At 41.5% G+C, this 144,179-nt stretch overlaps 3 protein-coding genes and 3 long non-coding RNA genes across 14 annotated transcripts in view; 2 read left to right on the top strand and 4 right to left on the bottom strand.

Annotated features, from left to right (window-relative positions):
• Positions 1 to 18,736, bottom strand: part of gria2b (glutamate receptor, ionotropic, AMPA 2b) — a 53,012-nt gene extending 34,276 nt beyond the window's left edge. For all 4 annotated transcript variants that reach the window (XM_056439388.1, XM_056439391.1, XM_056439389.1 and 1 more), the window contains exons 1-2: positions 18,447 to 18,736; positions 18,154 to 18,294 (exon numbers count right to left, since the gene is read on the bottom strand). In XM_056439388.1, coding sequence (XP_056295363.1) covers positions 18,154 to 18,294; positions 18,447 to 18,531 — 226 coding nt within the window. In that variant the 5' untranslated portion in view covers positions 18,532 to 18,736. The remainder of the gene's footprint in view (positions 1 to 18,153; positions 18,295 to 18,446) is intronic.
• An 8,491-nt stretch (positions 18,737 to 27,227) lies between these two features.
• Positions 27,228 to 67,556, bottom strand: glrbb (glycine receptor, beta b). 4 transcript variants are annotated; one of them, XM_056439618.1, is made up of 10 exons: positions 67,257 to 67,556; positions 61,977 to 62,115; positions 59,119 to 59,225; positions 57,777 to 57,844; positions 46,406 to 46,632; positions 44,871 to 44,953; positions 44,157 to 44,297; positions 40,444 to 40,596; positions 36,081 to 36,373; positions 27,228 to 28,698 (listed from the first exon to the last, which is right to left on the bottom strand). In XM_056439618.1, the coding sequence occupies exons 2-10, from the start codon at positions 62,096 to 62,098 to the stop codon at positions 28,399 to 28,401; spliced, it is 1,494 nt and encodes a 497-aa protein (XP_056295593.1). In that variant the 5' UTR covers positions 62,099 to 62,115; positions 67,257 to 67,556; the 3' UTR covers positions 27,228 to 28,398. The 4 variants fall into 4 exon arrangements, 3 of the variants coding, with proteins under 3 accessions (XP_056295593.1, XP_056295595.1, XP_056295596.1); XM_056439620.1 differs by lacking the exon at positions 67,257 to 67,556 and adding an exon at positions 66,164 to 66,218; XM_056439621.1 differs by lacking the exon at positions 67,257 to 67,556 and having other exon boundaries at positions 59,163 to 59,225; positions 61,977 to 62,004.
• LOC130209782 (uncharacterized) lies at positions 48,024 to 49,315 on the top strand. The gene is made up of 3 exons (XR_008834707.1): positions 48,024 to 48,261; positions 49,064 to 49,187; positions 49,281 to 49,315. It is a non-coding gene; the product is annotated as an uncharacterized LOC130209782 (long non-coding RNA).
• Positions 50,952 to 52,122, bottom strand: LOC130209783 (uncharacterized). Its single transcript, XR_008834708.1, has 3 exons — positions 51,263 to 52,122; positions 51,099 to 51,137; positions 50,952 to 51,002 (listed from the first exon to the last, which is right to left on the bottom strand). It is a non-coding gene; the product is annotated as an uncharacterized LOC130209783 (long non-coding RNA).
• A 9,684-nt stretch (positions 67,557 to 77,240) lies between the features above and the next one.
• On the top strand, positions 77,241 to 125,286 carry pdgfc (platelet derived growth factor c). Of its 3 annotated transcripts, none has more exons than XM_056439593.1 (6): positions 77,241 to 78,038; positions 108,894 to 109,086; positions 113,535 to 113,715; positions 122,736 to 122,943; positions 123,114 to 123,331; positions 124,157 to 125,286. In XM_056439593.1, exons 1-6 carry the CDS (start codon positions 77,726 to 77,728, stop codon positions 124,268 to 124,270), a joined length of 1,227 nt encoding a protein of 408 aa, XP_056295568.1. In that variant the 5' UTR covers positions 77,241 to 77,725; the 3' UTR covers positions 124,271 to 125,286. The 3 variants fall into 3 exon arrangements, with proteins under 3 accessions (XP_056295568.1, XP_056295567.1, XP_056295569.1); XM_056439592.1 differs by having other exon boundaries at positions 123,111 to 123,331; XM_056439594.1 differs by lacking the exon at positions 77,241 to 78,038 and adding an exon at positions 87,897 to 87,974 and having other exon boundaries at positions 123,111 to 123,331.
• LOC130209767 (uncharacterized) lies at positions 109,934 to 111,470 on the bottom strand. Its single transcript, XR_008834697.1, has 2 exons — positions 111,154 to 111,470; positions 109,934 to 110,390 (listed from the first exon to the last, which is right to left on the bottom strand). It is a non-coding gene; the product is annotated as an uncharacterized LOC130209767 (long non-coding RNA).
• Positions 125,287 to 144,179: the final 18,893 nt, after the last annotated feature.

Raw genomic sequence — 144,179 nt, 5'->3', positions numbered from 1 at the left:
CTAGCTTTGTTCACTGACCTGTTTCCTGGAGGCTTTCGCAAGAACGGAGTCTGATGAATGTTTTCCATACTCTAGGCCCGATGTGCCGTCGTCGAACAGCTTCCCCAATGTCCCAATTGTCCTTTCGGCTCTCGGCCTTTCGATTGCTCCACCGGGAGCTGATGGGGTAAGTGGCCTTGGAAGCTCCCTGAACCGCTCACATATGCCAGTTATTGGCACAAGTTGAGAAGCGGCTTCACTTAGCACCGACTAACAACGTAGACTTCTTGCCAACATTTCTCCCGTGAATTCGAAAATCCATATCATGAAGGAGGCCAAGAGGAGGTACCGAGACAGAGTGGAATCACAGATGGAGCAGCGCGACACCAGGCGCCTATGGCAGGGGCTACGGACTATCACAGACTACCAGAGCAGACCCCGCGCAATGGTGAGTGCCGACGCATCCCTAGCGGACGACCTGAACTCATTTTATGCACGGTTTGAGGCTAGCAACAACAGCGCTAGCTCGCCGGCTAACAACAACACCGTTAGCGTAGCCGAGGTGAGTTCTACCGCTGGGGATGAACACACACTCTCTGTGACCGAGCACAGTGTGAGGAGGGCTCTGTTGAGGGTGAACACCAGGAAAGCTGCAGGTCCAGATGGCATATCTGGGCGAGTACTGAAGACCTGTGCTAACCAGCTAGCTCCAGTGTTCACCACAATATTCAACCTCTCCCTGGCTGAGTCCGTGGTCCAGACCTGCTTCAAGAGATCCACTATTGTCCCTGTGCCCAAGAATGCTTCTCCAGCATGTATGAATGACTACCGACCGGTGGCCCTCACCTCGGTGGTCATGAAATGCTTTGAGAGGCTGATAAAGGACTACATCTGCGCCTTCCTCCCTTCCTCCATGGACCCGCTGCAGTTTGCTTATCGCCCAAACAGATCCACGGATGATGCTGTCTCCCAGGTACTGCACACCACACTCTCTCATCTGGACAGCCAGAGGGGGCTATGTGAGACTGCTGTTCATTGATTATAGTTCAGCTTTCAACACCATAGTCCCTCCAGACTGGCGGCAAGCTGATTGAGCTGGGACTGAACACCCCTGTGTGCTTGGATCCTGGACTTCCTGACCGCCAGGCCACAGGTGGTCAGGGTGGGCAGACACACCTCCAAACCCTCACCCTGAACACAGGATCCCCCAGGGTTGCGTCCTCAGCCCCTACTGTACTCCCTGTACACACATGACTGTGTGGCCAGGTTCAGCTCCAACACCATCATCAAGTTTGCGGATGACACAGTGGTGGTGGGCCTGATCTCCGACAACGACGAGAAGGCCTACCTGGAGGAAGTTGCTGATCTGTCACTCTGGTGCCAGGACAACAGCCTCATCATGAATGTCACCAAAACTAAGGAGCTGATTGTGGACTTTAGGAGGGTACAACAACAGAGGACGTACTCACCACTGGGGATTAACGGGACTACTGTGGAGAGGGTGAGCGGGTATAAATACCTGGGAGTCCACATCACCGAGGATCTGACATGGTCAACGAACACAGACACTCTGGTGAGAAAGGCAAGGCAGCGCCTCTACCACCTCAGGCAGCTGAGGAAATTTAAAGTTTCCCAGAGGATCCTTCAGTCCTTCTACTCTGGAGCTGTAGAGAGCGTCCTGACAGGAAGCATCACAGCCTGGTTTGGCAACTGCTCCGCTCAGGACAGGAAGGCTCTGCAGAGAGTAGTGCGTTCGGCTGAACGCACTATTGGAACTACACTGCCCACCCTGCAGGACTTGTACACCAGGAGGTGCAGAACCAGAGCCGGCAGGATCATGAAGGATCCTCACCACCCCAACAACAGACTGTTTCAGCTGCTGCGGTCAGGCAGGCGCCTCCGTAGTCACGCTGCAAGAACAGAGAGACTGAGACGGAGTTTCTTTCCTCAGGCCATCAGGATTGTGAACTCCGACCTCACCAGGACCCCCACATAGACCCACACAACTGCCCCTCTTAGGCACACACACACACACACACACACTTACTGTAAATATTGTGTTGTTTTTTATTGTAAATAGTGTGTACTTGTTGCCCTTGCACATTCCTGCTGAGCATTGCCACTTTCATTTCACTGCACACCCTGTGTGTGTATGTGACAAATAAAACATCTTGAATCTTGAATCTTGAACAACATCAAAACGGCACCGCTAGTGTTATACGTAAAAAAAGTCAGTGGTGGCTCTGGAGGAGCTTTTTTTTCCACATTTTAAAAAAAATCATCCAAGTGATGCTCAGCCAGGGTTATATCTCTGCAATAAACTCAAACATAAAAAAGATGCCATCGAGTTGCATTGGTGTTATCTTCGTGTGTCCTCCCCGAAGGTAGGGAAGCGCAATACGACCTTTAACGTCACAGCAGTGTGTTGTTTTTCATTTTGAGTGTAAATAATCACAGCTAGCTTTCCTAAAAAACTTCTAATTAAGCCCATCGTTAAACAAAGTGAGATCCAGCGACGAAAAGGTGTGTGAGTGTGTGTGTGTGTGTAATCTACTCGCCGAAACAATTGTGTGCAGCAATTCCCTGTTCAGCCATGCGAGACCGGTTTTAAACACCGATCTGTATTGGAGCTTTTAAACACTGCATATTTCAAAAAGACACAGAGATTCACAAACTTCTAATTAAATAACACCTGGACTTACAAAAAGGATTAAACTAAATCCCAACGAGCCCTTAAAGGCTAATTTGTATCTTGCACACTATAATTATTTAGTGCTTTGACTATATCTTTTTTTTGTGTTACCTATCGGAAGCATAGACACATCTTAGATTTTAAGAAAGAGAAGAAATGTGCACACACACACACACACACACCTACACACACACACACACACACTCCGATCCATCCCTCGAAGCACAATACCGAATTCTGCAGTCTTATTGATTGGGTGAAGCCGGCCCATACATCACACGCAGCTACTGCGCTCGCATTCCATCTGCCTCTTGTAATAAAACATATTGTACGTCCACTGACCTTTCGGGGAAATACCAAGGCGGACTCGAGATCCGCGGTTCTATGTTTATAATGATCTTGGAACCTGTCCGAGTAGAAATTAGTTACATCCATAAAGACGTGGCTTCATCTGGCATCTGAGGGAGCAGCTGCCATAGAAACCCCGACACTGAGTGCCTGCTGAAGACGAATGAGGACAGAACCGGGAAGAAGGAGAACACTGAAAAGGCAAGACAGTAGATACTGTATTTTATGGCTCAGAGTTACATCACAAATAAGCTGAATCTTAATATTTTCAGGAACCTCTCATTCTCCTTCTGTGGGATTATCACCTCCCTGGGTAGCTCAAAAATGACCCCCAGGCTTCTCATCAGCTCATCATCTCCATTTGACCTCTGACTCTTCCCCCCTTTTCCATGGCTTTTAGCTCCGCCCCCTGTCCCTGACCTTCACACGACTATCAAGCATCCATTTATTTCCACACGTAAACGAATACATTCAGTGAGACGTGGTTGAGTCCGTCGTAGAATACACGTGGGCTAAAGCAATGAGGCGGTGTGGCCTGCTACCATTCTCAAATATAATTATTTGTTTATTATATTAATACTAGCCCGGGAAGTTGAAAGCGCAAACTTATCTAATTGAGGCAACATTTAGTATTACTTGAACTCTTGATCACTTATCAGCTCACACGACGAATAAAGCAACTTTTACACTATGAGGATAAACAAATTGATGCAAATCACTCCTTTGTTGTTTTATAGCTCGGTTTAGTTACATTTACAGTTAACATTTCTGTCGGGTTTATTGTCATGATTGAGTACAGACCTCTTGTATTTTTTTATTTTTAAATTGAAACCGAACAGGAAATAGAGCGACTTCCTTTTAGCAGTGAAAAATGGCAAAATGTTGACTGTAAATTGTTTGTCAATTAAAAAATATTTCTATCATAGAGTAAAATCTCTGCAGCAGCTTGTTGATTAAGCCTAACTTAATGTAAAGATTAGGAATTAGTACTGTGGAAACGGGTAAATATGTTCAATGTTTTCAGTTTCTATACAGCAAAGCGTCATCTTCAAACTAAAACCGAAACAAATCAGGAAACGCTTCTTACTAAAATATTATGATATATACACATTAAACATTATAAATAAAGGCCTGTATCTAAACACAGCACTATCAGGTAAATAAAACACAATGTACTGTAAATTCCTGACTAATATTTGAAAATGGTTGCTATTCTATAATGTATGCTAACCGAGGTTACGATGCAATGAAACCTTTCTAAATGTATAAAAGGAGATGATGAAATGGAAAGGGACAGTTATTTATTTGCTTCTCCTGGGAAGAAGATGGCAACTTCATTTTCCAGAGACGGATTCGCTAGCCACTCGCTAGCCACGTGAGTTGTTAGTCGGTCAACGAAATTATAACCACAAACTTTGTGATTTGTAATAGAATGGTTTTGTTGCCGTAACCAAACTTCCTGTGATGAGGGGCGTTCATTATTAAGATGACACTCCGCCTGTAACTAGTGGAAACTGACATGACGTCCCGGGAGGCTACACATCTTGACAGAAAAGAGGAAACTAGAGCTTCACAGTTTGATCCGGTCTCTTTGTATTTGACGAGTTGTGACTGAGACGTTGTGGCCCTAATGCTGCTTAAAACACTTTTGATATTGCGTCTTTGTCAACGCTTTGAGTAGGTGGCGGTGAAAAGTTGATATACTACTTCAAAAGGAAGCAAACAGAGTTGTGACCTTCCGGAGGCGAAGGGGTTTTCAACCATAAAGTGAGCATTACAAAGTAAGCTTGGCGTTGCAGCTGTTGCCCTTTCGTGGGATTTGATGTCTTCCACTCACTCTGAAGGACTTTCATACAAATCTAACTGTTTTTGACAAACAGCTCTGTTTTACAGAAAGGACTCGTTGTGTTAAGAGAACATACATAAATAAACTGGGCAAAGTATCTGTCATGAAGTATGGGTAACGAATGAATAACACATTGGCATTGTGAGGATTTTTCGCAGAGTCATCTTGTTCCGTTGGCTAGATCTTTAGAATAAATATCTTACAATAGTGTAAAATCTACTTAAAAACTACTTGGTTATCAACCTGGGTACATCACTCTTTCAGATGTCTATAGTGTAACTACATGGATTATCACTATACATGTCCATGTACCCCAGAGGATGAAGCCCACGAACTTTTGAAAATACTGCAATATCTATACCAAACTGATTGAATATAAGAGGTAGATATTCATATTTCCCAGATGATAAATCTTAACACTTTATCGGGTGAGGAACCAAATATGGTAACTTCGTTGACTTTACCACAAACAGGCAAGGAACCAAATAGGGTAACTTCGTTGATATTGATTTTCTACCTAAAAATATATATATATAAATATATATTTATCTCACAACAGTAAAACAGTATTTGTATTTGTATTTAGTATGTCCTCCAATAGCACTGTAGTGTTGACATTTTGAATTTCAAAGTATTTCAATGAGTGCCCCATAGAGGGTTAATGACACCTGACTTTTTTCTCGAGGTCGACATCTGTGTTTTTTTATTGTCTCGACAACTTTCAACAAGACTTTTTCGACATCGGCTTCAGACTCGAGATTGGCCATCGTCGATATTTCATTCCACAATTATGGTCAAAATGTTCATGGTAAACAGTATTATATGTCATTGAATGTTCCCAAAATACAACTTTTAGTGTACAAATACAGTGCTGTTACTTTGTCCTTCTGGCTGCTAACAGTTCAAAGGCATAAAGTTAAAGAGTCAGACGTAATTAACCTTATTTTGACACGTTTTCAAGGACTTAGTTGTCCTGCTTTTTCTGACAATGACCAAAAACGGTCTCTGTAATGGCGACATGAATTCAACCGCGATACCGGTCGAAGCAAGATGATAGAAATCTGAAAATCCCTGCTTCACCTGAAAGCCCCACAGGCAGAACAAAGAGACAGAGAAAAGGTCATCATCTGACTACATTTGATTGGATGTAAAGCTATTACTTTGTTTTCTCTCCGGCCCTATTATGGGGAAATCATCAAAAATGTCATGTAATTTATGCAGCTGCCCTCTTTTCCCACCTGCTGTTTCCATCGCGGCAGGTGGGATGTGGAGCTGCTAAGTGCGGGGTTTTTAAAAAAAATCTCTCAAATGTTTGTTTGGATTTCACTGCTCCATCATCCTGAAGGTCCAAACCCGTCAAGTTCCAAACCCGGAGCCATGGGCGACCTTACTCTCACTTTAGTTTCACCGTGTTGAAATAGGAGACGACAGTCGGGAGTCAGTCCGGAGTCCCCTCTCGCCTGTGTGTGTGTGTGAGTGTGTGTGTGCGGCTGAATATACCTGCTCTGAGAGTGTGTCCGTATACCTGTCTGTGTGTTTGCCCTCTCTTTTAAGGCACCTGCTGCACACAATGATCTCACCTGCCAGCTTGACACCAGCGCTGGCCTCGCTCTTTGTGATCTGGCCGCCGGCCGTGTTCCTATCTGTCGCCGTCATATTTCACTTGCATTTGTTTTTCTTATCTCTTAACTCTCCATGTCATTGTCCATTTAAAGATTGTGTCCCAGTACCTATTACATTAGTGTCCGTCCTTGGGGTTTACATCTCTCTGAATCGATTTCACCGTTGGGGAATTTAATGTCATCCGAGTGTTTGAGGGGGACAGTGGTGATTATGGTTTTATAACACATAGTTTTTTCTTAATATTTAGCTTTTTTAATATTGTTTGTGATTGATTTAGTTGTTTTTACGGACATCCTATTTATTTTGTATAATTTCTGTCATTTCTACTGACTACGACTAAATACCTTATTACAGGGCCAGTTCACACAGATAAAACTAAACTTCTGCAAACAAATCAACACAAACTTTCGTAGATTATAAAGTAATTAAAACAACTGCAAACATTCGCTTTGCTAGAACAGAGATAAATGAGAAAAAAACATGCATTGTTTATATTTTTCACTAAAGCCATTGTGTTTTTGATTGACGTTGATCACCATTAGAATAGTATTGTATTTTTGTCGTGCAAATTATTGAATTTAATTGGCATGAAGCCATCTGTCTATCAAACGGGATGAATATTATAATATATTTTAATTATTGTTATTCTAATCCACATGAAGGATTTGCCAAGATCAAACCGACGAGATGAAATAAACATCCTGTCCAAACAAAACCAAAATAGATTTGGATCAGACCACAGTGGTGTGATATTTTAAGAACCTGCAGTTCTTTTTCTTTTTTGACTTCTTTCTGCCACCTGGCATCATATTTGCTTTGTCTGATTTTGAAATCATTGCATCCTGCGAGTTGTGGACAGAGTGTTCTCTTACCCCTTCATCTCTGAGAGCAGCAGGGTAACAAACCACAACTACACACCAAGCAAAATAACTACACACTAGAACATAAAAAGACCCCCGCACAATCCACCCCGACATAAAGACACAATGTAACAAGTCCTGCAGGGCCAGCCTAATAACACAGAAACCCCTGAACACACCACTGGCCGCTGATCAAAGCCTTTCAGGCATCACTAGGGCAGCATCCATGGGCCCTTCAATGACATCCAGTCAGAGAAGAGGAGCGAGGCAGAGGGATACGTGGCTGAAGAGTCAACACAAACAAAACGTTGTGATGATAACAAACATAAACAAAACGTTGTGATAACAAACACAAACAAAACGTTGTGGTAACAAACACAAACAAAACGTTGTGGTGATAACAAACACAAACAAAACGTTGTGGTGATAACAAACACAAACAAAACGTTGTGGTGATAACAAAATGTTGTGGTGATAACAAACACAAACAAAATGTTGTGATAACAAACACAAATAAAACTTTGTGATGATAACAAACACAAACAAAATGTTGTGGTGATAACAAACACAAACAAAATGTTGTGATAACAAACACAAATAAAACATTGTGATGATAACAAACACAAACAAAATGTTGCGATGATAACAAACACAAACAAAACGTTGTGGTGATAACAAAATGTTGCGGTGATAACAAACACAAACAAAATGTTGTGGTGATAACAAAATGTTGTGGTGATAACAAACACAAACAAAATGTTGTGATGATAAAAAACACAAACAAAACGTTGTGGTGATAACAAACACAAACAAAACTTTGTGATGATAACAAACACAAACAAAATGTTGTGATGATAAAAAACACCAACAAAACGTTGTGATGATAACAAACGCAAACAAAACTAGAACTAGAATTCCAAGCAGCAGCATATTTAAGCAATAAGGTACTGGAGGCAGTACTGTATCGTCAATAATGTCCTGTTCAAGGGAAAAAGAGGAGAACAGGACATTATGGCTCAATAAAGTACACCCCGTGACTCGCTCTCAAACAATCAGGATGCTGGATTTCATCTACTCGTATTCTAATTAGCTATATGTTTTTTTGCTGTAATTGTCATCACTTGTTCCTCGCAGATACATTTCAAACATGTCAGGTCTGTCTTCTGAAGAATGCCGACGGTAATTAAGACCAATAAAGACCAATGCACAGATTACAAAATGTTATAAAAAAATAACCACAAAGTGTCAATTTTAAGAAATCGTCTGAAGCCAGATATATATTATTTTCCTTTAATGTGTTTTCTGTGAGCGAAGGGATGGAGACGGTACATCAGTTTCACAGCTTGCTCCTTTCTGATGGCTGAGAAAGATTCTTTGTGATTGAATGAAATGCAACTGACAGGCCGACAGCTGCTGATATAAATAAATAAAATAAATAAATATATATATCCAGACGAGTTCTTACAAGAGCACAAAAGCGCCGTCTGTGAAACAGACGAGGCGGAGAGACGTTTCAAGTGAATCAAAAGCTCTAAATCAAGTGGACAAAGTTAAGAGGCGGGGGCGGAGGAGAGGAGCACACCTTTCAAGGAAAATGTGCTCCTCAGCCCCGCAGGTTGATTCATGGGGTTGTTTGGAGGCGTGACACTGGAGACACACTCTTTAGAGGAAGGTTAAGCGGGTGAGGAAGAACAGCCAGCTGCGGGGAGGCCACACCGCACAGATAGAGGATGCATTAAGCTCAGAATTAGAACATTAGGGATCATTATTTATAATGCGGAACAAAGAAAAGTGGGCATACTTTTACTTTTTGACAATTGAGTAAAGTTCTATTTTTGTATTTCTTTTTCTTTTTATATGTTTTGTATTTATTTTATTATTCATTTATTTACTAATCTTTTTTATTTTTTTATATTAAATTTTTTTTGGGTGGTTTATTTGATAAGGGACAGTGCACATGAATAGAAAAACCTCAGTTAATAAAAAATAAAAAAAGTTATTAGCCAGGAGGCTATTTTTAATCTGTAGCACCGAGAGACCTAAAAACACAAAATTACATATGCAAGGTCTATACAATATTTACGCTTTTCAATGGGTGCACCAATAATTATTAGTGAGCAGAGTGAGTATCCTCATTCAAGAGACTCTTCGACATTTGATTAATATCCTTACTATCGGGTTACACGGGAGGTAAACACCTAATCTGCTGACACGGGGAGTTTTTTCATGATCGTATCCAACACAGTCATCCTCTCCTTTTTAAGACATTAATATTTTGCTCAGCGAGAGATGCCATTAGAAGCCCACGGAGCACAGGGACACGTCTGCCTGCTCACGGGCCTCCTGCTCCGCTGATCACACTCTAAAGCCATTCTGGACTGTCGTTTTAATTTAGTATTTCCAATTTCTTTCTCTTTCTCCTCTCTCTCTACCCCCCCCCCCCCCCCAACACACACACACACATTTTAATCTTAATAAGTTTTAAAAAAAGAACACCAACGTAAATCTTAATCACCTCCATGATAGGAGTGACAGATCATTTTCTCTGCATGCGTGCCAACAAAAAAAAGGTCATTCGGTGGATTAAAAAGTAAAACGTTGAAACGCGAAACTTCGGATGTAGCTCTATAGAAACGCTTTGTGAAACGTGTTAACCGATTAAATGTTCCTTTTTTTTTTTGCGTTTCATTCGAACGTTCTGAGACAAACGATTATGCAACTCCTTCCAACGGCGTCGACGATGACCACGAGACGCGGCAACAAGCTCCTGGAAAATGTCCAGCCGACGATCCACGAGAGGTTAACGACGAAAAACACAACTCCCGTTTGATTGTGTTCTGTTTTTGTTCAGGTTTTTAAGGAAATAGGTCTGAACGTGTATTTCTATCTGTCGTCTATCCGTGATTTGCTATTAAAAATGTAATTTTTTCTAAAAACTGACGAGCCGCTCATGTCGTGATGCGTCTCTAAGCTGCTGCTGCGTCTCCACTCGACCGCAGACTTATTTACGGATGCGGCGTTCCAAACGACGCCCTCCTTCACATCGGTGACGAGCTGCAGGAGACGGCTGATCTATAATCATTGCAGCCGCCCGGCCTCTCGCACACCGCCTGACGCTCATGATGGATGAAGCTTCTGGAAAACCCCTCACTTCTCCACGCGGCGATACGGGGGGAGAATAAATGGCCGTCGGCGTCGCCGCCGTACGGGCCCGTTAGGGGTTGATAAAAAGGCTGCGGAAAAAGAACGAACCGATACGGGACGGGGACATCAAGATAGAGGGGAGGGATAAAGCCTCGGTTACACCTTTTTAGGATATGCATCTCTGTTCTGGAGAGGGGGATGAAATGAGAGGAGAGGAATGTGTTTCCTCTCACATTATGAATGAATGAAACTGGTTCTCTGCCGCATGCGTAGTCAGCTAAAGTATGAGACCCTCCATCTGGAAGCCTATTAGGTGGCTGTGTATTGGATTAAGTGTGCCTCATAAACTGGAGCTGGTGTTTATTGATCAAGCGGTTCATTGTGACTACGAACCGGAAACTCGCGAGCGTGCATTTAAATGCCAAACAGCGACAAAAAAATAACGACGACAGGATGGAGAAAGATGGATGAAAATGAGCGTTAAGAATTCTTCTTAAAATGATCTGAACTCAAGTTCCACTTACTGGAGCTTCGATGTACATTTCGTGGTCTTCGTCGGTTATTGACGTTGACTCGGTTGTCATCATTTAAATTACAGACTTAAGTTGTGTGATGACAGCTGAGTCCAACCGATGACAACTGATTGAACTCTTTGTGTTGGTGCTGTGAAAGCTCTGGAGAACAGCCAGTAAAACAGCCTGTAGATGAATTAGTGTGTCGAATATGTTCGTATTTCATATTTATAATCCAAATCCAAGAGTTTTCTTTCCGATCGCGTTATTGATATGTACGTCGTGAAACCTTTATTTTATATTTTATATATTTATTTATGTATGTATTTATTCATTTATTTATTATTTATTTAATATACATATATATATATTTAATAATTATTTTTTTGAATATTTTTTTATGTATGCATTTATGTCTTTATTATTTACTAATTATTTAATATACATATAGATTTTTTTATAATTATTTTTTTAATATGTATTTATTTATTCATGTATTTATTTATTCATGTATTTATTATTTATTTAGTATACATATATACTGTATATATAGAGAGCTTTTTTTAATAATTATTTTTTCAATATTTATTTATTTATTTATTTTAAGTGAATCTCTGGTGACCCTCTATGCCTTCGGGTCAATTTGACCCGATTCAATGTTTCACCCTCCTGTCGCCTTCGGGTCAATATGACCCGATTCAATGTGTAACCCTCCTGTTACCTTTATATTTACTAACATAGTTTACCCTTGAGGTCAATATGACCCCAGCAATTAAAATCTCCAGAAAATTATTAGAATTAAAATTGTTTTCCAAGTTTAAGTGTGAGGTACTTTATGTTTGTTTGTTGACTCCCGAAAGAATACCGACATTAAACATTGAATCGGGTCAAATTGACCCGAAGGCGACAGGAGGGTTAAATATTGAATCGGGTCAAAATGACCCGAAGGCAACACAAGGGTTAAGCCGGAGGAGAACACGTCGTCTCCGTGTCTCGTAAATTGTTCCTCCAGTCACTGTCGCTTGGCCCAAAAGCTGCAGTTGAGCCACCTTCCTCAAAAAGGAAAGGAGCCAAGTATAAGGAGAGGAGACAGGAGGGGACCTCCAGCTGGGGGCTTTTGAATCTGTCTGTAAGTGATGAAGAGGAGAGAGTGATGAGTGCTGGGTATTCAGGGCAAGCGAAGATACACATGGGGTTCTATAGCCTCATTTTCTGACCAGCCGGCTCCCACGCCTCTTTAATATTTCACAGCTTCCTCTCAAATGGAGCGAGTGTGCACTTAATTAAGTGTGAACAATACATTGGCTATACAACCAATGCTCCGCTGCACGCGTACGGCCGAGGTTCCTGAACGCCTCCCTCCCCGAGATGCTATACGTGCAATGAAATTACAGCGTGACGAGATTCAACCGCGACAAACTGGAACTTTGAAGTGTTCAAATTTGCCGGCCGGCCGCCGGTGACCCCCGAACTGCTCGGAGTCTAAGTGAGAAATAAAATCACGCGAGCGTGTTAGAGCAGAATAAAACATTTCATTTGGCCGGCGAACACACATTGTGTGCACACATAGCCGCGAGGAATTCAAAATGCTCTGCATTACAAGGAGCAGGTCATCCCTGAACTCAACGCCGCTGATTATTATTAATCGCTGATGTTAATTTTGGTGTTGAGAGTTGACCCCGATTCGCGATGATACCCAGAATGCCTTTCAGTGACGCCGTGCTACAGTTGTGTAGGTGAAGAAAAAGAAGCTTGGGCACATTGCGGAACCTCCGTCACACGATTTTTTTCAGAAACGGTGTCGTATGATACCGCGAGATAAAAATGTAAATATGTGTTTATTTAAATTTGTTATAATTTAGGCTTCAGGGAAGTTCCAAACCATTAACGCTGACGACCCCTTTTTTCACAAAGCGACGTCTACGATGTCGAACCTCTAACCGGAGGGTCCAATCGAAGCGTGAATTTCCTTTTTTTTCTCCCCTATTTAAATAATATGAATAATATTGCGAGGACCACGATTCACTGGAACAACGAAAAAGATTAGAGATAAGACCCACAGCTTGTGGGGCAGAATGTTTTGATTTATTTTCAAAGCTTATAAATTCATGGCCACACCCCTTCGTCTTGGGCCCCCCCCCCCGAGGAGCCGAAGCCCCCCCCCCCCCCTGAATGGAACATACTGTGTTGTTGTTGATGGTTTAACACATCTGACATATTTAATCTCATTAGAGCTGTTCTTCTATTTAGTATTGCTCCGCTATATACAGGACTGTCTCAGAAAATTAGAATATTGTGATGAAGTTCTTTATTTTCTGTAATGCAATTAAAAAAACAAAAATGTCATGCATTCTGGATTCATTACAAATCAACTGAAATATTGCAAGCCTTTTATTCTGATTTATTGCTGATTACAGCTTAAGAAAACTCAAATATCCTATCTCTAAATATTAGAATATCATGAAAAAGTATACTAGTAGGGTATTAAACAAATCACTTGAATTGTCTAATTAACTCGAAACACCTGCAAGGGTTTCCTGAGCCTTGACAAACACTCAGCTGTTATAAATCTTTTTTTTAACTTGGTCTGAGGAAATATTAAAATTTTATGAGATAGGATTTTAGAGTTTTCTTAAGCTGTAAGCCATAATCAGCAATATTAAAAGAATAAAAGGCTTGCAATATTTCAGTTGATTTGTAATGAATCCAAGAAAATAAAGAACTTTATCACAATATTCTAATTTTCTGAGACAGTCCTGTATAGCTGCAGGGACTTTTAGAAATAAAGTGTATCCTGACTGAGGGTGTGAGTCAAGCTCTCATTCCTACATTTCCCATAATGCACTCGTATAGAGACCTTTATTGCAAATATCCGCCACCTTTCAAACAAAAATGTCTCCGGGTATAAAAATGACAGTTATGTGTTGAAAACACCGAGAGCTGCGGGTGACCCCGGTGACATCACTGAGGGTTATGTTTTCCTCATCCTTCCCTCCCGAGACACGGGAGACACAACGCCACTTATCACAGGCTGAATTGGATTCTCCACAGCGACTCCGTTAACACCCCCCCATCCCCACCCCCCACCCCACATGTGTCAATTGGTGCAGCTCCACCTTTTGGTCTCCCTGTGCTCGTGTGCAGGGAATATTCCAGTGTGACCCATAATGTCTACTTTGACAGTTTTTCCACGGGAAGAAGAAGAAGAAGGGAAAAGAAAGTACCACTTTCGACCATGCAGTTCCAGGGCAGTGTGTATCTAATGCATTTATTAATGCTAGGAAAAATGATGTATTATGGATCATAACCTCATGGCAACCAACACGTCCTTTATGAAAGATTATTGCCGACCAATAAGGCATTCATGAACCTCTGGTTGATAAACAGAAAAACAAACAGTACCATTGACCCAGAATGTCAACAGCCATCATACATATATATATATATATATATATATATATATATATATATATATATATATATATATACAGGACTGTCTCAGAAAATTAGAATATTGTGATGAAGTTCTTTATTTTCTGTAATGCAATTAAAAAAACAAAAATGTCATGCATTCTGGATTCATTACAAATCAACTGAAATATTGCAAGCCTTTTATTCTTTTAATATTGCTGATTATGGCTTACAGCTTAAGAAAACTCTAAAATCCTATCTCATAAAATTTGAATATTTCCTCAGACCAAGTTAAAAAAGATTTATAACAGCAAAACAAAATCAAACATTTGAAAATGTGTTTCCAGGTGTTTCGAGTTAATTAGACGATTCAAGTGATTTGTTTAATACCCTACTAGTATACTTTTTCATGATATTCTAATATTTAGAGATAGGATATTTGAGTTTTCTTAAGCTGTAAGCCATAATCAGCAATATTAAAAGAATAAAAGGCTTGCAATATTTCAGTTGATTTGTAATGAATCCAGAATGCATGACATTTTTGTTTTTTTAATTGCATTACAGAAAATAAAGAACTTAATCACAATATTCTAATTTTCTGAGACAGTCCTGTATGTATATAGTTATGTATATATGTATGTATATATATATATATGTATATATATACATATATATATGTGTATTCATATATATATATATGTGTATATATATATATACATACAGTGGGTACGGAAAAAGTATTCAGACCCCTTTAAAATGTTCACTTTGCAAATTTATTAAAAAAGAAAAACTGAATTATCACCTGGTTTTCTTTTTTAATAAACTTGCAAAAAAGGGGTCTGAATAATGTCCGTACCCACTGAAAATTGTCCTATTTTATACCTGGTCGTATTTTAGAGTGTACTCGTCATTTAACCGCACACAGTCACAGAGGTGAACTATTCCAGGAAGTGCGAAGAAGAATATTTTCAATTTATCGCTCTGGGTGGACAGCACACCGCTGCACACTCGTGCTTTACATGCACTCACTCAGTCCCAATGGGTCCCTGGTTGGGCTGCAGATGCACGCCTGTCCAGATGAACTGTTATTGATGGAGGGATGCATCATCCTGCCCCCTATACCGCTCTGACACACCGCACTGACGAAGGCCAAGTACAACCAGAGTGTGATACGCCCGTGGGGTACACATCCATTCGGTCAGAAATCGTATTTAACGATCTCATATAATGTCTTTATTGTATTATATGTATTATTCATGAGAGCGATAACGCATATATTCATTAAATGATGAGACAATTTGGGAAATATCTGATTAAAAAGGTCTCGGCCACCGATTTGCTCCTCCAGATAAAGACAGATTGAGTTCTCGTCGTCCGCTTTGATGACCTTTGATGACCTTTCCCCTCTTCACGAAAGACAAAAGTGCTTTTGTTTGGATCCAGAATGAAAAGCTCCCACCTGCCGCCACCCCGCCACAGTGTGCAGCCGCTCTGTGCGGAGCGTGTGTGAGGAGCCCGATAAACAAGCTTTTCAAGAACCGACCGTTTAAAAAAATAAATACATCTTTTCGCTTTCAATCTGCCACGTCAGACGCAATTTCCCCAAAAAAATGTTTTATTCGCCGCTGCGTGCGGTCTCGTAAAGTACGTCGTAACCAACGTAAATGCACTGTAATTAGAGGTGGATTGTGAGGCAGACTGCCATCTACCGGCCTAACCCCCCCCCCCCCTCCCCAACTCCCACTCAAGACAATTAGAGGAGGTGGATAGTGCTCGTGGAACATTTGGAGAGAAACCAAGTGCATGTGTCAGACATTCAGCCTGGCTGCTGCTGCGTCTTCCTAATAAATGAATGTGACATCCATTCCCTCGGCTCGACAACTCTAATCAATTCTAAATCCGGCCGTTCATTTGTTCTTCTTCTTAATCGAGAGCCTGTAAAGGCTCACTGGGGGTCGCCTGCGATTTGACTTCTGGAGAGACATGTGGAGGCCATGCCGTCTTCCCGTGCGCCATAATAAAGATAATAAAAATGACCCTGCATGGTGTTGATTCTTTTTTTTTCTCTTCCAGAACTACTTCATGGATAATCTGTTTTTACTCTGATGATGCATCAGGTGTCCACCCTGACATCTCTACAGCCCGCTGTGTCATACACACATGTGAAGAAATCGGAGGTCGTTCATATTATTATTATATATTATGCCGCCATGAATTGATTTTGATCCCAATTGATCAGGACAACACAGTTACAGCAGTTTAGAAGCTAGTTATTGCTAATGTAGCTAAACAGATGCAACACCACACACACATGTGGAAACACATCCAGGTTCATTTGCACTCTTAGAAATGAGAGATGAATTTAAAATAAATCTGTCAGATAATGATAAACCAGTTATAATGAGCACTGAGTCATAAGTATCACATAGACACACGCGCACACACACCTATACACACACACACACACACACACACACACACACACACACACACACACACACACACACACACACACACACACACACACACACACACACACACACACACACACACACACACACACACACACACACACACACACACATCCTGAAGGCTGGGCAAACATTGTTCTCGAACAGGAGTCACTGTGATCTCCAGGCAGGAAGCTTTTATATGGTAATGAAATCGATTGGTCGGATGCGCGCACCAATCAGAAGCGTGCGATTTATGTTTAGGGGGCGCTGTTGAGAGGAGTATAGTCGCTTGGCAACCGCCTAATGAAATGTACGAGGTCTGCCTGTAAAAAAAAAAAGAACAAATTGCGACCGTAGAACCCTTTTTTTATGTGCTTGTTGTTGCCGCTATTTGAAAGAAAAGAAAGAAAAAACTCCTTTTTTATTTTAATAAAGCAAGAGAGAATTAAGCGATTCTAATAGATTTAGATTTTTTTTGAAATTACAAATAAAACTGCGCTGTTATGGACAAAGTGATGGAGTCGGATGTGAGACTGTCTCTGGAGTTATCCCTGGAAGTGACGCACATATGAACTCATATTCATCTTCAATATTATGATAAAGAGACGTTCAATGTGCATCTGTGTATTTTGCTTTGTTATCGGAGCCGCTGATGGCTGAGCAGAAGACGTGACATCGCTCCACGCTGCAAGAAATGTCTCATGTCGACCTGTCACAGCTCGCTTTTAGGCTCAAGAGACATGAGAGAAAGAGAGAAAAAACATCCATATTATGATATAGATTTGATCTATTTGGTTTTCCTTTTTTCACGGACTAAGAAAGAAGAAGAAAAAGTCAGATCTCGACGTTCCAATAGGAGTGAAATGTGCGTCCAGAAACCCGGTTGGATGTCCACCAGAGTCCCGCGGACCTCGGTCCTCCCACCTCTCACTTTGAGTCCGAAATCATTCGGGTTTCAAAAGCCACGCGTGGAGGTGAGAGGAGCGGCGGGATGGATCATGCGCTGCAGCTGGGTTTGATCCCCAGAATCTGAAGGAATGTGAATGATGTGGATGTGACCGGCTGTTACTGTGGAAACCAACTCTCCCCGTGCACACCCTCCACCCCCCTGCTGCTTCCCATCTGTCCACCTCACAATGTCTCGACGAGCCCACATGCATTCAAATCCCCCCCCCCCCCAAAAAACGCACAATAAAAAGCATCCGTACAATGTGCACACTTGTTAGAATAATGAAGAAAAGGAGGGGGCTGTGGAGGGATGGGGGGGGGGGGGGGTGTCACTTACAGCAGTTGGTTACAGCGAAACTGTTGGCCACTTCCAGGTTGTCAATGTGGGGCGTCAGTCTGAATTCCGAGGTGCCAAACTGAACCATCCCTATTCGAAATGCGCTGTACTCTTGATCCGCGCCCCTCGGAAAGAGTCCTCCTGAAATCCAGAAGAAAAAAAATGCAACACATGAGCCACACTCGCATCATCTTTCTCTGAGCATTTAAAAAATAAAAATAAATTACGCACGAAAAATGAAAAAAATCCTCGCTTTTAATCCAAAGTGTTCTACAAAACTAATGGATACGTACCGATTTGAACACTGGGCGAGCCTCCGAGCGCGCATCCCCACAAAACCAGCAGCACGGACAGGGATAAATTCACTATCGTTTCCATGGTTCCACAGTGTAGGTGTCCACATCCACCGGCGGGGGAGTTTGATATTCCTCGATGCCTCCGGAGCTGTTAGATCCGACACATACTGGACACCTGCAGCCTTCAGGGAGGAAACTATTCAAATCTGTTTCAATGCTTCTCTTCTTCTGCTGTGGAAAGGACGCCAGCAGTGAAGGAATGGTCGCCAGCGCAATGTAGGTGTTGCTGTCTCTTCCTCTTCCTCCGCCGTCGCTGCCCTCCTGCCGGCAGCTGATACCTCCTCGAAGCGCACGGGGACACTGCGCGTCTGCGCTCGGCGCGCCGGAAACCCGTTCAGCATCACACCCACAAAGTGAGGGGACGCTAATGAGGAGGAGGAGGAGGAAGAGGAGGCGGACAGAGATGGAAAAGAGCCGAGCGGCAACCACTTTGAGACAAGAGAGGACCACTACACCTTTAGGTACAATGGGAAATGAGAACTCCGGGTTGTTTTGTATTTATTATGACGAGATTCTAGTCAGAAGCATTAGGCATGAACACACGCCACATTGGTCATTGCGTAACACCGCAACAGGGTCACTGTGTGTGCAGTTAGACTCATGTCAACAGGTTGTTGTGCTTGTATATGTCAAAGGTCAACAGTCAAAAGGCTTTTTCATCCTCTTCCTCCTCCCAGTGCTGTTAACTGAACCGCCCTTCTTCACTAAATAAACCAATAAACAGACTTAAATGTGTTTTTCTAGTGCCAGTGTTAGATGTCTAATAAAGATCACTTCACTCCTACAGGGATCAGACTAATGGACTTAGAAGTATCGCTATAACATGACTCAATGTGCAGCACCTTTCCAATGTTCCACATCTAATCCTTTCTCCGCTAGACTATTGAGGAATGCAGAGTGGAATAAAGTTTAAGATATTCTCAACCTGAAGACCTGTTTTGTGTAATTGAAAAAAGAAAAATCAGAAAAGCAGTTAAACATATAAACTGAATAGAATTAATGATTTGAGGGCCACAAATGTGTTCCAGTCACCTGAAACACAAGTGTCCTGCTCTATTGCGCACGCTAAAGGTTAAAGGTCAACATCTCATACTCATCACTCACGCCATACCCAACCCTGTGTCACAAAAATGACGTTCCCCAGAACTAAAACGTACAGGGATCCGTTACGACGCTTTTTTCTGTCATAACACGCAGGCGAAACAACATAGAAAATAATAATAAATGAGACTAGAGTATACGCTTTTCCAATTCACAACAGCGTTGTAGAAAAGAGAGACGACAAACGGCAAAGATACGTTGATGAGAGACGTGTTTGTGTTTGTAATACGTCAAATACAAACGTAATCTGGAGAGAAATACCTTTCGTTCAAACGTATAACTGCAAATTACTTTTCAGTCTTGGGGGGGGATGTAATTTTATTTTTGTGATACAGGGTTGCCATACCAGGAATGAACCTCCTCTTTCACTTCCTCCCACCATCTGCATACACACCAATGCAATGCACATCTGTGGCTGCGTGTAGCTGCCGTGTGGAGGAGAGCCGCTTCTCAGCCGACTGGGAATAAATAAATAAATAAATGGCATTCCCGTCCTCTTGTTTTTATGATACGCACATCTCATCCCGTGCAGACGGACGCATATTAATCACGGGCCGGTGGTGTGAGACCAGAGGGACGAGGAGCTGAGGGTGGAGGCAGTTCGAGAGGCAACAGTGGGTGTCATATTTCAGCACCACGGACAGCGCCCCACAGAACACCCTCTTCATTTAGCTGCGAGGAAATGAAGAGGAGGGGGTGTTGAAGGGCACGTTGGGTTAGTGAGAACTTGAGTCCTATTTTCTTGGGTCTTCGATTTGTTTTGTTTTGTTGATATGACGTAATAAAAACACCCAATCGGAGGTGAATATAAGTTGTAAACAAGTCGAACTGTGTAAAATGAAAGCGAGAGCGTCTGAAATCGCAGTGATATTTAATTGTTGAACAGGAAAATAGTGTGTGTGCACAACTAGGATCCAGTGTGTGTGTTAGGTTTACATCCTAGTCTCCAAATAATTGATTATTATAGAGATATTTAAAATGCAAGCCCCCTGAAAGCTTTTTAATTTCCTTTATGACATCACTTTGTTTCTCTGGCCACCTCAAACAAAAAGCACAATCATAGCATAGTTATTTTTGGAAGAGAATATTATTATTATTATTTTTTGAGTCATTTGCTTATAACAAGAAGCTAAGATTGATATTAATGTGTCATATATTTATTATTGTGGTGAACGTCCTGGAAATTAGAGGAAAAATATGTTTTTTAATAATAAAAAAGGGCTGTTCTTTAGGGAAGGGATGCTTTGTGATTACCGGTTCAGTTAAATGGAACATTTTGGTAAAAATAATTCTTTATTTATTTAGCGTTCAGTTGTACTCAGCTCTCAACCCTCTCGTGTTTCACCTCATAGCAGAAAATCAAGATGGCGGACAAAATGCTTCAAAATCTTCCTTCACAGCCGAGTGCACTTCTTTTTTATTTTATTTTATCTTTTAATTAAAAAAAATTTATAAGACAAAAGACAATACATAGACATTATAAGACAAAAGACAATACATAGACATACCACCTAGAGGACAACGAAACAGTGCGGACGACAAAAACAGTGGACATAACATCATAAAGTCAGAGAATTGTGAAAAAAGAAGAAAAGAAAAAAAGAACAAAATAATAAAGAAAGAAAAATGCATGTGTACATGTGTATATGTGCGTGTGTGTGTGCGTGTGCGAGTTAAAAAAATAAATATATATATATATATTTTATTAAATTTTGTATTTAAAGAAACAACATGCATTGATGAAAGCAGATGTATATGTATGAGCGTATGCATGTACGTGGAATTAAATTGGTTTCCAGGCAAGGAAAAAAAGAAAGACAAAAAATGAATTATGATGAATGAACTAATCAATGAGAGGGGTGGTGTCATGTTTATAACCGAGTCCACTTCTTATATGCGACCTATGGATTCCAGCGAATAACTAACGTGTGTATTTGCAATAGTGACGATGGACCTGCACACATGGGCTCTCAGGTGCCGTTCCTCTTTGTTTATCCGACTCTGAATGCGACGCGACGCTCGGCTGCTCGTGTTTCACGCAGATGCTCGCCGGCCCGGCCTCGTCCGGAGGCGCTGTCGGGCGTGGATTCACTCTGCGGCTGATGTTTCAAATACGCAATATATTCCAGTTTGATTATCTCACGGCCTCGTTCCCCCGAATGTGCAGCCGGGGCGAGATATCGTTCCAACTGTTGCACAGCTGTGCAGCGTTTATAATGAGCTGGGAGGAATGGATTATGAGAGGAGCTCATAATCAGATCATGAGCCCGCCCGCCGGCTGGGTGAGAATGTTTACCGTACCCCCCCCCACCCCCCCACACACACACACACTCCTCCTCTCTACCTCCATCTGCCTGATGGATCACGGAGGTCTGGATCGTGGTCCATGCCGACTACCAACTATACATACACTCTGTCATACTCATTGAATGTGTTATAACTCTGTAATGATTCCTTCTGGTCACATGACATCTATTCATCCGTCCATCCTGGAGAGGGATCCTCCTCCGTTGCTCTCCTGAAGGTTTCTTACCTTTTTTTCCCCTGTGAAAAGGTTTTTCTTGGTAGTTTTTCCTGATCCGATGTGAGGTCAAAGGTCAGGGATGTCGTACGTGTACGGATTGTAAATCCCTCCGAGGCAAATCTGTAATTTGTGATAATGGGCTGTACAAAATAAACTGAATGGAATTGTTTTAAAGCGTCCTCGAAACAAGTCGGTGACCTTTGCGAGGAATGTTTAACCGCCGCCGTCCGTACGTCAGCGACGTCTCTCCCAGGAAGCGTTTCCACTTCCTGCGGCATTTAGTCGTCGCTCTACATTTTAGCGTCTCACTCGAGGGGCCGCGAGACACTCAGAGCGTCGATGGACAAACGCCGGCTGCCACATGACCTTTCCGGGAGGAACAGAGTTTAATGAATACTTTGCCGCCATCGGCTGCCAGCGCACGGAAACAATGGGCATGAGCTTCAGGGGAATATTCTCTGGAGGTCCATTCGGAGGCTTCGAGATGACTTCTGTTTTCTTGATCACTTTCTTCTCTCCCGTGTTGTTGGTTTTTCCTCATTTAAAAAAAAAATTATGTTTAGACTTACCCCAAAGTTGAGGAAAGAGAATCTCAAATGATGTTTTACATTTTTCTTTATACAATTAAGAATATTGTGTCTTTTTATTTAAAGCATTGTGTAATGCACAAAAATCTTTTCATGTAAAAATACAATTATAAATACAAATTTCATTCTTCCTTTTATTGCTTCAAGCTTAAGAAAAAAAACTAATAATATCTCATAAAATTTTAATATTTCCTTATCAAAAAACAAAAAAAATTAAAAAAAACATAAGTATTGTTGTCAAGGAAGAGGAAATGTTGCTGTTGAAACCAGTGTTGCAGAAACACAATTTTTGTGTTTTGTTTAATAAGTTTATTCTTGATTTTATAATGATTTTCATGATATTCTATTATTTTTGAGTTTTTTTAATGGAGATGCCATATTCAGCAATAAATAAAAATAAACAAAATCAGCAATATCAGTTGAATTAAGGAATTTTGAATGATTTTACATTTTTGTTTTTTTAATTGCATTACAGAAAATAAAGAACTTTATCACAATATTCTAATTTTCTGAGACAGTCCTGTAATTCAAATGAGTTGAATACTTTGATATACTTTGATGCGAGAAAAGAGAAGTCAAAGTCATCTTTATTGTCACTTTTTCCATTTGAGCATGCAGAAAATACGTTTCTCTCTAGTCCAACATGAAGTGATTATAGTTATAATAATAGAAATAAAGTAAGAAAGTGCAAATACATTTTTACCTTCGCATTGAAAATGCGGAAGGTTATGTTTTGATAGCCGTGTATTTATTTATTTATTTATTTGTATGCGTGTTACTCGCATAACTAAAAAAGTATTAAATCGAATCGCATGAAATTTGGTGGGATGATTAGTTATTATCCGGGGACCATTTGGTTAGATTTTGGGATCGATCGGCTCAAAGGTCAAGGTCAAGTTCATAAAAAAGTCTAAATCTTCTTGAATCGCATGAAATTTGGTGGGATGATTGGTTATTATCCGGGGACCATTTGATTAGATTTTGGGATTGATCGGGTCAAATGTCAAGGTCATGAAAAGGTAAACATCTTCTTTTTACCACAGCACGGTCAATTTTTATCCAATTGGCATGCAACTAATGCCAAAATGTTCATAATTCAATGCCCAATCGTGTGATATGCGAAGGTATGCGCTCTACCGAGTGCCCATTCTAGTTTGTATACTGTGTTTAGTCTTTATTACAATTAATGTTTATACAACACAAACATCAGCTGGTCATCAACAACAAAGAACATTCAGACGACATATAAATTATAAAATAAAGAACTATAATGTCTGAGGACTACATTTTTGCAGTTGTGATCTTAAAATACTTTTGATATTTGTGATAAAGTTATCGTTGTGGTGCTTAAACAAATTGTTGTACAACTTTAACCACGTGGCATTGCAAGAAAAATATTTTCGGGGGTTCAGAAACTTGGACCAAGCAATTTATCGCATGGGTTACAAAAATGTACAGAAGCAACATTTGTTCTACAGATTATTATTATTAAACAGCTCAGAATATGAATAATACGGGTAGAGGAGCATGTTATGTCTTATGACAATAAGTGTGTGAATAAAGTAGTTAGTTATATAAAAAAAGGGATTAAAAGAAGATGTATTTCTATTGTAGGAGTCCAATTATGGAACAACATTAAAATGGATAGAAGAATAGTTTTTTTTAGGGTTATGAGTTTGATTAAAACGTATGTATATGGAAGATGTATGTGGATATATATATATACAGTATATACAAATACATATATAAAAATGAATAAGAAATAAATCTATATATATATATATTTATTTATTATTTATTTTTTCTTAATTATTTGTATTCATTTTATATTAATTTTGATTATAATAATTTAGGATAGGACTATATGCACTTTTTTTGCTTCTACCTATACCATTTCAGTCTTTTTGTTTTGTTTATTATATAGAATACACAACAATATTCACTGGTAGTTATGAGAGTTACAACAACACAAACATTCAAACCAGTCGTTCTCCGTACGTGGTTCTGGTGATGCTCTTGTAAATGAAAGAGGGACTTGAACCCAGCGCAGCGAGTCCAGCCGCCGTGACGGCGGCGTGGAGAAAAGAGGGAATGTGTGAATACACAACCGGGCCCTGGGACACTCAGAAGTTGCAGAGCGAAGCATTTACTGCCATCAGAACCGTTGTGGGGGGGTTAAACCTGCAGGGATCGGACCGAGTGCTGAGGCTGGACACTGTGACTCAGCGTCAGTAACATTCAATGTGTAGCAATGTGGCTCTAAAAACGAAAAAAATATCAAACCTCTTCCTGCTGGACGGTTGTCATGTTTCCGGCCGAGCGGTCGTTGTTTAATGACCCTCGTGAAAACTCATTTGACATATGTTTCAAAACAGTAAAATATGCATAAAACATTGTTTTTATAATATTTGACCATGTCATTCAAATTAAACACTACCGTGTAATGTCCTCCCCTCTCAGGCCTGTCAGACTCCCCCCTGTCCTCGCTCTGCTTCGGGCAGAACCAACTGGAATGACAGGACCCACGTCAGTCACGGGGCTGTTCTACCGATAGGTCGAATCTGGCTGGAACCGAGCTCCTCGCCGTTGACCCCCCGACAGCAAAATGGCTTTCTAGACCCTCCACGTTTCGCGCTCGGCCCGAAAAAAAAAAGACAGCGGAATGGGAAATTGCGGCTGACCTGAAATCCACGGTGGCATTTGGAAAACAGCCTATTACGTCTCAGGGTTGGGGATCGAACCGTGGCCGCTCGCTCACACCGCCACGGAGTCGACCGGGGAACACACCGGCACAAGGGACGGGGGAGGTCAGTTCATCACAGGATTACCATCATAAAATATACTCTTGATTCTACGATATGTCGTTACATCAGACGCTCGTATACGCTTTGTATACGCTTTGTATACAAATCCAAAGCTTCCTCTTGTTTGTGTGTATTTTTTGTGGGTCGCAAAAGCACAACACTGACGTGTGAGAGCCCTGTTCACAGTAAACGAGCTTCCAATAAGCCCCGTGCCCACCCCCCCCCCATCCCCCGCTGCTGCTCCTCCACTCATCAAGGCCTTGACTGTCACGGTGGGTTTCCTAGGTGGCCCGGCGAGAGGTCATGTTGGATTAGAAAGCACCCCGTGTGATATATAGGCTAGTGCACTGGACTGCTGGCGGGGTGCTGTGGGCTGCGGTTCGGGGTAGGGGTGGGGATGGGGGGGGGGGGGGGTGCACAGACACATGACAGTTTCGGTACATCCACCGTGTCCCGGTGTCGAGGATCTGGTCTGTAAACCCCCTCAACAAATCGCCCTCTGATCTATAAGCATATTATCATAAAAGTTGTGTTTGTTGTGTTTGTTGTGTTTGTGTGTTTGTTGTGTTTGTTGTGTTTGTGTGTTTGTTGTGTTTGTGTGTTTGTTGCAGGTGACCAGGATGTTGGACAAGTTTTAAGAAACATGCAAAATGTCACTTAATTTTTATTTTTATTTTTTTACATTAATAGTTTAGTGTAGTTTTACCAGTGAAAATCATATTTATGATATTATATCTCCTATGTTATGGTTTATGTACCAAAAAAAAAAAAAGTCGCCTATGTCTTAGCATGAAGTGGAAATCAACCTTCTTTTTTTTAGTTGTTTTTTTTCTGCCAGGAGAGCGTTTCATCTCCTTTAAAAACAAATATATATGTGGCCATTAGAGGGCGCTGCAATGCAGAATCTTTCTCATTTGAGCTTCTCCCAGAGCTGAAATGAATTCTCAGATGAGTCGAAACTAAGTACAACTAAAATATTTCATTAGTCCGTGGAAACAGATGCGTCTCGTGGTGATTACAGATGAATTTGTGTAATTCAAAAGGCTTTTCCCCCCCTCGCTCGAGTGTGCATGTAGTCACAGTCTGACTCCCATTATGTGCCTCAGTCAGGATCCTTTTTTATATAGTGACAGATAAAAAAAATCCTTTCGTCTGTAACCATGGCAGCCATAAAAAGATAGAGAGAGTGCGAAAGAGAGCGAGAGAGAGAGAGAAAGGAATGGTGTTTTCTCATAAAAAAGAGAAAGAAGCAACGTCCCTCATCTATATGAGCAATTCTGGTGCAATTTGCCTCAAACTTCATTACCGTGACCCTGTTGTCGTGACACGGGGTCGCCGTCCATCTCGATTCATTAAGCCGGAAACTGATTCCATACGGGAAGTCTCGCCAAATGATCGTCAGGGGTCATTTGAACATGCAGGTTCTCATGAATAATAGATGGTTGATGAGGATAGAGGTCAAACCTCAGTGAAAGGAACAGCTGTGTTGTTGTGTGATGTGCACAGATACATGTCGGGGGGGGGGGGGGGGGGGAGGCGCAGACTTTTTTCCCGACAAAACCAGAGCGGACAGTGTTTTGAGAATTTAAACCTGCGAGTTGATTTTAGTCACATCAAACAGTGAGAAGTGGTTTTTTTTGGTCGTATACATCGGTCTTTGTTCACAGACACGTGGTCACAGTTTACGTACGCTACAGGTTAGTGATGTCATACATTTACATTTATTAGAAAGGTGGCAGTGTCACAAAAGACATCTTAACAGGAACAACGGCGTTTCACATATTCGATTATCTCCTCCAGAGCAAATGATAATAAAAGGTAATAAATACTTCATAAAACAGATATTTAGACTGAATCTTCATATGCATGCAATTTCTTTTTTTTTCTTCTCTTTAGCATGCGATGTAATAACAATGTAATAACAATGTAATAACCTCAAATATATGTGTAAACGTATTAAACGTGTGGGCAGACTCCCATGACTCAAAACTGAACTGGATTTAGGACTTACAAATGCTCTTTTATAGATCTTTGCATCCTCTGATCGGTTCTTACGCAATCAAATCCTTGTGGACTTCCCAACGGTCAATCCTGTATCGACCTCTCCTGGACCATTATCAATAAATTAAGTTTTTTTCCAATACAAGATGTTGCGTATACATTTGTAGGACAGATTACATTATGATATCATTTGTGATGATTTTATGATATTCCTTTGTAGGTAAAATACACATGAAGTTATGAGCATTGTTTAACACACAAATCACGATATTTGTCTATTTTCATGTAAATATAAATGTAACAATACATTGTTTAAACTTTCTTTTTTTCAACAATTATGTTTGTATGATTAAGATTCATTAATGGGTATGCACTTATGCACATCCTGGGTACCATGTGGTTTTGTTTGTGGAATATCCCTGTTATCCGTATAAGTCATGTAAACATTATATCCTGGTTTTATAAAACCTGGATTTGCTGGCTGCGGTACTCCGATAGGAAACAGGACGCCTCGGCCATATCCAAGTTTCTGTCTGTTATTCGTGAGTACAGAACATAGAGAGGCTGAGACGGTGAGATTACCTTATAGGCAGACGATCACAAACCTGGATATTACACTGATCGTGTGGAGAGGATATGAATCACCATGTTTTTCATGTTCCATGTAAACGCGATATATCCTGAATACGATCAAAAAGCAGGATCAGACTGGAAACCAGGATTTTAGCATGTAAACGTATTCACTTTTGGAATTTTTTTGAAGCTAATTAGATTGACAAAGAACTTGTGTGTGTGTGTGTGTGTGTGTATATATGTGTGTGTGTGTGTGTGTGGGCGTGTGTTACAACACAAGATACTTTCAAAATATGAAATCACAGGTAAACGGACCAATACACCACGTTGAAGAAGAGGAAGGAGAAGGGGAAGAGCGCCCGGGCGTACAGGTCGACCCTCTTGGCGGCGGAGGGGATGATGGGTTTCGGGGGGGGGGGCCTCTTGTACTTGGCCTGGGATTTGCCGCGGCCGCCGCGCCCGCCGTTGTTGATGGGCTTCCCGTAGCAGTCAAAGTTCGACAGCTGGAAGTCGCGCGGCAGCGAGCCCACAATGCTGAAGTCGTTGGTCCGCAGGTCCGACTTGGAGGTGCACACCTTCTTACAGCGAGTCCCGGCCACCTGGGGGGGGGGGGGGGGGCGCAGACACTTACAAATACTATTATTATTATTAAATATTTGTTGGAGCTATTTATTTTGACATTTGTATTTAATTTTATTGTAAAGTAATATTGATTAATCATTGCTTATTTAGGTTATATTTTTTGATATGTTATACAAATATTGTACATGAGAAAATTCCTCTCATATAATAACATAAATCCGTTTAATTTGAAACCTTCAAAATAAAAGCACGGGATATTCTTCTTCAATTTCTTTAAGAAAAGGGGTATCGTGTGTCTCTCAAGCCGTAAGGGGCCACATACAATGATGGGACGGGCCGGATTTGGCCCGCGGGCCTCGTGTTTGACACCTGTGTGTCAAGTGAACACATTTAAATAAGAGAACATTGTTTCCCCACCTCCTCCCACTGTGATTAGCGGTGTTTCTTGTCTGTTGTGCTCTGTTGGACTGTGTCTATTTTTGTCTGTATGACTTGTTGGTGGCAAACGAGTTTCCCCACTGAGGATTAACAAAGTTTTCTAATCTATTATAATAACATAACATAATTGTCAGTCTCACTGTGTGGGAACCGATGTATTTGGAGTTCCCTGCCTTCCTGTTCTTCGGACACCTGAAGCCTGAACGTTTTGTTTATTAAATATTTCACCCGATCCATGTCTGACTTCTGCTGTTGAGTCTAATGTGCCATTGTAATGACACATACACCTTATAAAACATGTCAATCAACAAGGTGTTACCACATACCTCGTCTTCATTTTTCTTTTAAACATTTCCCGGCAACAGAAAAAAAGATTGAAACATTCTGCATTTGGGACTAGAACAGAAACGTCGGCATTGATTTCGGTAATTCACACCACATCACATTCCCTTGGTCCCCTCCGTGTTGACGTAACACCAATACTGCAATCTGTTCATTTCATCGCTTCATTTTTAAACAAACGGCGTCGCCGTATCTTACACGTTGAACCTCAAATACCTTCTTTTTTTTTGCAATAGTTCTGTCACATCTGTTTGAGAGCTGCGAAAAAAGAAAATAATAAACCCGCCCTCGCAAACAAGACACATTGTTTCTCCAACAAAGAAAGACAATGTTCTGACTCTGCGACTTTACTTTGGAGAGTTATACGATCGACTTTAAAATCCTCTCTCTCCATCATACGTGGCTCAACTACTTCGCCCATAATCTCACCAATAGTGTTGCGAAATTCCATGAGGGGCGGGGCTTATCTCCGTGGCTTTACTCCGTGAAAACCGTTATTTTCCGCCATCCACCACGGAAGAACTAACCACTAGCTAGGTCTGCTTTATGCTCGTTGTGGACATCCCACAAACGTCGGAACATCTCACGCCCTCGTGTTCGGGTTCATATAATATCATATAGATATTTCTACATAACTTCACAGTTTTATTCTCTGCGATTCCAAGACTCAGAGGTATTAAAGAGCTCCGGGTGCCCGCAAACCGCAACGATAAGTCTGTCCTCCATCTTGTTCTGATTCAACATCGGCGGGACAGCGATGACACGCGGAGCAACTCACGAGCTGATTGGCCCGAGTTGCGAGTTTTCACCAAATGTTGAAATATTTCAACGAGAGGCAAAATTTGCGTCGCCCAAAAACGCGCCGTCCGGGAAAATTGTGTGTTTATCGCAACCGCACGCGTCTGTACGTTGACTTTGCACGGGATCCCGCCTTAAAACTCTAGGTGACCTGAGTTTTTGAGTCAATAGCTAATATCATTTAAACTGCATCTCAACACATCCCTGTTTACACTGGCATTTGGTTAAATGACATATTCTATGGCCCGCTTTTTATCTTCTGTTTATTTATTTGATTGCTCCATCTTTTACAGTGTATTGTACTTTTAAATGTGAGAAATGTTTTGGTCCCTGTTATTGCCAATTTGTTTTATTGACTACTGCACTTGTGACACTTTGTGGAATATAGATTACTTTACTGAAATGTACTTACAAATCACACATTGGAAAACGACTACTGCATGCTCCACCTTCTCTGACCACTCTTTGACACAAAAAGACCCCTCTTCCCCCCCCTCCCCTCAAAAAAACGCAGACATTTTTTAAAAATACGGTGTTGTAATCGTATACAGTGGCAACGACGTCTCTGAGAAGTCACGTCGACTTTCATCTAAACTGTGAGGAACATTTAAATGAGGCTGATGAGCTCGATTGGAAACAGACGACTGCTCCGAGAACCCCGTAAAGGATCCGTTTGATCCCGAGTCTTGCACCGAACGCACGCCGATGAATCCAAACTCCTGTTATTTTAGGAGGAAAAAAAGAGAGTTCTGGAGCCAAGATGAGATTAGATGACCATGTGCTCTGTAATGCGAATGCGGCCGTATATGAAAGAAGAAAGAATAGAATAGAAATATACTTTATTAATCCCCAAGGGGAAATTTGTCGAGCCAGTAGCAGCAACACAAGAATAAAAAATAAAAATAAAAATAAAATAAAAAACACAAAATATAAGAAGGGTTAGGGTGATCTGGCAAGAGGTGAACTGTTGTAGAGCCTCATAGCCGTCGGCAGGAATGTTCTCCTGTATCTCTCCTTGTGGCAGCGGAGCGTGAGGAGACGTCTGGAGAAAGTACTCCTCTGTCCCTGTAGGAGGTGGTGGAGAGGGTGGTCCGGGTTGTCCAATATGGACACAAGTTTCTTCAACGTCCTCCTCTCCACCACCTGTTCCAGGTGCTCCAGCTGGCAGCCGATGATGGAGCCAGCCTTCCTAACCAGTTTGTTAAGACGGCTGGTGTCACCGGCCCCGATGCTGCTCCCCCAGCAGACAATGGCAAAGTGCAGCACACTGGCGACAACCGACTGGTAGAATAACTCCAGCATCTTGCTGCACACGTTGAAGGATCAGCTTTCTCAGGAAAAAGAGTCGACTCATCCCTTCTTGTACACAGCGTTGATGTTGGCCTTCCAGTTCAGTCGGCTGCGGAAGGAGACGCCCAGGTACTTGTACTCCTCCACCATGTCCACGTCAACCCACAGGACACTCAGAGGTGTAGGAGCTGTCGCCTTCCTCCTGAAGTCCACCACCATCTCTCTGGTCTTGGCCACGTTCAGCCGCAGGTGGTTCGCATCGGCCCACTTTACAAAGTCACTCACCACTGCCCTGTACTCCTCCTCCCGTCCATCCTAATACACCCGACCACTGCAGAATCATCAGAGTACTTCTGCAGATGGCATGACTCCGTGTTGTACTGGAAGTCACTGGTGTACAGGGTGAAGAGGAAGGAGACAGAACAGTTCCTGTGGGCTCAACATCACTGACCACCGTTCCAGACAGCACACGCCCATTCTGACAAACTGTGGTCTGCCTGTGAGGTAGTCAGTGATCCAGGAGATGGTGGACGCGTCCACACCCGCCACCCGCAGCTTCTCACTCAGCAGCAGTGGCTGGATGGTGTTAAATGCACTGGAGAAGTCAAAGAAAGTGACTCTCACAGAGACACCGGTTCCATCCAGGTGCGACTGAGCTCGTTGCAGCAGGTAGATGATGGCGCCGTCCACTCCCACATGAGGCTGGTAAGCAAATTGCAGAGGGTCCAACGATGATTTCACCTGCGGCCGGAGGTGGGCCAAGACCAGCCTCTCCAGCACCTTCAAGTGAACACATTTAAATAAGAGAACATTGTTTCCCCACCTCCTGTGATTAGCGGTGTTTCTTGTCTGTTGTGCTCTGTTGGACTGTGTCTATTGTTGTCTGTATGACTTGTTGGTGGCAAACGAGTTTCCCCACTGAGGATTAACAAAGTTTTCTAATCTATTATAATAACATAACATAATTGTCAGTCTCACTGTGTGGGAACCGATGTATTTGGAGTTCCCTGCCTTCCTGTTCTTCGGACACCTGAAGCCTGAACGTTTTGTTTATTAAATATTTCACCCGATCCATGTCTGACTTCTGCTGTTGAGTCTAATGTGCCATTGTAATGACACATACACCTTATAAAACATGTCAATCAACAAGGTGTTACCACATACCTCGTCTTCATTTTCTTTTAAACATTTCCGGCAACAGAAAAAAGATTGAAACATTCTGCATTTGGGACTAGAACAGAAACGTCGGCATTGATTTCGGTAATTCACACCACATCACATTCCTTGGTCCCTCCGTGTTGACGTAACACCAATACTGCAATCTCTTCATTTCATCGCTTCATTTTTAAACAAACGGCGTCGCCGTATCTTACACGTTGAACCTCAAATATCTTTCTTTTTGTTCTTTTTTTTTGCAATAGTTCTGTCACATCTGTTTGAGAGCTGCGAAAAAGAAAATAATAAACCCGCTACTTAAACAAGACACATTGTTTCTCCAACAAAGAAAGACAATGTTCTGACTCTGCGACTTTACTTTGGAGAGTTATAGGATCGACTTTAAAATCCTCTCTCTCCATCATACGTGGCTCAACTACTTCGCCCATAATCTCACCAATAGTGTTGCGAAATTCCACGAGGGGCGGGGCTTATCTCCGTGGCTTTACTCCGTGAAAACCGTTATTTTCCGCCATCCACCACGGAATAACTGACCACTAGCTAGTTCTGCTTTATGCTCGTTGTGGACATCCCACAAACATCGGAACATCTCACGCCCTCGTGTTCGGGTTCATATAATATCATATAGATATTTCTACATAACTTCACAGTTTTATTCTCTGCGATTCCAAGACTCAGAGGTATTAAAGAGCTCCGGGTGCCCGCAAACCGCAACGATAAGTCTGTCCTCCATCTTGTTCTGATTCAACATCGGCGGGACAGCGATGACACGCGGAGCAACTCACGAGCTGATTGGCCCGAGTTGCGAGTTTTCACCAAATGTTGAAATATTTCAACGAGAGGCAAAATTTGCGTCGCCCAAAAACGCGCCGTCCGGGAAAATTGTGTGTTTATCGCAACCGCACGCGTCTGTACGTTGACTTTGCACGGGATCCCGCCTTAAAACTCTAGGTGACCTGAGTTTTTGAGTCAATAGCTAATATCATTTAAACTGCATCTCAACACATCCCTGTTTACACTGGCATTTGGTTAAATGACATATTCTATGGCCCGCTTTTCATCTTCTGTTTATTTATTTGATTGCACCATCTTTTACAGTGTATTGTACTTTTAAATGTGAGAAATGTTTTGGTCCCTGTTATTGCCAATTTGTTTTATTGACTACTGCACTTGTGACACTTTCTGAAATATAAATTACTTTACTGAAATGTACTTACAAATCACACATTGGAAAACGACTACTGCATGCTCCACCTTCTCTGACCACTCTGACACAAAAAGACCCCTCTTCCCCCCCCCCCGAAAAAAAAACGACGACATTTTTTAAAAATACGGTGTTGTAATCGTATACAGTGGCAACGACGTCTCTGAGAAGTCACGTCGACTTTCATCTAAACTGTGAGGAACATTTAAATGAGGCTGATGAGCTCGATTGGAAACAGACGACTGCTCCGAGAACCCCGTAAAGGATCCGTTTGATCCCGAGTCTTGCACCGAACGCACGCCGATGAATCCAAACTCCTGTTATTTTAGGAGGAAAAAAAGAGACTTCTGGAGCCAAAATGAGATTAGATGACCATGTGCTCTGTAATGCGGCCGTATATGGTTGCCGAGGCTTGTAACTCCCTTACGCCCTTCATGCGCTATCGCGGCGGACAACCGGCATGGGAACCACCACGACGAGACGTATAAAAAGGACGTAGAAGTTCACTATTATGTCATCCGCAAAGGAGAAAAAAAAAGATCCTTTCATCCCTTCCCCTGAAGGCATGCGGGGGGGACTGGATCTAATCAGACTACCGACGCTTACTCGCGGAAGTCATTAAGCTCATTAGATTTGGTTTTTGACAAGTAAGCCCACCAGACCTCGATGGAATTGCGTAATCCTCTCGAACCCCAATGTGGTCCCGACTATCGTGGCTTCAGAGGTAAATCGATTTAAATGCGGCGTCGAGGTGGAGAGACGTGAGTGTCAGACTTCAGTCCTGACTGAGCTGGATAAGCGAGTGTGTTCGAGATAATGACCGTCTTCAATGATTGCATTTCACATTTAGATTAGAACTCAACGGTACAGACCTGCCTGAGGATGTTTGATGTGGAATATGCATTTGGTTATCGTACCGTGTGTGAGCTGGGAGGTTTGGGGAAAAAAAACTATCTCTGATCCTAAATCAGTTGCTGCTCGGTTTTAGGTTGACATACGCTGTCGTTATGCCTTCGACACATAAAGTATGATGTTGCCATGGAGTTTTCCATGTTATATTGTCTGCTTGTTGCATCAAGTCAGCAGTTTGCAATGTAACCGCGCCGCAGAGGTGCAAACAGCCAAGAGGACTTCTGATTAACCCTAAAAAATTAATTATTATTGTTATTTTTTTAAGCAGTTCACTTTTTCCCTTACTTTGTGGCAGTGTGGACACAGACAGGACACAAAGAAGACTATAAAGGGCTATTATGCAACAATGGCCCGTGGTCAGAGTCTAACCAGGGATGTTACAACTACACTGTATGCATCTTGATCAATGGGTGACAGGGAATTAATAATAATAATAATCCATATCGCGCTTTTTAAGGTACTCAAAGTAAAAGCTTCAGGAAGCAATTCAGGGTTCAGTGTCTTGTTCAGGGACACATCGACTAGGGCGGGGATTGAACCGCCAACCCCCTGATTGAAAGACATCATTCTCTGTGGCCCCTGACGGCTTAACCCTTGTGTTGCCTTCGGGTCAATTTGACCCGATTCAATATTTAACCCTCCTGTCGCCTTCGGGTCAATTTGACCCGATTCAAAGTTTAATGTCGGTGTTCTTTCGGGAGTCAACAAACAAACATAAAGTACCTCACACTTAAACTTGGAAAACAATATTAATTCTAATAATTTTCTGGAGGTTTTAATTGCTGGGGTCAAATTGACCCCGAGGGTAAAATATGTTAGTAAATATAAAGGTAACTGGAGGGTTAAACATTGAATCGGGTCATATTGACCCGAAGGCGACAGGAGGGTGAAACATTGAATCGGGTCAAATTGACCCGAAGGCAACACAAGGGTTAAAAGACACACGATCACCTTTTCTTAAAGAAATTTAAAAAAAATATCCTGCGCTTTTATTTTTAAGGTTTCAAATTAAATGGATTTATGTGATTATATTAGAGACATTTACTCATGGACAATATTTGTGCACTCAAATAAAAAATAATTAAGACTCGATTGTCCTTTTACTCTCAAAGGATTCACCACCGCCAGAGTAGATTTACTTGATTTCAGCAGTATAAGTTTACTGTCTGCATATTCTGGAGTACCGTAACTCTTGAAATCCTTGAATGGGGGCAAACACACACACACACACACACTGACTTGCAAGGTGCTGACATGAAGCGGCGTCCCCCCCGTCCCGTTGACCACGTTGTTCTTGGCCCCGGGGCTTTTCCCGGCGGCCTTCTCCTTGGCCGCCATCTTGGCCTTCTCGGCCTCGATGTGCTTCGGGCTGTTGAGCATCACCTGGACCACGGCGTACTCCACCAGCGAGGCGAAACCAAACAGCAGGCAGCCGATGAGCCAGACGTCGATGGCCTTGACGTAGGACACCTTGGGCAGCTCCGCCGCCAGCGAGGTGCACTCGGAGGAGAGAGAGAGCACCGAGAGGATGCCTGGGCGACAGAGGGAGGACCGCGAACCTCGTCAGCCGGCGAAGAGGGAAGGAGTCGGTGGGAAGAAATATAAAGTTGTCACTTTTTTTTCAACGTCTACGACGAATACGTCCTGCCTCTACGCTTCCTGGAATCTAATTATGTGATGAATGAATAAGAAAAATAATAGGAAGCCCCTGAGGAGGCAGTCAGTGGCTGTATTCTGCCATTTGTCATGTGTTTGAATTGGGAACGTTTTTTTAATGAAGTAATTATTTTTTATCATATTAATCAGATATTTTCATGCTGTCTGACGATGTAAACAAGCAGTCACACGTTATGGGAATATTCAATAAGTTAAGCGGAAAAAGCTGATCAGTAATCTAAAGTTAAACCGTCAGAATGTAATTGGTGTTTCCCTAATAGATTTAGTGCATGAACTTATTATTATTATAAGATTTAAAAATCACCTCAAGTGAGGATTACAACTTTTTTTGCGCAATTGAAAAAAAAGGATTTTCTCAATTTCCATAAAGTGATGCACACATATATTTGAATGGAAACACAGCTAAGGTCAACTAGTGTAGACTTGAAAATATATTTTTTTTCTATTTTGGACAACAAATTATTGAAGATTAATCTTCAGTTCCGGCTAATCATAAGACCGTCCTGCTTGTAAATACTCGTTTCCACTGAGGAAAAGCATTTGATGAACCGGAGAGGAAGTAAACTCAATAATCTACTCTTCAAATCACACAAATACTGAACAAACGAATCTCCCAAATAAAACGCTCACATCCACACATGGTTTCTTGGAACACGTCTGCAATTAGAAGTTCAACCGTCCCTTTACCTCCTTCATTAGGACGTCTCCACCAGCTCAGACAGCCTCTAATAGCAGTTATTTAACATCGTTAAAAAAATAAAAATAAAAATCTCAAACAGCTAACAAGATTACAGGTTAGAGATTCCCAGGCATAAATAATTACAACCACTCATTTCACATGGTATTAAAGCCACCAATGAAATGGCTTCACTCCCCACCCCCCCCCCTTCCTGTGATGATTCTTGACCAATGGCACGCCAGTCCAAAATAAACCTGGACTTTGTATCAGGACATAAAAATAATATAAAAAATAAATGGTAAACCCATTTTATTGTACTTCACACCCCCCTATGGGGAAAGACTACACCTCGTGTGTGCTGATGAATATACACAAACAGCGCTCCGTTAAATAAAACCCTTAAACACAAACACGTGGACACACACACACACACACACACACACACTTCAAAACCTAACACACACACAGAAGAGTAATAAATGAACGTAGTCCCACACCTAAATGTTGACTGACCTGGACTGATCCCATTTAGAGAGAAGTCAGAGGAGGCTTCCAGGAGGAGTTGGAGGGATGATGGGATGAAAGTGGTGATAAACAACTTGAGGGAGGATGGAGAAAAGGAGACAGTGGACGACTGGAGGGGGATAACAATAGACTATCTCATCTATGCTGCCCTGCACGCACCATCTAGTATGTTTTTTAGTCCTTTTTAAAATTTCAGTCATGTTAAACCTTTTTTTGTTTTCTTTTGTTTGTTAACTACGTGTCTGAAATGGTTAAACCAGCGATTGTTCTTCTGGAAGAAAATATGCATCCCTAGAATCATAACTGATAGTTTAGTTGTATGAGAATGTTATTTTGTGCGTTAGAAAGTGGCTCCCAGGTGTGTGACAGAGCGTCAGTAGAAGATGAGATTATGAGGATATGTTGTGTTAGTCTGCATGTGTGGTAAATACATTAATATGTAGCACAGACCTATACAATAAGACACAATATAATAATAATAATAACAACAACAACAACAACAACAACAACAACAATAAATAAAATAAAAATGGTGAAGCATGAAGATGGGATGAGCTGAGTGATGAGTGATGAATAATAAGTAGGGCTGTCAATCGATTAAAAAAAATTAACTAATTAATCGCACATTTTGAAATTCATTAATCGCGATTAATCGCGATTAATCGCAATTAAAAGTTAAGAGTTAAAAGTTCATTCTTTTTAAAGACCAAACTTCACACAGAGCTGTGTTTTCAAAGAGGCTCCTACCTATAAAGTGCCAGCGAGGTATTTAATATTGTGGATGATAAATTGTTTCTTCAGTGAAACATCAGATTAGTAAAAAAAGAAGTATATTGAGACCCCATTGGTCCTGTCATCTTTAACATTGAACAGCAGAACCAGTGGCCTTGGCAACTGACTGACATTCAAATGTGTCATGTTAACCCTCTGGAGGCTGGGGACATTTTATACATTTTACAAAAAAATGTAATTTCACCTTTTAAAGGCGTTTGCATATGACACATACCCCCACATGTTATACATCAAACATTCCAGAACAATCTCAGCTCTATTCAATGAGGCTCATTGTCCTGGTGCCGTGTTCTCTGCTCTCTGACTGACAGGCTGCTAAATGAGCCTCACCTGTGAGGTGGGAGGTACTTTGTGATTTACTGAGTGTTCATTGGTTGTTTTTTCCCCAAAATGTTGACAGACACGTTGAAGGTTTCGTGTGACGAGTTCTTTACGCGCCGCGTCACCCGACACGTCGCCCCTCTGTTCCTCTGTGTATCAGAGGGGGAGACGGGAGGAAGGAGGAGCAGGAGGAAACCCGACTGATTCATCCACGAGTTAAACTGATTTATGCTCCTTATTTTCGCGGAGAAATAATTGTTTTAAAAACGGAAACAGTGTAAAAAATCAACGAACACCGGAAGTAAACAAAGTTGCGTTAATTGCGTTAAAATATTTTAGTGCGTTAACGCGGCCAAATTAATCGCATAGATTAACGCGTTAACGCTGACAGCCCTAGTAATAAGTAATACGGTGAGGTCATCACATTGATGTCGTTTTTCCATCTGGACCAAACAAAGTGTGTGACGGCTTTGAGAGTTGCTGCCTCTTTTCCCATCATGCAGCTGAAACTAGGACACCATAGATGGCTAATCTGTGATTTATTCAAAACCAGTACTTTAAATTGAGCACTGGTGGTGCTCAACCATCCATTCTCTAATCCCCTCTTGGCTGAGGCCAAGCGTCTAATAATCTACCTGGACCCTCTTCGCGTGAGAAAGATCGTGGCGCTCCTCCCGTTTGAATAAAACAAAAAAGGAGCGACAGCGCTGCTACCCGTGCAGCCCCCGCTCAGCCCTTCACTAATTAGGGTTCATTGGGATCAGGTGGTGCTCGTTGGCCAGCTGAGCCTCCGGGTTCTCTTTCCGCCTCCCGTTGCCCACACTGATTAACAGAAATCAGTTACATTTTACATATCTGCCTAGTCAAAAGCCAAAATTTAGTAACTGTTGTTAAATGTTCGTGGTTTAACAGGAATCACATCAATGGAGAGATTAGCTGGCTAAAAACCAAGTGGGGTTATTTTTTTATATATTTTATATAAGTAATTTTATGTGAGTGAGTGCGTTGGCAGATCAATGACTGATGTGGGCGTCAGACCTTTAGCCTGAGGTTTTTTCCAATGTCTAAAACATAACTTCTACAGTAGGAAGTGCAGTAAATCCACTTAAACAGAGGCTCACAATCCCCATTAATTAAGACGTAGATTCAATAAGTGCTACTTGAAAGCCCTAAAGTACCTAAAGCACCAGCGTGGTGGTTACTTCAGTCACTTACAGTTATATTAAGTGAAGTATCGCAAAGAGAACAGTGCTGCACACGGCACCACGGTTGATAGAAGTCCTTCGTGAAGTCAAAGTGATTGATGTTGTCGTCATGGAGACGATTGGGGCCGAGATGTCGGTGATCCCTAAAAACGTATGAATCCAACTGCAATCTTTTCCCCTCATGGATTTTTCCACACCTATTTTACCTCGACGCCGACCGCCCTCTCACTCAGCCCTCTTTCAGGAGCTAACACCCAACCACGCACTCGACCCTGGTTGAACAGCACGGGGGAATATGTACACATCACGTGGAATATTTACACATCACGTGGAATATTTACACATCACGTGCCTCGGTAAATGTCAGCGGAAGGTGGTTTGGACTGATCAAATAACACGTTACCCAAAGGCACCCTGGCGGCACTGGCGTCAGGGTTGATCCAGAAGGAGAGCCAGGAGAGGACCACGATGAGCAGCGTGGGGGCGTACACACCCATCAAGTAGAAGCCAGACTGTCGCTTTAGGGTGAAGATAACCTCCACACAAGTGTAGTACCCTGCACGGGGGGGGGAGACGATGGTCAAATATGACTTGAAGAGTGAAATTGAAACAAGAGAGGCAGAAAGAGTAGGCCTACATAGGACACTATCATCCACAAGGTATAAGGGTTCCAACGAGATAAAAACAGTGTATAGCTCCTTTGTAAAATAACAAATAATGCATTGTATTAGGGTTGATATTGTGATATTGAGGTTATTTTTTGTTATAGTTGACTATATTGTCACTATTAGAAATTCCCAATATCTCTTTGGAATCACAAGGTGGTGAATATAGTTTCCAATTTGGCTGCTCTTAATTACGGGTTGAACAATATGAAATGAACACGGCATCAGACCATTGTTGGCTTATCGTGCCTTATTACGGTCTAGAAAGGTGAACTTCTTTACTCTGAATTGAAACGAAGCGCAGGTGAGAGAAATGGCCATATCAGCGTTACACCGAATATCGCTGATATTCGCAATGCTTTACTCGCGTGAGTTTACTCGCCCGACAAGTTGTGGTTTATTCGCGTCATTCGCTTCATTCGCTTCATTCGCGCCTTAGAGGGGGCGGGGCTTATTTCAGTGGTTTTACTCCGTGGAAACAGTTATCATTTCCGCCATCCAACCACGGAATAAATAACCACTATTTCTGCTTTATACTTGTTTAGGACATGCCGCAAACGTCGGAACATCTAACGCCCTCGTGTTTGGATTCATGACATCACCCGTAGACTCACACAGCTCGGTGATTTTTCACCGACTACTTCTCAGCGTTGGGCGAATTTTTCCGCGAAAGTTGAAATATTTAAACTTTAAACGCGTCGTTACTTTGACTTTTCATGGCATCTACTCAAACGAAGAATTCGCAACGCTTTTGGTGTGAACGCAGCATTAGGCGTTTCGAGGAAAGACAGCAGCCGGGATAAGTCTCGGATCTTTTAGCTTTTAGCTCCAACATAAAGCTGCACCATTAGTAACACAGAAAACACAAGAGGAGGGATATAAAAAAAAGGTCAACGGGCAGAAGGAATTTCACATCAAGCCATCTAACTGTGTTTCTGCTTGGAACCGTTTGAGCGCTCAGGGCGGCGTTCCAAAAAGCTTCCAATACATAACATTCCTATTATGAAGGAGAACTCTATTCTCTCTGCCGTTCCTTTATCTTAGTGGATGGGAACCAGTTCCTCTCTTCAGAAGGGTATCTTTCTTAACAGTGCAGCATTCATTTCCATCCATAAATGATCAATTCAAACAGATCAAAGTCTCCTCTGGAAATGTGGTATTTATTATTCGTGGCTGAAAGCACAATGCACTTCAGACCTCCTGCATCCCCCCCCCCCACCACCACCACCTCCCTAGCAGCGTTGTGTTCCTGCTCCTTTGAGGCCGGTTGGTGGGTTCAATGGGACGGTAGAGTGGATGGGCTGAAGTAATATTTAACTAGCCCGGGGATCTCTGGGTGAGCTTTATACGGCGTAATAAGGGCTCCCTGTGTCAGAGAGCAGGCTCCGACACAGAGGTGATCTTTGTGTCTGGCCACGTTGTCATGGCAACCTGTTAAAAAGGCTGACTTGTTGCCAGCAGTGTGCGAGAGCACTGAGGTCATACCGAACCCTGTTGGCCGATAGAGCTTTTCCATTTGGTCGTGAATGTCGCTGTGTACTCACATTAGTCCTCGTACATGTCGCGCACACTACCAGGAGCTTTGTTAGTAGTTTGAATACTACGATTGTATTTTGCCCAGGCAGTATCCCGAGATAAAGGCCATGTTGTACATTTATTTGAGTATGTTAGACTTCATTATAGCTACCTCGAGGAAATATCTATGCATGTAGTGACGCAACATTTGGTCAAATTGCACAATGCACCTTTAATGTCCAATGGAAAGTGTGACTTGTGCCTCTAAAGGAGTAACCACAGGCTTGCGATGGACAGGTGAATGCATTTGACTTCAAATATTCTTGTGATTGATATTGGTTAAGAAAATGTAGTAACGTGCCAATAGAGGAAGGGAAGACATAGTCGACAAGCAAATAAACGAAGATGCAAGATTTAAAAAATACTGAAAACAGTTCTTTGAGATGAGAAATGCATTCATGTCTTTGTTAAACCTCAAGAAGACCCACAATGCATTTTCATGACTAAAATTGAATGTAAAACGATTTACACGCTCAACTCATACTTTACATTTGAAACTTCTGTTAAGGATTTTTGCATGAAGTTTTGAAGTCAATCACCAAAAAAACTAAAACAAGTCAATATAAAATACTCCTCAAATTGAATAGAGTATTTTTTTATTTTTATCTACTTTTTTAATGAATATAGCTCGTTGTTGAATCCTTCCTTTGTCTGTGGCAAGCAGGGGAGCACGTGATTGCAGTGGAAAAGGAGTTTTTTAATAGGCTAAATAAGCAGCTGCTAAGCTAAATATAGTGTCACTTAAACCCATGTAATAGTTTAAATAGTTACAGCCATAATCTTTCAATAAATTTGGACTTTAAAATGGTTTTGAGTTATTATAAGTTTTTGGATCACACGATTAAACTAATTATCTTTGTGTAGCCTAATCCCTAAACGCAACTGTGCCAACATACTGCATTTAAACAACTTGATTAGACATGCGCCGCATTAAAATGTTTATTTGAGACTTTTAATGTCAACTGGGATGCTTCTAATTCACAGTGTGAGTAGTTCCTCCGTAGAACATTCAAAAGGCACCTTTATCTTGTGTCTATGCGCCACATTTTAATGTGTAATGTGTTGCTTTGTATTCTTACGTTCTATTTATGAGTTAAATCCTACCTCAGCTTTACCAAGGCATGTTATTCCAAACTTAACCCTCAAGATAACCCACATTCTAAATAAACTCAGGTGAGTCCACTTGAACTAGTCAGAGGGGTACGCAATGACCTCATTAATTACTTCTTTTTATTCAGGTGTGCAACAGAGTCAGAGTTGTGAATGCCGGCTCACTGATACGCCTGAATGAAATGGAGACAAGAGTCAAAATGTCTGCCATGACAAGGGTCTATACCTGTGCTTTTATTTTGGTGTTTCACTCTGTAATCCTATATCAAATAATAAAAGACTTAGAAAAAGAAGGAGTTTCAATTCCATTTTGAAACGGAGATGTTTTGAGGTGTCATATTCCTTTGGCCTTTACCAGAAAAAAAAGAAAAATAAATAAGTCTCCTTCAGAAGAGCATTCAATTGAAGCTGGCTCGTTGCGGCTGAGGATCAAATCAGCTAAAATGTAATATTTCAAATCAACAGCAAGCGACTGATCTTACCTTGACAAAAAGACCCATTAAGCTCACCAGATTCATGAGACGAGGAACCTCTATCAAACTAGGATGGTAACAACATAATTTATTCATCGAGAAAAGATTAGGAAGTGATGAAAGGAAGGGCACTGAAGTCAAAACCCTGTTTTCTTAGACATTGTGGTTGATGGACATGCGGGAAAAAGTTGTTGAAAATGTTTCACTTTGCCATAAATGTTCAGTTTATTCCAAAAGGGATATCTTAAATGATGAAATATCTCCAATTAAAAAATTTGTAAGAAGGACGGTACCTGTTCCCGAATAGAATTTGGTGCAGTTCCCATAATCAATATCTTCTTGTCTGATATCAAACTGAGGCAGAGCGATGTTGTCCATTTGCACCGGGTCTCCTGTCTGCCACATGAACTGCAGGTCGTTTGTGGTGTAGCCGACTGGATGATAGGGGTCCAAGATGTGAATACACACATACACACACACACTGTTGAAACCACACATGCATATGTACAGGTACAGTTTGTAAATATACAGTATGTCCCCGCAATATCTGCCTGTGTTAAACAAACCCAGAAACATAAAATCAGAGTACAACAATATCATATAAATGCAAAGACTTTCAGAAAACTATACGTCTCAGCAGTCGGGTAAGCCATTAAAAGGAAAATTGCTTGAAGTTGTTTTTGCTTATTCAAGTCTATACTGCTTTGTAAACAAGATGCAATAACCACTGTCAAGCTCAATTTGCCGTGAGACTTTCACAACAACCCTAAAATATGATGATTTATTCCCCACTTCCCTAAGTGTTTGCCAGTAAAAGTGTCTGCTAAACAACAAGCAAAGAGCTTTTTAGTTCCCCCAAAATAAGGGTTTAATAAAAACAACAATAATATGGATGCCTCGAAAATATCGTATCCCCTTAAATACAAACGAGCAAACCGACTGAAATCACATTTTTAAAAAAGCAAATATGCGATGTCTGACTTATTATTATTGCAGGAAAAACTCACAGCTTTCAAGTTGCATCTTACACCTCTGTGTGTCCATGGGGAACAGCGTGAGGTCCAGGGGACAGGAAAGGGTGATGGACAACCTGGAGGGAGATGAAGACAAATTCAGTTTTCTTTTTTTATCAATACGAAATGCTTTTGTAACCCTCTTCTATCCACCATTGGCAGAAACAGCCTTGTTTACACGACACTCCTATCACCTTGAAATCTCAAAGGATGTTAAGGGTTTAACTCGTATGGTGCATTTGCGTGCAATAAACAAAGTCGGTTCTTCTCAGAATTACAGACACATTCACAAGGATTGTCTCGTCTCTGGAGACGACTAAAAAAGCAAAATACAGCTCAGCGTAGCTGTCGTCCCGACTAGTTTACATTGATCCCTTGAAAGCTAGTTTAATTTTTTTACCGAATGCTTTTCATATCAACAGTCTCATTATCTTTTCCAAATTTTTTTGCGCTCGCAGCCTCAGAGAGAAAACTAAATGAAGAAAACCACAGGGAATCCCAGCAAATACAGGGAAACAAGCCCTATAACGGATTGACACGCAAACAGGAATACAATAATCATTGCAAATTTGCGGGGCACTAAGAACACAAATTACCAATTATTGTACAATCCCATTAGGGGCTCCAGGTAAAAGTCCAACGAGGGCTAAAATCACATTGTGGCTTATTTGTTGTCTTGTGTACACACACATTTAAAGCTACATGAGGTGAGCTTTGCACAGAGTGTGATGATGCCATTGATTTGCTTCATTAATTTCATCCGACTCGTGCAACTTTTTTCTTTTCCCGCGGACACGGAATAAAAAAAACCCGATGTGGATTCAAGCCTCGGTTAAACTCCCACACGGAAGCACACATGGACTCCGAGGCTGCTTCGTGGTTCTGTTTATACTCTCTCCGCATTCCACACACGTGCAGTAGATTACTACACTCCCACTTGTGGTAGAGGGGTCGCAGGGACAAGTCTGGGCAAGTCCGGACAAGTCTGGATACAACAAATCGGCCTTTCTTACATGCCTTTTTAAGACATTGGTAACTTTGTGTAGGATAGAGCAGTTCCAACTTATTGACGCGTTACATTTTCTACTTCTTTTAAGTCCCCTGACCAGCACTATTTTCTCACAGAAAACATCTCAACAATAGCTTCAAACAGAGACAGCTGATGCAACAATGAATGTGTTTTTTCAAGATGATTTGTGTGGCCTATCTATAACTAAATGGCAAAATCTGAATCATTGAAAAATGAGGGGCGGGTCGTGTGCTTTCCTGCTTCACTAGAGGCAGATTCCCTTCACTCGCTACGGCGGGTGGAGGAAAAAAACAATCAATGAATCAATACATGTTACTTTTGATTTATTTGTTCATGGAAGACTGAGTCAGTTTGTATGTCCTCACTTCCTGTGGGGGATTTCCAGTAAGATCGGATTTAGTGGTGCAAGCGGGGGAAACTTGCTGTGGAAACTGTCCATAAAAATGATTTACTTATATTAAGAGACAATCTGCAAAAAAAAAAGATCCAAGATCATTACCTCATACTGATGAGGACGTCTCCGTTCTGGAAAATGAAGAGGAGAATGTTCTCCTGGGTGATGTCGTGAAAGTTGGCGCTCTTCTCGTTGGCGAAGAACAGGTCCGGTTTCCAGAGACACTTGAACATCCCCGGGTCCACGGTGAGCGACTCGGACTTGAAGTCCTGCGGCAGCTTCAGCCGGGGGTCGTTCCATCGCTGCCGCAGGAAGATGTTCACTCTGTAATCCTGCGCGGCGGAGAAAGCAAACGTGGTCAACCGTCTGCGTCACGTTAGCCGGTTAGCACTATCGGACGGAAGCTTTTTTGAGGAGATCCTTCTCTCTAGTAATTTGATATGCAGTTAAAAGAGACAACAATTGACATTTATCTGTTAGCGCCTTTTTAAGACATTGTTAACTTTGTGTAGGATAGAAAAGTTCCAACTTATTGACGCGTTACATTTTCCACTTCTTTTACAATCCCCAGTTTTTTCTCACAGCAAACATCTCAACAATGACTTCAAACAGTCGCGAATGTGCCGAGTGATATCTCACAGCTGCGGCGAAAACTCTCATGACGTCTACTTTTTAAAGCGGTAAACATATAAAGAAAAGATCGTCCGAGGGGTCAAAGGTTACCAATACAGCAGCATGTGATGCAGCGAATGCCTCATTAGAGAAGCTTACTAGTTGAGATGTCCACATTCTTGTTGGTGGGAAAGTATCACTCAGCGAAGGCTTTTCGGACGTTTGTTTTTGCCCATGCTTTGTTGGCGTGCCTCAAGCTGCTCTGGGACCAGGTGTTGGGAACTATTAATGCCGAGTGTGAAGACGGATGACATGTCAAATAAAGACGCCAAAATACCAGCTGTGTGTGTGTGTGTGTGTGTGTGTGTGTGAGAGAAGCTAGCTTCCACGTTCATTGTTCCCAGTTATATGATATAATATTGGATGCCCAATTTTTCATTTGTCATTACTTTATGCTCGGCACGCAGGTGTTTACAAATGTAATGGTGCAATTGTTTTCATGGAAAAGCAGTTTTCAGCGGGTGTTCATAAAATCAGCAACAGGACCCATAACGGACCATTTAAGTATCTCCAGGGGAACACAACATTTCTCCTCCAGGATGAAATTATCCAAATGTTATATTTCTGCAATAGAATATGTTTGTTTTCTTTGGGCAAATCATTCTTGAGACAAATTTAAGTCTGTACAAAACATTGGATAAGTTGTTCTCACATGGTTGTGGATTACATGCAATACAACCGTGTCCCTCAAGCAAATAGTTTCCCATACAACTAAACTGCATTTTCAGATATGTTTAGACGTAAATGTTTCTCCAACCGGACTGTGGTCCCGTTTTATACATTTAACTAAAGTTACGTATGTGAAACCCCCCCGTGAAAGTCACGTTTGACCCATACATCCACTCCGACATCTTCCACAGACTTTGTTCAGAAACCTATTTCTGATAAGTCAAAAACAAATGTCATCTGGGAGGTGGTCCCAGGTGAATGACACACAAACAATATATTAATTTAGCTGTTGGTGGTCCTCCAAAAATAATTTACTTAATGGTTGAAAGTATTTGTCGTTTGTCAAGAGTTTTAGAAAATCTGCTGCTGTTTCTTTGCTCGATGGTGTTTTGAGCCCTCACCGGCGCCTTCCAGGCAGCGGCTGCCTGGAAGGCGCCGGAAGGTGGTCCCGCCCCCCAAAACTCTGATCCAATCAATGCGCTACCCCCACTTGGAGCGGAGCGCATATTCAAATCCACTTTTTGGAGCGCATTGCATATTCAAACCCGCGCATTTGGAGCCAAACCCACTTGGAGCGCATTTGGAGCGCATTTAACCCACTTGGTTCAACAATTTCAAAGGTACGTAGCTATTTTTGGGCCGGCTAATGTTGTGGTAATGTTATTTCAACCTGCTAGCTAGCAGATAGATGATGCTAATCTTAGCTGTGGTAATGTCATTTCTACCTGCTAGCGAGCTAAATCTGGTTAAAACATTAGGTAACAAAGTAAGATTAATTACTGTAGATTAATCACTGTATTTTAGTGATTGTTAATGGTTAGTGGTTATCTTTCAAATGATGCCTGTGAGGCACTTGACGTTGAGACTGGTTGACTTCCAGGCTGCTTTGGAATAAGGATACCTCTGAGGCAGCCACCAGTTTTTGGATAACTCTGAGGCATCATAGGTCGTGTCGACTGCCAGGCTGCCTAGTCGTTGGTATACAGGTTAACTCACAGGCATCCAGTTGGTTTTAGATACCTGTAAGGCATCTAGATGGACATTAAGAGGGGCTGACTCCCAGGCTGCTTCCTAACACTGGTTAGCTCTCAGGCAGCCAATTAGCTTTGGATGCCTGTGAGGCACTTGATGTTGAGACTGGTTGACTTCCAGGCTGCTTTGGAATAAGGATACCTCTGAGGCAGCCACCAGTTTTTGGATAACTCTGAGGCATCATAGGTAGTGTTGACTACTTTATATCAATAAATAACTACTTTAAAGACTTTAAAGACTACTTTATATCAATAAAGAACTTCAGAAAGCCAGCTCCAAACTATTACACACCAGTGTCAATAAGTGTTTCATTGTCACATTGGTATGTGCATCAAATCTGAATTTAATACTGTGTTCGTGTCATGATATGTCTTTCCCATCTTTGTTAAGGCGAAGCCAAGGACCTGTGCTCCTCCGTCGGTGCTCTGGCTGCCAGGAGCATCGAATTTAAAGAAGTGGCCATGCTGCCGGCATCAGACCCCACTGTGGCCACAGGGAGAGCCACGGAGTTCAAGTAATTTGCAATATTCCACATCCTATATCTGGGCTCTGACAGGTTTAATAGACATTATTTATCCTGAATTTATGTTTTTATCTTTTCCTCCAGACAACAGCTCCAGCACCTCGCCAACCAGGTGAGGTAAAATGAGCAATTTGACCTCCTCACGCACACCTTGGGGCCAGGAATGGTAGAGGTGGTGGTGGATATTTTTTAAAAGTGTGTTGACACACACATTGAAAATATTAACAATTAGCAATTTGTTGTTTGTTGTGTTCATTAATTAAATATCTTCATGTTCTACATCACTGTGTATGTGTCGTGAATTGGAAGTGTATTGAACTTGGCATCTTGATTTAACTAGTCTGATAATTTAGCTAGCTGGGCCTGAAATCGCATGGTGTAAATTACAGATCCGACATGTTAGGCATGTGGATTAAGGCAAATAGTCATGGTAACACAATATGTCAACACTAATTTCTACAGCTTCACATAAGGGTTTATTCCAGTAGAGTGTTACAAGTTAATGAAACCCCAACTTACATTAATTATTTTTTTTAAATGTATCGTCAGAGGACACACACATGATGGAGGAGAGACATGACTGATGGGTGTGACATATTCTTTATTGAAAATAAAGGCCAAATACAACCCTCATACACACAGTAAAATGGTAAAAACAAAATTTCACACGCAAACAGCTTAGTTTACTAAGCACTAAGGATGGCAGAATTTAATACACTATAAATATTATCTAAATATTTTATTGGGGCAGTGTGGGACAGGTCGGAAAACTGGGGAAAGACTAGTTACGGGTTCGCTGTCTTCGCCTGCGCTTAAATGACCCGTCGTGATGGACAGTTTGTATCTGCCGCTTGTTGTGGTCTGTCTTTGAATAGTTTGCAATCAGGTGGAGCAGTCCTCCTCCTGATCTCCTCCACCGTTATCTGGTATCTTTGTAAAAATAATTTCTGAGTCACACTCAAAGAAGGTTTCAATGTTTCAACAATATTATTCGTAACAATATTAGGATTTCATCTTCTTTACATACAGTACAGTATTGTACACATGTAATGTCTGTACATAGCCCTTCTGTCTTTACTGCCATCCCAACAGATGTTCCTATAACCCAAAACTGTGATGGGCTCTGGAAACCAGTCACATGGTGAAAAGGGACATTTTGAGATTAGAGTGAAAATACTAGTAGGTCGAAACTCAGTATTTTGGTGAAATTGGGTTTTGATTCAATTATTATTCTATAACATGTCTATCATCCCTAAACATATCTACTTGTTCTTCATTAATTGAATGTGTTAAAATGTGCTTTATTCAACCAGCCAGTCTATTTAGAACCCCTCTCTTTAAAGTTGTTGTTGTCAAAATTCTATTCCATGAAATCTAACTGATCAGCTGACTTTGGGCAATCATAACATTTGAAACAGACAAATAATGAAAACATATTTGAAACAAGCTTGAAGTCAGCTTCCAAAAGGTCAAATTTCACCATGTAACTGGTTTTCCCAGATCCCATCACAAATGGTCTCAGCACTGTTACTACCACACTACCACTAAAAATATAAACCTGTCTTGAAGAAACCTATGCCTAGCTGTGCACTTCACCTTTTGCTCCGATGCCCTGAGCATGTCCTCAAAAGGCTGTGGACATTCTGAAATGCCGGCTGGGATGGGGCAGTAGGGCTTGGTGGAGCAGCAGGGCCGGATGGGGCAGGAAGGGTGGATGGAGCAGCAGGGCTAGATGGGGTTGGGGCTGGGCGGAGGCTCCACCAACCAGTGGTGACTGGTGGAAAATCGCGATCTTTGCAGATGGTCCTATAAAGTAACAAGAAGTAACCAAATTTGCTATATGAGGAGATGAACTAGTGTTGTAGTACTCGAGTCCAGATGGCAAGATAAAGAATAACTTACCACCTTTTGACACCTGCAGGGCCTTCCGCTTCCGTCCTACTGTATAAAGACATTGCAAGGAACTAATAAGTATTTTTTGGGGAATTATTGAAGTCATTGTTAAATGTCAGTGTGTGAAAGAGACTTTTTTTTAGTTATTAAAGTAGGTCTAGGTTGAACCTTACCCTTCCTGGGCGCCATTTCTTCATGAACTGAAAGAGAAAGGCAATATGAGTGTGATTAGTATTATCACATAATGTTAGGCATATGCAATGTTAAAAATAATCTGGCAGATTTATTCAATAGGCCTATCTGTATGAGGAGGCATGAGGACAATTTAACTAAGTGATATCAGTCTACAGTCAACCAGTCTCAACATCAAGTGCCTCACAGGCATCCAAAGCTAATTGGCTGCCTGAGAGCTAACCAGTGTTAGTAAGCAGCCTGGGAGTCAGCCCCTCTTAATGTCCGTCTAGATGCCTTACAGGTATCTAAAACCAACTGGATGCCTGTGAGTTAACCTGTATACCAACGACTAGGCAGCCTGGCAGTCAACACTACCTATGATGCCTCAGAGTTATCCAAAGACTGGTGGCTGCCTCAGAGGTATCCTTATTCCAAAGCAGCCTGGAAGTCAACCAGTCTCAACGTCAAGTGCCTCACAGGCATCATTTGAAAGATAACCACTAACCATTAACAATCACTCAAATACAGTGATTAATCTGCAGTAATTAATCTTACTTTGTTACCTAATGTTTTAACCAGATTTAGCTCGCTAGCAGGTAGAAATGACATTACCACAGCTAAGATTAGCATCATCTATCTGCTAGCTAGCAGGTTGAAATAACATTACCACAACATTAGCCGGCCCAAAAATAGCTACGTACCTTTGAAATTGTTGAACCAAGTGGGTTAAATGCGCTCCAAATGCTCTCCAAGTGGGTTTGGCTCCAAATGCGCGGGTTTGAATATGCAATGCGCTCCAAAAAGTGGATTTGAATATGCGCTCCGCTCCAAGTGGGGGTAGCGCATTGATTGGATCAGAGTTTTGGGGGCGGGGCGCCTTCCAGGCAGCGGCTGCCTGGAAGGCGCCGGTGAGGGCTCAAAACACCATCGAGCTGTTTCTTTCCTCTGCCGCGGATGTTTTTTCGGCCACATGTCCTGCAATTCCAACGTTGGCCACTATGACACACATCAGCAAACCCCCTCTCTCTGAGCCTGCTTTTAACTCCAGTGATCCTCTTACTTGCTTACGTCATCTCTTTCGGCCCATGTGGGACCCAAGGCCTCACCAAAGTCCCTCCATTGGGTCTTATCCCTATCAACATGTTGAGCCTCTCCCCGAGTTAAGTTTTTCTGGGCTTTAGTTCTGCTAAACATCATTTTTGGTCTTTTAGGTGATTTTCCATGTTTTTCTTTTGTTTGGAGGAGTCTCAGCTAACACCACCTGCCTCCATCCACAACACATGGCTCACAGTTGCTATAGTGATTCTCATGTTTATATTTCTGCTGAAATTTTTTGCAATGCTGAAATGCAAATGGGGGTATTTTCTCTTGCTTATTGTAAATGGACATGCTTGTTCACTGTTTCCTGGCTGTATCTTTATATAACAATTGTAGTTACAGCCTCTCGTTGATGTTAAGAGAGGGAGAGAGAGAGAGAGAGAGAGAGCTGACATGAATGTGGTTTTATCTTGCATCTGTTCTTCATGAAATTCATGCATTAGCATTGTGCTTTATCCTGCTGCACACTGAACTAAACTGTCTGTGTATTTACCAACATGACCTCATGGGAAGGCATATGAATAGCACGCCACTTTTATGGACGCGGAACGCACTTCATGATGCATTCCAAGCATTTTAAGTATCCCCACGTCGTTAACTTAAAACATTTGTGGTTATGTTTTGGCAACCAAACAACGGTAATGATTGCAAAACAAAAACACTTAGTTGAAGGAAAAACATCACGAACGGGCTTTGAGGAAAGTAAACCACGTCCATAAATGACGTCACATAAGTACACATCACACCGAACAGACGTCGCAAACGTAAACTTCAAAGAGTCAACAACACTGTGGTCAACAGACTAACAAGGCATACTCCCAACATATTGTTTGTGGTATCTAAATACAAAAACGGTTGAGTATATAATTGTCATATAAAACTAAATGTCAAACAAAGGACTATCATCCAGGAGACCACTGTGTGTGTCGTGTGTTACAAGAAGTAAGTGTTAACTTGTTCTTCCGTTATGACGTAACTTTAGTCACGTAACAAACGCTTAACATTTAAAGCCAAACCATCTTTTTACTTTTGAAAACTAAGCAAGTCGTAACACTAAGTGGTGTTTTTTGTTGTTTTATTACGATCAACAACGATAACCACATAATCCGGGAGGAAATACATTCCAGAAAACCAGTAAAGAGATTCCAGTTTAGACGTATTGAATTTAAATTAGAGTTCAGAGTCGTGGGTTGATCAAGGAAACACGCTGAATCCACGGATCACCACAAAACTGTTTGTGTCCCTTCCATCTGGCAGGAGGCTGCGGTCCATCAGGACCAAGACCTCACACCACACAAACAGTTTCAGGCTCATGAACTGACCCTCATGAACAGAGCCCGGATCCCCCTACTGACCATCACGGACAGAGCTTGGGTCCCAATACTGACGATCATTTACAGAGCCCGGGTCCCCCTACTGACCCTCATGAACAGAGCCCGGATCCCCCTACTGACCCTCATGAATAGAGCCCCGGGTCCCTACTGACCCTCATGAACAGAGCCCCGGGTCCCTACTGACCCTCATGAAAAGAGCCCGGGTCCCCCTACTGACCCTTATGAACAGAGCTTGGGTCACCCTACTGACCCTCATGAACAGAGCCCGGGTCCCCCTACTGACCCTTATGAACAGAGCTTGGGTCACCCTACTGACAATCATTTACAGAGCCCAAGTCCCCTTACTGACCCTCATCACAGAGCCAGGTCCCCCGACTGACCCTCATTAACAGAGTCTGGGTCTCTCTACTGACCATAATTAATCGAGTCCGGGCCTCCCTACCGGCCCTCATGAACAGAGCCCTGGTCCCCCTACTGAACCTCATGAACAGAGCCCGGGTTCTGGTTCTGATTTTCCTTGCAAAAATATATTAAAAAGATACAACGTTTGATTGATCCATGTCAAAAATGACGTGGAGCGTCGCAGGCTGACGCCCAGCGAACGGTTTCCGTCCCCTCTGTTGTATTCACATAAACAAATAGATGTCAGCTAACACCAGTTTATACACAGAGGTCTTGGGAAGGTTTATGAATAAAGCCGTAAAGCAGAATTTTCCTGCCGGTAAAGACTTTTTAGAAGAAGGAAGAGAAGCAGTGGTGAGATTGCTTGTACCTCATTTTGGAAAGCCGGCTGTCATTTTCCACACAACATAATTCTCGATTCCAACTCGTCCTCGAGCGACAGCGTGAATAGCTTCCGCCGGCTCTCCTCTGTCCCACAGAGATTCATGCCAATTCCCACACCTTCGCTTTCCCCGGAAAAAACCCAGACGAGGAAATATATCTTCCCCTGTGGCTTCACCGTAAAGCTGCTTGTACCGCATTCGATTTCCGGAGAGATTTAACGCCACCGCTCGCTGTAATCAGGGAGGAAAAACTCCAGCTGAGAGAGGCAGTAAAAAATACACACAGCAAACACAATTTATTCCACCTCGCAACATCAAATTAGTCATTGTCTCCTGATGAAGACGAGCACAAAGCCAACAGAGGTATTTTAACTACAGTGGACGCGAGGATGGTGTTTGGCCTCGGGAGGTGTGAATGACGAGAGAGCGTTTCTTCCTGAGATCAGATACCCCACCGAGTGATACATCGAGAGGGAGATGTGACCGTCTGTCTTCTCTTTCTCCTGCCGGATTCATTTTGACCCTTCCTCACTTTCATTTACTCTCACCGTCTGTCGTCTGCGAGTCCCTCGTCTCCTTTTCGATTCCATCTATTTCCTTCATCGCGGCTTCTCTTTCGTTGGTTTCTGATGTTGCTTTCTCTCCGCTTGCTACCCTTTTCACTCTATATCATTTCTCCCAACCTCAATTTCAACTTTCATATAATTTCCTTTTTTTGTCATCTTTGGTTTCTTACATTGTCTTCTTTCTTTGTTCCCCTTTCCTTTTGTCATTCTTTCACTTTCGGCTTACTGCCCTCATATTATTTTTCTTCTCCACCTTAAGTCTTCACGTTACCTCCTTCCTGATCTTCTCTTTTCTGATAATTATGCTTGACTTCTCATTTTCTTTTCCCCTTCTTTTCTTTTCTTCTTTTTCGTCCAGTTCTTAATACGTTTGAGTTGGAAGGATTTTGCATTTACAGCATCGGCCTGTAATTATTTCTGCTGTGAAACTGTCCACTGGAACTGTCACTTTCTGATTACTGCCCTCATATTATTTTTCTTTTCCACCTTAAGACTTCATGTCTAGTCCTTCCTGATCTTTCTTTTTTCTTCTTCTGAAAATCCGCTTTGATTTCTTGTTTTCTTTTCCCCTTTTTTTTCTTCTCTTTCGTCCAGTTGTTAATACGTCTGTGTTGGAAGGATTTTGCATTTACAGCATCGGCCTGTAATTGGTCCTGGTGTGGAACTGTCCACTGGAACTGTCACTTTCTGCTTACTGCCCCATATTATTTTTCTTTTCCACCTTAAGTATTCCTGTCACCTCATTCCTGAGCTTTCTTTTTTTCTTCTTTTTCGTCGAGTTCTTAATACTTTTGAGTTTGAAGGATTTTCGGATTTTCAAGCATCGGCCTGTAATTGGTCCTGGTGTGGAACTCTCCACTGGAAGCTTTAACAAGCTACTGATCAGCAGCCAGAAGACATATCTCAAGAGAGCATTTTCACGCGGATCCAATTCCAGCACATATAAGATCTCAGGCTTTTGTTCATTTTGTCATGAAATGAGGTCGGAAAAGAACACTGATCGCTCATCTGTGGACTGAGACACTGTCCAGACCTATACTGCACGACTCTGGGAGCATAGGTCTGAAGTATAGCACTCTATCTTCTCCAGTGAAGACAGATTGGCCGTATATTCCATAAATCAAATTGGATCGCTCATCCAAAAACAACAGCAAGTTTCAACATTATAACTCAGCTGCCACACAGTCCGCAGTTCTGTCCGCTACACGTGTCAACAAGCTAATGTTGCATGTCTCGCCAGTTTTTAAGATTGCATGCTTTTTCTATGATTTCATCCTTTAGCTCTTTTGTTTGAGAAGGCTGCTCTCCAACACGACGCATCGTCATCTCTACCGAGCATGGACGCCGTTGACCAAAACATTCGGTCGATTCACGGCGTGACAGAAATGGGAGAAGGGTTTTGCATTTGACAGCGTTTGCAAACAAATCAAATTATTTTATTATTTCAGTTAAAAAACAAACATACGTCACGTTTATTGTCAAAGCCCCGACGCTGCCCATAAACACACAACGAGATAAACAGAGGAATAAAGTTACCCCTTTTGTGTACAACATCACGGTGCTCGGCATGCACAGCGTGGCGAGGCTTTAATTGTGTTTCACGGTTTGGAATATACATTTTCTCTCAATAGAGTTACGTATTGAGTTTGCTGAGGAGCTATTTCTTTGATCTTTTCTTTCCTAAATGTCGTTCTGTGGCCTAAACCTTACATTAAATTGTTTCCGTGGTGACATGTAATGTGTAAAGGTGCCGCCACCACCACATGTTGTGTTCATTTCAGATTCACGCGCCGCTGTCTCCGCTCCCAAACGGGAAAAAAACAAAAGCTCGGATTCCAACACAATATACATCTTCACGCAATAGAGTTCTCATAGGAACTTTAGTTATGTATTCAGCTGGCTAAGGAGCTATTTCTTTGATCTTTTCTTTCCTAAATGTTGTTTTGTGGCCTAAACCGTACATTAAATTGTTTCCGTGGTCACGAAAAAACGGAGGAGCTCATTTTCCAACACAACCACAGGAAGTGTAACTTCATTTTCTGCTCAGGACACCATTACGCCACTATGGCCAGACAGAGCAAATAGTCTTCTATACTAATGCTCTATATCTCATTTCAATAGTGTTAGTTGTCTACTGATGATTTGTCAGATTTGACTTGATTTGACCCAAAAAGTGCCCGAATGAGACCACATGTTAAAGGGAAGAAGTATTATTTTTCCATCAATTATCCGTGAAGATGTGGGTCTTCTAACTGTAAAGCTGCATTGCATGGAGGACACAGTCAGGTGAAACAGCATCAAGCTACCGTGTGAATAATGTCACACTGACATACAATAACTTCAATTAACTTGACACATGATTGAGCATATTTACTGAGTGTTTATTGGCTCCGCCCAGCAGCTTGAGTGAGCCAGGCTCATTAGAAACCCTCAACAATCTTCCCACTTAATGTTTGCTTAGCGATTAAAGAGTCGACCCGGCGCTGTTCTTGAGGTTTAATCTGTTCACTTGAATTCATACCGCGCTTCTTTTATCAGCAATTAAGCCATCAGATAAATGAAGCATGGAAACTTCAGGCCTCCGTACTGATTTACTGCTAAATGGTCTGATGCTCATGGCATCCCTCTCAAAATTTGCTTTTCAGCCTTGATCCACTGCATCTGATTGGCAGACGTATTGATTAATCAATACTGTCGGGCTGAAGCGGTGGAATTGAAGGAAATTCTTACCATCGTCGTTTCTTGAATGGAGCCAAAGCTGTTGATGAAAATGTTCACTTTGTCTTCCACGGGAATTCCTGGATGATTTTGAGAGAGGAAGGAAAAGTCGTGTGTTTTACAGCTGCTTTGCAACGAGATTGAGGCAACCTAATCTGGAATTATGAAAGACTGTGTCAACATTGCAAAGATATATAAAAATCTCCGTCTCATCCCCTCTGCTAAGCTAACGCGGTAAACATATGTACCGGCGTCTCTCTCTCCACTCAGCCTTTAGCAGAAACCAATAAAACCCCTTGATGAATGCGGACTGTTCACACTCCTTTGAATAGGTGATGTCCTTTTGAGGTGTTTACTGGCGCCTCAGGAGTTTCACAGCCTGAATTTGATCACGCAATTCACAAAAAGAATGTGAATAACGTGGCGGCGGCACATAGCTCACAACTTCCATGCATTAATGCAACCAAGGGAACTAACAAAAACACTCAATAAGGCCTCTAAAAGCAGCTCTCCGTTTTTATAGGGAATGCACAAGGCGCAGTTTAGGATGTAGTTTGGAAGATTATGACATGGATGCTAATGGGCGGGGGGGGGGGGGGGGGAGCTTTCAGCCCAACCTGAAATCAAGAGCAGATGTTTGGCTGCCGGAGCGGTCGCAGGCAGTCGGGAGCAGATTTAGCTCACTATACATCAAACAGCGAGTCCCATATACAGCTTCTGCTGCCAAGTGCCAGAAAATGGAAACTACCTAAATGCTGGCAAAGACCATCGGTCAAGCGCGGAGGTCGTCAATCACATCTCACGTTATTTTTTTACCGCCGTCTCCGTGAGACGGAAGGCCGCCACGGTGTGGCATTTACACCGTAATCACTGTAAAGACGGACACGTGGGGTTCAGAGTGAAGGAACACGACGACACGGCGGCAGAATCTAGAGGCTGAGATATCCGGTCGTTAAACCAAATAAACTAAATTCACAATGTATGTGTTTATTTTTTTTGATTTGAGACACATTCAAATCACAGTTGTCCTTCCCTAACAGCTGTGTTGTGTCAATCAACACCACGTTTAACTTTTTTTGAGGAATGGCAGGCGACCCGAGAACACCGGCGTATAGTTACGCCGTTGTAGCACATGTTAAATATGCAAGTGAATGCATTAAAAGTTACAATTTCCATGAATGCCTCGCGCAGCATTTTTGCAGATAGCATGTCGTAGATAGCACCGGGTTCTACGGCAGAAAACCTGGAGGTACGTATTTACCGTACGCTTGTTTCTTTAATTAAGTTGACAGCACCGCGGCACACATGTAAATTCAGAATAGACAGAGACAGATGAAGGGGAAATGAGACTTGCTTTTGAAGTTGGGCCTTATTCTGGGATCATAGGTGAGCAGTAACCTGTTCAAGATGTTACTGGTTGAATTCTCCGGGACTTGGGCCAGATCCTCGGATGACAGCTGTCTGCAAACAAATGAGACAGAGAGGGGAACTGCAGGCACGATTACATTAGCAGGTCAAATTCCTGGCAGACGCGCACACACACACACACACACACTTCTACCCTGTACACTGAACTTTAACCTTCGTGAGCTACCAGTTGATGGGATTAATTGAGAATGCACAAAGCGATTTAGCATCATATTTCTGGCAAAGCTATGCGTCTACCGCCAGATGCTAAATGCTAACGTTAGCATGCTAACATTTCCCGTGCTTGTGTTAAGTAGGTATGTTTACGATGCTAACTGTTGCTAATCAGAACCAAGCACAGAACCCTTGAGGTCAGGTTGTGTACGGGAATAGTTTGGGGGTTTTGTCTGAGGGTCAAATGATTAATATGTCACAACAAAATGATTGAGAAACGATAAGAGTGGTGGCCGAATGCTATATCCCCCGATCGCTGTCTCCCCATTCCCAGTTCCCTCTGCACTGTCATCTCTTCAATAAAGGTGGCACAATGTTAATTTTCTTGTGACAACGTCATTTTTCTCAACTTTAGTTGCCTTGTGAAAATCCTTTTAATAATTTAGTCAATGAATCATCAATGTGGGTGGCAGAGAGTACACACGCCTTTACAAAGATAAACAGTGTTTTTCAAATTGAAGGTTTCCCGCAGAACCAATCTGCAAAATATCAACAAAGGAAAACAACTGCTGTAAAATTATTGGCACGATATGCAGCGGTGACTTTCAGACATTCAACCAAAAATAGTTTGTTGTCTGAGGTTGACTGACGAAAAAAACAATGGCACAGAGGGAACACGAGGGGAGAAGTGGATCTGGCAGGAGAGAAAGGAGAAGAGAAAAAAAGCCTTCCTTGTGGGTGGCAATGATTCTCCTGCCAAAGAATTCCCCCTTCTCAAAGCACTTTACATATCATTATGTAAACCTTATCATGCACTGAGGATGAGTTAAAGTGCTCCACAGGAATGCTGCGCGGCGTGTGTATGTTCTGCGGTTCCTCTGATCAAAGTGAAACACATAATTCCCATCCACTAAACCTCTTTTTACCCCCCCTCTCTTTTAACAGACCTCTCTGACAACCTCCAGCACAACAGCTAAACTGGAACCAAGTGGTTCCCTTGATCCGCAAAGGCATCCGCAGCACTAAACTGGAAATATGTCATACAGCTTACACTTGCCAATACTGAGACTACATCAAACGGTCTCTCCCTCATTTCAAGATCTTTTCATTGTTGAGCCATTTGTTACCATTTAAGGAAGAAGCGAGTGCAGCTCGCCACAGTCCAAAAGGCATGTTAGGACACGTTGACGTTCATTCTGCTATCGGACCGAGAGGTTATCTGACGTCGTGCATATATATTTGATGTCGGCGTAAATTACAAGGTAGTTACACACGGTGAGCAAATACTAAAATGAGAAAATGCTATAAAGCGGTGGCCGAATCAGGTGTAGGTTCATATCATCCTCGAATAGCTCTGCGGTGAAGCAGCTGATGAGATCGAGTGGATAAATGATGGAAAGTATATCGGATACTTCAGGTGTAAAATACACAGGGTTATGCTTTCACCATTCGAGACACTCATATATAGCCTTTTTTAGACAGAGGGGAGGGATCTTTAGGGATGACAGGAGGTCAACTGTATGATCCACACGCCATCTGAAAGCCGAGAATTTAAGGATTACTTTGAGATACAGGTCTGTGTGTCGAGTCATGAATCTGTGTTTCGGTCAAGCACGAATTACAATTTTGACAGTTTAGAGTGTCTAAGGGCTGAGAATATTAAGAGTAAGGTATATATTTGGCATTCCCATGCTCAATTATGCCTGACAAATTTAAAAAAAAATTGGGTTGATACGATTTGTGACACATATTTGGTTCAAATTGTAAAAATAAATTGACGATGAACAAAATGGTAGAAACAAACTGGAATCTTCAGTAACAGCCTTATTATCAGTATACATAAGAAATGCCATTAAGTGCTCTGAGTCTCAAATTTGGGATTGTAATGGTCCACGAGGCGGGTATTATCCTCAAGGTCACCACAGGTCACATATCGAATAATGGTCTCACGATGTGAAATGGCTACTAATGGAGACTTACATGAAAACAATTGAGGTAATTGGAATTACAAGTGTCTCAACTTTCGATTCAAACCCGATCCAAGTCTGTTTGTTGACATTAGGGATACTTTGATATAATAAGTGAATAGAACATTTGTACTGCATGCCAAAAGAATGCTTGCCCCATACTACATTGTATTATGATAAAAATGCACACCTGTAAAGGGGACACTTGTTGGTACCCACAGAACCATTTTTCATTGACATATCTTGAGGTGAGTGGTCAAGGGACCCCTTTAAAAACGTTCAAGCCAAATGTTCCCTTCCCAAACGTTGCATCGTTTCCAACTTTATTAATTCCCATATAAGCTTGCATGACATGGTGGATACCACTAGATTCCCTAAGGTTAGCAAGGTTCATACGATATATAATCATCTGAAGACGTTGAGAATAGGTTTGCCAGGGTTGCAGACGATCCACCGGGTTCGCCTAATCACAACCACTATGGCCACCTCAAAAGGTCATAAAAGGGGAAATCCACCAATTTTACACATGAAGATCAGATTATTAGTTGCCGTGGGTAAAATGATAAAGGTCATATGTCTATCATGACCACATAAACCATATCACGTTGTCACTTCCACTGAGTGGTATGACAGCCACCACGTGTGTTGTTTATCACATACTTACGATGGACAGAAAATCGGTTTCCCTTTTTTCTTTCCCTTCTTTGATCTATTTTCTTTGGCCCATCCTCCCTCCAGACAAAGATAGAGGACGAGGAGAAAGACGGCAAGCTTCTTAACGCCCATGCTGGTGTGAGATGAGGCTGTGGAGGAAAAAACAAAACAAAGATTATTTGGAAGTTGTGTGACTTCAAATATTAGGCCACACCCCATAGACTTTCATTGGTCCAAAACCTATGAACGCAATAAGATATCAACAATCCTTCAAACAAATGTGTTGACATTGTTCAAATAATGGATCTCAGAAAATGTCGTACAACTCGGACCAAGCGTTTTGGAGAAAAGTGGAAACATTTTCTTTTTACTAAATCCTAAATGGCGAAAAATCGAAGAAGGCGCATTTGATGGCCACTGTGAACTTATTTGTAGAGCAGGTCCAAGCGAACATGTAAACCAAATTTCACGTAAATCGGTCATTGTTGAAAAAAAGTATAAGCTTTTCCAATTTAAGGGGGCACTAGAGCAAATTTGTACCACTTTTTCCCCTTTCGAACGTTGTCGTTTTAGCCCGAGACACTCGTTTCTCCCTGCTAAGGCGGCAAATAATAATAATAAACATTAGAATAACAATAGGTCCTCATCGGACCGACTTTGTCGTCCGTCTTGGGCCCTAATAAGAGGGCAAGGAATTCTCGTCACGTTCGTCAAATCTCAGCCTTCATTTGCACACGTGACAGAAGAAGGCGTGTCCTAAAACTTCGGCCTTGGCGAGAGTGTAATGCTCCCATGTGCTTCATCTATTCTCTGAACAGTGACTTTGATTTGGATTCTCCTGACATAATGCATTCCCATTTACTCTGAGTGCATGTCACATTACAGTACACGTAAACGTCTGGAATGTAAATCAATTAATCGGACGTGGTTTATTCAAGTCGTGCCAGTTCGAGCTGTACGTCCAATCAGCGGGAGTAATGCATCCGAATAACTGGTGATTTGGGACTCGTCAGGTGAATGTGACCCTGAGATATCCTCTCCTTCTAAAGAATCAAACAGGCACCGCAGTCGTTTATCACGACCTTTATGAACTATAAAATTAGGTTTGATGTACGATAGCTGTGGTGTTATAGTAGGTATTAATGTAGGGGGATAATACGCGGCTGTGTGTTTGCCATAAATCTCTTTGTGAGAGGGAAAAAAAGTCTAAACACAACAATATACGGACGCTTCTTTGCACAGGTATGATTCGGGCCCATTAATCAGCGAGCAGCCGTATAGGACTCGTCCTTCGGAAACCGTAGCCCTTTCATTGCGGACACTGAGCACCATGAGCTATAAGCCAACGGCCTCACCCCCCCCCCCCCCCCCCCCCCTGTCCCATCAGCAGCTCTGTGTATCGGCCGAAGCAGTTTATAGTCTAGACAGAGAAGCTCTCCTTCACTGTTCTTAGTGACTCCCTGACTGCTGCTCCTCATCTGCACCATTGATCATCTTCTCGAGGGGGGGATCGTTTCCACCGCTTAGTTCAGCGCCCTTTTGTATCCACTGTGACAGGAAATTTTGTCCCCACCCAAGGTTGAGTTTTTTAAACTGAAATGACAGATATCGAAATCATTTATTCTTGCAAGAAGAGTCACCGTTACACGGAGTCCCTCAGGAGTCCGCCAAGGGTGAACTGAAGAGTCACCGTTACACGGAGTCCCTCAGGAGTCCGTCAAGGGTGAACTGAAGAGTCACCGTTACACGGAGTCCCTCAGGAGTCCGTCAAGGGTGAACCGAAGAGTCACCGTTACACGGAGTCCCTCAGGAGTCTGCCAAGGGTGAACTGAAGAGTCACCGTTACACGGAGTCCCTCAGGAGTCCGCCAAGGGTGAACTGAAGAGTCACCGTTACACGGAGTCCCTCAGGAGTCCGCCAAGGGTGAACTGAAGAGTCATCGTTACACGGAGTCCCTCAGGAGTCTGCCAAGGGTGAACTGAAGAGTCACCGTTACACAGAGTCCCTCAGGAGTCTGCCAAGGGTGAACTGAAGAGTCAATGAAACAACATGTATTTAAGGGAAGCAAGGAGAAGGAGGATCCAGAAAGGAGACTTTTGTCTTCAGGTCATTTGATGAGTAATCAGATGGCCAGTTCGTCCGATGAGTAACCAAATGATCCGATCACCCGATGAGCAATCGGTCCCTTTTATGAGGGTACTCAAAGGAAAGATCCTGTGGATTATAACACCTATCAATCAGTCTTCATCCTGTCTTCTGTTATAATTTGTCTCCACAAGTGATTGTTTCTTTCACAAAGTGTCAAAGAGAATACAATGAAGAATATATACAATTCCCATTACACCACGCAAAACGCCTCGCCCGTAAGTTAACTCTGCATAGTTTGGGGTTGTTTTTTTCTTCCTCATCTTTTTGAAAGAGTGGTGCCGAAAGTGGGGGTTTGTCCCACTGTGGAGGAGAAAGTGCAAACCCACACGTATCAGATGGCAGCAGCTGGAGCGACGGGAATGTTTAGCTTGGCAACCCGAGCACATTTCATTGTAAACCACTTCTTGTGTGACCCACAAGTCCTGAGCTCCATATTTCTTCGAGCAATTCTTCGCATGATAAGCCCCCATCAACATGTTACGACCACCGGCATGAACAAACCGCACATTGTTGCTCCGTTCCCCCCCCCCCCCCCACCCACACGACTTTGTTTGCATTGTACCTCGTCAATCGCAAAGCGACGTCCCGTTCCGATCCCTGGCCGCGGGTTTACATGTGTCTTTAATATGTGGGCAGATTTACCAAAAACTGAAGCATTCCTTTCTTTGTTTTCCATCTTATTCATGTATGGTCCCATAGCAAGGCAACTCTCGTCTGTAATTCCTAAGAAATATTTTAAAAGGGAGAAAAAAGTCCATTGAACTATATCACTACCACATATTACAGTTGTAGAGTTAAAAAAATATGTATCAGAGAGGTTTCTAAAAAATATATATTAGAATTATTTAATGCAGTGATCGACAGAATATTTATTCATATTTCTTCAGCACTGCGTTTGCTCTGGCCACTGGGCTGTTTTTGGTTTGACTGTTTTTTTAAATGACGGCCTGGTCATACACTTTCTCTTCAGTGAGCATTATTTCGTTGATTTTTATATAAACAATCCACATTTTTAAATTGATGTCTTATGACATGGAAAAAGTGTACATGTTAAACATCTATTCACCATAAGTGTTTTTAAACGCCTTTTTAAAATACTCATTGTTAAAGTATTACTAATTTACATACGTAGCCGTACTAACCCATCAACAGTTTCCACTTAAAGGACAAAGAAAACCAAATGTATCACGGGCTCAAATGGATCTGTATTTATTGAGCGACAACTTAAATAATTACAATTTCATGAAATAAAAAAAATACATGTTGCCAGTTAAAACATTTTTGTTGCCATTTTCTTATTTAAATGTTTGTCAAAACTACCCATTGGCCTTCTTGAGAGGATCTGCCATACAGTGGACACCTGTAAATAGCTGATGCCCCGCCCACTCCTCCTCTCTGCCTCCATTTGCCTGATGGATCATGGAGGTCTGGATCGTGGTCCATGCCGACTACCAACTATTCATACACTCTGTCAAACTCATTGAATGTGTTGTTACTCTGTAATGATTTCTTCTGGTCACATGACATCTATTCATCCGTCCATCCTGGAGAGGGATCCTCCTCTGTTGCTCTCCTGAAGGTTTCTTCCCTTTTTTCCACTGTTCAAGATTTTTTTCTATTTCTTTGGAGTTTCTCCTGATCCGATGTGAGGTCAAAGGTCAGGGATGTCGATGTGTACGGATTGTAAAGCCCTCTGAGGCAAATGTGTAATTTGTGATATTGGGCTGTAAAAAAATAAACTGAATTGAATTGAATCTATTTTTTACACAGTAAACAACGTGTTGACCCTCTTATCGTTTGTAGGCCACCTTGTTGTATTCCCTCTCCCCTCAGCTACATGCAGCCACACTAGCTTTGTGCGAGGGGAAACATTATGTTTTATAGCATACAGGACAGCCCATAAAGCCAGTCGCAATAGCAAGCCAACATTACACACACACACACATGCAGTGTAAATATCCTGACGAGCACACATGCATTGTGAGCAGCATGAATTAAAACTAATGGTGATAATTGCATGTTGACCTAATTGAAATACAGTATACTTACAAGGTGTGTAGGCAGCGTGAAGCCTCACATTTCTGCCTCGTCAGCTCGTTCCGACGGAAAGAAACTCTCGCGGTGTTTTCAAAGTAGTCGAAGAGGTCTGGGCCGAAGCACATGCGCCTTCCAGCCGCAATCACGCTTTCTTATTTGACACACACGTACGGCTTTGGAGCAGATGCGAGCGACTCGTTTTTTTACATCGTTGATCTCGTGAACTTTGAGAAGCAGGCCGCCGTGCTCAAAAAAAGAAGAAGATATCTGTCAAATTTGGGTTCAACCGAGACAGAATGTATGAATTGACCTTGGAACTGCCCGGGGTCAACTGTGCCACCATGTATAAAAAAAAACATGACCCGTAATATGTTTTATTACATGTGAAAGCTGCTGATGCTTCGCCATAAAGCGGCCGACAGTGGCTGGAGCGGGGCGTAAATGGTCCGTCCCGTAATAGATGGTCCGTCCCGTGGGTCCAAGGTCAATAGGCAATTCCACTCAGCCCTTATTATTTACACAGGCAGGTTGTAAAGATGTGGGTCATATCGTTCTATAGAAATTAATCCATGCAAGACGGTGATAATATCTAGGTCAAGGAGTGATTCTTATTTATAAGCTATATTAACGGCGATATAATACAGCTATAGTGATTTGGTGTGTGTCATATTCATGATTCAACATTTCAATGGGCTATCTGTCTAAAATCTGCGAGGAGAGAGAGGCCTGTGTTATGCTTCTTCTTTTTTTTCTTCCCAAAATGCATACGCACAACAATGTACGCGCGCGGACTGCCGGGGGCACGCGCGCAACCTGTGGCATGCGCGTCGCCCCTGCTCCTCTGTTACAAGATGAGAAAAGTAAATAAGTGGCACAGAGATAAAAACAAAAAGGTTCACAGTCGGGCATCAGAAAAGCAGGAGGGAGAACACGACGACCACCATGACGTGGGGGGAGGGGGATGGGTGATGGAGGGGATGGAGGAGGCAGCGGGAGGAAGATGCCAATACATAATAACGCGATGGCGCGCGTCACACGGTGCGCGCGTTACAAGGAGCATAAATAACGCCAAGGTCCGCCATCACAAATCATTGCCACCACTTACCGTGTTTTCGATTTGTCAGCCCCCTGTCAGTTCCTCGGGAGAAAAAAAAAAAAAAGCTACACCCGGAGAAGGCTGACGGCGCAAACCGCCGTTAACGGAGCTTTTTTTTCTCCCCCGGACCAGTCGGTGTCTTTCTCTCCCATTCTCGTCACGCGCATCCTTCTCCAGCTGGCGCAATATTGTAGATTTTGTTGAGAAAAGTTACATCTCGGCAAATTGCCAATTCTTTCCCCCCTTGATTTATCACCCCGGTTTGTTGTTATTTTTGTGAATCAGTGTGTGTGTGTGTGTGTGTGTGTGTGTGTGTTTGTGTATGTATGTGTGTTGCTGCCCTTTCGCCTCAGCTCGGGAAGCCCAAGATGGAGGGTTTTTTCTTCTCTTTTTTCTGTTTTTTTTGCGTGCTACCTGTCATGCAACATGCGCAGTAGCGGCTGCACATAACAGGAGAGCGTCATGCCCCCCCCCCCCCCCCCCCATCAGCACCACGGACAGCAGCTCCACATCATCCACAGCCGCCCACCGCTAAACGCTGGGACGTGACGTGATGGGGGAATAATAATAAAAAAGAAAAGCTCTCGTTTACGTGATGGGTGCGAACGCCCCACTATTTATGGCAGCGTGGTCTTTAGCGCCAGATGGACTTGAACACATTAACGGACGCCATGCAGCTCAGGCCCAGTATCATAATTAATCATGTGGGAAGCCATAAACAGACGTGACGCACAGGTTTAAAAAATAAAAATGATGTCGTTATCTCAAGATTTTGACTCCATTATGTCGTTTAGCTTAATAATAGACACGTAATTGGTTGTCAAGATAAAAAAACAAAAAGGTTGTGTCCTATGTTATTCCCTACAACGTGTGGGTGACGTCATCAGACGGTGAATGTGTTCGTCCCATGAACTGGATCGAGGAAGATTTATGCCGACAGTGATTGGCTTGGTGAAGTTAGCGGAGGGATACACGTGTGATTACATCCGGTTTTCAAAATAAGAGGAGAACGCGTCCATGTAGAACGTATGATTGCTGTAACCGTCAGCTGATTTGACCCAAATATGGTATGTGATAGAGGAAAGATCTGTTTATGCTATGTATGTATCTGGATATTTCAAGATAACACCGTGTTCTTGACTTTAACTTGTAATCTACGGTTAACAAAATAAAAATATAAAAAGAGTTCCATCATATACGTCCTCTAGGGATTCCGTTGTATTCAAAAATCAGACTTTACATGGATTATCATGTTGATCAAATCATGTAAATCCAATGGAAAAATGCCATTGACATTTTGTTGAAAATAAACCTTGCGATGGTAACTTATCTTCCAGGGTTTGTCTGCGAAAATATGTCATCCCTGTGAGATAAATCGATAAATTAGGACCATTTAGCTTCTTTTTTTGCATATTTATTTAATAATAACAAAATAAATCCACATAAGACAATAAACCTGTACATAACAGATCTTTTGTTTAATGATAATGTTACAATATACACCTTTTAATCCACATTGATACACAGATCGACTTTAATCACACACTTAAAGTGTCATTCAACCATTTATTCACATTAGTTTCAAACCGACTAAAGCTACACACTCTCCTATATACGTAGGGTACTATTCCGTGGTGTTGTTGCTGTAACTTATTAAGCCCTTTGAGCAGGTATTGTTGAACAATGTTTTATAGAAACGATCTCTCCACAAGATCCCATAACTAGCTGCTCCCGAAGATTTCATCCACAGCACGTGGTCTTCATCAGCAGACTGAGAACAAAGTCAAGTGACACACTACATCTGCTGATGAAGATAATTTGATATGATTGAACATACTAAATGGAGCCCGAACAGCTGTTTCCAAGGATAACAACTCAATTCTGTCCTCCAGCTTATGTTTCTTTTGTATGTCTGGTAGTTATAGCAGGTGGATGTGTGTTGGATCTCGCTGGTGTGTGATCCCTTTGTTCAAATATGTCTGCTTGTGAATTAATAAAAAAAAGAACAGAGAACCAACGGAGTGAGGGATAAAGGAATTAATGGCTTTTTTTAAAGACGCTTAATACATATTTGGCAAAGGAACAAACTGGTACAAGCTCCCCAAATATTATCGCTGAATATGATCATTAATTTGATATAAAACCTTGGCGTTTATGAAGCATGCAGGACTTTTTTTTTGATGGCACACATGATTGATGTTCCTCTGAAGTATCCTTGAGGGAGTTGAGCTTTCTGCTGGTGGTGAGTAAAATATGAAGGCTCGAAAAGAAAAAGAAAAAGGGCGTAAAATACTGTTCATTCTTGTAAAAATGGTGTGTGTGTGTGTGTGTGTGTGTGTGTGAAACTAAGAGCAGCCACACTCTGTCGATGAAAGGTGGATTACCTCGCCTGCTATCTCACCTTATGGAGTTTAATAAAAGAAATGGACAAGAAAGGATGGATATTAGTAACAGCTACCAGCTGCTCGCTATTTATTATTGAACTGTACAGTTTGAACATTGGACGCCCATATGGCTCGTATTAAAAATGTAGAGTCTGGTGTAATGAAATCCGAGTCTTCATAAATTGGTGCTAAGCAGGGGCGTTTTGTAGGATTCAAAGAAAGGGGGGGCTGAGCCCCAAGGGGAGCGCAACGTTAGGGGATGTTTGCGCAATTTTTTTGGGGGGGGGCCCCGGATATCCATTGTTTCATAGATTCATTGATTTTGCTGCATTCAGTATAAAATAACACAAGAGACAGAATTTTAGAGTCATAGTTATATTTTATGCTCATTTGGACTCCATCACTGAGATAAAGATGAACTAGTTCAGTGTCAAATATACCATTCAATGGAAAAAATATATTACAATAATATATATTAATGCAAAGAATAGAGAGATGTATATAGATATTTCTTGTATTTTTCGAATTTGCTCGATCACACTCGTTCAATGGAGACAGTTTCTAAGTTTCCGTTTCATTTGCTTAAAGTAAAGCTAGATATAAGCAACTAACAATCGTTAATAAGTATTTTAGGGCGACTGAAGCCTGAAGCCCCTCTATAATAGGCCTGACGACGAGGTGATTATCTTGGTGATGCTAGAAATTGCAGTAATATTTTCTTACAAAATTCCCTCAAAAATATTTGCCATTCGTTGATATGAAACCACAATGTGCACCTGGATTAGCTTGACATGAAACTCACATCAATAACTTTTTTCCAAGCTCCAGAACAGTTTGTGTCCCTTTTCATTCATCTTGTGAGTTGATCTGAAAACAGAAAGCCGGAACCTTTTTTTGTTCTCTGTTAAAAAAAATAAAAAATAATCCGTTGTAGAATCGTTCCCGACCATCTCTCGGTCCGTATCTCCCATGCATCCATCACTTAGTGCCGAGCAACGTGGGCGGCCTTTTCCTCCCCGTTGATCCCCCCGCGGTATAATTCAGCCCGACGCGGCGGTCCATTTGCGTACGCACCAATTAATCAGCGCCACGTGCGATGGAGATTCATGATTTCTGTCACAGGGCGTATCGTTCTGGTGTTACGATCCAGACGCTCGCCAACGGAGCGCAGGAATCCGTTTTGTTTTTCCGTCTTCCGAAAATGTTCACCGGGTGGTTGCGAGCCAAGTGGCTTATGGTGGTATTACACCCGGCATGCAGAGCATGTTTCTACTGTACTGCTGTTCAGCTCCGGGGAGTTAGGTGTGATGTCACGTGACTTGTTTTGTTTTTTACAGATGGAGACTTGCACATCTTTTATATGATGTGCCGCCATGTGCCAGGTAGTTCATTACATTTAGCTGACGCTAACATTTAGCTCACGCTTTTATCCAAAGCGACTTACAGTCACGTGACATTCATACACCGTAGACACCGCTACAGGGAGCAACTCAGGGTTGAGCGTCTTGCTCAAAGACACATCGACTAGGGCGGGGATTGAACCGCCAACCCCTTGCAAGACGGACCTGCGAACCACTGACCCCACAGTCAGCCCAAAGATGTTCTATGAACACGACTGCAGATCAGTGACAAGGAGTGATGGAGGTCTGAATACTTTACAACTCTTTGCATTTGATGGATTATAACATGACGCATTGTTTTCCGAGTAAATGGTTGAATACTTTTATAACATGGAGACGATAACGGCATCTTTAAAACTACAAATTGGAACAGTTTCTGACATATTGGGAAAAATGGGTTAAAAACGTATAGAGATAGTTAGGAAGTTGGTGAGTTGTGTGAGAAAAGAAAACACAAATATGTATTTACTAATAACAATATAAAACTTGTCAGCAACCCTCTGGGAGAAGCAAGTCATGAGTTCAAAACACAGTACATTGGTTTTCTAGGGAGAAAAAGCCTCTTTAACCGTATAAGATAATAAATATTAGAAAAAAAGATGATATCTCTTAGACCTGAATTTATTCTCATAAATGAATGAATTTACAATAGAAAATGGATCAACCCCTAGTTTATAAGTTGTTTTCATTTTCTTTCTTTTTTCCCCTCTTTTGTTATCGTTGTTGTTTCCTTCTGTATTATTTTTTGTTATTTGTCCTATTTTTTAATTTCTCTATATATTTATGGATAAGAGGGGCATCATCTGAGAATCTTCACATGCGGTATCAATTTTCTGAAACACGTGTAAATAATTGATGCATACTTTCAATTAAAAAAAAATTACATTAAAAAAAATAATTAAATATGAAAGCAGGCACATGCACAGAGTTTCAGACTCAACCTCAGAGACTCTATCATCACACAGTACTGGACTATGGGACAGCACTGTATTGATGAAGTGAGGATGTATAGATTTGACCCCATGACCCCTAAATAAGCAGGTTTGCATCATGAACGCTTACCGAAATTATGATGGAGGCACGGAGCCAGAGTGCTTTTCGGTGGGAGTATTTTTGGACGGTGAAGGAGGGGAATCCTCCAGGAGAAAAAGTGATCTTTCCAAATCTGTGATTTTCTTGCAACATAAGGGCTCCTCTGTTATATTAAATATTAAATATTATAATACGACACCTCTTGCGATTAGTTTTTTTTCCCTTTCTTCAAGAGTTATATTATTCCAACATCATCAGGATAAAACACATCCAGATGTTGTTGTCTTTCGAGTGTGTACTATCACACTGCAGACTTCCTCCCCTCTCCTTTTCAGAGCATCCAGGAGCAATAACCAAGAGAGTGAAGTGTAGGTTCTGCTGTGCTATCACATGCAATATTATGTACATGCATGATTTAATATGTGAGAAATAACTTCATTAACAAACTGGAATCTAATCTCTCGATTGGAAACACAAGGTGACTGTTTGAAATGTAACTTCAATTGAATTCCCATCACCAGTGACACAAAAAACATGACTTTGTACATATATATATATATATATTTTTTGGATATATATATATAAATATATATATATATATATTTGTATATATATACATATATTTATATATATATATTTATATATATTTTTGGGATATATATATATAAATATATATACATACAGGGATCAATATTAGAATATATTGAAAGTTCTTTATTTTTTATTGCAAAAAAAAAAAAAAATTTCATGCATTCTGATTCATTTACAATCAACTGAAATTTTATTCTTTTTTTTTTTCTTTTATTATTGATTATGGCTTTTAAGCTTTAAAAACTCTAAAATCCTATCTTCATAAATTTTAAAATTTTTCAGACCAAAAAAAAAAATTTATAATTTATTGAGTGTTTGTGTTTCTCAGAAGGAAACCCTTGCAGGTGTTTTAAGTTAATTAGACAATTCAAGTGATTTGTTAATACCCTACTATATACTTTTTCATGATATTCTAATATATAGAAATATATTTGAGTTTAATCCCTAAGCATAAATACAATAAAATAATAAATAAAAAATATTCATTTCAGTTGATTTGTAATGAATCAAGAATGCATTTTTTTTTTTTTTTTTTTGCATTAGAAAATAAAGAACTTCATCACAATATTCTAATTTTCTGAGACAGTCCTGTATATATACATATATTTATATATATATATATATATATTTATATTTATATATACAGTATATACAGTATATATACCAACAAATATATATATATATATATTTAATATATATATATATCTACCAAAAAAATAATATATAAATATATATATATATATTTCACATTTGATATGATGCAATGGCTGATTAAACACCCCCGTGGTATTTACCATATATTAACAATTGGCTCCAACTCAAGCTAACACATCAAATAGATGTAAATACACCTAAACAAGATGAATAGATACATTAGTGACACTGTTAAAAGGTGACGATATGCATATTAGCGAATGTTAATTTGAATATATTTGAGTATATGTTGCTAATAACATCTATGTGTGTTACTGTGTTTGGAGTGGTGTTACATGGTGTATGAGCGCACCCTGAGGTGCCCCCGCGTTCGAATGGAAATTATGGCAAAGATGTCATCTCGAACGCCCCCGTGGTACTTAAAATATGATGAAGTGCCCCTCGGGGTGCCCTTCCAGTGGAGAAAATGAGATGAAGGGTGCTAATGGGTGTTCATACATGTAGAAAACCAGATTTAGTGGTTTATAGGCAGCTGCTATAGGAGTCCTCCAGTCGCCGCGGACAACTGCTACTTAAAAATGAAATATGTTAACAGATGGTACAGGTGATTATGTAACTGAGACCAGTTAAATATAGATAACAGACCATCACACAGGAATAATTAAACCAACGGGCGGTTGAGTGCAACAACAGCAGAATTCATCCAGTTGTGAAGATTATCAGCAGACAAGAAACAAACAACGACGCTATTTTGTGTCGAGATATTTCATAATGAAATCACTTTTGGGTTATAGAGCGGTTTTCTGAGCCATAGGCCACGACAATTTACTGAAAAACAACAGTGTAACATATACTGCATTAGTGATGGGAATTTCTAGAGTAAATGAAGGTTACAGCAACAAAATAAATGTACAAATCATTGAAGTAAACATTAAGATAAGAGAATCCTTTATTAGAAATTGCAGGATTACAACAGCGGATGCACAGCAGTGAATAAAATAATAATAAAATAATAAAATAATGAAATAATAAAATAATAAATTAAATATGAAAAAATAAGAAAGAGAAAGAAAACTAAAAATATAATATGGGAGTTGAAGTCTTTGAGCCAAAGTCAAGTGAGCTGGTCAAATGAGGAACTGAAATAAAACGTGAAAAATATGCAAAATTGGGGGAATTCCACCATTTTGTCTCCAACACTTTTACCATATGATTTACTATAATCACATGACTATGTGCTTTTCCTTAAAAAGAGACAAGAGTGAGATCAAATGTTGCCTTCTTCAGAACTGACATTTCCCACAATGGCTTCAACAAGTGGCGTTGAAGGTGGCAACTTTCGGACTGACTTGTAGTTCTGAGGGGCACCACCAGGGGGCTCTGGTTTCACTGACAGCAGAACACTTTAATATTCACAACAACGGATCTCTCTGAGTCAGAAGTTGAAGGGTACGGCTCTCGTGGAGCATGAGCACAGCTGTGTATCTGCGAGTCGATGATAAACAACTCACAAAGAACCTGAGACACTTTTCAATTTGTTTTAAATTTCCGAGAAAATGTGAGTCATTTTTTATTTTCCTAAATTCCTCAGCTGGGACCACACAGCAAAAAAAAGCTCCTGCTACTACAGGAGGTTGTTACCATATAAATGAAGTCATCTCAACCCCCCATACACACACACACACACCTCCACCCCTTGTTCCTTCAAGATGTAATGGTGATCTGGATGTGGCGAACGTGTCCGAGCTTCCATTTTGTTCCACTTGATATCAGCTGGAACAGAAACTGTTGCTCTGCAGACGACGTGACAGATGCTGATGGGGCGAGTGCAGACGTTTGCTTGACAGTTATGCGTACCCGGAGGGAAAAAAAGAAGGCTAAAAAAGCCCAAAGTCCAATCGGAATTCGGCTGGGAGCCGGCGACCCTGAGGCCTCGGTTGTATACATTTCTATCTTCCAGCCTTTCTCGGGGGGGGGGGGGGACACGCAGAGCCCTCCATGGCTGGCACGCCTCTCTGTGTGTTAGCCGTGACCCCCCCCACCCCCCGGAAAAAAAGGGTCTGCCTTGTTTCTAATTTCCTCTTGTTTATTATATTTCTTTGTATCAAAGCGAGACCACCGTGGAGGCGGCAATCAAGTGTGGGGCAAACGAGTACAAAATAGGCCGCTTTCTTTTTTTGTTTGTTTTACAGACAAAAAAACCCTCAAGGGGTAGAATGAGTGTGTTATGAGTGTGTGCGAGAGAGAGAGAGAGAGAGAGAGAGAGAGAGGGATTCCACGTTGTGTACGCGCTGACATCTGCTGCAGGGCCTCGCAGGGCTGGAATGTGACACTCTTCTTTACACAAAAGGGCCTCGGCCCTCGCGGCAGGCACACGAAGGCCCGCTATGTGCCCCCGTCTCCTCCACGAGGGAGGAGGGGGGGGGGGCGACACACGTAAAAAAATGTGCCTTCTTTTTCCCCCGGACACCGTCTCCGATTTAAAAATTTTTTAAACCCACAACCCTTTCCTGCATACCGTGATGCACGGGGGAGACGGCGGCTCTTTGAGGTGGTGGTCTCTGCATGGAGCTGTGTGTGTGTGTAGACTGGGGAGGGGGGTGAGGAGGGGAGGGTGGGGGTAGTGTGTGTGTGTGTGTGTGTGTGGGGGGTCAAATTGCTGCAGCATTGCATCATGTGTCCGGGGCTCAATGGGTTCAATATGTCTCCGACTCCCCTTTGATTGTTGTGTCTGTGCTGGGTGGGGTGTGTAGGGTGTGTGTGTGTGTGTGTGTGTGTGTATGTGTGTGTGGCGGGGGATAGAACGGGAGGAACCACATGAGAACACAGTTGATGAGGTACAACCAGTGTGCTGGGGAGAAAAAAATCAAGGCTTAGAAAGCATCACTCCGTGGTTACAGAGTTACCGGAGCATATGTTCTTCCCGGAAAGTTTGCTTCCTTTTGATTGGCCGAGCTTCCTGGTTTTGAGTTTGCGCTGCAGACTTCTTTATTTGACCTTGAATGACCACGATGGTGGACCATGATGCACTGGGGGGAACAATGTAAGAGGCAACGGGGACGTTGCCCAATAGGAAGAGAATGACAACAGATATTTATGAGCATTTATGATCTATTTATGAGCGCTCACACAGAGGAGACAGGAGCAGCAAAATGTGCAAAACCTCCAGAAAACTATGAACATCATAATTCAATGTGCTTTATTACATGCGTCAACTTTTATCCATGGAATAAAACTAAATAAAACTATATATTTGATATTGTCTGTGCAACATTCAGCCACTAATTACGAATAACTGCAACAGATTAATCTTAAAATGATGTTGTTGTTCTGAGCTCCAATGATCTCTTCTTCTTCTCCTCCTCCATCTTCTCTTTCTAATTCTCCTCCTTTTTCTTCTTCTCCTTCTTCTCCTCCTTCTTCTCCTTCTCCTCCTCCTCCGTCTTCTTCTCCTTCTTCTCTTTCTTCTTCTCCGCCTTCTTCTTCTCCTTCTTCTCTTTCTTCTTCTCCTCCTTCTTCTCCTCCTTGTTCTTCTCCATCTCCTCCATCTCCTCCTCCTCCGTCTTCTTCTTCTTCTCCTCCTCCTCCGTCTTCTTCTTCTCTTTCTTCTTCTCCTCCTCCTTCTTCTTCTTCTCCTTCTTCTTCTCCATCTCCTTCTCTTCATCCTCCGTCTTCTTCTTCTTCACTCATTAATGAAATGGCGAGATTCATAATTTCTCATTTTTTTGTTTTCTTCTTCTTCTTCTTCTTCTTCTTCTTCTTCTTCTTCTTCTTCTTCTTCTTCTTCTTCTCCTCCTCCTCCTCCTCCGCCTCCTCCTAAGCGGGTGAACCACCTCATTGGACCGGGCGTCCAGCAGCGGAAGAGTTAACGCTCCGGGGAGTTTCCTCGGCTGGGAACTTGTACTTTATGTCCAGCACCTGTTGCGCCGACTGTTGGCAGTCTCCACCGAGCCAACCCCGGGCCGAGCAGCGATACTTTATCTCAGCCTCCGCCACCACCAGCGCGCGCACACGAGTCTAGACCTCGCGGGACAACAGAGCCCGTCTCGGAATGCTTTCTGGGTAGCAGGCTGTATATAATCAGGTTGCTGCTCCGTCCCGCTGACTCTGTGTGAGCTTCTTTTGGGTTTTCTCTTGCTGTAATGCGTAAAAGAGCAACGGGGAATTCATTCAGAGGGAGACAGGACGCACCGTGGACGCGCGCGCTTTAGCCACAATGCGTCTGCGCTTCTCCAAGGATCTCGTGCCATAGATGATATGCCGACACTGCGGACGCTTTGACAACTAATTCCAGGATTATAATGACACAGAGACACAAGTTTGGTTCCCAACTCCAGTGACCAACTTTTCTCCGAACCAACACCAACAGGTGCGCTCTCGCGTTACCCACACGCCGGGCGAGATCTGCGGGCTCTGGATGAGGATTTATCTTGATTTAGGGAGATTTAACTTTCACTTTCCCCCCAAAAGGACTGATGATACAGATTATGTGGATTCTACTCTGCTTTTACCCTCTCCAAATGTGTCGGAAACAGCACTGGTGTCCCGTAAACGACGCACGTGTGTGGTGAGCCAAACCATCCCGTCAACAGCGCTTTGCCCACCGCCACTCATCCAAATGATCCTTCCATTCATTTTCCTTCTTGCATCGCTTCTCCAACAATATGGCTCGGAAGCTGAATCAAGTCACGTCAGCAAATTTCAACCCCCAAGTGTAAAGGAGCAAAACGGTGAGTTGTCATTGTTTTAGCTGTTGTTGTTGTTGTTTTTTATACACATATGACATTTCTCACACACGTTGCAAAGTGCTTGAACATTACTTGTAAACCCACATCTTGCTTAGAGTTCAAACTGCAATGAATGGGAGACGTTTCATCCATGTTGAACTTCATTATCCAGGATAGGAAGTGCAAAATTACCTTCTTTTTTTTACCTTTTAAAGTCTACCCGTGTTTGTTTAAGGGGGAAACCTCCTCTGACATTCCAAGTCCCCCGGGGGGAAGTTTCCCCTGTGATCAGAAGAAGCAGGGAAAAAAAGGCTCCATTCATGTAGCAGTAGCCCCGGGCAGTGGCGATTCTAGAACATTTTACATGGGGTGGCAAGTTGAAATTCAAGGGTGTCATATCACACACACACACACACACACACACACACACACACACACACACACACACACACACACATGCCTGGTGTCTATATGTATTAATTTATACAAATCCAGATAGTGAAACTGTTACAAAAAGCCAAAACAAATATGTGTCTCTTTTAATAAGACTTAAAACACTGTCATATATTACATATATTGTCATATATATTATATATATATTATATATATATATATATATGTATATATATATGTGCTGCCTTACCCCCAGAGCTGCAGACATCCAACTAACTACATAATAATAAACATTTTTATTTTGTATTTGTTACATGTGACGTGTTCAGCTGCAGTCGAGTCTGGCCGTTCTCTGTCTTTCAAACTTCAAAGAGCAATACATTTCCCATGAGCCACTTGATGCACTGACTCGTGCTGATTGGTTTCTCATGTCGATGTTATGTCTCGCTCCCCACCACACACACACTTTAGTTACAGACATTGTAGTAATGAAGCAATAAGACTAATGATGCAAGATGCCTTCTAGATAAGTTGAGAATGATTTGCGATCCTTCTCCGGACACTTCCTTTGTCTTACAGACCGTGTAATAATCAGGAGCATCTATCCAGCAGACTGTTAAACCGCTGTATGAGTTTATAATTAACTTTCTTCTGGAGGCTCAATCCATCAGGTGGGTGTTCCTGGTGGAGTAAAGAGAGAGTAAAGTACGAGCTAATCCCGAAAGCAAATAAACTGTTCTTATACATGTGTTATAGGTGATCTATAAAGCATGTATTGACTTCCAGAAAGCGATCAGTCAATAGTCAAACATTTGCATTGGAGATGTATTTAAAACAACATGGAAACAAGACAACGGGACCTCACAGGCTCCAGTTCAAAGCGGCGACCCGGCTGCACCCTGCAGATGTTTGCGCCGCTCAGTTCTTTCATTCATTACTCGGCCCTCCGCAGCCAAGTGGGCCGGCCCGGCCTCGTGTGAGGACATGCGGCGCTGACTTCACTCTACAGTAACAGTCAGGGCTGGGAAATCAGAGCCTCCCGCCGGGACCCGCGGGTTTAATCAGGACGGCCCCGAGAAAGGAAAACAACAGTGAGAGGGAGGGAGAGAGGGAGGAAGGGGGGGGGGAGAAGGTGGAGAGATGTTGAACTTGTCAAAGAACCCTTTGAAACGGCGGTCTCACACATCGGCCCGGAGGGGGCGAAGCTGCGAAAAAGGGCCGACCCGGTGACCTTTGACTCGGGGAGCGCTCACCGTTCTGGCTCGCTTGATTTGCCGATGCTCCGCGAGACAATTTGACATCGATCTGAGGGATGGAGGGTAGTGGTGGTGGTGGTGGTGGTGGTTGGGCGGGGGGGGGGGGGGGGGAGACCTGTCTGGCATGTCGAGCAGTCGTTGCAGAGAGAGAGAGAGAGTTATGGTCCCCCGGTCGTATTAAACTTGGCAAGCGGCTGCTGATTACTCCATAAGATATCCCCCCCCCCCCCCCCCATGTCACAATAAGTGGTTCGGACCAAAAGTCTCAAACAAGAGGGTTAATGTGATGGGGATGAACTCTGGAAATGTACATTGTGTGTGTGTTGTGGTCATAAATAATGTGAACACTTCCTTCCTCCGCCGCTGAGGGTTATTGTGTTACAGTAACACGTATCGCACATGTTCATGTTCATGTGTTTGCCACATGGCGATAAGGTTTCACAGTTATTGAGGAACACCATTGGTGGAAGTGGCATCTGCAGAAAAATGCTTTGTATGGCAAGTTTACCACCAGTAGTCTCCGGTTTCTTTCTCTTTTTTCCTCCCGTAATTATTCCACAGAGGATGTTAGTTGTATTTTAGGATATTATGTTTGTGATTGACTGGTATAAAAGCGAATGCAGCCTTCAGTTATAGCACTGTTTCTTAAATCATTCATTAAAAACGACTTTACATTGGTAAATATGTTTTGTAAGGAACATAATGCTGCCTATATTAAGTTTTAGTCTGAGTTAAATCTTGAAAATATAAATTCTAGCCAAAATGCGTTTCATAATTTAACCAAAAGTGTCTCAAATTGCCAAAAATAATGATGCAGGACGTGAACCACAGACAGTGTTTCCTCCAAAAGCCTTACGTCAAAGCACATTAGTATATATATGTATTTTCTAGGAGGTATAGTTCTAATTTGTGACAGGATTTACAGTCTGTTTATCTCAGAGAGCGGCATTTTTTAAGATTAAATTCAAAACATGTTGTTCTCCCGCCTATGCAAATAGACTCAGGCATATCACAATAAAGCTGCAGCTGCACCTCGTCTGCAGGCGTATTAACTGAAGTGAATAAGCTGGTTTCGCTGCCATGGACTTTGTTCGTGCTACACAGCTCACAATGTCAGGCAGAGGTGACAGTCGTATAACACCGCACATCCAGCTGAAGATGCTTCCCTCACCCACTTCATATCATCTCTAGTGATTCGGCTTCCTCGTAAAAGGCCGTGTTTTCATCCCCCAACCTAGCCCACCCGTAAAGCACAAGCCCGGATCTTATTAGAAAAATCCGGCCGCAAATATTAAGCGGGAGATGCGGATTACCTGCAGATATTCCAGCCGCATATCCCCCCCCGAGCGCCACCGGAGGAAGGTATGCAACGCGCTCGACCTGCCAACGATCACAGAGGCTGCTGTTCTGCAAAAGATTACGAGATTAGGGGGGGGGGGAGAACTGGGGGTTGTAGGGGTCACGGGCCCGTGGGGGTGGGGGGAGGGCGTGTGCGGCTTTCCACGTGTACATGCTCGCCGGTTTAACGATACAGAGGTGGATTGTGCTTTCATTAGATTATGATGCAGACAAACAGTTTAAAGTGTGGGGGCTAAAAGCAGGAAAGTCTCTGGGTGGCCTTTCAGGTGTGCAGCCCACGTTACACATTCATTCATAGATGGCGGAGAACAGTTTGTTCATAGAAAACTTGTTTTTTGTCAGTAAAAAAACCATCCCCTTCATTTTTTTACATTGACACTGTAAGGCGATTGACAGTTGAAGCACTTCTATGGCTCGTGTCTCTCTCTTGAAGATTAGCAACTGGAATAGAAAATAGGTAATAAAAGGAAAACAAACTGCAGTGAAGAAGTCAAATTAAATTCCTAAGATGCAGAGCGAGAGAGAGAGAGAGAGAAGAACCATCGGATGACAGAGCGGAATATTGTTGCGTGTGCCTCTGACTTTGAGATGAGGCTACATGTGCTGCCCCGCAGAAACCCGATAATGCATCCAGCTGTTTTAAAATAGTTCATTTTGTTCAATTTAAGATGCAGTCAGTTACTGTTGCAATAACAGACACGTTGTGAATCTCATCCCCTTAGAGATGGCAGCTGAAGCTCATGGGTATTGTTCTGGTAGAGTTGTCTTCCACGGAAACAAAGTTGGAGTAATTAAACATTCTGATGCCCTATTATGAACCTATTATGTAATCAAATTGCTCAGGAGACTGTCATGTGTCTGGATTAAGGAAAAATGTATAGTGATCAAAATAAAGCGGATCCTATCTCTTCACTTGATTGACCCTTTTAGCTGTGAATTAAAAAAAAAGAATAATAATAACAATATTTCACATTCAAAAGGTCATGTTGCCCTCAAATCATATATGCATGAAGACTTAAGACGTAATTAAAATGTTTCTCTCTTTCTCCAAATCTGTCCAGACTAGGACCGCCCATCGGGGTACTGGGAGCTACAAGTGTGGCCAGCTGGCGTTCTGTTTCCCACTGTTATTTCAAATGGTTTCCATAGTGCTTAACTCTTAACTTTTAATTTGAAATTACGATACGCCTCTTAAAGCAGTGAAAGAAAACTCGCCGGTCTTGGAATCTCCATGCGTTCTTTAATACGGGTCAGATGTTCTTTCTGAGCCGTCTTCCCCTGGGAAAGATGGTTTCCAGTTTGAAAAAAAAGGCTGTACTTTGAACGAATGAGTGAATGAATGCAGCATTTTGTAATTCATCGTTGTCGTGGCCAGTGAATTAAAAGCATAAAAATAAAAGCGATGGGTCGAATGTTCATTGAACTCAGCGGGATGCAAAGCAACAACTACACTACTGTTCAGTTTGGGGTCACTTATAAATGTCCTTATTTTTCAAATTAAAGCACTATTTTTCAATGAAGATAACATTAAATTAATCAGATATACACTCTTTACATTGTTAATGTTGTAAATGACTATTCTCTGGTTTTTAATGAAATCTTTACATTGGCATATAGAGGCCCACTCCAGTGTTTTAATGGTACATAGTGTTAGAAGACAAACGGAGGGTTAGAAAAGCCTTGAAAACCCTTTTTATGTGAGCGCAGCTGAAAACAGTTATGCTGGTGAGAGAAGCTATACAACCTTCCTTTGAGCGACAAGTTTGAAGAACAAAATTAATATTTCAAATAAAAATCATTATTTCTAACCTTCTCAATGTATTGACTATATTTTATTTTCATTTTGGAATTCATTTGATAAATAAAAGTGTGAGTTTTCATGGAAAACACGAAATTATCTGCGTGACCCCGAACTTTTGAACGGTAGTGTACATTGAGAATGTTACTATTGTAAGATGAAACCTGCATGTATAACAAAAAGAGATTTGAACAATGGCTTTTAAAGGTTTGGGCCCATCCATCCTTAAAGTTGTTAATGTAAGTAAGAAAAAGAAAATCCACAAATCAGCAGTTTTGTGTTCCACGTTAGCCGTAGAAACCCCCGACCACCGAATACAGACACGTCTACGTCTTCTGCCGGGAGGACTTTTTCCCCTTTCGACATCTCACTACAGAGCAGGGGCACCCTGGGTAACAGTGGCTCTGTTTTCCCTGTCAGCGCTATGTGAACGTGGAGCGCTGTATTTGGCAACCAAAGCATGCCGCCGCCTGCCGACCGCAAAAGTACCGTCTCCCCCCCGCTTTCTCAAGCAGCCACGGGACTCTTCAGCAAATCCGTGTCACGCAGGTTTCGGCTCTTCTGGAGAAGAACGTAATCAAAGTTAGTGTTACAGTCGATGATTGGGTCATTGATTGAGCCAAAAGAGCAGAAATATTGTTCAAAAAAGAAGTGGATGAGCGTGATACTTTGAATCCGTAATGACCATTTGGGGGCAGCGCAACAAGCTATGAACACAGGTGATATATTATCACCGTATAAAGTCGATACGGGGAAGTGTTGGCGAAAAGTTTACACGTCCCGCGACAAACGTTTACATTCTTTCGTGATCGTGTTTCGGACCACCCGATAATCTTCGGTACAATATTTACGTAAGCTTTTTAGATCTGTTTTTTGGTCTCCGAGGGAGAACATATCTGGCTCTCGGTGGCTTCACGCTTCCACTCTGTTCACCGGCTCGTCACTAACGCTGTCTGGTACGGTCTGGTGAAGAGCAGGCAGTTGGAAGTGGATTCGTAAGAGCCTTTTCACTCAAAACATCTGCCTGTTGCTGAAAGCACAAAAAAAGAAGAAGAAAAAAAGAGGTTGGCGCGAAGTGGTGCAATAGAACTAAAACAATAAATGCGAAAAGCAGAGTGGAATCTGAGTTATACTTTGTCTGTGGGTCTGTCACGTCAAGCAACCACTTTAACATTCAGCCCATTGTTAATATAAAAATATTTGATAGGCTAGCTTTTAAAGTGGTACTCAACCCATACCACGGATGAAGACCCCTGTATAGGCTTGAAGTGGCTTTTTTTTTTAAAGGGTTTCTGTCTGTAAACATATATAATTATCCAAAGACGCCACTTTCTCTGCATTGGTGTGACATTTTGGAGATTCATTATTTTATTTTCATTTGTATGTCTTTTAATTGCAGTGGCCAGTATCAGTGGGTGTACTTGTAGCTCCCGGGTGTGTCTGAAACGGCGTGAATAGAAATCAGGGTGTTGGTGAGAAATCGCATTCAAGCTCAGCAAACATTGGATAAATAAAGTCCTCAGATGAAATCTCTTGATGTGGTTCAGAGTTCCTCTCTTTTCAGCTTCTTATCGGTTCCGTTCTGTAGTGGTTCTCATTGTCCCGCCGCCGGTGCTTGGCCCTCCGACAAGAAACGGGCGCTTAAATATGACCAGTTTTCAGATAAGGATCGTCGGTCGACGGAAGTTGCGCAATCAGCTCGGCAATGCCAGACTCAGATGCGTGGCCTTTGTCAATGTTTCATTGCAAAACGCTTCTGAGATACACCGTTGTACCGATTTTTGACATTGCCACGTTTTCTATGCAGCAACAATAAATACAGATGACATTTCTATCGTGTCTTTTTTCTTTCTCGTCCCCTCATCCACAGAATGAAATTACTTGAATTTGAAAAAAAGCAATTTAGCATCCTTTTGAGAAGGAAAGGACTCGGCGAGCGTTATCTGCCGCTTCCGCACAATGCTTTTTCGAGTGGCTTTAGTCGGACCAGCTGGCAGCGAGCGAAGCAACCCCCCCCCCCCCCCCCCCAACGAAGCAGACTGAATGGAACAAAGCGAAGAGAAAAGAAAATGAGCAATTGCGAGTCAAGTGCATGCCCACCGGAGCTCGCGAAGCATTACAAATGTACAGTGTATACATTTAGAGGCATAACCACGGCACTGTGAACGGTCCCAATGCTAACATTGATTCTGGCGGGGCAGAGAGAAGTGTCTGCCTGGCGCAGTCTAAACACGAAGGGCGGAGCGTGTCAGCCTGAAGTCAAGATTACCTACTTGTCAGAGCAAATACCTGTCGATCCCCGCTAGTTTACATTGTTTCCTCGGCGCTTTTACTCTTTTTTTTCTTCTTTTTTTTGTCGTAACCGGGCTGATTGTCGTAATAACCGACTGTTCTACTGCCCTCAGAGCTGGTGTGGGTCAATAACACGCCCGGTACCAAGGAAGATGTGCTTACCTTTGTAGCAGCTCTGGACTGAAGACATTTTTTCCTAAAATTTTTAATTAAATAATGGAAAAATGACAGAGTCACCCTAAACCCAACCAACGAATCCCTCAAAAACATATTCAGCATTAATGGGTCACATTCACGATCAATACATTACACTGATGCTTTTATCCAAAGCGACTTACTATCATGTACCCTAGAGAAAGCTAGAGGGAGCAAGTATCTTGCTCAAGGATACATCGACTAGGGCGGGGATTGAACCACCAACCCTCTGATTGAAAGACTGACCCACAGACGCCGCTTCCTTAAGAGGTCATCAGAGTTTGCGTATAACACAATGGTGATGTATGTTGCATTGATACCGCTGCACGTCAAGGCAAGGAAACTGTGTTTATTTGGTAGCTAAGAAAATTAGACAAATTATGACAGTGTGGAAAAAAAAGAGAGCGCTCTGAAAGGTTGTTTGATCGACTGTAAATTCTGGCAACAATGATTACCCTTCCGGTTGTTTAAAAGAAAACTCTAAAACACAGGCTTCCATTGATGAAGCAATTGAATCAACTTGAGGGTTTGACACTCTGCCAGTGTACTTTTACACAAACCTGAGTCATCCTGTGAGAACTGGTTCTCCTTTTTTGTTGGCAACAAGGGATTCCGCCGTCCTAAAAACGTTGGCGGTGAGATGAGCTGACCTCGGTTTATCGTGTCTGGAGGGCACGTCTGCGTAGCTCGTCAGATGTCATCACCTCCTATCAGAGAGGTATTTTTTTTTAAAAGAGGGTCCTGTTGTGACTCGACTCTTCATTCCGCCGGGCCTTCGTGGGCCTCAGCTCGCAACTGACTGACAGGGAGCTTGACCCAGATCAAGAGCTGAAGAACGCCACAGCTGTCTTTTGAAATGGAACAGGAGTTTCTGGGGACCAATTCATAGCGAGGTAGAGTGCCATAAAAAGTTAATTGAGACCCGACTGCTCGACACATTGTTAACGAACCAGTGTCTAACGACACACTGGACACATTCTTAATGTCATCCCATAAAAGTGGTTCATTAAACGTGACCAACGTGTGCATATTTGCCATTATTTGTGGTCCATTCGGTTCCTATTCTTGAAAACAATAGCTACGTTTTGCCTTGTAAAGACACCATCCGGTCTATAATGACTCCATTAATTAAACGACTAAATCATTATATGAATAAAATCCCGTATAATTCTCTGGATTTTTGCATGGTTAATTTTTTGTTTATTTTTATTCATTTTTAGGTTTTATTAGTATTATGCATTCTTACTTATGAAGGTTGTATTTCAGTAAAAATACCCAAATAAAATATCAATTATAAAATCGAATAATAATTCTCTGGACTTTTGAATGGTTAATTTTTACTTTTATTTTATTTTATTTTTAGGTTACATTATTATTATGCATTCTTACTTTTGAAGGTTGTATTTCTGTAAAAATACCTAAATAAAATATTTTAAAAATTCTCTGGACTTTTATTCATTCGGAGAAAAAAATATATTCAACATACCGATTATGTGACCGCCTACATGTATTTCAGTCTCTCCCCCTGCAGAACCAGATTTTTTAATATAGTAAGGTGTCTGTTGCGTTTCTCCAGGACTTCCACAGACCCACTGTAGACCATGTAGCCACATTGCTTGATGGCAGAAGGCTCAGAACTAAAGAGCAATTTATGAGGGGCCCCTCGCGCTCGATGGAAATCAATTCAATCAAATGGATCAATTTAACGATATTTAATGGCAAGAAGTATAATCAAAAGTTTCACAAATAATCAAAAGCTCATGATGGTGGGTTTCGCGGTGATCCAGGCTCCACAGGTACAGGCTGAAAGCAAGCGAGTGTTGCAGTCTAACCCAGATCAAGACGAAAAAAGCAATTTGTCCGAGCACAAAGACGTGTTAGTCGCCAACCAGCCAATCACCTACTCTTCAAAGGTTAGTCCATACTTCAACACCTTCTCGTTGGCTAAAAGTCCGCTATCAAAATGGAGGGGTCAAAACGTCACTTCCGGTCAAGCTACTAAAAAAGTATTTTCACAATAAAAGTCCCGCGTGTTATTCTCCGGATTAAAATCGGGTCACAGGCTTCAACCGGCTCCAACATTTCTGAAATACTAACTAACATTCATTCCCATGCAACATACATATAAACAGTACCTATTGCCATTTTCATGTTATCATCACATACAGTGAACACAGTGTCTTTCCCTAATGCTCTACAATAAATTCATAATACAGTCAGAATAATATTCTCCCTAATATTTCCTATTATAATATCTTTCTATATGTATTAATTTAAAGCATAACACTTCCTCTATCTACATGTGCAAAATCAAAATGAACTATTACAACTTAACAGAACTCATCAATACGGCATAAACAAACTCTCTGCTGCGTCCCCCTTCCTCCTCATTATGACACGACACATTTCCTGGCGCCTGTAACCGAGCTGCTGGATTCATCCGATGCGGCGGAGACATTTCACGGTTATCAGGCACCATCATTATTGATGCTAATTTTAGAAAAGCAGCAGCGCGAGTTACTGATGCTTGAGAAGCGTCACGCGGTTTAGGGCCCACACTCAGTGCAGCAGATATGTTATGCGCGTCTCGTTGGGAGGAGAATTAAAGGGAAATGTGACCGTAGTCACATCAAAACATGATCGTGCGTAAGTACAGATGGTGACTTGCTTTTCAATTGTGAGCTTACTTTTCACAGCACTCAGTGGTGCGAGGTTAATAAGTACTAATATGAGGGATTTACACTTTACTTGAATATTTCCATGTCACGCAACATTATCTACTCCTGAGAGGGAAATATTGTACTTCTTTATCCACTCCATTTATCCCACAGCTTTGGTTCCTTGCTACTTCCTGTTCGGAGGTGTTTCCTTTTACGCGTTGGGGAAATTCTCCAAGATCTTAAAGCTAAATAAACTATTTTAAAAAGCCTCTTGGATCTGATTGTATAGCATGTGCTGCAGCCCCAACGGTGCATCATTACTCAAACAGTGTTTGTGGATAAAATGTATTTCTTGCTTTCACTTTCCGTTAGCCAAAATACGTACCATGCTAACAACCCCATAAGTCATGCATGCCCATGGAAACCAAACCGCCACTGTGTCTTTATGTGCCATCGGAGGAGAGTGAGAAAAGTGTACCAAGAGCTATTAAATAGAGACGTGAAATATCCCAGCTCTAATGCATATAGGGTGGTGGTAGTAGGGGGGTGGAGGGGGGGGGGGGGGTTAAGCACCACACCTGTCCCAGTAATCATCGGCACAGCTCCTTCCAATGCGGGCTGGATTATGTCACCTAGCACATGGTGAGATGTGATATACGCCAGTGGCATACAGAGACGGTAACCCAATCACACGTACTATTTTAAGAATGTACGGCTTTTCCCAAAGCACAAGTGTGTTTTTCGGCGCTGACTGGATACGCTCTGCCGCGACATGCTTACACTCCGGATCCCCCCGTGGGAGCGTATCCCATTTCTATGGCCCAAATAGAATGAAAATGCACATTACTTATTATAACTTTTGACGGACTGTGTGTGTTTAGGTGTGTGTGTGTGTGTGTGTGTGTGTGTGTGTGTGTGTAGCTGTCTGCACAGGATCTCCAGCAATATCCATTTAATAAAATAAGGGGGGAAATTGCCTCTTACTCAAGCCAGATCCTTAATAATACAGGATTGGCGGCGGTGCTGGAAAGGCTTTTGTCTTGGAGCCACTATCTTGGCATACAGCTTCTATTTCTGGTGATCTGGAACTTTACCATAAATAACACACACTAAAAAAAGGGAAGTTGATACCCAGAGTAATAGAGGACATACTTTAATACCATTGACTTTTTTTAATGGAGTGTGGTATACATAATATCCTGATACTTGGCTTTGCCTCTCTGTTCAACTCCCACTTGTACATCGAGGGAAAAAATATTTTATTGAATTTAATTTAATTTTACACTGCAGTCATTAGTATTGTATTATATTTCTGTATGCATATATGTTGTGTATATATATATATACATATATATTTTATTTTGTATTTTATATTTTACTTTGTATACTTTGCACAGTCATTGTATTATATTTGTTTGTGTGTGTGTATATATATATATACATACTGTATATATTTCATTTTATTTATATACATATATATACTTCATTTTGTATTTTATATTTTACTTGTATACATCTATATCTTTCATCCCTGTTTTTCATATTTTATATTTATATTTTATTCTCATGTGTTTAGTTTATTGGTGCTGCTACTGTGACGACAAATTTCACCTTGGGGATTAATAAAGTATCTATCTATCTAAAATCGTAGCGTGAATGCGACGCAACGTGCAACCTGTAAACTTTGTTGCACCGCGAGAAGCCGCTGTCCTCGTATGATGTAAAAAAATAATAATAAAATAATAACTTGGCAGCCCTGGCGGAATTACTGGAAGAATGCACGTGATTCATTCAACAGCTTTTTCCGCCGGAACACGTTGACTCTTCCAGTAAGTCAGTTGGAAATGTTGGTTATTTTTCCAATTTTTGGATTCCATTTATCCCCGAGACGTCTAGTTGACCGCGAAAGTACAGCGGCGGTCATCTTTTTCTGCAACCTCGCAGGTTTTCTGAGCTGGTTCGTCCCTGCGCACGATGTAAAACGCTTATGAACGTGTCTCCTACTTGATAGGGAATCTGATCCTGGTTGTGGTTACGGTGCAGAGATGTGGGGAGGAAACGGCTCAGTGCCCGGAGGTTTGGCGTGGCTCAGCACCGGTTGAGGAATACAACATATGAATATACAAATCCAGTCAAGTGGTGGAAAGCACAGGCAAGTTTAAAGAGCATCCGGAATTACACTCGACGGTGTAGTCAGAGCATGTCAAATATGCTTTGAGCTGGAAGTAATGGGATATATGCCAGTTGGTCGATAGTTTTTTTTTTTTTTTTACATGGAAGCCCACCGCAAATCATCACCTCAGCCAGTCTAGGACGTACTGGGAATGCTGTAATTTACTGGGAGTTGTATTTTTGGCTACACTGTTCAAGAATATTATCCCTAGAGGCGATTTGTCTAGCTATAGGCATTTCTCACTGCAGACATATTTGACTTGTCGTGACAGGAAAAAAAGCACAGGTTTACCTAATTATCTTCATTTTGGTTCAACTCCATGTAGATGTGCCAGTGCGTCAGCATGCACGTCACAGTGGGTGCCAGAACTGGCTCAAGTTAATGTGGCACAGCCTTTATTAATGTCTTCAGTTGGACGTGTGATTGACAAGTGGAACTCTTCACTCTGAGAAAGGTCTATTCAGGGTTGTTGGTGACGCACAAGAGTGTTACAGATGGACCCTTACGTAGAAACAAGAGAGTGTCTTAAGATACGGGGAAAAAAAGAGTCTTAAAGTCTTAAAATGTCAAATAAAGAAATGTGTTGATTCAAGGCTTTTCATCTTGAATGTCAAAGATATTGTTCTTGGCCTGGAATGAGTGAGTGTGTTTCCGTCCAGCTGATGATTAAGGTGACACAAATTGGGCAGGTCGCCATCCTCAAGTCTGCATCGGGCTTTGGGAGAAGGAAAATCATCGGTGTTGTCGTTGTGTTTCCGTGCCTTGGCACATTTGCTGGATGCTGATGTGCTTACACACGGTTGCCTTCTTTCTGTTCCGCCAGATTCAGATTGATCTGCCTTCGTCGGGCCTAAATCACACGCTACACACTCGGGGCCGAGACACATCGATGTACACGGCAAAACCTTTTGGATGCCCACACCCCCAACACATAAAACAACACAAATCTAATCAAGGAAAAAGACCTGTTGGTACCATTTGCCGAACAGTTGGTCCATGCAGTATCTGCTCATATTAATTCAATTCAATTCAGTTTATTTGTATAGCCCAATTTCACAAATTACAAATTTGTCTCGGAGTGCTTTACAATCTGTACACATAGACATCCCTGTCCAAAAACCTCACATCGGATCAGGAAAAACTCCCAAACAACCCCTCTAGGGGGGAAAAATGGAAGAAACCTTCAGGAGAGCAACAGAGGAGGATCCCTCTCCAGGATGGATAGGTGCAATAGATGTCATATGTACAGAAGGACAGATTTAGAGTTAAAATACATTCAATGAATATGACAGAGTGTATGAATAGTTCATAGTAGGCGTATTCCACGATTGAGACCTCCACGATCCATCTGGCAGGACAGTGGCGTAGTCGGTAGCAGGAATTCCGCGGCCCAGACCTCGATGATCCATCAGGCAGATAGGATCTATGCCGTCTCATAGGGTCCGATGACCCCATGAGACGTGAAGTCAAAAGGACTCCGGGGAGAAAGCAGAGTTAGTAATGTTTGATGGAGAAATGAAAATTCATCTCTAAGGAGAGAAACAAGAGGAGATAGGTGCTCAGTGCATCCTAAAACGTCCCAGAGCAGCTATAAGCCTATAGCAGCATATCCAGGGGCTGGACCATATTAAATCAATCATATATAAAGACATGCATCTTTCTTCAGAATACAACCTGAAAGCTCTTTGCAAAGGGCCTGAGAAGCATTTCAAACATTTCACTTGTTCTCTTCGTGTCTTTTTCAAGAACCTTCCAAGAACTTTTCTCACCTTCCGAATGAGTAACGCTGAGAGAAAGAGAATTGTAAAAACGTTTAAATTAAATTGTTTCTATTTATTGCTTTATTAATTTGTTTAACTTTTTAACTTTTTAAAACTTTTAAATTACTTTTTTACTTTTTATTGCTTTATTAATTTGTATTAGTTGTTTAAAAAAAAGATTTTAATAACTTTTTATAACTTTATTACTTAATTACTTTTGTACTTTTCCAATACTTTTGTACTTTTTATTACTTTTTACTTTTTTATTACTTTTGTACTGTTTCATTACTTTTGTACTTTTTCATTACTTTTGTACTTTTCATTTCTTTTTTACTTCTATTACTTTTGTACTTTTTCATTACTTTTGTACTTTTCATTACTTTTGTACTTTTTATTACTTTTTTACTTTTGTGTTACTTTTGTACTTTCATTAATTTGCCAAACAGTTGGTCTGTTCATGCTGTTCATATTAAATCAATAATATATAAAGACATGCATGTTCTTTCTTCAGAATACAACCGTAAAGCTCTTTGCAAAGCGCCTGAGAAGCATTTCAAACATTTCACTGGCTCTCTTCGTGTCTTTTTCAAGACTTTTAAGAACTTCTCACCTTCTGACTGAGTAACGCTGAGAGAAAGAGACTCAGTCAGAAGGTACGACATGTTACCAACCAGTCAGTAGAGAAGGTGTTAAGCCCCTCCCTCTCACCTCTTTTTTCCTTCCCTCCATATCTTACATATGTTCCCCTGCCTCTTAATTAGGGCTTTAACAGACCACGGCATTAACCCGGCCCCCGTAACCACGCCGACTAATGAGACACCGTCGACAAGGCGGATCTTTCACGCGCAGCTCACATTTGTCAAAATCTTATCTTACAAGTCTTCTCTGCCTCGACAGCCAAAGTCTCTGCAATGCGTTGTCTATTGATGTGTCCCCGAACGGCATGAAAGACATATGATCACCTTTTCTTAAAGAAATTGAAGAAAATTTAACATGCTTTTATTTTGAAGGGTTTCAAACAAAATGAATTTATGTTGTAATATTAGAGACATTTTCTTATGTACAATATTTCTACACTCAAATAAACAATAATCAAATGCAAAGAGATATTTAACAATATGTTCGAGGTGTTTATAAAGTGTTTCCGGCCCTTTAAGAGGGCGGCCATAATGCTGATGTGACCCACGGTAAACATGAGTTTGACACCCCTGCCGTAGGGGGTCTGGGGTGTTTATTGCTATAAAAAATAAGCAAATATATTAATGTAGCATATCAAATTAAAGAACAGAGCCTGGGCTACAAGAATCAGTCAGCAATTTTTTTTAAACTACAACAGAAAAATCAAATGTGTCGACTTAATGTGCTCACAATTTTCACAGATAACAATGTTGTCGCGATCAGATGATAATTGATTATGTTCCCCTCGAGTCACGTATTGCTAAATATTGTTCTCATAATTACAGTATTGCGAAATGCTTTTGTGAAGAAAAAAAGAAGCATTCACAACGGGCAAACAAATCATCGGTTTATCACATTGACCTTTTTACCCAGCCGACATTGTTTCCGGCGTTCTGAATTGATCACGTTGAAACCGACTGGCCCCGATAATGAAATGACTTTCTCCGGTGCTCTTTCCCCGGCAGTGACAAGTCCAAACAAACTGACCCAAAAACAAATGATTAGCTAATTGTAGGATAAACGGTGGTTAGCTAGCATAAAAAAAAAAAAAGAAAGAAAAAGACTCTGTACATAACACAACTTTGGTTACAACCCTACTCCTGATTTTACTCGAAAATCACAGAATATAAAGTAGAAGAGGCATGATTTTGATGTGTAGTTGTTTTTTCTGGCCGACGTAAGGGAGTTCTAAAGACAATGCGGATCCAGCATCACCTATAAAATGTATTTCAGTGAACGTGGAAGAGTTATTAATTATTTATACATGCAGCATAAAAAACGCGGATAATCTGTGGCTACTTAGCGAAGCCCAATATTCACTCTTCTTTCATCTCTGTTTTTATTTTTCCTCTGACTCCTCAGACAAATATCCATCTCTCTTGCTGCTAAACGCTCCTCTGTGCTCAGTTGTCGGTCGTTTTCCAGAGTGCTGATTCCTTCTGATCTATTGTTGATGACAACATATTGATTGGAGCGCCCCCCGGGGTATAATACTTATTTATTTGTGTAATGAGTCAATAAATATTCATTCTTGGTGGTCTAATACGGAACAGCTTCTCCTGATCTGTCAACCAACAATTCACGAGTCAGTAATGCGTTGTGATTTATTAGAAACAAACCCTTATGTTCCTCGTATCCATGCTAATTACTAATTACTGGTTGCTGCTGGCCCAAAATATTTACCCAGATGCACAAATCCACTTTCTACAAGCACTGCAGAGAACGCTTTTATCACCATTTATCAGGAAGTAATTACACCACTGGTGTTCCTTAAGTGCAGCGCCATGAATATTCATTGTTTCCAAAGATAAAATAACAATAACAGTGGCGTCGTACGGCGGCTTCATGTTTAGAGGCGTGATTAAAAGTCTTTGTTTCCGAGGGCTCGGAGGCCTGGTGGGAAAACAGTGGACAGGCAGAGACTTAATGACCTGTGTGGGTAATTAAAAGAGAAAACTGGGAGCTATAAGTGCTCTCCATTAATTTGTCGTTTCTCATACAAATAAGACCCGCTGAGTTTAGTGACATCACATCAGTCCTGAGCAGATGTTAGTCACGATGACGAGTGTGTGTGTGTGTGTGTGTGAGATGTAAAAGGTGATCCAAGGTGAAACATGGGGGTTACTTTTAGTTCAGTGTGACGTGATTACATTCCCCCCCGGTTAATAAGATACTAATGGCTTAATAAGTTGCAATAACATTCGAGAGCAGCTGATTACATACCACTGGGTTTATTAAACGCTGTGCATGAATCACAATCACGTACTTTTTTTTCCATTACAGCCGCAGGTGTTTAATTCAGTTGGTGGAGGTGTTTATTTGAAGCTGGCTGGCTGCATATTATTTTACTTAATTAGTCGGAAACATTTGACAGATTTTTTGGAGGGGGGGGGGGGGGGTTAGAGGAAGTATTTTCATTTAATTGTATTACATTTTTTGACAAACTAAATGTCAATATAAAAAAGAAAACATGTCTGTAAGTAAAGAACAACTTATTCTTTTTAATAGCTACCTTTCATGATGATATCCCTACTCTTAATCCCACCGTAACTCTGATTGATCAATTGTTTCCATCATTGGTTGATCAGTTTTTTGGGGGAAACAGCCATCAACACCAAACCGATATGTAAATAAAATGCAAATAGGACCTTTTGAATGTCACTTTAGAGTTTTAGAGCCATGTATTGGGTTTAAATGTCACATTGCTATCTTCATAAACAACTTTTGAACGAAGTCATATTTGACAAAAACTATTTTAGAGGCCCTATTATATTCATGCCTTACTATTATTGCTGGTATTGTCCCATGATATCTCATTGTAAGCTTTTACACCTTCTACACATCAATGCTTTGCAACATCATCGAGATCAAAGAAATGGTACATTACTACTGTACTCTGTCAACTCTCAACACCTCTGGCTCTCCCCTCCTCCTCTCATCTCTTTTTTTTTTCTTTTTTTTTTTTGTGTCTGTCTTGTTGTGTGTGTCTGTCTGTGTGTCTTGACTTGTGTCGGCCTTGCTGGCCACCCCTTTTTTCCCTCTTGTTGTCACCTGTTGTTGTCACCTGTTTGCAGTTATAGTCTGTTTTTTTTTTTTGTATTATCTCATTATGTTTGTTTTATTTTATTTATTTACATTTAATCCATTTTTTTTTTATTTGCTTTATCTTATTGTGTATATTGTATTTATGTTTTTTTTTTTTTTTTGTTTAAACAAAGCAACATTGGGACTACAAAAAAAAAGCCTCTCTTGGCTAACTCTGGCACATTTACTGCAAAGTTTTTATTAATGTGCACTGTCCCTTATTAAATAAACCATCAATGACTTTAAGTCCCTGTGAATAAAGAAAATGCCAGATCTCGCGCTCTCAGTCGTCTTGCCGTCTTTTCTCCTGACGGTGACCTGACCAGATGCAGCAAGATTAACACACTCATACAAACTAAATTACTTGTTTAGTAACTGTATTTGTTTTTCATCGTAGTTTAGAATGAACCTCACAACTGTATTACTTTGTTTCCTTCTTTTTATTACTTTATTACTTTTTATTACTTTTTTATTTTTATTACTTTTGTACTTTTCATTACTTTTTAACTTTTTCATTACTTTTTTACTATTTATTACTTTTGTACTTTTTTATTACTTTTGTACTTTCATTACTTTTTTACTTTTTCATTACTTCATTACTTTTCATTACTCTTGTACTTTTATTACTTTTTTACTTTTGTACTTTTAATTACTTTTGTACTTTTTAATTACATTTGTAATTTTTGTACTTTTCCATTTTTTCTTTCTTTCTTACTTTTTTATTTTCTTATTACTTTTTTCTTACTTTTAAACTTTTTTTCTTACTTTTTTCTTACTTCATTACTTTTCATTACTTTTGTACTTTTTCATTACTCTTGTACTTTTATTACTTTTTTACTTTTGTACTTTTAATTACTTTTGTACTTTTTAACTACATTTGTAATTTTCTTACTTTTGTACTTTTCCATTTTGTATTACTTTATTACTTTTTTATTTTCTTATTACTTTTGTATTACTTTTAAACTTTTTATTTTTTTTCTTACTTTTTTCTGATTTTAAAACTTTTTTTTCATATTTATCTTACTCTATTATTTTGTATAACTTTATTAATTTGTATTACTTTACAGTGCTGTTGATCCAATAACAGTGATATGTGATGTGCGTCTTTAAACGGTTGCTATCGTGGGTTGAAACACGAAACCTCTCAGAAGCCCTCGGACCCATTGAGAGCTGTGAGTGACATTGCAATTACACAATAATTGTACCCCCCCCCCCCTCTTTTTATGGTACCTGCAGACAGTAAGTCACTGCCCTTCGCCTGCAGACGTTTCCCCTCAGAACCCCCCCCCCCCCCCCTCCCCATTTCATTGTTCTAATCCTCAAATTGCTACTCGTGTCAACTCTGAACATCCAGGTACAAACTTGCCGGGTGTAGCAAAGCCGAGCGGCCCGTTGGCGAGTTGTTACGCCGGGACGGTGCGCACGGGGACTGGGCCCGGAATTTGGAGGGTATGCTTTGCGTTTTTTTGTTTTGTTTTGGCATTGATGCTGGAAAGCGGTTGAGCGGGTGGGTGGAGGGGTGGATGGAGGGGTGGGTGGATTGGTGGGTGGGTGCACGAAAGGAAGCTTTTCGACCACGTCGTTAATTTGAGTCCCGTGAGAATTTTCGGAGCAGTGAATTAGACACACTCATCACCTTCTTTCAACAACTGCCGTCACAGTGCATTCGACCGGAGCCAGAAACCCGAGGTGGCGGCGGAGCAACACGCCTGAGTCTGTGTGTGCGGGACCAGGATGTTGCAGCGGCGCTCAGCAAAATCCTCCCTTGGTAAAGAGAAAGGGTTGAAAGGAATATACTTTCATTAACCTGAGTCGTGCACTGCAACCCTTTTCGAGATAGCGGGGGCAGGAAGGTTACCGAAGGCTCGGTGGGGGCGGCAGTAATTAGAGATCCAGGGCAACCCGCTTAAAGGAATCGATCTGGATCTGGAGGCACCGGAGAAAGTTACTCTTGAACTGACACGATTGAAATGTCCTTTTCCTCGTCTCCTTCGCCGTTATTTGGATGAATCATTCGATTTGCTACAGCTGAACGTCTCCTCAGACCTTTCGAAGGCTTTTATAGGGTTTGCTTGCATTGCTCCGAGCTTCTTAAAGGGTTGTTCAGAGGTTATGTTGGGGGGGGGGGGGGGATTACAGACAGCTGTTGTGATTGGATGGATTTTACTTTGGGGGCTACCAGCGCTCTAATTTCTTGAGAGTCAACACATCTCGTACAGCGAGCATCGATACTTCTCCGTTACTTGGATTTTCAGGATTTAAAATGAGATTAACGAGATGGAATAAGAGGAGTGGACGATGTGTGAAAAACAGATTCACACATCAAAATTTGGCCATTCTCCCAAGTTACAACCGAGTTCTATTGAGATCTCTTTCGAAACCATCAGCTGGGAACCCTATTGACCTCTTCCAGACGTCACTACAGCATTGATCGTGGACCGTCTCGTAGCCTGGGAGCCGCACAGGGGATCGCGATCAGCTATCAATCCTCTCCTCCTTAATCTCCGTGTCTGCATCTGGTGGTACGGCAGAGCCGTCCTCCCATATGGCCCCCGCCACACATCAAACTGTAATTTTCTCCACACATCCAGCTGTCCAGCTCACAGATGTGACTACAAAGCAGTCTGGAGCTTCCGTCCACAGCTGTGGAGAGAAGTTTAAAAAAAAGATGTGGTTCATCTGTCAACGCCTGGTTCCCAGCCAGAAGGGGGAGTTAAAGTTAGGCCTGGCTGCTGTGTTTGTGAGAAACATCTCACAGAATCTTTTTTTGTTTTTGGTGCTAAGCTATCGTTCCATCTACTTAATAATGAACTTTTATTTTGACGGATGACAAGGAAATTGAGGTCGTTATTGGGCTTACAAGCCTATACATATATGTACATATATATATGTACATATATATATATATATACATATATGTATAGGCTTGTAAGCCCATATATTATATATATATTCATATATATATATACATACATATATATATATATATGCATATATATATATATATATATACATATATATATATATACATATATATATATATATTATACATATATATACATACTGTATATATTTATTTATGTATATATATATATATATATATATATATATATATATATATATATATACATATATATGTATATATATTTATAAATATATATATAATATATGTATATATATATTTGTTTGACATATATATGTCAAATGTTATGGATATATATATAATAGCTCTATTAACACCAATTAATTAATTTATTTATTTTAAATGCTTGCTGAAATAAATAAGGCAGTCGGCAGATATAGGAAAAGGCGGAGGCGCCGAGGTTTATTTTTCATTCTGATTTCTCGGTGCCGACATTGTCTAAATCCGGGTTTGGGGTAAGGGGGAGGAGCTAAGACACAGAATACCAGAGGGTCAACAAAAAGAGACGTCTCTAGTGAAATCACTGACACTCTATCTTCCCTTTTCTCTGGATGCCAAACACAAGTGTTGGCACTAATTGGAGGCTTTCGGGGGGGCAGTGGGAGCGCGGTAACCCGAGGAGGAGCCGGTGTGAGGCGGTGACGAGTTTCAGTCGCCGTGATGAACGTGCCCGGGGAGTTGAAAGACTTCAGTGTGTGTGTGTCTGTATGTGTGTGTGTGTGTGTGTGTGTGTGTGTTTTTCACACAACACACCATGTGCTCGCACACTTCTTCTGTGCATCCACTCTCACTTACAGCCTCGCAGCTGCGACTTCACACAATCTTATCACAATTTGTCATCCAGTGTCAGATGACACTTTGCGCGTTGCATTAAGAGCTACGTTTCATAACAGTTATGAAAGTTAAGGCCAACGTGGACTCGAGGGATTCTGATTTTACTCAACTCAGGCTATTTCTACCTTGGGGTGATTAAATAGACGACGCCGTGTGTTTTACGATATGGCTTACGTTCACACATATTACGATACAGTTTACAATATGTCGTAATCCTAAACATAAGCTTACCGTAACCTTATTAAATGGAGTTATTCAATGAATGTAATGCTTTACCTCATGAACGGGCAGTTGTCCCCATACACACACTTAGATTATTTTCCTGGAGATTTACCCTCACCTCAAAAACCTTTTTGGTTTTTAAAAGGATTATTCATAAAACAATTTGTGAGGGTTATAAGTGTGATTGAAACGTATGCATATGGAAGATGTATGTGGATATATAAATATATATATATATATATTATAAAGAAAAAATGAAATATATATATATGTATATATATACATATAAATATATATTATTTTTTATTTTATTTATTATATATATATTATTTTTTATTTTCTTTATTCTTTGTCTTTATTTTATATGAATTTTCTGATTTATTTGATTCTAAGAATTTAGGATAGGAATATATCAGCATTTTTTGCTTCTACCTTTACCTTTTCAGTCTTTCTGTTTTGTATATTATATAGAATAATATTGTATTGCAATGATTGATTGAATAAAATACACAACACAAAATAACCAAAACCAATGACCCACAATTCAGCTCCCCCCCCCCCCCCCACACACACACACACACTAGTGGTATCGAGTGAGGCCCATCTGATATGACCTGCAGATGTTTTGCTCTGCCTCTGCAGCAGGTGCTTACACATGTCCATCTTTCCCACTCGGCCAGGTTGACCTCGTGGTTAAAAAAGAGCGCACCCTTCTGTCAGGCAACATCTGAGGGCATCACCTGCCCTGCAAAAGTCTTCCTGAGCAAGGTCATTGACATCCTGACCCCCCCCCCCCTTCAGGGTCACTAGTCTGACCTTCCCTGTAGATAGAGGGGCATAGAAATGGAGCATTTCATAGCAGGGATCAATAAAGTATCAGTTTATTACACGGTAAAGCCGAGGGGCTCAGTCCTGTCAGTGCTGGGACTGATTTAAGTCCTTGTGACCTTTGACATCTTCACTTAAGGGGCTTCCACGGGTCGTATTTGTCCACCTGTTGATGACAGGACTGGGCGTTCCAGAGGTTTAAAAAGTCGACAGCTGTACTCCGGCCAGAAAAATGTGAGTTATTAGTGTGAATTTATTTATTTTTTTGTCCACTCTGTGCCGGTGTAAAAAGGGAGGAAGCAGCTTGTCTGAGAGCGCTGCTACTGTTTGTCTTCATGTATCGTCACAGGTCCCGTAAGCTTTCTGGCATGCTCTTATCTCGAATCACGTGTAATATATATATATATACACTACAGTTCAAAAGTTTGGGGTCACCCAGACAATTTCGTGTCTTCCATGAAAACTCAGACTTTTATTTATCAAATGAATTGAACATTTCATAGAAAATATAGTCAAGACATTGACAAGGTTAGAAATAATGATTCATATTTGAAGTATTAATTTTGTACTTCAAGCTCAAAGGAAGGCCAGTTGTATAGCTTATATCACCAGCATAACTGTTTTAAGCTGTGCTAACATAATTGCACAAGGGTTTTCTAATCAGACATTAGTCTTCTAAGGCGATTAGCAAACACAATGTACCATTAGAACACTGGAGTGATAGTTGATGGAAATGGGCCTCTATACACCTATGGAGATATTTCATTAGAAACCAGACGTTTCCACCTAGAATAGTCATTTACCACATTAACAATGTATAGTGTATATTTCTGATTAATGTTATCTTTATTGAAAAAACAGTGCTTTTCTTTGAAAAATAAAGACATTTCAAAGTGATCCCAAACTTTTGAACGGCAGTGTATATACAGTGATGTCATGTATTTGTCACGGGTCTCATCACACACACAAACTGTTCTCCATCACACACACCTCTGTTTCGGTCTTTTGGAGGCAAAGCAGGTTAACAGGTTATTTTTCTATTGTTGTCCCTTGAATGCTGTAAATGCTGGAAAAAAATGTGAAGTTACTTGAAAGTATTTGTATTTCTACCGTGACGACGTTCTGTACTATCGAGCCGTTGTAGACGATAGGACGGTTAGTGTCGGTGAGCCCCCTAGAGGTTTTTCGCCCAACTGCATGTCCACACGAATAGCTGTGTTACTCAATTAAATGGAGTTTCATTTGTTTAATGAAGTTACATTATTGAAGTTAGACTTTTTTACTTTACAAGAAGTGATTCACTAAAATTCAAAACAGTGAGTTGGCTGATGACGGTGATGCTTCTGTACAAGTAAGCCGATCAGGACTGTTGATCCTATATTAAAACTGTGAGCTTCATCATTTATTTAATTAGTGAGAAAACGGGAGGGAGGGGGGGGGGGGGGCAGTGATCATTATTATCTATGACATTCTGCCATGAGCAGGTCTCTTATCGTTGGACTAGTCATGTGTGGAGATCAGCAATAATATGAAGCTTTGACCTTAATGTCAATCCCACTGTAATTATTTTTTTAAAATCATCTGATATAGATATGATTGTATTCATCCTTATTATGGTATTGATTACATACATTATGTACACAGTACATCCTTATGATAAAGAGAAAAGTCAACCAACTTTGATCACACTATATACCTGAATAAATAATATTTCACAGAACAAGAGGATATTTTGTGTATTGCAACTCAGAGAAAGAATGATGTCATTGTGGGTTTCTGCAAACCACAGGATACGTTGAACATCAATGTTTCTGAACTAAAAATACGTTTCACATCAGCTTTGTTTCACGCTCGCAGAAACACAAAATGCCAACTGGTAACGTTATGGATCGAGTGGTTTAGGCCACAGGTGTCAAACGCAAGGTCCGCGGGCCGATTCTGGCCCGCCACGTCATTTTATGTGGCCCCCTGACGGCTCATGATCACCTTTTCTTAAGAAAAATATCATGGGCTTTTATTTTGAAGGTTTCAAATGAAACGAATATACATTATAATATTAGAGAAATGTTCTTATGATACAATATGTTCGGCAGTAGTATATACGTTTCTATGTTTCAGTTACAACCGGCCCTTTAAGAGAGCGGCCATGAGGCTGATGTGGCCCACGGTGAACATGAGTTTGACGCCCCTGGTTTAGGAAAAGTACTCGGTTTAAATTATATTTCATCCTGAAGACTCGGTTGTGTATTGAAATGAACTGAATGCACTCCGACATACATTCAACAATCGCTTCATTATTTATCAAACAAGTGGCAGTTTTTGTGAGTTGCTGCCACATTTCTGCCCTTAGTTCAGCTAACCTCTGCTGAGGGGATTTTGGGGCCGTCAAACCTGTCACACCTGCTTCCACATCAGCGCGGCACCCAGGAGCGAGTCCCAGACGGGTCCCACGCAGACACATTATTTCTTATTAATGGTATATGAAAGATTCCCATGCTGTTTTTCAGCTCCTTTTTTTTTCTTTTTTGCCCGACTGAATGTAAACGCCCCCCAAAAAAAGCAATAAATATCCAAAGCAGGGTGGGGAATTTACTGCACCTGTAGTTACCGCCGCTCCGTCTTAATGAGCAACAGATGCCGGAGTGATTGCGTTGAGCCCGGAAGCCACGCGACCGAGAATTTGTTTTTTAATTCTTCTTCTTCGGTACGGTTTCATCACCTGACCGAATTAGCTTCAACTCTATTGCTCGGGGTTCATTTTGATCAGCAGGAAACGGGGTTTGAAACGAAGGGGGGGGGGAAACAATCTGTATTTCGTGTCCCGGTGTCTCGGCCATCGATTACCGGACAGGAAGTGGCCGTCGTGAATGGTTACCCATAATGCATGAGGCTGCTGGGTGAACACGATGTAGTGCTGGACCAATCCTTACCCCTTTAATGTTGGAAAATAACAATGTGTAAATACAACCCCCATGGCACTGTTATCTATAAACATTTTTTACATTTTTTACATTTTAACCAGTACCAGTTGGAGTTGTAAATAACAGCTTTTCACCTTTAAACGTGTCGAATGTGACCTCAGAGATATTTATTGCTTTCTCAGGCTGAAATGTTCCTACTTTTCCAGAAGAAAGCCCGAGTTACGTCCACTATATCATGTCGGTATGACCACGAGATAAAACTCCAAAGCTAAGTAGTGGGACGCTGTAATGATATCCTGTGTGGAAAGATTAATTTAGTGAGCCTAACAGAAGCCAGAATGAATGCTTCTCATTCCTCCCGCTCTTTTATTAAATTGTATTTTTATGAGGAACATGCAGTACCCTGGACACGGGGCTCTCATTAGTTAATCCTAGCTTCAGGCCAGCTAACATTTATTAATGCATCTGGGTATGCATGCATGTGTGACTGTGTGTGTGTGTGTGTGTGTGTGAGGGGGTTGGGTTTAGATTGTGTGTGCAGTCTTCTGTGTATAATAATGTGCATTCATCTTCTAATACTATCCTATAATGTCTCTCTGATCATCACTAGTAGTAGATAATCAATGCTTGTGTGCAGCCATTTGAACGGAGTGAACACGGTTCTCTGCATGTTGCCGGGCAGTTTAGTTTTTGGCAGGGGGAAGGTTAATGTTTAACAGCATGAATGGTTCACCCACTAACGTGTGAACAAAGCACAATGGCTGCACTGTATAGGCTCCTATTTATTCAGAGTCACTTCCTCCCTTAATAGCCGGCTCTACTTTCCTTCACAGAGGGGAAAAAAAAGTAGGTCAAGGAAAAGTCATGTTTGAGGTAATTCACTCCAGGGGACCAGCTCCTCTGATCATTAGATGACATTGGTTAACCCCTGAGAGTGAGGTCATATTCAAGTCAACGATACACCCGGCATCCGGATGGTAGCGTGTTCTTTTTTTGCATTTTTCTTTCTTTTTCTACAGCAGACTGGTGGGTAAATATGAGAGGGAGGAAGTTTGAAAAGAGAGAGAGAGGCATGAAAAGACTGTTGTAGTGGTATTGATAAAGAAAGGCTTACGGGTGAAAAATAAAATACGTTTGTGGCCAAGTGGACAAAAAGATCATTCTTGAGCTTCGTGCACGAAGACCTGAACCCGGAGAGGAATGCAAACGTTGTTCCCCCTCCCGCCGCAATTACTTGTGATGAGTGCGTCGAGGATTAGGCGGGATATTTGCAGACTCTTTTGGATTAAGCATGATTTGATCCACTCTGGAAAACCTTTTCATCAGGAACTATTGCTTTCAAGTCCAGGCATTTTTTTCATCTGTCCCCCCTCCCCCCCCCCCCCCTTTCTCTGCACCGGCAACCTCATATTTTCCTTTCACATTCCAGACGTCCGATTTTCCCACTGAATTCTGCAGAGAGAGAGTCCTTAATTAATAGCAAACATAGAGTATATTTATAATTGAGAATTTTTTTACATTTAATTTTGGCCAGTTAATACCTGGTATGTGCAGTACAGCTGGACTCGTATATTAAATCATCACTTTTCTCTCTCTCACATTATTCATTACTTCTGTAGTGGGGGTGTGATTAAAGAACATGTCGTTGTGATGGAGGGCTTTAATCGCCCGAAGGATATTTGCTTGTTTCCTCCCGAGGCAGCAAATGGACATAGAAAAAAGTCAATCAAACCGAGATTAAAAGATCAATCGGACATTTATTTCCATATTGTCTTCAAGGAAATCAAATAAATATTGATTGCCGGAGCAACACCTTAGTTAGATTAATTAGATTAATAGAATAATGTTTGTATTAACCCCATTAAGAGGGTGTAGTCCTTAGCTAGAAAATATAGCTTCCACTGCTATCTGTTTTATCAGTGAAGTCTATTTTCTATCCATATGAGCCATATATTATTATTTTTAATACTTACTTGTTTTGTACTTGAGGCCAAACTCTTCTCAAAGTCGTTCTCTGAGAAGTCATGGCTGGGATTAGCTTTGCTTTGTATCACACACTGTCATTCAATCTGTTCCCAGCAGACCAAACTACAGACATCAGAGGGATTATCCCTCTGATGTCTGTAGTTTAACAAAACAATGACTTCAGATTACAGATATCCCTCAGGGATATCTGTAATCTGAAGTCATTGTTTTGTTAAGTGTCTTTTGTTCTTTGGTGCATTCAGTGGGCACGCCGGGAGAGTGAGTGCGGATGTCATCAAGTTACACCTTGATTCATAATCGGGGTCAGAGAGGAGTCGGATGCCTTTCTGTCAACGACAAATACAAAAATGAAACCAAAAAAATGAAAGGCAGTCCAAAAAGAAAATTCTCTGAAGCCATACGAATTTGGGTAAAGGTGGATTTATGTTGTGTACGGTATCTTATGTGAAGGCGTATATATAAAAAAACACTTTCAAGGATATTTTCAATATCAAGAAATTGGCGTATTTTTTAGAGTTTTCATAGTTTTCAGGTCCTTTGGTGAGACCAGGTGTAACACACTGGATCGTCCTGTAACATTTTGTCCTTCGACATTTAAAAGAAATATATATAAATATATGTATAGACTGAAATTATTATCGACTATGCCTGAATCAAAATATATCTCACTTTACACTACAATAAAAAGAAATTCAGCTGATATTTGAGCCAGCTTTTGTCTGAAATCAAGAACACATCATTTCAAAAGTCACTAGGAATGATTTTGTGTTGAGTTTGCCACATTTGTTAAATTGTGACTGACCTTAAGTGACGTAACACAGAGAAGTCGGTTTGCGCCCCTAGTGTCAGTGAGCGCTCCTCCAGACAGAGTTGTTGTCGTTGGAGTCGCACCGAGGGACCAGAGTGGCTGTGGAACGCTTACCTGACGTGAAACGGGGTGAGAACACGGCACCAACTTAACCTGCTGATGTTTTTGTTTCTATTGGATGCAGTAAAAAAAATGAAAAAATAAAATAAAATAAAAGCCCCAGGGTATGAATCACCTTAAATTAAATAAATGACAAAAATAAAGAGTAATTAAGCTCAAAATGTGTTCCAAATATAAACGTGTCTCACAAGTGGCACCGGGGGAAACGGTTGCTCATCCGTTTAATGCGCTAGCAAACTTCCAGGAGCACGCTCCTTCTCCTGGGTGCATTAATCCCTCCGCTGGTTCCTTCGACAGCAAGGCTTTTGGATTAGTTTATTCATACTGAATGTTCATCAGTTACGCACAAAATAAATACCGCTTAAACAAATTGGAGTTCCCTGGGGATCGGGATACATTTATCAGTGTAATATCTGACAGCAACAGGAACACAGCTAGCCTAGCTTCAACAAAGGTAGCTTCTAGAACTCGAAATTAGTACGACGTTTAAAACCAACACTTAACGCAGACTTTCATGAATCCGGATAAAACCGACTGACACTTGGTTACTAATGTGCTAGTTAAAAAGTTAACAAGAGGCCACCTATGCGCCCAGTGTGTGTGTGCTAAGCCCCCCCCCAGAACGAAATTTTCGGATATCAGTCAGTCGCGCGCAATTCCAGGATGCTTTATTTTCATTGGTTGCTGGATTAAATCTTACCCAGATACAACAGATACAGGTTTTTTTCTGATTGGCTATTGTGTAGCCCATTTCTTTTTTCAGCTCATGTTTGCGCGCTGCGGCACATTAAAACATTAAATCGCGAGAGTTTTTTTCAGCGTGAGAAATACGATGTGTGGCGGGAGAGCGTGACTTGAGAGCCCTGAGAAAGTATCTGTGTTGTGCAATTGTCTCGGCTGAAGTGCCGATGAAGGTGATTGTTCATGAGCATTATACTAAGACGTTGGTTATCATGGAAATAATTGATGCTACTTTCTGTTGATCCTGAGTGTTTAAAACGTGAAACTTTACATACCTTAGGCCTACTTCTATTTGATACATCATGTCGGCCCCATGAATAGAAAACAGTCCCGCAACCAGCAGGGCTTCAAGGGTGTTCAGTGGTTTTGAGGCTCAGGTGGAAGCATCCGGATGGGACCCTGTCGGGGGGGGGGGGGCGGTAATGGCTTCTTGAGAGGGAGCTTGGTTGCGTTTGAAGTACTCTGCATTGAGAGCTAATGTTTTAGATTTGGAGAGTGGTGTTAACAACGCGCCGTTAAACACGGGCTACGGGCCGTTCACACACATAATAAGGTAATACACACTCTAAAGGCCCCTTTGGAAGATTGAGTGGCATCTAGTGGTGCGTAGCATATTGCAACCAACCAAATACCCCTCTCTCTCTCCAGGTGTGTGTTGGAGAAACTGTGTTTCCTTCACTTCACCTGGGTCTCTTCACCCCAGCGGCCTCTCTGCTTGCACTTCCTGTGTGTGTGTGTGTGTGTGTGTGTGTGTGAGGGCAGTTGGAGGCGCTCGCTGCAGTGATAATGAATGACGGTAACGTCGGGGCTTATCTGTACTCTGGTGATTTATCACAGGGGCCAATTTTAAAGTATCCCCACCTTCAGATAAGCTGAGATGTGAACGGCTCTCGGCAGAGACGGTGTGTGCGCTCTATGCCGCTGCAGAAACGTGGCGGACTCTGTAGATATTTATAAATGGCCTTTTCTATTCTTACAAGAACACTAAGATTCTTAGTTTCAGGTGATGTTATACACTGAATAAAAGTGCTGAAAGTTGTATTCCATTGCTGCCAATGAATCACGCTAAATGTTACACACTGTCCCTTTAAATGATTGTCGATGTGTTCATTTCAGCTTAGTTTCTGATGGAAGGCACATTTTTGGAGTTCATATTTTGGATATACTCGCTCTTTAAGTTTGATATGTTGCCGTCAGACGGTCCATTTCTTTCTTCAAGCGTACGCCCCACATGTCTTACCCTTGAACCCTTGTGTTTATCAGAGCGCCCTGACTATGACCCAGCTGCAAATCCAGGCTCCTTTCAATGAGGTTTGAGCGATTTCCATAATGGAATCAATACAAATTGAAATATCAATAATTAAATAGCCCCTTAATTTCTTTTAAATTAGTCTTTTAGATTTCTGGAACAGCTTGAGAGCGTTTTTTGTTGTCGTGTGTTTGTATATTTTCTTGCATTTGTTTATGCATGTTAAGGTTAAAGACAAACCCCAATGGAACAATGATATTGCCTCATCATTTAATAATCCGCCTGTATAAATAATACCATGTTTGAGTTAGAGCCATATGGTGTCAGGGTTTCCCAGACAAGACTGTCGAAAGAATGAATAAATCATTAAGTGAGAGCTTCAATCTGGTGTTCCTTCTTTAAAGTCCCACCTTTTCATATCGGACATCTGCTCAATATTTCATATTGCGTCATATCTTTTTGGCAAAGTGCTTGACATGTCTACAGTTTCGAATCGCAAGGCGAGCGCCAAATAATGCAACCTGAACCAATGAGACGGCTAGAAAAACACAATCTGATTTCTGATTTTTTTTTTTTAGGAGTGCAAGATTCCCATCAGGAGAAGGTCATTACAGTGTCTGGAGAGGGAATGGTCCACAGCCCAGACTTCCCACGCACTTATCCCCGGAATACGGTGTTGGTCTGGAGACTGGTGGCGACCGACAACATGAGGATCCAGCTCGCCTTTGACGAGAGGTTCGGTCTGGAGGACCCAGAAGATGGCATGTGCAAGTAAGAATATCTCTACGCTAACATCCTGAGTATTTGCAACATATTTGTCAGTGAAGTTCCGGTCCTTTCTTTCCCGTCCTCTAACCTGGGCTCGTGTTCTGGGCCTATTGTGCGTTAAAAAAGGTTTAGCATGCACGGGTCCAACCTCCCGAAAATGCTCAGTATATTGTTCAAATGGTTTTTAGATGTCCCTTTAACCCTCCTGTTACCTTTACATTTACGAACATATTTTACCCTCGGGGTCAATTTGACCCCAGCATTTAAAACCTCCAGAAATTTTTTAGAATTAATATTGTTTCCCAAGTTTAAGTGTGAGGTACTTTATGTTTGTTTGTTGACTACCTAAATAGCCCTTTAAATATATAAAAAAGTTGATATTTCTTATATGTTTGACACAGTGAAAAACAGCCTGGGGTCAAATTGACCCCAAAGAACACCGACATTAAACATTGAATGGGGTCAAATTGACCCTAAAGGTAACGGGAGGGTTAAAAAAGCCAAGAAAAAAAAGCTTTCATTGTCTACATGAAAGAAGGTATTGATTTCACTTGATGCGAAGGAAGATCTCTTTCTGAAGGTAGCCGGAACAAAAAGTTTCCTCTGCCTCGGGCCGTCTCTCGTCAAATGTCGGCTTCGCCCGCGTCGGGGGCCGGGGGTTGAGACGCGTCCTCCCCGCGCGGCCATCTTTCAAGATTTAGATTTAGAAATCGCCTTCGGTCCGTCGTGGAAGCTATTGAATTTTTGAAAACTCAGCAGCGGAGTGATTTATTTTTCGCCCGGTTCATGGTCCCGATGACACGGCACACACGCGACACACCTTCGGACTAGCAATACACACACACACACATACAATGCATCCTCTGCTTTATTGAGGAGTCCACTTTCAATGACTGTCTGGGTTTGCCTCTGTCGCCATTCAATTGAAAACAGGGATCCCGAGCCTCAACCCATCGATTTACCCCTCACTGCATTACGCCCAGTGCCAATACATCACAGCTGACTGGTTAGCATGGAGGAGCCCAATCACTGGAAGGTGGAGAATGGCTGGGGGGAGGGGTGGCCTCGCTAGTCACTCCTGGAGAGCCCCCTAATGGATGACGGGGTGAATGACACGGCAGCTGGAGATGCATCTTGTGAGCGATCAGCCGGCCATATAAGGAAATTAGAAGAGGATCTGAATCAGTGCGAAGCCACTTGTATTAATCACTGAGGTGTTGGTGATTCTGACTCATATTTCGGTCCGGAGTCTGGCTTTGAGCCGGTCAGGATTCACGCCTCCTGTGTGACGATATACTTCCTGGATCCTGCTTTTTGTAAAAGGAAAACACAGAGAAAAAAATCAGTCCGTCAGGTAATCTGAGCTGCTCGGCCCGCTGCTGTGCCTGTTGACGGACGAGGTCGGTGTTTTTCTGTTGAAAGTTCCCGAGCCGGAGACAATGACAACATCCTTTTTTCATTTTTTTTTTTCAGGGTCAGGCAAGTCATCGCCACGTCTACCGCTCCCACTTTCACACGTTTCACTCCCCCCCACCCCACCAACCCCAAAATGAGGCCCGACAGGTTGCGATCGGATCCCGAGAAACACACACACACACACACACTCTTGGCACGGTTGGCAGACTGACGAATGCGCCGTGCAATCGCAAGCAGAAACAGACGTAGATTCACAAGTGTATGTGCTTGTCTTTTCTCCCACCCTCCCTCTTTCCCTCCCTCTCTCTCTCTCCCACTCTCTCATGCACAAGCATCTGGCCCATCATCGGAATACACACTTCATCTTTCATGTGTGTTGAAAAAACCTTCACTGGACTTGACTCCACCGTGTTGGCAAAGGCAAAGCACGCGGTGGTATCGATCCGCCGCGCGATGTGACGCAAATAAACCGGACGAGCCGTCTCCTGTCCGGCGTTTCGCAGCAACGGCGGACGGAGGTAGAACAAACAACGGCGGGAGGCGCGTTCAGCTTTCGGTAGAGACTCCCGAAGACGACATGGAAGCCGCGTGGCCGAGACGCTCGTCCGCAATTCTGTTTTTGATCCGCGGGGCGCGATTGAAAAGCATTCTTACCAAATCCACTGGAGCAGAGGCGTATCGGGGAGAGGGGTCGGTCTCCGCCGCCGGTTGGCATGGCAGCAGCAGAGCCTCACAAGGCAGGACTGATCTCGGAGAGGCATTTAGAGGAGGACGGGAAAAAAAACAAAAACAGTGTTTGGTGTTGCTAATCTGCGTCACGGCCGCGGTGGATGCGGCATCTATTAATAACGCACGAGGAGAAAGACTTTGTGGGAGGAGAGCTTCGTGAATATTGAACACAGTTCGGCCCCCGCGTTGCCCAGGAAAGGCCTCGCTGCCGTCGGCCGCTGTGAGACTCCTCCGGGGTTCTGAACCTGTTCACGGTGTGTGTGTGTGTGTGTGTGTGTGTGTGTGTGTGTGTGTGTGTGTGTGTGTGTGTGTGTGTGTGTGTGTGTGTGTGTGTGTGTGTGTGTGTGTGTGTGTGTGTGTGTGTGTGTGTGTGTGCGCTTGATAAATCTGAGACGCCGCTGTTCGACGTGGCGATTGTGAACACATGGCGGTGTGTAATGATCAGGGCGTCCTGCATTATTGATGAGCCATCTGTCAAAGCTCTGGAGCCGTCTGAGGGCGGAGAGGAAGGCTTCTCTCGTCGCCGACCTCCATCGAGAGAAGATGAACTCGTATTTTATTCCTTTTCCCCCCGACCCAAAAAAAACGTCACGCCAGTTTGGTTAGCGCTCGTAAAAAAAAAAAAAAGAATGTTTCACGGTTCTTCTGAGCATTTGAACACTTCAACAGGTTTTATTTTTGTGCAAAATCATACTTTCAGTTTCACGTTACCCAGGATGTTTGTTTGTGCAGATTACAAACTTCCTGTTTTGACTTTCCAAAAGGCAGCGGAGTCAATGAATGTATCGACCCCCCCACACACACATAAACACACACACTCTCTCCTTCAGTTTATTTAACATCACAGAAAAATCCATTTTTACTTTCTCTCATGTCCCTCCGTGTTGTTTTATTGAAACCAGCTTGAACTGAATCTGTCAAGCCCGTGCACAACGTAAACGATGTCCTCGGAAACCCAAATATCCGAATTGGCAGCGCTGAATGAGAGCGTTCGCGCGCGTGTTGACGCAAGCGGCAAAGTGATTAATCCCAGACCGCCGAAGACTCGGCGAAACAAGGCGGTATTGAACGCAGCGCGGCCGCCGGGTTACGCGCAGGTAGGAATAATAAAAAGGCCGAACTCCTGAACCGCGTCGCTTAAGTGCCCGAGGTCGGTCCGTGTTAGCCTTGGCACACCAAAGGACGTCCGGAGCGTTTGCCCATATGCTTCTGAAGCTTCATGTTTACCGGTATTATGGGATGGCAGGGTGGCCGGTGAAGAGAGAGAGAGAGACTGTCACATAATCACAGGGTCACAAAGTGTGACCCCCATCCTGCCCGCGACAAGCAAAAAGCTGCTTTTGTTTATGTTTGACTAAATTGTAGTGGACGCCCTCATTTTATTGTGTGAAATTGAAATGATTTAAACCCGATGAAACCCATCATGTTAAATCTCCTTTAAATGTGATTTTTTGTTCAGATAAAATAATGTGAATCAAAGTATGTGAGAGTTGCCGACAATGAAAATATAAATATGACCCTGAATACTCATCAAGTTAGTAGAGAGACATTGTTGCTGAATCTTTTTTCTGTACTTTTTCATATTAATGTCCCAAAAAAAGAAAATATACACAAAATATACAGCAGCAATCATGACCATTTGGTGATTTACAAGTGAGTTTTCAAACAACTGAGTCCAGGTAAAGACACCTGCTGTCTTCCACAATCAACACACACTACAGTGGTGTCGGCTCAAGGCTTAATTAAAACTATATTTCATTGACAACACGTAGCTTATCTGTAATAGACCTGTCAAAACGCTGCATCAGCAGCCATAACAGCGAAATAGTAAAAGAACAGCTGCTCACGCTGCACTGTCAACCTGAGATGTGTCCTCACTGACAATATTCTATTCATTTTTTTTTTTATTTTATTCTGGTAGTAAATAAGAAACAAATGTCATCTCTCGCAGGTGGGCTTTTTTTCCCTTTTGTTTCTTTGTCTTCTTTTTTTATTTTTTTTATGAGGTTAAACCTTTTCATTTCCCTTGGCAGCGTTATTGATATTAAAAAATCTCACATTCAGAAGGGCAAGGCAGAGCCGAGGAGGAAGCACCGCGGCCCGCATCGAAAGGTGCCGCCAGGCTTTCAAAACGAGCAAAGAATGAGAATAAAGTCGACTAACGTGCATGTGAAGGGATCTTAAATGTGCCGTGTGAGAGCTCAAACCCAAAAAAACAATGGTCGGATGAACGCCTGTGTCATAACTTGGACTTTGGAGACTCCAAAATTAACGGTTTCTGCACTATGTCTCATTCACTCTACCAGGTACGACTTTGTGGAGATAGAGGATCCGACTGAGAACACCGTCCTGGGTCGCTGGTGCGGGTCACAGTCGGCACCAGCTAGTCACACTTCTAAAGGCAGTCAGATCAGGATCCGCTTCATCTCAGATGAGTACTTCCCCTCCGAGCCGGGCTTCTGCATCCGCTACTCCGTCCTCCCTGTGGTACGTACAGCGCCGACGGTCCGGACTGAGCGGCTCGTCTCCGTTGCGAGCTCAATTAGGATCATGTGCTCGTCACATGACATCGTTTGATTTGCAATCATCCATTTCTGCTTATGAGGTTTAAAAGCTTGTGAGGGGGAGGGGGGGGGGGATTATGTTCAAGCCCTTCAGAACATCTGGCACCTGCACTGTCTTTTTATTTTTACCTTTGCATTGAAAATGCGGAAGGTTATGTTTTGATCGCCGTGTATTTATTTATTTGTTTATTTATTTATTTATTCATTTATTTATTTATTTCTATGCGTGTTACTCGCATAACACAAAAAGTATTAAATTGAATCGCATGAAATTTGGTGGGATGATTGGTTACTATCCGGGGACCATTTGATTAGATTTTGGGATCGATCGGGTCAAAGGTCAAAGGTCAAGGTCATGAAAAGGTCAAAATCTTCTTTTTACCATAGCACGGTTAATTTTTATCCAATTGGCATGCAACTTATGCCAAAATGTTCATAATTCAATGCCCAATCTTGTGATATGCGAAGGTATGCGCTCTACCGAGTGCCCGTTCTAGTTTATCATGTTATGATGTGCAGCTTATACATAACATATATCCCCCAAAAATGTCCATCATCTCTACAATGAGAGAGCGGACACCCTACGTTTTTTTTGTTGATGGACCCTAGTTCTAAAACAGGGGCGTCAAACTCATCTTCACCGTGGGCCACATCAGCATCATGGCCGCCTCTTAAAGGGCCGGTGTACCTGAAGCGCTGTATAAACTACTCCCGAATATATTATGAAATAACTCTCTTTGCGTTTGATTATTGTTTATTCGAGAGTATAAATATTGTACGCAAGAACATTTCTCGAATATTATAACACAAATCCATTTAATTTGAAACCTTCAAAATAAAAGCACAGGACATAAAGGCGATCGTGTGTCTTTCAAGCCGTCAGGGGCCGCATAAAATGACGAGGTGGGCCGCATTCGGCCCGCGGGCCTTGTGTTTGACACCTGTGTTCTATAATGATAGAAATCACACAACAAATCGAAAATAAAGTAACTTCAAATGGTTTCACGCTCTGTCATTTTCTCATTTTAATGGTGCTGGTATTGTTTCCACTGTGACATCATCAAACTGTAATGTTCCATATCACCCCGACGTATAAAACCTTAAACCCCGGTTAACCTGCACTTTGTCTTTAGAGCCAGACGAGGCGTCTCAATGTCACCGCTTCTCGATGCCGAGATCGAGAAATTAAGTGGCTTCACGTTCACAAAGAGGTCCTCTGACCCTCAGGGGTGGGAGTGGGAGCAGGAATTATGAGATAGGAGTGCTTTTTTTGTGTGGAAAATTGTCAAAGAGAGTTATTTATCAAATACTAGGGAGTAGTTTATACAGTGTTACAGTTACCACCGGCCCTTTAAGGCTGATGTGGCCCAGGGTGAAAATGAGTTTGACACCCCTTTCCTAGAAGTGAAGATTGTCATCAGATGTATGTGCTTATGTGCTAAGGTGTTTTTTTCCGGCTCCCACACTGTACCCCTCTCGGGGCATAGTCGGGGTTTTTTTTCTTCTTTTTTTTCTCGCCTTCTTCCCTCATGTTATGCTGTAATCTTTCATCGACCCTTTCTTGCAATTTCGATGCTTTTGTACCTGTACTCTAGCAAACGACAAATAAACCATCATCATCATCATCATCATCAGCTTTTCTTTAAACCACAAAAAAAAAACATTACTTAGTGTTTAAAAAGTCCTTCGGGCCCTCTCACAGATACATTCGAAAAGTCCCGTGATGAGTCACAGTTCCAGCTGGTCTCTGACTCTTAACTTTATGTTTGTGTTATCTGGTTTCTTCTTTTTTTTTATGGGAGGAAGGGGGTTATTTTGTTTGGTTTCGCCCCGACCCGGTCGGTAACGAGCGGCGTGTCTGATCTCATTTGCGGTCGACACGAAATTTGCCAGGCCCAGTTTCTCCGAGATGATATTCGAGACGCGTGTGGTCTCAGAGGTTATTCGCGTGAGTCGATCTGGACGCGGACGTTCGACAATAAGACTTCGTCACGCTTAATTCACGTTGGGAAAAAAAAAAATCTGTTCTATTATCTTTTTCTTTCAAGGTGAACATCTCTGAGCAAAGTGAACGCGTGGGCGGCGGGTCGGAGGTTGAGGACACTATGTTACCAGAAAGAGAAAAAAAACTTGAATCCTTTGAATTTGAACTTAATCAGTGAGATTAGAACCGTTCCGCCTCTACAAAAATGTTCACAGAACTTCTTTAAGAATTTATTTTTATTTTTTATTTGTTAAGACTTGTGTGCCAGTGTACTTGTATCCCTCTTTGTCTGGATCCGCCCCCTCCCCAGTCCTCCTCGTCCTCTTCCTCTGTCTCACTTCTCTCTCTCGGTCTTCTCGGGACCACACACACAGAATCGGGCCCCCGCCGCCTAACACTGACAAAAGCCCGGAGATAAACCGAAGAGACCACAGCCGTGCTTTAAACTGTCATGTTTTTAGTTCTGTTCACTTGCTTCGAGTAAATAAGTTCTACTCCTCATTAATCCCTAATGGCCTGCGGCACCCTGGGAAATCTGACGAGCACAAATAGGCAGCCGAGGTCACTTACGGCACTTTGTATTCTGTCTGTGACTCTTTTTTTTCTTCTTTTTGTCTGATTCCAAAAAACCTTTTCGTTTTTTTAGTCTCTTTTTCTCCGTTCACGTCATTAATGCATTCTTTCTTCATCCTTAAAACCCAAAACACACTGAGTGTCGAGCTGGGTATTAGAGCGGTATTTCTCAGACATAAACAGAGCCGTTAAGAGGGGAAAGTCAGTCATTGTGTGGACTAGCTCCCTGCGGTAGAGCCAATAGGGATTGTTGAGTTGATCCAGATCGCTAAATCACTGAAAAGCAGGTTAATCTCCGGGGATTATTATTAATGTTGTCAATACATTGTATCAAATTGTCAAAGATATTGCTCAATCTAACAGGGTTTCATCCAATAACCCACTGTGAGGAGGACTAAGTAATAAGTATGTTATTTAAAAGACTGAATGTTGTATTAAAAATAATGGCGGCTCTCCATATATATATATATATATATATATATTTTTTTAGATGGTTAAATGATGTTAGAAATAGGCCTAATGGTAGGCTGCAGATACATGTTTGGCCTTTTGAAGCTTATCTTGTGTGTTATTGTTACTTAGTGGGATTTAATGACTAGTTATATAGTTATAAAAGAAAAGTGTGGCGTCTAATAATCAGGTTAAGAACTGCCTAAGAACTTTGAAATATTGCGTGCATCCCGAAAGACAGAAGACACGATTTTGCGTGACACCCCCGTGTTTGCTTTAGCTGAAGAAATACGATAAAAGAGCTGAAAGATCAAATAAAGTGTCCATGCAGTGATCTAAGTGTGCGGATATCGTTTTGGACGTTTTCATACTTCCAGCACCGTAGCCAAGATATATTGGAGAGGTGGTTTTCCTGCATTAGCTTAAAAATACATTTTTTTCGAGAAATATTTATATTAGAAAGGGGAAAAAAATCGACTTGCGGACGTTTTGGAATTTTAAGTCAAACTTCATGATTTGACAGAAGAATTAAACTATTCTCAAATGTCTGTCACTAAGCGTAAAAGACCGGGTTTGTCTTTCATATCCCAACTGGAGAAGGTTTGGAAACCACGAGGCGGGGTGTGTGTGTGTGTGTGGGGGGGGGGGGGGGGAGAGGAAGTTTTGGCCTCCGCACGATCTCAATGGCTTCCCTTTGAACTTTCCTTTACGATAGCGCGCTAGAACAGCCGCACTCTGTTTCCTCTGCGGTTGACTCGCTGCTCCTGGGACCCCCCCCGTGCCACGCAGGGGCCGGCACTTTACGCTTATATTTAAACAAGCAATAATTCCATCCCCACCACTTCCATGGAATGGAAATGGGGGGACGGAGAGGGGGTTGGGATGAAAGGGGGGGGGGGGGGAGAAAAAAATAAGACCCGGTCTGTAATTCACAGGAAGAGATTTTTTTTTGATTTTTTTTGGGGGTGGGGAAGCGGAAAAAAAAGGCAGAGGCAAAGAGGTTGTTAAAACATAGAAGAGAAGGAGTCTGTTGAAGGGAGCGCGAGGGGTGTTGAGTGGTGGCTTGAAGGAGCAAGCAAAACATACACCATTGTCTCTGTGAGGTCCCAATCCGGAATTAAACCCCACTGAAGATAGCTGTGGCAGCTTTATTTATTTATTTTACGACCGAAGACGGTTTTACACACGCAGACTTGAATAAAAAGGAGATGGGACCGAATAAATAAAGGAATAAAATCCTCGTTAAAGCAGACGGCAATGTCATGCAATGCAGTCGGCTCTGGCATGAGGAAGTGAGGTCTGTTTTTACCCCGACCTCAATTGCAGTGAGAGAAAAAAAACACACTTTATTCACCCACAACTGACCTCGTCGCTCTTACTTCGAAGCCGTCTTGTGCAAGGAAGTGGTTTTCAGCGACATGTGAAGGAGAAGATATTGTTTCCCCGGAGCTCTCCCAAGATGCTATTTCAGAAGCTTCATCTCAACATAGTGAGCTTGAACCTGTCATTTTAGTCACCAGAATAAGAGCGTGCGGTCGCGCAGTGCTCGGCTAAAGAGGGCTAGAAACAAAGTAATCACAAGGTTATGTCTTGAGGGCCAGGTGGTTAGAGAATGTGTCAGTGATAAGAACATTTCAAGCTTTTACACTTTTCAAAACACACACTTATTTCAAGAGAGTTGTACATTGTAATCTTGTTAAATCTATGTTTAGTTATGTTGTAAGATGTTATAAGCTAACAAACTAACTATCCTTTGTTACAGTGATACCTGTTTTATTTTGAAAGTCCCCTCCTCTTGTTTTATTTCCTGCCCTTGTTTGTTTTCCCGCCCTTTTGAGTGTCACCTGTCGCTCGTTAGCCGTGCTTTCACCTGTCGCTCGTTAGCCGTGCTGTCACCTGTCGCTCGTTAGCTCCCTGTTTTTCTCGTGCACGTAGTCTCTGTTCTGCCCTTGTCTTTAATCAGCTCGTCTTCTTGGTCTTTGTCTTCATTGTTGCATGGAGTTTTGTTTATTATTTGTTTTAGTTTAAGTGTTTTTCTTTGCATTAGTCCGTCTGAGTCTGCGTTTGGGTCCTATCTGCCTTTTCTGCTCTCTGCACCACGACTCGCATCACATATTTGCAATTGTAGCTAATTTCGAATCTGTGTTGTTCAGAAATATACAAGAAAATATTTGAATTTAGTCCTAAATCGTTACAAATCTTCACCGAAATCGTGTATTTTCCTGTAGAAATCCAGATAATAATCTCTACAACACTGAGGTTTGGTCAGTTGACCTGCATTTCAAATTATGACACTATGGCTTTGCGCTACGTTGATTGCAAAAAATATATTGTGTCAAAATCATCCATCATAGATCTGATATCTGACATGAATATGTCAAATCATAGATTAATTCGGGCGACTGTGGCTCAGTGGGTCGCTAGCCCATGTCGATGTGTCCTTGGGAAAAACACTTAACCCTAAAATGTCCCCTGTAGCCGTGTGTGCGCTGTATGAATGTATGAATTTAATATTTTTATATTTAATTTTACACTGCAGTCATTAGTATTGTATTGTGTATGCATATATGTTGTATATATATACATATATATTTTATTTTATATTCTATTTTGTATACTTTGCACAGTCATTGTATTATATTTGTTTGTGTGTGTGTATATATATATACATATATGTTTCATTTTATATACATATATATACTTCATTTTGCATTTTATATTTTACTTGTAGACATCTTTTTCTTTCATCCCTGTTTTTTATATTTTATATTTTATATTTTATTCTCGTGTGTTTAGTTTATTGGTGCTGCTCCTGTGACGACAAATTTCCCCTTGGGGATTAATAAAGTATCTATCTATCTGTCTATCTATCTAGCTACTGCTAATGCACAGGAAGAATCTTAGCTCCTCCCATCAGTGTATGAATGGGTGAATGATGTCATGTAGTGTTAAAGCGCTTTACAAGTCCAGGGCCATTAATTAATTAGACTTATTCCATTACTCCTCCGATGATGGCCTCGTAACATTCGAGACGTGACGCACTGGCACTGTGAATGCCAGCTACAGCCGTCTGGGGTCCTTTTGTTTAATACTTTGTTTGTGACCGTCTCAAACAGGAGCTCTCATCTGCTTGGTGAAAAAAGCTTAATTCACATCATCTTGCGCTGCTAATTGGGAGAGTGTTGCACCATCGACATTCACAAGCTGTTAATGGTTTCCAGTCCACGCTGAAAGCCACTGCCAAGGCTCAACGAATAACAATCGCAGCTTCCCGCCATTGTCTGGAAACATCCGTTCTGCTCAGAGGACCAGTTTGGCGGGTTTCTTTACTGTCCATGACCGGCCTTTTCTCCACGAGCATTCCTTTCACGGTTGTGTCAGGTGCCAAATAAACCAAAGACATGATCCGTGGTGATGACGGACGCCTCATTGATGAGATTAATCTGTGGCATAAACACAGCTGTGCATCAGCTGTGTTTTCTAAGCCTGCGGTGCAGCCATGTCAAACCACTGGCATCTTATTTTGAAAATCTACGCCGAACAGACTTCAAGCCTGAGTGTATTGCACAGACTTCCCTTTTTCATAAATCTTCTGGGTTTTTACTGTTGTACGCATTGTATTCAGTGTAAAACTGTCAATACACTTGCTAGTATGTTTAGCTAATTAATTTTTTGTCCATTGGTTCTAAACCTGCGGGTCATGACCCCACCAAGGGGTCACGAAAGCTTCACAGAGGGGTCATGAGGCTTTTTAGATTTTAAGGGGTTGGGTAAACAAATAATATACAGTTGGCCTAAATCTCAGCATTGCATTAGTTTCTATGAATAAGAATACATTATTATTATGTTGTTATTATTGTTATTTAAGATATAAACCCACAGGATAAGGTCACGGTGAAGACCTGGAGCTGTCGTCACAGACTCCTCCCTCGCTGCTGAACGTTCTCGTACTGCATTATGAAATTACGCAATTAAAATACGCCAACAGAATTAAACAACGGCCAAGCATCAGCATAGAAACACGGAAGAAAATACGGAAGAAAACACAGATTTTTCCGAAAAAGAAAGCCTATTGAGTATGAGTGTGAAGATTTTTTTTTAAACGTGCATATTGCAGGGAGAGAGTTCTATTAGAGATAATTTCTAATGCAATATCCACCGGAATTCAACTTCTCAAAATTCCCCCAAATGGTTCCTTTTAAACAAACGTCCTGCAGTTCTATTACAGTTCTGTAATGTTATTTTTATTAATTGAATAAAAGAGTTGTTAGTTCGTAGAAAAGGTACCAATGGTCTACTCCAGTTGAAAAAAAGGACTATATATTCTTTTAAATATCTATGTTGGCTCTACTGGTGGTTGATATATAAATACAGTAATACAATTATACAATCCTCTTGATGGATAACGCTTTTGTCCGGGTGGTTTTACAGCACCATGAATATAGTAAATAAGAATCAAACCACAAATCTTTGCAATGTCAGTGTCAATGTCCTTTCCTCCTCCAGCCGACATTTCTCACTGAATTGCTTCCTAATTCAGCTCTATAAGTCTCATCAAAGCGAAGCTACAGATTCCTGGATCATTTCTTTTCTTTTCAAACATTTCTGCTTCAAGCTTAAAGACCCAGCTGCCGGCAGCCGATGTTTTCACAGGCTTCCTTTTTTGTTTTTTGTTGTTTTGTTGTTGTTGTAAGTGTCACAATGTTGCCTTCTACCTGTCAGTCACAAAAGATTAGAGAGACCAACGAGCTGACGTGTTGGACAAACGTAGCGTCACAGGACTGAACGGTTCCACAGATTATCCTCTTCTCTCGCGGGGACACCGCCACCCCGGGTATCAATCTTCTCTCGCGACTGCACGCTGTAGCCTTGAGGGCCGCGAGCTTGAAATGAATAATACTGCCGCCTACGGGGAGCTGAAAAAGACAAATGTTGTTATGCAAAGTGGGCAGAGGAGGTGACAGAGAGGTGATCGCGTTTGACAATGTAAAAGAATAATGCCATCGGTCGACATTTGCGTCTCGACTTTAATGCGCTGAACGGTTTAGATACAGTTGTCATGTGTCTCTTGGTGAAGTTCAGTTGCAAATTTCTTCTCAACCCCGAGATTAGGAGTGGAGTCCCTGCTTTAGTTACAGGACAATACCAGAAAAAAAAATCACGTCACTGCTGACAAATTAGTTCCTTCTGTGTTATTTTCCTGTCTAAGTATTCGGAAAGTGTCTCTGTGGAAGTATCCGGAGGGAGTCGGTGTAATGAGGCGGGTTTTGGGTGTGGAAGCTACAATATGGGACACGCGCATTATGTTTCTCTGGCACGATTCAAGAGGCTTGAACCCCAAGTACGGGTCAATCAAAAGAAATGAAGCATATAAATGTGATGAATATACAGGACTATCTCAGAAAATTAGAATATTGTGATAAAGTTCTTTATTTTCTGTAATGCAATTAAAAAAACAAAAATGTCATGCATTCTGGATTCATTACAAATCAACTGAAATATTGCAAGCCTTTCATTCTTTTAATATTTAATATTTTTTAATTGCATTACAGAAAATAAAGAACTTTATCACAATATTCTAATTTTCTGAGACAGTCCTGTATATATATATATTTATATATATTTATATACAGTCACTTCCATCTGCAATACTTGCACTATTACCTTTCTGCACTAAGATCCCCAATTCATTGTCATTGTTTTTTTTTGTATTGTCCATACCTGTTGCTACTCTGTCTTTAATGTCTTTTGATATGTATCTTGTTATTTGTGTATTACATGTATGTTTGTGTAACCGGAGTCAAATTCCATCTACGTGCACACATACATGGCCAATAAAGCTGATTCTGATTACAGATAAATACTGTATTTACTGAATAATATACCCTTTTTTCTTCTTTTCCGTCTCTCTCTCCATCTCATCTGTTTTCCCGCAGAGTGTCTCAGAACCAGAAGTCCCCGCAGTGCTCCCAATGTCCCAGCAGGGCATTGAGGACTTGTCGGAGGCGGTGGCCGGGCTGGGCACCGTGGAGGAGGTCATGAAGTACCTGGAGCCGGAGCGATGGCAGCTGGATATGGACGAGTTGTACAAGCCGACATGGCATGTCCTGGGAAAATCCTTTATCCTTAATAAGAAGGCCAGAGGTAGGACGCTTTGTAACTTGTACATTGAAAAAGGAAAATACTAAAGTTGACAAAACAATATGAGAGTTTTTTTCTATTTCTTCTTAAAGCATGCTGTATTAAAAGAGCCATTGATTGAAGTGATGCTGATCATGACTTCTCTGTGTGTGTGTGTGTGTGTCTTTGAGGAGGACTTGATCTCAATCTGTTGAGGGAGGAAGTTCGACTGTACAGCTGCACTCCACGTAACTTCTCTGTGTCCTTGCGTGAGGAGCTGAAGAGGACAGACGCCATTTTCTGGCCAAGCTGCCTCCTGGTGAAGCGCTGTGGGGGAAACTGTGCCTGCTGCTCTCACCGCTGCTACGACTGCCAGTGTGTTCCCGCCAGGGTGGCGAAGAAATACCACGAGGTAAACACAGCGCTGTGGTCGTGAAGTACGAGGAGCGCGTAACCTGTACAGTCTTTGGATGATTTGACAATCAAACATGTTTAAATGATGAAATATTGGGGGTCAGTGGTTAGCAGGTCCGTCTTTCAATCATGGGGTTGGCGGTTCAATCCTCGGCCTAGTCAATGCGTCCTTGAGCAAGACACTTTACCCTGAATTGCTTCCTGTAGCTGTGTCTACGGTGTGTGAATGTTCTATGTAAGACACTTTGGATAAAATCCTCAGCTAAACAACATGTAATGTAAAAATTAACCAGCAGCAAATATCCTATGGTTGCATATTTTATGTGTGTATATATATATATATATATATTTAATTGAATATTTATTAAATAACTACTATTTCAAAAGAACTTTTAAATGGATGAATTCAAATTAAGTTCATGGACTTACAATTTCATTTAATTTAATATTTATAAAATAACTACTATTTTTAAAGAATTTTTAAATGGATGAATTCAAATTAAGTTCATGAACTTACAGTTTCATTTAATTGAATACTTATTAAATAACTACTATTCTTAAAGAGTTTTTAAATTGATAAATTCAAATTAAGTTCATGAACTTACATTTATATTTAATTGAATATTTATTAAATAACTACTATTTTTTAGGATTTTTTTAATGGATACTTATGTTAAATATATTTAGAAAAATCTCACGTACCCCCTGGAGTGCCTTCATGTACCCCCAGGGGTACACGTTCCCCCTATTTAAGAACCTCTGCTCTCTGGGAACTGTTTGACGGAAGTCCAGCTGTTAACTGAAGCCTCCTTCCCTTCGACAGGTGCTGCTGTTGAAACACCGAATCGGCGTCAGAGGCTTGCAGAAGTCCATGGTCGACGTGCCCTTGGAGCACCACGAGGAGTGCGCCTGTGTGTGCAAAGATGACTTGGACTGACCTGAGACCAGCGTAAAAAAAAAAAAAAACTGCCACTGGAACCACACGGGATGTTAGAAGTGAACGCCTGCCCGCCGTCGCGGCGTTGTGTATCTCATCCACTTGCGGAGCGAACTAGACTGTCCCTTTAGCCTGTTGTCCGTACGCTAATTGGATGAAGCAGAACAGACTGGAATCGAATACATCTTCGGAATGGATCTGACTGCTGTGGAATAGCAATATCGTGCCCCGAGTGCATTTTAGAGAGACATCAAAAAGATGCACTGAAGCAGATCTGGACTATTACCTATGTGTTTTTCTTCAGCTCACAGATCAGAACATATAGGTATTTTCTCTTCTTTAAGCCAGTGAGGGCTGATAGTGTCATGGAAAATGGGAGCCTCTTTATTCAAGTACTTTTCTCTTTTTTGTATGTCGAGAGCTGGCTCCAGCTGATTTACTCCCTCTGTTCCTCTATTATTACCACCAAGGCAAAGAAAGGTGCTATTTTTTCCATCAGCATTTTTTTTTCTCCCCTCGTTGTTTCCTTACAGATTTAATCTGCAGCCACGGCCACGCTGAAATGTCTCGCTAATGAAACCGTATTACGTGTAAATATTTCATCTACGTTGTCCTTCTGTACTATCATGCCTTTTCTACCAAAGATTCTCAAAGAGAAGATCAAAGTTGCACATGTGGAATCAGTTCGGGTGGCGTTCATGACAACTCTTAATTCTGTCTCAAATCCGCTCGCTTCAGGAATGCCGAGCGTCAAGCAGTTCTCGCTACGTATTTGAGATTGTTCATCTTCGATATTTATTTGTGTAATGAAAGGGAAATGTAGGTCCAACATGTCGTGTGTGTTTGTGTCACTGTACAGTAGTATTAGCCTCCAGTTTTCTTTTTTTTAGCTATTTTACATTGCCATTGTGTCAACAATTTTTCTGTATGCCAAAGTTATTTATCTCTACATTTTGCAATAACTGTTTGTGTGTATCATTGTACTGAACATCAAAAATAAATGCTTCCATTTTTAATTGGAGGTACGGTAAGTGTGTCGATATCGGCGATTCCAAAACAAACTATTCCCAAATGGTTGTATTTTCCAAAAAGTCCAAAAGCAAAAAACACCCGATACAGGATATGTGTTTGAAGACACCAATGACAGAAATAATGGTTGTGTTTAAGAAACAAAACTGTATCTTATAGCCACCAAGTTGAAAAGTACATCTCTCAGCAAAACAGCAGTAATAAGCATGTATGCCTTGAATTTTATTCCAACATAAAAACACAGAAATATCACAAGGTAAAAAAAAAAATCTTTAAGAAAATGGAGTTGACAGGTACAAAAAAAATCCACATGACATGACAAAATGACTGCAGAGCGGTGTTTATGCTTCCTCGACTACACTTTAGGCATTATCAGCTGTTTTGCTTTACTATAATATTATTACCTTCCCCAGTAACACATAGTGTATTGTTCCCAAACAAGTTTCTGTGCAAAGAATGCAGGGAGAGGAAAAGACAGGAGGTTTAACATTTAATAATAGTGTTAGGTAGAAGGTGTACGGGTCATCTCCATGCAGCAGCACAACATGCAACATGACTCATGACTGCGTGAAGCTGCATATTGATGGGCGGTGTGCAACCTGGTGATTTATTTTTCATGGTATCATCTGCATAGAAATGTATACAAAATATATGATGTTTCCAAGTTAGCGTATCCCACTTAATTAATTATCCGGGTTTGTTCCGATGGCGATAGGCCTCTTCAATGCTTCGGTTTTAAACTGTGATCTCAACAAAAGGTCAAGTGAGTGAATCCAAGTGCTCAACTAGGGTGAGCATATACGTCAAAGTAACCCATACCTCGATAATCAATGCCAATTTCGAACCACTCGACTCCGAATTTCCATATAGATACGGAGATCAACATAAGCGTTCAGCTAATAAGCTGAGTAATAAAAAGCAACCACCAGGAAGTGTTTATCAGAGAATCGGGAAACCTTTTAGATTTCCAAAGTCTTTTTTTCAGTGTGAAGAGGTTGAGACAAAGTTATACCGGCTTTGTGCACGACTGAGTAACCCTGCTCAGTTTGTGTGTGAAAGATAGAGATATATTCTGAAAGAATGACTCCACTTGCTATGATTGCCTCATATTAAAAGCATTAACTTAAACAACCTGAAGGCAGCACTTCTCCATTAAAACTTCCATACGCTCGTTCACAAGCTCCTTATCAGTCGCTGACCGCCCGTTGTTCGCCGTCCCCGTCGGCCATCAGGTCGCCCAGGAGGAGGCTCTCATTTGTCCATCTCACGCTGCCGTCCTGGCCAATTATTCTGATCTAATGTGCGCCCTGGCAGGCATTTGCGGTGACGCCAGATGCTACTGCATGAACCCGCCGGCTCCCAGTTCCCAGTGTGGTTTTTGTAATATTAAACAGACTGACTTCCTCCGTTGGTGCAGTGTTTCTTTTCAGAGGAAAACCCCACTGCTTTGGCACAAGATGTGACACAGCATGGGCAGTTTGTCTGGTTCACAGTGTGCTTGACTGAGTGTGTGTGTGTGTGTGTGTGTGTGTGTGCGTGTGTGTGTGTGTGTGTGTGTGAGCCTCTATCCCACCCTCTGCTCGTTGGCTCCTCTGTGCTAAACCGCGGCATCATGGTGCAATTTAAGTGTCTTTACTTAACAGAAGAGACTTCAATTTAAATTAATTTGGTCTCTTGAGGAAAAATAAACTCTTAACTTCACCCGACACAGAAGTGTTGGTTAACTTGTGGGCTGAAGTGACAAAGAAAAGAACAGAAACTCAAACTTGTCTATGTTGCCAGTACTCGGTGCTTTTGGAGTTCGACTCGAGGCGCAAGGACGGTAACTTACGACGCATGACTCATCTCGACAACACTCAACGCCTCCTCCTACGAAGACTCCAATCACAAGGCTTACCTCCAACACATTACGGGTCTGACCTTTCCTCTGCATATCCAACGAGCTGAAAAGATGGAGCCTTGAACACCTTTAGAGATTCTATAGAGCATAATAGATTACAACTCAACACAGTGCTTCATTGGTGGAGGAGTTGTCCCTGATATTTATTTTCTCAATGGAAGGTGTTCAGGGTTGGCGTCATCGTTTAAAAAAAATGTTTCCTTTGTGCTTGTTCCTTACAGACATGAAAATATAATTTAAACTGTGTGTGTGTGTGTGTGTGTGTGTATGTTCAAGGAACAGTCATACACTGCATTTGTAAGTGTTTTGTGAAGGTTCGACTAGAGTTCTAGACTCTTAAGTGGATGTTGCTTTGCTTCTATCCAAAAGATCTCAGTTTGGAAACCACAGAATATACATTTATTGGTTTTACTACAGTATATTTCAGACAATATAATGTTGATGTTGTAAAAGTAGTCAGATATTTCAGATAGGGAGCTTTCAAACAGACAGAAGAGGACCATCCCCAACAGATTCAAGTCAAGTCAAGTCAAGTCTTTTATTGTCAGATACACAGAATGACACAGGGTCAGACTGGGCACTGAAATTCTTAGGACAAGGCACCACACAACAACTACCATAGCCTAACATAATATAACATAACATAACATGACATACACACTGTACAAGAACTCTGAACATAATACTAACATATATACATATAATACACATAATAACTAGACTACAGACAAATGGGAGTAGCAGGAAGTGAAAGCAGGTAGTGCAATAGAAAGTGTAAGTGTAAGTACAAGGCTGAAAGTGACAGTGTATGTAAAGTGACGAGTGTAAAGTGTCGAGTGCAACAGTGTCGATCGTGTGTCAGTGTCCATTGAGCAGCCTGATGGCTCTCGGGAAGAAACTGTTCTCAAGTCTCTGTGTGCGAGACCGGATGCTACGGTACCGCCTTCCAGAAGGCAGCGGGGTGAACAGGCTGAAGGCTGGATGATGGCAGTCCTTTAGGATCCTGCCAGTCTTCCTGAGGCATCGTGTGGTATGTGTCCTGCAGGGCTGGGAGCTCCCTACCGATGATGAACTCCGCAGTCCTGACCACACGACGTAGGGCCTTGCGGTCCTTGGCTGTGCAGCTCCCATACCACACTGTGATGGTCAGGATGCTTTCTATTGTGCATCTGTAGAAATTGGTGAGGATGACTGAATCCATGCCAAACTTCTTCAGTCTCCTCAGGAAGAAGAGGCGCTTCCGGGCCGCTTTGACCACCTTGTCTGTGTGAGCAGACCAGGTGAGGTCGTTGCTGATGTTGACCCCGAGGAACCTGAAGCAGCTGACCATTTCCACTGCAGAACCGTTGATATGCAGGGGTGCGTGCTCCTCCACCTGCCGTCTCCTAAAGTCCACAATCATCTCCTTTGTCTTGCTGATGTTGAGAGAGGCTATTATCCTGACACCATGTAGTCAGGGTAGCAACCTCCTCTCTGTAGGCTGACTCATCATTGCCAGTGATGAGGCCCACAATGGTTGTGTCATCAGCAACCTTGACAATGAGGTTGGAGCTGTGCGTAGCTACACAGTCATGTGTGAACAAGGAGAACAGGAGGGGGCTGAGCACACAGCCCTGGGGGGTGCCTGTGTTGGTGATTATTGTAGATGAGGTGCGGTCACCGATTCTCACCACCTGTGGCCTCCCCGTCAGGAAGTCGAAGACCCATTTGCATAGGGAGGTGCTTAGTCCCAGGTCCACGAGCTTCGAGACGAGTCTGGAGGATGATGGTATTGAATGCTGAACTGTAGTCAATGAACAGCATTCTCACATATGTATTCCCTTTGTCCAGGTGGGTGAGGTCGGTGTGCGTGGTCAGGGCTATGGCATCGTCTGTAGACCGGTTGGACCGGTATGCAAACTGCATCGGGTCCAGGGTGGGAGGCAGCAAGGAGCAGATGAATGATTTGACCAGCCGCTCAAAGCACTTCATGATCACAGAGGTCAGTGCTACCGGGCGGTAGTCATTCAAGCAGGTGACCTTGGTGATCTTGGGCACAGGGACGATGGTGGTCCGTTTGAAGCATGTGGGGAGTACAGACAGGCTGAGGGAGAGGTTGAAGATGTCGCTGAAGACCCCCGCTAGCTGGTCAGCGCAACCCCTGAGGGCCCTACCTGATATGCCATCCGGGCCAGGTGCCTTGCGAGGGTTGATCTTATTGAAGCAGCGCCTCACCTCTGCTACAGTTATAGTAGGCACACCACTGGTTGGGCCTTCAGGTAGCTAGTAGTAGTTTGCTCACTTGCTTTTGTTCTGCTTGTTTTGCAGAATATGGAGAATAAACTCCATCTGTCATATTTCTGTATTCATAAGAGTTTAAACATCTTCTGGGCCTGTATCAAATCTCAACCACCAAACCTTAATGGTATTGCAGTTTCCACTCATCTCTGTCATGTCCCATCACATCATAAATATGCTCCAAAATCTCCAAATATATGAAACTAAATACATCTTTAATGAAATCTGACATTTCAAATCACATTCCTCGAACAATTGAAGGGATATCGTGACATGTGTAAGTCTTTGTCTCGATTCTCCAAGTGTTTTCCCTGAAGCGACCAATACAACCAGGAGTTACACCTTGTGAGTGCATAGTTTGAGGAAAACACAACAACCATCGCTTGGTGCAACTTCTTACGTAACGTTAAGTAACAAGCCTGACTACGTTGTGGAACGCAGCATTACGCAACGCAGCATTGCGGAGAAAACGATCGTAAAGTCTACTTTTACTCTTGGTTTCACAAGTTAACACGAACAGCGTTCTCCTGGGTGAAAGTCTTGTGTTTATTTGACACATCCGGCCCTCTTCGTGAACTTTCTTGCGTGTTCTCGTCGTTATTCCAGCACGGAACTTTAATTTCTCGTAATTTTTAATAATTCGCTGTCCCACGTCACTTCCTTTGACCGAACGCAACAATGTCTACGTTCAAGACAGCCGTGGTTTACAGAAATTTCCAATGCCCACATTTTTCCTGGCAATTGGGCTGCATCCATGCCTAAAACGTAATCCAGAAAAGTCCTATTGTTGTATCTAGAAGAGATACATCTTGGAAGATTCACGACAGCTTTTACAAAGCCTTCACATTTGCAACCGCCCATCTCCTGAAACTGGCAACTGACTCCAAATTTCGACATGCAGTCTGAGAATCGATCGTAACTTGAGGTTGTTCGGAACCGCGCCGGGTCTCGGAGCACTGACTGAAGGGGGGAAATATAACAGCCCCATCCAGATGACAACCCCGGCATCTCTAATTGGTTCACATCACATGGAGGGAAAGGCCAAATTGAGGAGTGCATGTTATGTTTTGATAATTATCGGGTGCCGCAGTAGCGGTTTTGGGGGAACCGGCTGTTGTTGCCTGGTAATGTAAGGCGCTTGACTTTAATGGACTATAAATCATGGGTCAGGAAATTATTTACGCTGCATGGCAGATGAGAGCTCCATGTTAAATATACTGTAGGTCGACTCATTTGACAGATGTCTCTCGTTGCAGCTTTCGTCTCCTCATTACGTCTTAACGTTCAACCGCCCCGTGTTACCGCACCGAGATGAAAGGTTTTTCACTCTGAACTCCGTAATGCACATCCAACATCCTGCAATAAATCACGTGTACGCAACTGTATACTGTATATACGACAATTTGATCCAAACGGAGAGACCACAGGCAAAGAAGGGCACTACGCCTGTGTGTATTGAAACTACTGGAAAGTTCAACATTTAGATTACAATTGCAACCAACAACAATTTATAAAAGCAATGTCATTCGTTGTACATTCGATTGACTCTGGCATGTTGTCATCTCCCCTGACTAAAGTCGCTCCGCAAAGGCCGTCAGACTGAGACTTCATCCTCCAGCACATCTGGGCCAGTGATAGTGTGTGTGAGCTGCTTTAACGACATAGCATATCTCCGACTCGCCGAGGGAACTGGGACTGATGAGCTCTGACAAGCTTCTCGCAGCGGACGCTATTACTCACAGACGTGCGACCCCGCCGACGGCCAAAAAGGGGGAAATGCCTCTTTAATAGAAAGCAAGGTCAAAAGTCACGGTCTTCAGTTTCATCCAGTTAATTGGCAGTGTGTTTCTCTAACCCTGCAGGAACACTTTGTGGGTCTCTGATGATTCATTCAAACGAAGGGGAATACAGTTAATTTATTTGTGTTGTCTTCGGCATGCTTTTTTAATATTCTGAAGGGCAGGGAAAGAAAGAAAAAAAACACGAAAACAAATTCCACGGAATTAAAGAAATATGGTGTTTTTTTTAACTAAAACTAAAGATGCTTCAGACCCAAACCTAAGCATTAAAGCCGAATGTATTAGGATGAACACAGATTATGGCGTTCATAAATCGTTGTGTCCTCAGCAGGCTTTGAAGCCGAATGATTTGGGTGTAATAATCACTGACACGTGGTAACCAAGGTGACATTGTCAGAACTAACTACGCGCAGCACACATTGTTAGATGTCATGGCAGATAAAGCACAGGGGTAATTAATAACTTCATTTTGGCGTCCACATTATGCGCATTAGGGGTATTGATTATTGGTTTTCCTATTAAGTCAAATCTTCTGTGGAAAAGATGTCTGTACAGATAGCCTTATATTTAAAGATTTAGCAATACAGTTGTACTAATTTTGTTGAATGTTAAAATATTTTTCATCAGCCTGAATTTGCAAAAGCGAACGTAACTCATCAGATAAGAGTTCTTCGCGGTCATGGCAGTGGGCTGATATGTTTTTGACACATAGGAAACACATGCCACATGGCCTGAGGTGGTAGAAGTCACATGATGTGAGCGGGGGGGGGGGGTCTCCAGGGGCCTGTGGGCAATCACCCACTTGAAGCTCCCTGTGAATGCCAGGGGACCTGGATCCCAACAACACTGGGACACTGACAGATATCAGAGTGAATTATCCCTGACACTGGTAAAGGAGACGTGTACTATTATATAAACATCAGTCATGGAATTTAGTAATCTCCATTGAAGTAAAGGACATTGAAGACTCTTTATTTAACTTTATAAAACACATCAATTAGACTTGTTTTAGAGTGAGTCTCCTTACATTTAGAATGTTTAACTCTTTCCATATATCTAAAGTGATCCATAATCCCTCCTAAATGGCTGAAATTAGCTTTTTAATATTTCAAGTAATAATGTTGGTTGTTGTTGTATTACAGTTAATATATTGGCATTAATATTCATAGTTACAAACTGAAATATTGTGATTCCTGAAATGCAGATTTACTGTAGATTAGTCATTCGAATAAACCTTCCATATTGATAGAGGCAATAGGCAGTTCTTATTGTGTACAATTAGACTTTCTCTATGGTACTGAGAACATGGTTTTACTGGTATTGTGACATTTACATAACTTGTTTTTCTACATGTAATGAGGTAGGCTACAGTTGTGACTTATCATTACGTTATTTGTAATAGTTCTCTGCTTTAGTTCACACCACAACGGAATCATCCCATTATGGAAACTGTAAAATGTATTTTCTTTTTTTTAAGGCAAATAATTTTCAACATGTTTTCATTCTTGCACTTCAGTCAGAACTTCTGCATCACTGCACAAATCTCACTTTGTGTAATTCAGCCATGAGTACCGAGGTTTCACTTGGCAAAAAATGTACCCTGTTGACAAGCATGATACATTAAGTCTGTGGTTGCTCATATTTAGATATCCCTCTTTTCCATCCCAGTAACACAAAAAATAGGTACGATTTGTTATCCAATCCAACAAGTTTCCTTTCTCGCGTTAGCTCCCAAAAAATAAAACCATTAGTTTCATGTAGTCACGTTCTTTGAAGGTGGCCGCAGCGACTGCCTCCATTACTCAGCTAGTCGGGACATGAGGGCTGAATGCTTCTCCGTGTTAGCTTTTACATCGGAGTATTAGCTAAACACAAGGACCCTCTGTCGCACGCGAGACAGAGATTGATGGTCTCTAATGACACTCCGTGTTGCCTTCCGAGGGTGAAAGGGTGACATGGTACCATATGTAAACAAGACTTTTCCAGGTTCTGTTGTTCCAGAGATGTGTAAGAGTATATTTAGCCACATTACATGGGTGAACTCTTAATATTTCCATAAAAATGTAAGAAAGCTTTGGTAGAACTAATCTTCACGGTTATCTACAAAGTTCTTGAAAGTGATAAATTGCCTCGAAGTTTGGCATAAAAGTTGTTTGAAAAAAGATAACGTGCTGTTTCTTATTGCAGTTTCTCATAAGAAAAGTAACATTTCTATTTTAATATGAAATATTAACTGAAGAATCCTTTGTTTCTGTTGTTTGGGTAGGGGAGGGATCAACATTGTTTTCTTTTTTTAAAAGCTATTCATTCATTATGCCAAAGAGAGGCAGCAATTAGTCGCGTAATTGATTAGTTGCACGATTTATCTGCAACCATCTTGACATATCGACCAATCGTAGAGGCAATCCATCACATAGCGGAGAATTCTGTGTAACGTGTTCCAAATGTGGAGATTTCCTGCTTCTCTTTATTTTATATCCAAGTAAACTGAATATCTTTTGGTTTTGGACTGACAAAACAAGACACTTAAAGACATAACCTTGGGCTTTGAGAAACTGGCATCGACATTCATTCTATTGCAAAAGAAACATCATATATTTCGTAAAAGGTTTTGAGTTTAAAGTTTTACTTTGCGTTCCAGGAGCCGAGCGTTAGATCACGGATCGAGTGCGTAAAGGCCCCCGGAGACTCTGGCCATCGCCGAAATTGTTTTCTTTTCTACACGCCTGGACTTGCCCCATTGCCTCACTTTTAGTCACACCCATAAATGAGCCGAGTCAAATGGTTTACGCATCCTGTTTTCATTTTTCGACACTGTTTGAAATGAGGGTCACAGACCACATGTGAGGCACGCAACAGAGGTCCCAGTCAGCAGTCCTCTAAAGGTCCCATTCATGGCCAGGCCGGTTCTTAAAAATCTACCCGACTGATGTGGTCACGTGGAGAAAAAAACCACAACGGAAGGGGGGTCAGTTTACGCTCCGTCCGGTAGAAAAGGTGTACAGATTTAGGAAAACCTGCGTTTGGCTGATGACGCGGGGCGTCCTCTTTCCTGCACTTTCCAGTCATTCAGCTTCTGGAAAATCTCAACAGAACATCGCTCACAAGTATACGAGGTACCGGTGAACACCCAACATCAGTGCCGATAGCATCAGCGCAGCACTAATCTAAAGCAAATGTTTGTCTTCACTTGAATCAGTCGAGCACACTGCACGATCTAGAACATGAAAAAAAGGTGGCCCTTAAAAATCGCGTTATATTTAACGAGACGCACCAAAAGAGGGAGAGCTGTGAATAACTTAGTCTCTCTGTGTTTCCTCTCTGTTCACAATGTGGACAAGCATTTCAAATGAAGTACTGAGTGAAGCTAAAATAAACTCTCCCCATGACATAACCTTATAAACATAGACCGGCCAGTCTCCTTTTAAGGAAGAAAGAACCATGTTTGAACATACCTCCATTTCTGAAACATAATGGTGGGCAACATGCACTTTGATGGGCGACCAAAGACAACATTCGATGCCAAGTGTTTTGCTCTCCGGCCAATCTCTTAAACTAAATCAGCCTCACTCTGGTTTTTTACGTTTTTAACCCTTGTGTTGCCTTCGGGTCATTTTGACCCGATTCAATGTTTAACGTCGGTGTTCTTTCGGGAGTCAACAAACAAACATAAAGTACTTCACACTTAAACTTGGAAAACAATATTAATTCTAATAATTTTCTGGAGATTTCAATAGCTGGGGTCATATTGACCTCAAGGGTAAAATATGTTAGTAAATATAAAGGTAACAGGAGGGTTAAACATTGAATCGGGTCATATTGACCCGAAGGCGACAGGAGGGTGAAACATTGAATCGGGTCAAATTGACCCGAAGGCAACACAAGGGTTAAACCTCTTATTTCTTCTTGCTTGCTCACATTTTTTCTCCCATTCAGTTCATGTTCTCCAGGAGCATTTCTATCCACAAATGCCCAATCTGGTCCCAAGGGGTGCTCTTGACTTTGATCACCAGCTGTGTTCCTCTGAGCAGGAGTCAGGGGAGACGGACGTGTTGCGTATCTTCTGCTGTGATCATATGAAGGTCGCGATGAGTCTGTAGTCGCGATGAGTCTGTAGGGGGAACTAATTTACCTCGCTCTCTTCATTCCTGTTCTTATATAAAGCCGAGTGTTTTCACTTTAGTTGTTGTTTGGCTGATATCTAAATATGTGTCGATGGTTTGTTGTTACTATCTCTGAAGGATTGCCGAGACGGACCTTGTTTGACGAACTGTTAATTGGCTATGATGTAACCCATCGACATTACAGACATTGCAGTGTTCCTGCAATCAGTTGCATCAATGTATCCATGCATCCATATGTAGCAGGTGAAACATAAACACACTACCGTTCAAAAGTTTGGGGTCACTTAGAAATGTCTTTATTTTTCAAAGAAAAGCACTGTTTTTTCAATAAAGATAACATTAATCAAAAATACACACTATACATTGTTAATGTGGTAAATGACTATTCTAGGTGGAAACGTCTGGTTTCTCATGAAATATCTCCAGAGGTGTATAGAGGCCCATTTCCATCAACGATCACTCCAGTGTTCTGATGGTACATTGTGTTTGCTCATCGCCTTAGAAGACTAATATCTGATTAGAAAACCCTTGTGCAATTATGTTAGCACAGCTGAAAACAGTTATGCTGGTGATATAAGCTAGACAACTGGCCTTCCTTTGAGCTTGAAGTTTGAAGAACAAAATTAATACTTCAAATATTAATCATTATTTCTAACCTTGTCAATGTCTTGACTATATTTTCTATTCAATTTTCAATTCATTTGATAAATAAAAGTGAGTTTTCATGGAAGACACAAAATTCTCTGGATGACCCCACACTTTTGAACGGTAGTGTATATATAATTGATTTTAGCCCTCGAGTAGATTTCTTACAGTGGTGAAGATGCAGAGAAAGATTGACCATTTAAATTGGTACGTCCATGCCGATACGACTCTATTCTCCGTAGGCCAGAAGATGGTATACCTTGAAATGGAAGCTGTATGATTGATTATCAAGCCGTTATGGTATCGATCCAGAAATATAGACTTTGGAAGATTCCAGTCCCTGAACTGGGACACAGCTATTGTGCTAAGTGAACACTCTTTCCATCAAATGCAAGAGAGGCTTCTGAGTGTCTGCTATTGTTCTCTAAGTAATGGATGCGAACACTCCCTGAAACTGGGTTAAGAAAACCCACTAGGTTCAAAATTACTCCCCAGGTATCTGGACATTCAGACGATAACCAGACGATGTACATCGAATTGAATTAAAAGTTAAACTGATAACTGCAATCTGGAAATCTAAATATGCCGTAACTTAGTTGAGCAGGGGGAAATACTGGCAGTCCTTTGGTATGTGTCAAGCTGCTTTAAGTAGACTTTTTAAATTGAGTATTAAGTAAGAATCTCTTGCCTCCTCAAGTTTCTCTGGAAACTTTTATAAATGCTGAAATAAAATGAAATCCCAAACTGAGTTACCACAATTCACATTGCAATTACTTGAATAATTGCATCATGTGTTTTATCGGTAGTGCGGTGCAGCCGTGGTAATTATCCAGGAGATAATTACAGTGAATTGATGATATCTTTTGTTGCTGGTGATTTTCCAACAAAGACATTTGACACAACCTGTAGTTAGATTTGCAATCGGGGTTTTAATGTGTTGTAAAGAATAACCTTTAATGTCAGAATGACATAAATTCAGCTCTCAGTATAAAACGTTGCCTCGGTTCTCCACTTCTCTTTTTCTCTCGACACTACTTGGCAGATAGCGGGCCGCATGGGTTTTATACTCAACCGCTGCGGTTTTCCGAATAAAAAATGTCTTTGAAGTCAGAGTCAGATAAGATCAAACATTCTTATGTAAAACTGCAACATGATTATTAAATACAGAATGGATTTTTTAGTCTGTAGAGGGATCAAAGCCGTCCGACTCCCCCAGGTACTGGCTTGAATAGGTTAAAAGAGCATTATGGGACTTGTGCATCGCTGATGTCCAAGTACAAGTTTGGAGAAATTGAGGTTAAAGAATGCAACTATAAACAAACTAGCAATCTGTTTCGGTAAAAGGAAAAAGAAATGTGGTTTTTTTGGTGCTTTTCTTTCTGTAGCAATACAACATTTGCTGTGTGCTGAGCCACCCATCCAATCCACAGAGACATTCAACAAAGGATCAACATTGTCATTGAGCTCTGGATGTTGGCAACAGAAGTCTGTACTTCATTTTTTTTTTTTTTTTTTTACAGTGGCAGAGTTGAATATATAAAATAAAAGACAAATAAAAAGTTGCAAGCGAATTCTTAAAAGTGGTCCTTTGGCATTGGCGAAACATTTAAACAGAGTCTTGGCCTCCCATAATTTATATAGACTGTTCAAAGAATAAGTACTGACTTCACTTCACATATGACTATGATTTCTTTTTGTACATGTACAGCACTACATGAAGTTGACGTGGAGTACAGGCTGTTTTCATCCAAAAGTACAGTGTGCCAAGTAAATTGCGGCTTAAACGAGGCTGTTTTTATTGGCTCTTGGAGTTTAGAGCAGGCATAGCCAGCAGTGTCTTAAATAGCCTGTGAGGTCCTGACTTTGCTTTCAACTTCACGAGAGTGAGCGAGTCACTGCGTAATTATTTGAAACAATTATTTACATTCCACCTAATTGATAAAAGCTTCACCTCCACATGTGTTTGGGGCTTTTTTCTTTTTTTTTTACAACACTTAATGATGCACGAGGTGCTACCAGCTCATACCACTCAACCCTCGTAATAGTTCTACTGGATATTACTGTGGCGAATGGGATGGGACTCAATATCCTGGCTCAGCTACCTCATTTACAACTAAATGCATCTGTGGTTGGAGCCTGTATTTAATGAGAAAATAACTTTAGGGGAGTGCGAGTCTGATGCTGTTGCTTCATGTGTAAAAGATGTGAGGAGAGCATTAACCATGCAGCATCCCACCACTTGTGGTAAAGAAAGCCCTTTTTAAAAAGAACGCAGTTGACATTTCTAATGTGACGTTGCACAAAGGAAGAAAACATAAAATATTGTAATAATTAATTAATTCCTGCATCTGGTTATCTGGGTGAAGGCTGATGAGGTCTGCAATAAGACCTGTGCTGATGGCATTTTATACTATTTGACCTGTTTACTGATCTTCACTTGATATAAACTTAAAACTGTTCATTATTTAGTGATTCTGCCACATTACATTAATAGGTTTATTTTAAGTAACTAAGATAGGAATGGAGAAAAGACATTTAAAGGAGAAAAAAATACAAGAAAAAAATTAATAATACATATTTACTAATGTAGATCATGAGAGTATTTTTAATACAATCCAGCACGGTTTGAAATCTTTCTGATTAAAGGGGGTCAAAAGGAAATATGACATCCCAAGAAAATTATGAATATAAGAAATAATGAAGAAAGTATGTGAACACAACTTGCAGAGACACAGCAGCAGCGATATCCAGACCTGCAGTTCAGCACATGTTTCTACTTGCCACCAGTGAAGCAAGTTCAGGAGCAGTTTTTGATTTTAACTCCCCTTAAACTATTTTCAATATTACATAAGCTCACAGGCTATTACTATTATACATTTAGATGTAATGTAATATTGGTGCAACAATAAAGTAATTCATTTATAGTAAGTGCTTTATGGCTGAAATGTAAATGCCTGGCTCACAAAAGCCGAGGACACATATTTTCTAAATGACTTTAACAATTGTATTTTCTCATGAATGTCAATCATCTGCTTATGTAAACGTCTGCCTTGAAGTATGGCCAAATCCAGCCTCAATAATAAGGAATGTTGAATTGATTTCAGAGAAGTTCACCCTGAAGGAACGGTTATTCTAGCCAAATATTTTGTTCATGAGCTGTCAAAATGGTATGTTATTGTCTAATGTCTAAAATCAGCACAAAATATTATTGATGGGTAAAGGACAAATACACTTAGAATGTAATATAATCATACAATTGCAGTAGAACAACTACCAGATGCTGCAAACTCTCATAAAAGGGCTTAGTATACAAAGCTATTGGAAAGAATCAAGACTACCACATCCTTATTCAATAACAGACTTCAGATTTTGTTTAAATACGACATTGTGCTCCACTCTTTGGATATGGATTCAATAATTTTGAACTGTCAATCCCCCCATTCAGTAAGATAAATGGCTTTCTGTAGGTTTTTACCCTTATACTTAAAGCTGTTTTAACCCCTTTTCCCTTTATGGATATTCAACCTGTGGATGATTTCACATAGAGCCCCGCACATGTTGAAAATGGTGTCCCACAAGGATCTGTATTTGGTCCCCTGCCATGTAGTTTATAGATAACTTGATATATCATGTTACATAAGTTGATAGGAAACTTACAATTGTATTCTTGCAAGAGAACAGAGATGGTTTTATTTAATTGTTATCTTATATCCTACAATATATACTAATGCTGGTGCCACTACCTTCAGACAACGGGATCAGAATAGCTATTGCATGCACAATTGTCATGTATGAATACATGACAATATCTGATGGCCATCACCAATGAGAAAACTCAAATATACAGAGAATTACTCCTAGATATACAAAGAGACTATCCCGTTCAGATACTTTCTTATGACTGAAGCTGTATGTTATTACTTGCTATCTATCTTACAATGTGACTCTCAATGTGTGGTGATTTATTGAGACATCCTGGATAAATAAAAGAACCATGACAACCTGAAGCAGGGAGAATAAACTAAAAATAATACACCAATCAATATCTTGTGCAGACAGACAATCACCACTGTCTTCTTCAAGAGGGCCTGATTTTAGTTTCCAACAGGGAGAAAGAGGGTGACATAAATTCTAAGATCACGATTGAGCCAACATTTTTATTATGTGACCGTTGTTTTCCTTTCTGGGGAATAAGAAGTTTATTGAAAGTAATGGTTTCCTTAGATAACCTAATAAAAGAGAGTGTCAACCTTCCCGACGGAGACGCCAGCGCTGTGTCGGAGAGAGCAGAGACAAACCACCGTCTCTTCGTGATGCATCACTCACGTCAAATAACCACGGCGACACTCTTCAGTATGTATGAAGTATATCGCTCTCGCTGTCATCTCTGAGCACCCATCTTTTAAAAGATGACAAAACAATCGTTTTGGTAAAGCAACCTTTTAATGAGTCATTTATAATATAGATGGAAGCTCATGTAAATGTGTTTGGCGTATATTAAATGACGCTATGGTAAAAAAAAAACATTTAAAATGTCTTCATAGGAGAAGTTATAAAACTTTATAAATAAGCACTTTACGTTATTGTGTGACATAAACAATTTTTTAAAATGTTTTCTATGAATAGAATTTCTATGAATCTAAATAGAGGGACTTAAAATACAATGTACCCAAAACCTCATATATGCTTCCTCTCACTTGTTTTGTATTTGGCAACACTACTCTGGGAGCATTTAGCTAATCCTAATTTAATCTGAAGCGAGAGTCTGAGTCATATGTATAAATCTTATTATAAACCATGAAATTATTATTGCAGTTTGATTGGTTACAGATTAGCGGGTTTATTTTGTTGCAGCTGACACCATTGGCGTGATGCTGCATTTTTCCCCCGCAGCACCTCTACTGTTGTTTGGTTGATCTTTTTTAACTATGTTGCATTTAAGAGGTTAAACTACAGGCTGATGATAGAGCAGAGATGATATGAAAATGAACTCTGTGGGAAGGAAGCATGTCGGCATTGGTGGTCTGCCACTGCTGGCACCAACTCAGAGTGTTTTCCACCGGAGATGCCAAGAGCAAGCCGTGCCAAGAGAGAGATGGATGAAGGCGACGGGCCGTGGTATCCCCCGTGTCTCAGATCACAGAAGGTAAGACTCTGCGGGGGAACCTGGGAAAAATCCGTAGGTGGGAAATGGTTTCTGATTCGCTCTCTCGACTCGCCCGCGCATCAAACCTCTGCGGCCCGTTTTTCATTTAGATCAAAGGGCCCAACCCCGATTCCGAGCACGCAAACACAGTGAAACATCTGCAGCGGAATCCATGATAGTTCCCCTGAGGATTTTTTTTCTCCAGAAGTGGACATATTAAAACAAAATCCTCCGTGCTGCCGGCCCCACCCCTGACCACTGGTGCTCTGACCGCTCCGTGTTCACATCTGTGCCGGTCTTGAGAGGAGAATCACCCAAAAGCCTTGCTAATCGTGAGAAAATGAGCACACGTGTCTGATCCTCGTGTGTCCTTTGAGTTCAACCCATCACAAATACAGTCGATAAAATACTCGTTGGCATATTTGGCAGGACGGGAGAAGTCATTTCTTCCAGCGAGCATTACTAACATTTGTCTCGTGTCAACATGCCATTTTTTTACATACTTCAGGGATGATCTATGCTGGCTCGTATCAAAATTTAAACCAGATATTCAAACCGCAGAATCTGCACACAAAACATTGGCGGTTAGCTCCTCTTTCTGGTGGATTTAGCTTCACTTGTATTCATAAGAAAATTATTATTAATCCCTTCTTCAATCACTTGACAAACCCTGACACCTGTAATTTCAATAGAATTATTATTGTGTTGACAAAACAGCAACGCGTCAACTTCTTTTTCTCTGAGGAATTTCAATACAATACAGTAAGACAATCATATATGGCATGCCCTTGTGTATGTGCAATCTCTATTGTCTTTGATCAGATATGCATGGTTGCAAACGACTAGTAAGATGGTGGTCTAATAGCCCCTCTGTGGCTTTCCTGAAGGTAGCGTTGCTATGGAAATAGGCATCCTCGGCTGGCACACAGGAGGAGAGACTTCCTCTAGAAGCAGAGTTCCTTCATGCAACCGTCTCTCTCAGGCAACACAGACATGAGCCTGCAAGACAAGCTGTTGGGGGCTCTGTGGTTGAAAAAAGGGTAATAATGTCATTGTAGTGGCCATTTGTCCAATAAATCAAATTCCCACTGACGCACCATGAGTTTGTGGTTCACGCCGCCAAAATAAAGCGTTATCCATTCAGGATTCTGTTTTTCTGATTATTATTTAACTCAACAAAACAAGCAAACAAACAGTAGAACAAAGGAACTGTTAACGCCGCCTCTGTGCTCGTAAAAAAAACCCCAGACGCCTACCCAGGTGCCTGCTGGTCCTGTACTTGCCTCCTCCTACATATAACCACAGGTGCACACATTATTACCCAATTAGTAAACAATCAAAAGACTGAATATATATATATTTATAAACAACCTGTAACCTGTATGTGTAATTCTTTTTATGATGTTTTTTGCGATAACCATGTTCTCACTTCGTGAAAGCTTGTAATATCTAATATATAATTTAGCCTTAGCTAAGACTGACACATTTACCCCTGCGTTGATTGATGTGCATGGTCCCGAATCAAATAAATAAATAAATGAAAATAAATAAACAACGACAATTAATTAAACTAATCATAAGAATAATCTATTATAAATTATCAACATTTCTAACCTAAATAAGCGAACAACCTGAATGACCATACTATTTGTCAATGAAATAAATAAATACTAACATCAAATAAATAGCTCCGACAGCCGTCACACGTGGAAGGACGTCTACGCTTAAATGCACACTGGGCCAGTCCACAAACCAGTGGAAGACGTCTCGTGGCTATACGTTCACTCCTTATTTACCGTCGGTGTCTGTATGAATGAGCGATGGGATTAAAAGAGGGGGTTAAGTCATTCAAGGAAACGCCATAAAGAGCACAAGGACTGACACTCATGGACGCAAGCCAAACAGGGACATTTGACTCACTCCATCATTTGAAAAAGGAGTGGGTTTGATATTTTGGAGGCTGAAGCGCTGGTCCACACAACCGGTTGCCGGGCAACCCCGCTGCTGCCAGCTCCTGGAAGTAAAGTCTCTTGAGTTAAAACCTCGGTGCACGGTGAGTTTCATCGGTAAGCCTTCCAAACACAAGTCAGGCATTTAATTCAAACAACTTAGATGGCGTCAGTCTGGATTTTTTAAACGGCAATTAGAGAAGAGATACACGCAGATGCACACATTTAGCCGATTATGTGATGCTCTTGCAACGCATTGTTTTATATTATAAATTGTCCATTTTACCAGTCGTAGTAAATCAAAGGAATGATTATATGAGAGCATATATTTATTGATGTGTTTAGGCACCGTGACGGTATAGCAAGTCAATGAAAAGGAGAGAAACTAATTTGCCCTTTCTCGCACTTAAGCGTGATATAAATGAGTCCACTTAATAAATGTACAGGTTTCAAGGTTTTCAAATGTGCAGGGCTCTTAGAAATAACACTATAATAGAAAGAGAAAAGAAAAAATAAAAATAAAAAACTATATAGAAGGTTGGTGGTGTGTATAGAAAGGTGGTAATATGTATTTTTTTTTTAAGAAAAGAAGGTGCTAAATTGTACAGTTTGGGATACAGAGAAAAAGTAGAGAAAAACCACAGAATCTGAGTTCCTGCTGAGATTTGAGATCACACACCTAAATACGTCAACTGGGATCCCATGAAGCCCGGAGAAGCAATTCCCTCTGGTCTTCAAATGAAAATGAGGTCATGTTCGTGTTCTGTGGGTAATCAACCCCCCCCCCAAAGAAAAAGTACTCTAAATTAGTTACACTCACGTGAGCTATACACAAGCAGGAAATAGCATTATGAACACTGTTAGATAGATAGATAGATATATACTTTATTAATCCCCAAGGGGAAATTTGTCGTGACAGTAGCAGCAACACACAAGAGTAAAAACAAAACACAAAATATAAGAAACAGGGATGAAAGATATAGAAGTATACAAGTAAAATACAAAACAAAATATATATGTAAATATACAACACACATGCA

This window comes from Pseudoliparis swirei, chromosome 19 (genome assembly GCF_029220125.1).
Source record: "Pseudoliparis swirei isolate HS2019 ecotype Mariana Trench chromosome 19, NWPU_hadal_v1, whole genome shotgun sequence".
Classification (NCBI taxonomy): Eukaryota; Metazoa; Chordata; class Actinopteri; order Perciformes; family Liparidae; genus Pseudoliparis; species Pseudoliparis swirei.
The sequence above is the reverse complement of the archived record's forward strand: the minus strand, read 5'-3'. Positions and strand labels throughout refer to the sequence as shown.

What these genes read in the sequence shown, in the direction of transcription:
- pdgfc (XM_056439592.1), top strand. Translation starts at nt 77,726, where the DNA reads ATGAGGATTTATCTTGATTTAGGGAGATTTAACTTTCACTTTCCCCCC. An exon ending in AAGTGTAAAGGAGCAAAACG is followed by an intron (nt 78,039 to 108,893) that starts GTGAGTTGTCAT and finishes TTTTTTTTTTAG; the next exon opens with GAGTGCAAGATTCCCATCAG. An exon ending in TGGCGAAGAAATACCACGAG is followed by an intron (nt 123,332 to 124,156) that starts GTAAACACAGCG and finishes TCCCTTCGACAG; the next exon opens with GTGCTGCTGTTGAAACACCG.
- glrbb (XM_056439618.1), bottom strand. Translation starts at nt 62,098, where the DNA reads ATGGGCGTTAAGAAGCTTGCCGTCTTTCTCCTCGTCCTCTATCTTTGT. An exon ending in CAAATTCTATTCGGGAACAG is followed by an intron (nt 40,597 to 44,156) that starts GTACCGTCCTTC and finishes CCCCCCGTGCAG; the next exon opens with GGTACTACACTTGTGTGGAG. An exon ending in TGCCGCCAGGGTGCCTTTGG is followed by an intron (nt 36,374 to 40,443) that starts GTAACGTGTTAT and finishes TCTGTCGCCCAG; the next exon opens with GCATCCTCTCGGTGCTCTCT.